Genomic DNA, 141,913 nt, shown 5'->3' on the forward strand with positions numbered 1-141,913 from the left:
CTGGAGTTGGGAAACTCTCTTTAGGCAGTAAACTGAGGCAATCATAGGACTTACCTTGTTTGCGTCCCCTCTCTCAGAAATCCCTGTCCTGTGCTGCCTGATGGCCAATGTCTGAAAAAATTCGTTTCATTTATTTTGTCTGGGTTTGTTGTGGTGGTGGTGTTGTAGAATTTGAGAGAGGTTCAATTATTTGTGTATAGAGAGGCCAGGACTCAGGAATGATTTTGAGAAGGAAAAATGGTTTATTGACGGCCGGCCAGACTCGGGAGAGCTTTCTGTTTGAATCCCAAGCCCCGAACAAGATTTTTGAATCCCTTCTATACAGAGAGGAAAGGCCAAATGGTCCCTTTGTTTCAGGTCTCAATAGGCTTCAATTAGCATATATATCTTCCACATCTTAGGTAAGCTTTTAGCATGGACTTCAGACATTCTAGGTAAGCTTTTAGCATATTTAGTTTGCATTTCCCCTAAATACTTAAAGTTTATAGACCTTGCATTGTTAAACTGTTTCCTGGGACTGGAGTCCTTGCCATTGTTACCAAGGGCAGGACTGCAGCCTCTTACCGTCACACCCACAAATCAGAGAGCTTAGGTTATCTCTGAAGAGACAAAGAGCCTCCCACCCATAGCCCACATCAGTGGTGGTGGTGATTGTGGTTGTTAGTTCAGAAAGCAGGGTAAATCTGGTCCCTGTTACTCCAACTTAGCTAGAAGCAAAGTCTAGCCCAAAGACACAATTTGCATGAGAGAATATGTTATTACTAAAGAATATATTTGGCCCCATGCCATTTTTAGTTTTTAAAAACAACACTCGTGTGGTACAATGTAACATTGCTCATATATTATTCAATGAGCGATAGCCAGCTAAAACTTTTTTAAAAACCACCTTCCAGGTATTAGGCACTGTTGTAAGTGCTCTGCTTACCTTATTTCCCTTTGTGGAAGAGACACACTGGGGCTCAGTGGTGCTTAGCAACTTGCCCAGAGTCCCAGAGCTAGAGCGTGGCAGAGATGGACCTGAAACCCAGGCAGCTCTGCAGTCCATTCCTCAACCATTAGGCTACACTACCTCTCATGCACATAAGTGATCAGAACACAGCCAAGAAGGACACACCAGGATAGAGGTGTGGGGAGCCCAGCCGCCTAAGTCCTCAGCACGGAGCCCCCTGCATGGCCTAGACAAAAGTCAAGCTTCAACAACCTTTCCCAGAGGGGAGGGAATGCATAGATGGTATCACAAACTGTGATCTTCCCAAAGCAGTAAACGTCCATGGTAATCATCCTTCCCATGAATGTATGACACATCACCACACCCCATGTGTGCGCTTCACGTGGCCCTAGCAGGAACTCTGTTCTCATACCCTGTGAAATTGTTAGCAGAAAGCTGCGTTCTGGGCTTCTAGGTTCTTGGCTTATGTCGCATAAAAGAATTTAAGGACACACCAAAGGGTAGGCAAGGGAGTCAAGAGTTTATTAAGAAACAAGAAAACAAGGAAAAGCACATGGTCCAAAGCATGGACCACCTGCAAGCTGCAGGGTGAGACGTGCCTGGGGGCCCCAGGTCAGGCCTTCTTAAAGTCTTCCCGTCTCTCCTGTCATATTGTTGGAGGAGGAGTCCCAGTGTTTACTGTTCTGATTGGTTGTCCCACCTGTCAGTTCCCAGGGGGCCAATGGTGAGGCCATGTGAGGGTATCCAGGGCTTTCATTGATCCTGAGCGGGATTCTCGTTCCCACTGGGATTCTCATGGCCCAAGTCTGTGGGATCCCTCAGGAGGGTTCAGGGCGGGGTCTCCCAGCCATGTGGTCTGCTGGCCGCCGTCATCTGTCAGCCATGCTGTCTGCCCGCCCTCAGCCTCCTTCCCACTTTCACTATACTAACCTGCCTCAGGATGTCCTTGTTCTAAAACCCCTTTTATGTCACCCCTCATTTTTTCATCTCTTTGTGAAGTGCTAACTTCATTTATTCTTTGATCAGCAGCCATCAAAGAAGTCTCTCCTGTTTGTAAATCCCACTAAAGCTTCTGTCTGATTCTCTGCCTGGTGCATTCTTTGGTCTTGCAGCTGCACCTGCTCGTGCCCTTCAGGTGCTGGGTTGGAACAATTGGCCAGCCGTGAGCCAGAAGACCAGTGGTCCACTGTTGGAGATTTGGGCCCAAAGGATATCAGGAATGAAAGAAAGAAGAGTGAAAGAAAGAGAAAGAAAGAAAGAAATAGAGAATGAGAGAGCTGGGATCAGAGGGTCAGTGAGTAGAGACTCATTAGACAAATTTATTGTTCACAAGGGGCTCTCTACATACCCCAGTCTACAGGAGAACAAGCAGCAACAGGCAGTCAACTATCAGCATTACTCATAGTCTAAGGAATTCAAAAAAATCTTATCTCAAGGTACAAAGTCTAAGTGTTCTATTTAGTACAAAAGGTATGTGCTCATCTTTTCTTTCAGCCTTTAACAGCTTCATCCTGTTTGCCGGGAACTCTTAATTACCGCATTCCTTAGGTTGCAAGCGTAGCCATGGAAACAGCACGTCTCCCTTGTGAGATCACTGTGCCTCAGTTTCCAACAGTCCACCGGCAGTAGCGGACATGATCTCAGGGGAAGGAGAATCCGCGGGGGAAATCCCAGGTTGGCTTGTAACATCTGTGTGGGGAGGAGCGGCTGCCCTCCTGGACGAGTGGGGACCGCCGAGAGAATACAGGGTTGTCCACTTGCTTGACTATTGTGGATCCAGGGACACCCCAAAAATGCTGATGGTGTTGTAGAATTTGAGAGAGGTTCAACTATTTGCGCATAGAGAGGCCAGGACTCAGGAATGATTTTGAGAAGGAAAAATGGTTTATTGACGGGGAGTTTTCTCTTTCAATCCCAAGCGCGGGAACAAGACTTCCGAGTTTCTTTTATACAGAGAGGAAAGGTTAAAAGGTCCTTTTGTTTCATTCTCAATAGGCTTGAATTAGCATATATATCTTCTACATCTTAGGTAAGCTTTTAGCTTGGACTTCAGGCATTATCTAGATAAGCTTTTAGCATATTTTGTTTGCATTTCCCCTGAATACTTAAAGTTTATAGACCTTGCATTGTTAAACTGTTTCCTGGGACTGGAGTCCTTGCCGTGGTCACCAAGGGCAGGACTGCAGCCTCTTATCATCCCACACCCACAAATCACAGATAGTTTAGATAATCTCTGAAGAGACAAAGAGCCTCTCACCCATAGCCCACAATGATGGGAGTAGCAGTTAACTAAGATAGGGAAAACATTCTAGCAGCAACTGTGAACCCCTTGCCACCTGCGGCGCCCTGTGGGCTAGCAGAGATAACAGTTACTTTAACTACTGGAGAAGCAGAAAAGCTTAAGTCACATTAAAGCTCTCTGTTCTGTTTCCATGTTAATTCTAATTAGATCTGGATGGCCACATTAACAAAATTGGTGCTGTTAAAGTTTACTAATTTTGAACTGGGCAAATCTTAAAAAAAGAAAGAAAAAATGCTTGCAGATTTTGTAAGCTTGCAATTAAAAACATATTTTACAAGGTTTCCACTACATATGCAAGAAAAAGAAGGTCCTTGCACGTTCTGTCTGTCCGGTGGTGGCAGCCAAGATAGAATGGGGGAATACAGGAAATTCTAGAAACATGGGGAAGAGGAACTAATCTTTGCAACTCAAAGGTAAACTTGTAAACAGCAAAAAGCCTTTTTACTCCACATACCCACAAACAAATATATTACAAAACTGAAAGCTCATGATACTTGTGTATACTGTGGAAGAGTTTAATGGGATGTTATTTTGACAATGTTTTAAGTTTTATTCACATTTTATCATTAGAATCTTTATCAAGTTTTATTCAGTTTTGAATCAATAGCTTACTCCTGAACTTGGAGTCTGTCTAAGTGTACTCCTGAGGAGTATAACAGAATATCTAAGTGTTAAATGTCTGTCTAAACTGCTAAGTTAGTGCTTAACTGCACTTACAGTGCTCACGTGTGGTTGCTGGTTACTAATAAAAGTGTTTCCAAGAATGCGCTTGCATGTTACAGGCAGCACTGATTCCAGAGGCGATCTTAAAAGCAGTAAAAATCAGACATGTAAAATGATGGCAAGCTTGGAGACAGTCATACCAAAGAGTGAGAACTGTGAGTCACGTTAGTGAGCTTTATGTTTCCACTGATGTGTCTTAACTCTTTTTTGTGTTTGTCAGTTTGTTCAGTACGTATTTTCATACCTCAGGATGGTAATATTAAATTAACAAGTGAAAATTCTTAAAAGAGCTCTTCAAATTGCTGAAAATTAAATGAGTGCTTATACAGGTAAGTGAGGACTCCTGAAGCCCAAACTGGAGAAGCAAAACAGGATTTAAAAAATCACATAAAATCTGAATAAAGAAGCTATTTGAAGGAAAGAAACTAAAAAGTTTATCCTGAATTCTCCCATAAATCTTTCCATAGGCTCCCATGCCCCCAGGATCTTCTCCTAACCTTGACTGCATTCCAGTAAAACTGGTTTAGGAAGCTGAGGGGATGGGCTGAGTGTGGAAAGATAGGGGAGATGGGAGTTTAGCCTGGAATTCTGTCTACTGGACCTGGAAATTAAAACAATTGGGACAGAAAGGATATTACAGAATAAAGCTTGTTTTGAATAGTCTGTCCTGTAATTCCCCAATTAAATTTTAACAGCTTTTGAGATGACAATAACCCAATGGCCAAATTTTAATAAGTAAAGAAAACGTCCTTGAAAGCTATGGAAAGATTTTTCTAAATTATGATTAAAACAGATTAAACAATTATATATTCCAGAACTTGGCAGTCAATATGCTTTTAAGGTTATTCACAACTTTGGAATTTTCTTAAAGATAAAAGAGGTTTTAGCCTTCTTTGGAGGAAGAAAAAAGAACATCTCTCACATAAACTATAATGGTTTCAATTTTATTTAGCTTGGGTGTAATCTCCCTAGGTTTATAGGATGCTAATAAAAATAAATTGGCATTATATGTGTTAAATCTTTAAGACGAAAATTGTAAGGTTTTGGCTAATGATGTTGTTACAAACTTCTTTTTAAGAAATTGGTTTTGCCTAAATTGAAATGAATAGTGTTTTTTTTCTTCACAGAACAGAATGAGGGATATGAAAATTAAATTGATATAGAGAGCAGTAAAAGCTTGGTGGAAATCAATTGATAGTCAATGCTGACTAAAATATGATAAGTTTGTTTAAGGGAATGTGCTTTGTCCTAAGATAAGATGGCTGGTTTTCATAAAATCAGGGTAGAACTATAAGGCTGGAATGCATATAAAAAATCATAGAAGGTACTCTAGAAGGTCGCATTAAGCAAGGGAATGTGTTTTATAAAGGCGAAATTTGTCTTGAGATGAAGTAAGTATAGTCTAGGGGTTATGGTTGGTTATAGGAAGTTTGTGAAAGTGTTATCTAAACTGAAGTGTTTAAATGGCTAATTCCAGGAAGTCATTATTAAATAGAAACTTAAATTGATATTAATAACAAAAAGTAACTTCATAACAGGGAAACCTGTCAGAGGCCCCCTCAATCTGCATATTAAAGTGGTGGTAGGAGGAAGATAATCTTGATTCCATTGGGAATCTTAGGTGGTTTTTTTTGTTGTTTTTAAAGGTTTATTTTATTTCTTTCTTTCTTGCCCCCCTTCGCAGCACTCACTGTCTGCTTTCTGTGTCCACTCGCTGCACATTCTTCTGTGACTGCTTGTCTCCCGTTGTTGCGTCATCTTGCTGCACCAGCTCTGTGGTGTGGGCCACCAGCTCTCTGCAGGGCAGGTCAGCTTGTCTTCCCCAGGAGGCCGTGGGAATCGAACCCAGGGCCTCACATATGGTAGACGGGAGCACAATCCCTTCAGCCACATCCGCTTCCCATTAGCTTTTCATAAAATAATGGAGAAAGTAGTTTTTCCTATACTGCTAAAGTAAAATACCTGTTAATTAATGTAATCATGGTAAAGATATACAAGTAAAAAGTAAAGTACTAAAATTTAAGTTCATTTAATATGTTATAGATTGCATTGGAAGTGCTTAGAAGTATATAAAAATGAAGAAATAGACTTCAGTATTGTCAAACTCCCTTATGCTTTCGAACTCGTACACGGTGCCTGTCCATTTATTGGCTTGGTTGGTCACTACTACCCCTACATAATAAAAGGATCGGCCACATCTCTGGGCGTGGCTCCAGAAGCAGATGGGAAATATGTTGCCATCTCAGACTCCTGCAGCAGCCGGTGGTGGCTCAATGTGGCCAGATTTACCATGGTCTTTGCCTCCAGGCTGGCTCTATTTTGGGTGCTAATGGGTGCTACACACCAGGCTGGTGAAACACTGGGGCTTCCCTCCAAGAGCCAACATTGCTGCAGCATGCTGGCTGTCTGAAGAACATACCAGAGCAATAATTACCAGAATAATGTGAGTAGAACCTAAACAGACACAGTTGGGATTATGGCCTGCTCCCACAGAGCGACAACATGTATGGCATTGCAAAGCCAGAGCTTAGCTCTGTTAACTGCAGCTCAGAGAGGAATTCGTGCACTGATTAGTATTAAGTACGGTGCCTGTACACCTGATGAATATAATATCTCTTCTAGTCTAGATCATATGCAGAATATTGAACACATTAAGTCTTTCTAAACTCATTTCATTTCCTAATTAATGAATGTGTCTACAAGATAAAAGAATGGTTCTCTTAAGTATTGTCTTTATTTTCCTTGCCACATGCTTATCTTGTTGTTGCCTATATTGTCTTTGTGAGTTTATGTCTAGGGCTGTGTCTCTCCTTAGACCTCCCCTAGCTGTCCTCGGCATAACCACTGCTGTGGGAACTGGGAGTGGTAGTTTCCTAGACTACATTTGAAACTTACCAGGTCAAGCCCATCAGCTTTGGGAGAATATAGGCTCTGGAGGCACCTGCCTTCCTCATTCCCGTTGTGCGGTATGTCATGCCTCGCCCCCTTTTTGGGGCTGCTTACCACCATTTTCTTTATCCTTTTAGTGGGTGTATTAGTCAGCCAAACAGGTGCTGATGCAAAATACCAGAAATCTGTTGGCTTTTATAAAGAGTATTTATTTGTGGTAGAAGCCCACAGTTATCAGGCCATAAAGCATAAATTACTTCCCTCACAAAGTCTGTTGCCACATGTTGGAGCAAGATGGCTGCTGACACCCGTAAGGGTTCAGGCTTCCTGGGTTCCTGTCTTTCCGGGGCCCATTTCTCTCCCAACTCAGTGCCTCTGCTCTCTCCACAAGACCATCTGTAGAGTATCAGGCAAATGGCTTATCTTTCTTCCCAGGGCCTCTGCTGTGTCCAGTTGAGCCTTCTCTCCTTCCTCATGTACCTGCTTCTCTATGTTTCCTTCTCAGGCTTGAGGATCAAAACTCCAACATCAAAACTCCAACTAACTCCTCTGCTCTACCATGTAATTTTCTATGTGAGTCTCCACCTTCCAAGGGGGCAGGGACTCAATGTCCTGACATGACCCAATCAAAGCCTTAATCATTATTTAATCAACTAAAGCAAAACCTCTGAATCCAATACAATCTAATGTGCAAACAGGCCAGTTTATAAAACATAAGCTAATATCTAGTCATAGACAATACCTAACTACTACAGTAGGACCACGTATCTTCAAAATTCTAACATAAGTTTACTTCTTCCAGAGTCAATACCTTCCAGAACAAGGTATTTCATCCAGGATTTCATCCAGTTCCAATCATGGTGCCAGACCCATCTTTCCTCAAACTCAATAGAAGAGCCAGAGAGTTTCACACCGCATCAGGCAGAGTCTTCTCCCCGTAACCAGCAGAAAGCAGCCAAAGAAGAATGACCATTGCCCTTTGGCTCCCCCTGAAGAATAAGGGTGTGGACTTCCTAAGGGGGAAGTTGAGGCAGGTTAGTATAGGAAACAGGAAAGACAGCTGGTCAGAATAAACCCTGCCAGAGACCCTGGTCACAGGTCCAGTTTGAAAGTCCCAGACTATTTTGTTATCTACTAATGGAAATGCTGCTTATATACTGTTAGACCAACGTGATCTGCCCTTTATGGTTTCCCATTAACACCTTTCTTTTCGACCATAGTGCCCTAGCCATTACCCTTCTCCAGGGGGTTTCGGCAGTTATCCCTGCCCACAATTGAGCCCAGCATTGGGTTTGCTCAGAGTTATCATCCCTGAGTGCTACTGGCCTTCCTTGGACCATAACTCCTGCAAATTGGATGTCACGGAATACCTTGCTGGCATGGCAGACCTCAACCCATTGACAAGTCTGGAGCAAGACCTTCTCATTAGGACTGAGATTCAGCTGCCATCTTTCAATGAGACTCGGAATTACATTTTTTCCCTCCTAAGGGAACAGGTGAATAAACCCAGGCCTTTATTAGGATATGCAATATATAATGGTTTAGGATGGTTAATGACTGTCACCCTAGATCTCATCGTTTCTGTCTGCATGGAATGACAAGAGGGAATCCATGAAGTGGGGTAGTTACCCCCTGAGTTGTGGAATTTTATGATCAAGGCTACATGGAGAGTAAAGAGTGCCCCTTGGTGATTCTACTCATTGACCATTTTTTGTGTCAGGTGGTGCTACAGTTGTCACTGAAAAACACATAACGGCTTTAGACAATCACACTCCTCAAGCCCTTAATGGCTTCAAAGTAGCAATTTCCTTAGTAAATAAAGAAGCAGCCCAACTACAAAAGGTAGTTTTACAAATTAGGATGACTTTAGATATTCTTACTGAGTCACAAGGCGGGACGTGTGCCCTCATTAGTGTTCAATGCTGTGTATATATTACTCCTATTATTCTGTCTTTTACACTGCTGCTGTGGAATGTGGATGCTCTGCTTGTACTCAAAGGAGGCTGCTGCATGGATCGTGGGGAACCAGGCCCCCTAAGTCCTCAGCACGTAGCCACCTGTGCGACCTAGACATGAGTTAAAGGTTAACAACCCTCCCCAGAGGGGAGAGAATGTATAGATGTTATTGTAAACTATAATCTTCCCAAAGCAGTAAATGTCTTTGGTAAACATCCCTCCCACAAAATCACTAACAACATCACCATTCCCCATGTGTACACGTCACGTGGCCCTGGCAGGAACGACCTTGTGCTAAAACCCCTCATAGCATGAGAGCTGTGCAGTGATGTGCTTCTCTTTGGCAGTGCTGGTCTGTGAGGGTGAGCGGGGTGGAGGCTTTGGGTCAGACTATCCGTGAAACTAGGGGGAGAGTTGGAGGAAGGAACAGGTGAACTCTGGGGATTTGCAGATCTGTGGTTTAAGCTACAATATGGGGGATTTTCTTTCGGCAAATAGGGCAGGGGAGGATTACTGGTACAGCATTGGGTGGGGGGATATACGGGGTAGGGCACGCCTGGGGCATGCTTCCGTGGACTATGAAAGTGTTCATCTTGTCTTAGTGGGCTACTCGGTGAGCTGAGACCAACACAGTAAACAAGAAGATATTAAACTCTCATCCTGGGGAGTCCTGCTATGTTCTCAATTAGAGGGACAGGAATCCCTCTAGAAAATAGTACCTAATAAAAGAAAACAGACAAGGGAGGCAGATGTGGTTCAGGTGATTGGGCTTCTGCCTACCACATGGGACGTCCCAGGTTTAGTTCCAGCATCTCCTGGAGGGGATGAACTGGCACAGCAGGATGATGGAACAAAAGAGACACAAAGAGGAGAGACAATGAGAGACACAGCAAACCAGGGAGCCGAGGTGGCTCAGCTGATCAAGCACTTCTCTTCCACATGGGAAGGTTCCCAGTGCCTCCTAAAGAGAAGACAAGCAGACTCAGAGGGCACAGAGAGCAGACAGTAATCACAAACAACAGGGTGGGGGGAGGGGGAGAGATAAGTAAAATAAATCTTAAAAAAAAAAAGAAAAGAAAATGGACCAGTATGTCAAGCCCTCAATATTAATGCAAGTAACTATGAATCTTATTCTTCAAAAATTGAAACTTAGTTGTTGTGGGAAACTGGCTTACCTATTTTTTTTTAAGATTTATTTTTTATTTATTTCTCTCCGCCGCCCCCCCCATGCCCCAGTTGTCTGCTCTCTGTGTCCATTTGCTGCGTGTTCTTTTTGTCCGCTTCTGTTGTTGTCAGCAGCACGGGAATCTGTGTTTCTTTTTGTTGCATCATCTTGTTGTGTCAGCTCTCTGTGTATGTGGTGCCATTCTTGGGCAGCCTGCACTTTCTTACGGGATGCACTCCTTGCACGTGGAGCTCCCCTACATGGGGGCACCCCTGCGTGGCATGGCACTCCTTGCATGCATCAGCACTGTGCATGGGCCAGCTCCACACAGGTCAAGGAGGCCCGGGTTTTGAACCTCGGCCCTCCCATGTGGTAGGGGATGCCCTATCCATTGAGCCAAGTCCGCTTCCCGCTTCCTACTATCATAAATGTTGCAGTTGCTTCCTGTTATTATAAATGTTGCAGTTCTGATAGCAAACAGCTGCTCATTAGTTTCCAAATAAATGCAATGTAGAAACTAGGGTTGAGGCTCTCAGTTCTAGAAGCTGTGAGTCCTCTGATCTCATCTTTATCTCCTCTCTTATCTCTCTTTCTCTCTCTGTCCTTTATTTCTTTAAGTTATATGCCGCTTTCCCTTCATGCAGACCTACTGTGAGCTGATCACAGCAACTGGTGCCCAATGTGGGGCATGAAGGGAAACTCAGCAACTGGCACCCAAACAGGAACCTGAAGAGAAGAAGGATCGCCTTGAGTGAAACTAAAGTTGGTGTCATGGTGCAGAGCCCCAAGTCATTTGAAAAGCCTTCAAAGTCCTCAAGGGTTTGCTGTAAGGTCCCTGCTACTCTATCACATTATTAAATGTTGTTTGGTTGGGTAAGACAAAACTATATTTTCTGCTATGAATTGATAAAGTACAATGTTTTCTCATGCTAATAGAATTTGTAATATTGTTGGAATACTAAAAATCTTTTATTCCTCACTAAGCTGTGTTAATTAGGAAAGGTCCTTCATGGGAGTAGGAGGACCTCCAGCAGGCTGCTTTAAATAATAGTAAGAGAGAGAAGGTGGATATTGACTTAGCCTGTGGATTGGATGTGGCCCCAGGTCCATTTCCCCCAGGAGATGGAGAATGTGCTGTGTGGGAGCCAGCTCGACGGATGGAGGCATGGCATGAACACCAAGAGACGACAAAGTTCCTGTGGAACCCAGAACCTCTGGTCATGCAAATGGAGAGACAGATGCTGGAAGCTGTATGGCTGCGTCTCATTCCAAAATCTAGAATGACCTTACATCAAAGTATCTAAACTACAGAACTTGTTTAAGCATGACATCATAAAGCAAGTATGATTTGGAGACAGAAAGAAATTAATAAGAAAATTGAGAGGAGGAAAACTGGAAAAGAAATGTTAGATTATAAAAGAAACCTAGAAGAAGAGTTAACAAAAAGAATGTTAGAGGAAAGAAACAGAAAAGGCAGAAGACAGGGAAGCTCAAGAGCATATAAAAAGTCAAATTAAAATCAGTGAAGAAATTCTAGGTTAGTAGATTTGGATTTTTGTGTTTGTCCATTCCACGTCAGTGTGTGTGTTGTTTCAGTATGTTTTAAAAAGAAAAAGAGAAGGGCAGGTACCCAAAGAAGGGCAAGTGCCCAGAGAAGGGTGGGTGCCCAAAGAAGGGCAAATGCCCAGAAAAGGGTGAGTGCCCAGAAAGAAAAAGAGAAAAAGGAAGGAAAAAAGAAAAAGGGAGAAAGAAAAAAAGGAAAAAAGAGAGAAAGGAAGGATAAAATGAAAGATATAAAAGTTAAGCAAATATTGAAAAAGGTAATAAGTTTGTGGGAATGCTAACTGAAATTTAATAAGGTATATTTTGTCTTAAAATAAAATGGTTTTATAAAGTCAGAAAATGGAGATATGCGAGAGACTAGTATGCATATAGCAAGTTGTAATAGTATTGTGGTAGCATGCAGTGAGTTGATGTGTTTTGTAAAAAGAAAACAAACATGAGTGAATACCAAATATAAAAACTGTGTGAAAAGGTCAGCAATGGACTTTTGCAGTTCTTCCTCAAGGCTTTCTGCCCTGGCCTGATGGCAATGAATCTGGCTGTATAGAAGAAACCTGTGGCAGTGACCCTACTAAGAAACATCAGAGACAGTGGTATTTTAAGGGCTTGGAATAGACAAACAATTGGGACAAGCTGTAAGGTCCCTGCTACTCTATTACATTATTAAATATTGTTTGGTTGGGTAAGAAAAAACTATATTTTCTGCTGTAATTGATAAAGTACAATGTTTTCTTATGCTAATAGAATTTGTAATATTGTTGGAATACTAAAAGTCTTTTATTCCTCACTAAGATGTGTTAATTAGGAAAGGTCCTTCATGGGAGTAGGAGGACCTCCAGCAGGCTGCTTTAAAAAATAGTAAGAGAGAGAAGGTGGATATTGACTTAGCCTGTGAATTGGATGTGGCCCTAGGTCCATGAAGATGCTAAAAGCACTATATAAACTGGGGAAAAGGAGGTCATTTTTTATTGAGTACTGGCCTATATAGCCTTGCTGGTAGGAAATCTTAAGCCCATGAGAAATAAATCATCTGCTAGTTGGAAGTCTGTATAATCTGCTGTAGTTATGGATTATGTATAAAATGCTGTTCTCTGATTTGACATTTTTGTTACTTAAATAAGCACACAACTAGCCCTTCAGGGTATGAGGCTGTAAGAAACCACCTAATCTGCCTTTTTTGCTTTATAAAAACAAAAAGGGGGATATGTTGTGGGAAAATGGCTCATCTATTTGTTGCTTCCCTTTATTGTAGATGAGTTACAATTGCTTCCTGTTATTGTAGATGTTACCATATTGTAGATGTTGCAAGTTGCTTCCTGTTATTGTAGATGATGTTACAATTGCTTCCTGTTATTGTAGATGTTACCTTATTGTAAATGTTGCAAGTTGCTTCCTGTTATTGTAATTGTTCCTGTTCTGATAGCAAACAGCTGCTCGCTGGTTTCCAAATAAATACAATGTGGAAATTAGGGTGGAGGCTCTCAGTTCCAGAAGCTGTGAGTCCCCTGGTCCCATCTTTATCTCCTCTCTTGTCTCTCTCTCTGTCCTTTATTTCTTTAAGTTATATGTTCCCTTCCCTTCGTGCAGACCTATTGTGAGCTGCTCACAGCACTTAGTGGTTACCATAGGTCCAAGGGGAGGGGGAGGGAAGAATAGAATAGATGGAACATAGGATATTAGAGTTATCTTGCTATATCTTGCATGATCTTGCTATAATAGATACAGACCATTTTAAATTTTGTCAAAACCTCTAAAAGTATACAGTGCACAATGTAAACCATAATGTAAAGTATAGTGGCAATGCTTCAATATTTGTACACCAATTGTAACAAATATACCATCCACATGTAAAATGTTAATAATAGAGTGAAAAAGGGGGAAGGCATGGATATTTGGGAATTCCCTACATTTTCTGTGACTTTCCTGTAACCAAAAACTTCTTTGAAGATAAAATGAAAAAAATAAGACACTGGGGGAATATATGGAAGAAATTGTTGCTGTACATATGAGGCAACAGATCTCACAGTGATGCAGGACACGGTGTCTAAAAAATTTTTATATTATTTCAATTTTTTATTTTTGTGTATTTTATTTGATATTTTTTTAACTATTGTTATTACTTTATTTTCTTATTAATATTATTTGGTTGTTTTGTTGGCTCCATTTTTGAAGAGGTTTTGGATCACAGAAGGGTCACAATTGGTAGGGAAGGATCCCTGGTGCAGCGTGTCAGCACTGGGGGATGTGTGGGGAAGGGTGCACCTGGGGCATGTCTCTAAGGCATATGAATGTGTTCAAGTGTTCATGGGGCACTGTCGTGGTGGGGGGAAACCCACACAATAGCAAAGAATATTGAATTCCATCCTGGGGAGTCCTACTACATTCTCTAATAGAATTGCAAGAATCCCCTGAGTAAAGGGTCATGCCTAGTGAAGGAAGGAAGACAGACCATTATGCCAGACCTTTGATATTGATGACTGTACTTATGACCCTTTACCTGTGAAATTAAAACTTACCCTAGCCTTATATATTGCCTAAGATTTACCTCCTGAAAGTCTCCATGTTGCTCAAATGTGGCCTCACTCTAAGCCAAACTCAGCATATAAATACTGCCTTCCCCCTCAGCATGGGACATGACTCCAGATAAGCCTCCCTGGCACCGAGGGATTATTACCAAGTACCAACTAGTGATCCATCCAGAAACAGACCTTGACCAAAAGGGGGAAATATTAAATACAAAAGAGTTTTTATGGCTAAGAGACTTCAAAGTGAGTCGGGAGATCATTCCAGAGGTTATGCTTATGCACATCTCCGCAGGATCTCATTGACTGCCACAGTAAACAGTGCCTCGAACAGCAGGGCTCCTGAGGGCTTTAGAGAAATCCAGACACTATAAGCAGGGCAGACATCTCAGGAATTCAATACCCTATCTGTGGCCTTACTTTGGAGTTTATGCTCCCCAGTGTTACAGAGTTAGACTCCTTTATAGTTTCCCTACACATGGCTCTTCTGCCCTTTTATTTGAACCTATAGTTAACACTATATTGTTAAATATATGTCCCAGAGATTTAAATCTTTGGTCCGTTCATTTGCCAGTTGAGCCCTGAATCTTAGCAGAGTTGCAATATCTACTTTCCAGTTCATTGGACTCACCCAGGACAACTAATAAGGAGATGATGATGGAGAATGCCCATCCCAAGGAACAGAGAGAGTCTGCAACGGCAAGCAAGATAGTCTCGTCCATCTGCCCCATGGGATCTAAGCCCCCTCTCAATTAGAAACAGAGTGATCATCAACATTCCAAAACCCTTAAAATTGGGGAATGAATAGTGGACTAAAGTAGACTTATTATTCTAGCAATGGAAGAGTTTTTAGCATTGATATAAAGGCAGTGACCACCAGAGATTCTGAAGGGAGGAAGAGGGGAGAATAGGTGTAACATGCATTTTCAGGACATTAGAATTGTCCTGCATATTGCAATGACAGATATAGGCCATTATACATTTTGTCATAGCCTATAAAATTGTGCAGGGATGGAGTGTAAATTATACATTATAGTCCATGGTTAGTAGCCATGCTTCAATATGTGTTCATCCCCCCCAGCGTGGGACATGACACCCAGGGATGAGCCTCCCTGGCACCGAGGGATCACTACCACATACCAGCTGAAGAAGCAACTAGAAAATGACCTTGAATTAAAGATTCAATGCGGAACAGCAGAATATACCTGTCTACATATAATGACATGACTTCGGGAAGCTGTTTGACCTAATGTAAGGGGGAAATGGAAAGGAGAAATGAGATTATAAGGCTGTGAGTCTCTAAAAAAGAGTCTGGAGGTTGTCAGAAGGAATACCCCTATGTACAACTGAACAGAGTCTAAGAGACAGATAAGGTAGATACAACCCCAGGTATTGGTTCTTTTGAGGGATAAAGAGACCCACGGGTTCTATGGTCATGGCAGAAGGGGTTCACTGCCATGACAGATAGCCCTTCTTTGGAGCTGGTGTTTCTGCGTGATGGAATTGGACTCAGAGGGGATCTCTTTTCAAAAGACTTGCATGCTACTTTATTGGAATTGTAGTCGGTGCTGGGTTTAAGATATATGTAGGGGATTTGAATCTCTGGACTGATAATATGACACCCAGGCCCAGAGCCTCAACAGACTTCAGCTCCTACACTTTGATTTATTGGACTTACTCCACTCAGCTAACATGGAGTTGAAGAAGGTCAACCACCACAACATGGAGCCTAGAGTGTCTACAACTGGAAGCGGGAGGAGTGCATCCAGTACCCATATGGAATCTAAGCCCTCACTTGACATAGATGTGCAATGGACACAACCAATCCAATGTCCACAGAGAAAATGTGGAATGGGTGTGGGAACGGTAGCCATGGTGGCTGCTGGGTGTGGGGAACGGGAGGAAGAGATGAGATGTGGAGGCGTTTTCGGGAGGTGGAGTTGTCCTGGATAGTGCTTCACGGACAATTACGGGACATTATAGATCCCCCCAGGGCCCACTGGATGGAACGTGAGAGAGTCTGGGCTATGATGTGGACCATTGACTATGGGGTGCAGTGATGCTCAGAGATGAACTTATCAGGTGCAATGGATGTGTCATGATGATGGGAGAGAGTGTTGCTGTGGGGGGAGTGGGGGGCGGGGGCGGTGGGGTTGAATGGGACCTCATATTTTTCATAATGTAATTTAAAAAAATAAATAAATAATTTAAAAAAAAAATGTGTTCATCAATTGTAACAAATGTACCACACTAATGAAAGATGTTGTTAATGTGGGAAAGTGGGGGAGGGGGAGGGGTGGAGCATATGGGAATCCCCTATGCTTTTTATGTCACATTTACGTAATCTTAAGCTTCTTTAAAAATTAAAAAATTAAATAAAATAAAAACCCTTATATATCACCCCTCATTTTCTCATCTCTTTGCAGAGTGCTAACTTCTTTCGTTTTTTGACCAGCCACCATCAAAGAAGTCTCTCCTGTCCGCACGTCCTAATAAAACTTATGTCTGATTTTCCGCCCAGGGTGTTCTTTGGCCCTGTGGCTACACCAACTCGTGCCCTTCAGGAGTTGGAACAAGAGGTTACTTCTGAGAAGGGAGAAAAGGAAGTGGACTATTGATTCTGAGGGTAGGGATGGGAATTAAACTGTGTGCATAATGTTTTCTTTCCTTTGGGGAAAAAAAAGTCATTACAGTGGAATAATGTTAGCATTTGCTCATTCTAGGTATCTGGATATTTCTGCTTGGAAATATTTTATAATGTTAAATATTTTTCCTGTGAAAAGAAAGGAAAGAAGAAATAGAGTCCCCAGAGGCTACAAAGGCACGGATGGGAGAGAGGAGCGGGGAGGTGTGGAGGAGAAGGGAGGGGCTGGTCTGGCTCTTCCACGCTAAGGACGGACTCGCTGTGGCATCAGCTCCCCCCAGCACTCCTAGGAACCGACGCCATTGGCCAGGAAACGCCCCTGCCAGCTGTTCCATTGCTGTGACCCAGTGCTGAGCTCCTGACTCCTTTCCCAAAGTTTCTTCCACCAGGAATGCCCTCCCCTCCTGCCTCACTGCAACCCAGCCCTGCAGGCAAGGACCAGCTCAAAGGCTTCCTCTTCCCCGAAGCCTTAGTGTTTAGGGAGCTCCAACCTGGTCCCAAAGGACAGAGGAGCAACACAGCCAGCTTGTAGAAGAGGCAGGCACCGGGCTTCCTGGCTCACTTCACAAAGCATGGAAGGGGCAGGGGCAGAGGTGACCTCGGGGACCACTTGAACCAGGCACTTGCGCTTCTTTGAGCCTCTTTTAGTGTGTCTTTCCCATTTTCTCAGACAAGCCCTTCCACATGGTGGGAGACAAGGCTGGGGGCGCCCCAGGTTCCTACCCTTACAGCTTGTGATAACAGACGAGAAAGGGCCTCTTCCCTCCATCTGAAGGTTTAAAACAGCCTCAGGAAAGCTCAGAGGGAGGGATTTTGATTAATATGGCTGAAGGTCCATGTCTATTCCTGAATCCTGGGCATTTGTGTCTGCTAGAAAAGAAGAGAGATATCCTGGGCAAACTAAACCTGTCACCACTACACCTATAACTCTCCCAAGCAGTTTTCATCTATCGCCTCTGAGTCCCAAGAAAAATTGTTTGTCCCACTCTTCATTCAATAATGTCTAGTCAAAGAATTCTTTGAATACCTACCATGTGCCCAAAAGGACAAAGATGAATTAGATCCACAGAAACTAGGTATATAAAAGGATTATTACAATGCAATGTAGGAAGTACATAATAGAAGCATGTTCTTGAGTGCGTGGAAAGCACAAGAGGATGACTTGCAGAGGGTACATTCACATTAGATCTTGAAGAATCAATAGGAGTTTCCTGGGTGCAGAGTTGGCTAAAGTGGTGGGGGGGGGGGGTGGCAAATGACAGAAAAGGAAATGTGTGCACCAGAGCGTGGAGGCATGAGGGGGGCACTGCTTGCTTGGGAAATGGTGAGGTCAGTGTGGCTAGAGCCCAGGGTCAAGATACGTGAGGAACTGAGGTTGTAGAGGAATTTGGGGCTGATTAAGAGAGGTCTTAGTATCCAAAGTAAGATATTTGTCCTTTATTGTGTAGACAGCAGTACTTGTTAAACTTGCCTTATATGGAGCATGATCTCATTTTTGCTGTGTTTTATCCTGATGGTTATGGGGGGATAGACCTGGCACCAGGAAGGGAAGCCTGGGGGACAAGAATCAATTGGGAAGCTATTGTAATAGCCCATTGAGGGATAAGAGCATCTAGTATGGCATGACTTTCTTTTTAATTTTTACTATATCATGACTATTTATGGACTTATGTTTACCACAAAATACACACACTTGCACACATACACACACAATAGCAGGAACAGAGTATTATTGCCTCAGTGTAGGAGACATTTACTATTTGTCTGTTCCAAACAGACCCCCTTTCTTTTGCAGAATGACTCCTGCTCCATTCCAACCTTGTGGTTCTGCCAGGAACAATCAGTCAACACCATGCCAGCCAATCAGAGCTCTTCCCTGGGAGTTTTTTCCCATGGAGCTGGTGTGGAAAGCTCTCTTTACTCTCTAGTCGGGAGACAGTGAGGCTATCAGAATGGGCTACCTCTGACTCTGCTTCCAGGCCTCTGGGACTGCAGCCTGAGACAATGGAGCTAAAAGAGAGAGGGATTTGACTCCCTGGGCCCAGTCTTCCAGAGGGCTAGCTTCCCTCTGGCTCTTAGTGTGCTTTCTTCCATGATCCATAAGTACTTTCTTGTCGCTCAAGGTAGTTTTAATTAGCTCCCATCTCTCACAGCCAAAAAGGCCCTGACCAATGTACACACCATCCCAGCATCCTCCCCTAGGCCTAGCACAAAGAAACTGCTCAAAACACAGCTGGAAAAGGCAGAGAGCAGAGAAGGGTTCTGAGGAAGAAAATGCCCATATAAAACCAACTTGGTCAGCTACCACCCGCTACCTCTGTGTACCGGGCAGTTTTACTTGGGTCAGATGTACCAGAGAGAAGTCCTAGCCTCAGGGGACATCCGTTCTTCAGACATCCTCGATGCCATCCTCAGCTCACCATGGGACAACACAATCTGATTCACAGACCCCACAGCAGCCAAAATCCTCTCCATCTCTTATGCCACCAAGTGGGTTCTCGTTGCTCTCATTCCACATTTCAGAAACACAAGAGAACCACAGTAGCATATTCTGAAGAGAACACTTTTCCATCCAGGCTCAGAGGAAGGCTTTCTATCCATTCCAGAGGCACTGACATTCTGACTCCCCCTGCCAGCCCATTTCTGGCTGAGTTAACCTCCAGCAGATAATCAACTCCAAGCCATCAACTAACCACTGAGATGCAGCAATGAGCAGTGAAAAGTATCCGGGACTTGAGTCAGGAGAACTGCAGATAAGGCCTAGGTCTGCTACTAATTACCTGTGAGAGCTTGGTGAATCTTTTCTTTCTCCCGAGCCCTTGTTTCCTCCACTGGAAAATAGAATAACACGCTCCCTTCATTGGAAGAACAAGCATGAGGATCAAATGAGATCTAACATATAACAGGGCTCTGCAAACTTCGAAGGGCTAAATAGGAATAGGGGCAAGGGAGTAAAATGGTTATATAACTACAACAGTTTCAGAGCTACAATGACCAATCTTTACAATTCTAACCAATAAATTGTCAGGTCTTGTCATTAGGACTTGGAAGGCAAGCAATGAGGCTAGGAAGTAGATAACTTGCTGTGTGCCCTTGGGGAAGTCATTTGTATTCTGGACCTCCATTTGCCAACTGTAAAATGAGCAGTTGGTCTAGACCAGAGTCCCCCATTCCCCAGCCTGTGGAAGGGATGGAAATCAGCCATGGTCCTCTTTGCTTTCAGAGTCTGAGAGTTGCTTTAGAATCCTTTTCACTACAGTGTCCAAAGTCATCAGTACTTATTGGGGATTGAATCATGTCCCCCCACAAAAGGCAGGTTCAGATCCCAACACCTGCCCTGTGGTGTGTACCCACTTGTAAATGGGACCTTTGAAGATGTTATCAGTTAAGGTGTGCCCAAATGGAAAGAGTGTGGGCCTTAACCCAATATCGCTGAAGTCCTTATAAGCAAAGAAAACTGGATCCAGTAAGAGAAAGTCACAGGGAGAACAATACACTGGAAGTCAAGAGAATGTGGAAGAGAAAGGAGAAGACGCCACCATGTGCATTGCCAGGTGATGGAAAAGCCAAAGAACCCCAAAGATTGCCAGCCAGCCAGAAGATACCGACCCTGGGAGGAGGCAAGCCTTCTAGCCTGTGAAACCATGAACCAATAAATTCCTATTGTTAAGCCAACCCATTGTACAGTAGTTGTTTCAGCAGCCAGAACTAAAACAGTACTCATCAATTATGGTGGTTGATATTTGTCTCTGTCAGGATCCAACCAACAAAAAAGAAACCATTCTAAATATTTAAAACAGGAGGAATTTAATACAAGGATTAATTACATAGATAATGCAAGAGCCAAGAACTCAAATGGGACAGTGAGACAAGCCAGAGATTACCATTCCTAGACTGTGTCTCAAAGGGAAGAGGGGCTGTTTTCAGGGTTAGGGCCCCTGGGCAGAAGCCAAAACCTTGACGGGCTTGCTGGTGGGGGTTGGAACCACAGAAGAGCTGCAGCTTTGAAGATCCTCCCCGCTCTCCGCCCCGCCCACGTGGCCCCCATCATCTCAGACTTCACCTCCTGCCGTTCTCCCCTTTGCTCCTTCACTCCAGCTGTCCCAGCCCGTACCTGTTCCCCAAATATGACAAGTAAACTCTCACCTCACACCCTTCACACTCACCCGCCCCTTTTTTCCTGCAATGTTCTAACCACAGATAACTGCCTGATTAATTTCCTTGTTTTACTAAGGTCTCTCTCAAATGTTATCTTATCAGAGAAGCTTCCCCCTGATCACTATTTTAAACAACCACCCCTTCCAACCTCTTCTCCTTCCTGGTACTCCCTTATCCTCCTATCAAGCATTATTTTTCTCCAGCTTTCATCAACACCTAACATAGGATCTGTCTTAGGGTGCCACAGGGCTGCCAATACCAAGTACCAGAAATGGGTTGGTTTTTATAATGGGAATTTATCTAGGGTAAAAGCTCACAGTTCTGAGGCTATGAAATGTCCAAATCAAGACACCATCAGAGATGCTTTCTCACCAAAGTCAGCTGGTGAGCCCAGGGTCCTGCCACGTGATCAAGCAAGATGGCGGCTGATCTCTGCCAAGGTCCCTGCCTTCCCCTCCAGGCTCGCCTTCCTCCAGAGCCAAGCTGAGAGGGCTGGTCCCTTCAGCCTCAAGCTGCTCTGAGGGTGCGGCCTCTTGGGGGCTTCGTGCTTAAGCTTTGACTGCTAGAGATCCTTGAGTACTCTGTTACAAGGTAGGATTGAAATGGCAGCTTCCTTTTCCTGTGTGTCTCTTCCTCTGGATCTCCGTTTATATAAGCCCCAGCAAGAAGGTGGAAACCAACCTGTGTCACGTCTCACTGACAGTCCAAACAAAAGGGCCCCACACCCACAGGAATGGATTAGTTCAAAAACATAATCTTTTTCTTTTTGAGATTCATAAAAGAACTTCAAACTGTCACAGTATCTACTTATTTATATTATTATATAAATATTATTTATAGTATAACATCTGCTCCCCACCCTAACTAGAAGGTAAGATCCAGGGGGTCAAGGACTCTGGTGATTTTCTTTTTTGTTCTTTAAAGATTTATTTATTTATTTCTCTCCCCTCCCTCAGTTGTCTGCTCTGGGTCCATTCACTGTGTGTTCTTCTGTGTCTGCTTATATTCTCATTAGGTGGCTCTGGGAATCCATCCTGGGACCTTCCAGAGTGGAGAGAGGTGATTATTCTCTTGTGCCACCTCGACTCCCTGGTCTGCTGCATCTCTTATCGTCTCTCCTCTGTCTCTCTTTTTTTTTTTAAGATTTATTTTTTTATTGATTTCTCCTCCCCGCCCCTCAGTTGTCTGCTCTCTGTGTCCATTCGCTGTATGTTCTTCTGTGACTGCTTCTATCCTTATCCACAGCACCAGGAATCTGTGTTTACTTTTGTTGTGTCATCTTCTGCCAGCTCTCCATGTGTGCGGTGCCATTCTTGGGCAGGCTGCACTTTCTTTTGCGCTGGGCAGCTCTGCTTACGGGGCACACTCCTTTTTTTTTTTTTTTTTAATCATTTTTTAAAAATATTACATTCAAAAAATATGAGGTCCCATTCAACCCCACCGAGGGGCGCACTCCTTGTGCGTGGGACTCCCCTATGTGGGGGACACCCCTGCATGGCAGAGCACTCCTTGCGTGTATCAGCACTGCATATGGGCCAGCTCCACATGGGTCAAGGAGGCCCGGGGCTTGAACCACGGACCTCCCATGTGGTAGGTGGATGCCCTATCCATTGGGTCAAGTCTGCTTCCCTCTGTGCCTCTTTTTGTTGCATCATCTTGCTGCATCAGCTCTCCACAAGGGCCAGCACTCCTGCACAGGGCAGTATTCCCACGTGGGGCAGCATTCCTGAGCAGGGCAGCATTCCATGCAGGCCAGCTCGCCACACAGGCCAGCTTGCCTTCACCAGGAGGTCCTGGGTATCAAATCCTGGACCTCCTATATGGTAGACATGAGACCAATTGCTTGAGCCACATCGGCTTCTCTGTTGATTTTCCTAAAACCAATTTTATTGACACATATTAATAAAGCATACAATCCATGCAAAGTGTACAATCAATGGTATTTGGTATAATCACATAATTGTGCATTCATCACTTCAGTCCTTATTAGAGCATTTTCATTATTTCAATAATAATAGTAAAACAAAAAACAGACAAAGAAAAAAGCTCTATCCCTTAATAATCACTGTTTAGTCTCTCTATACTTCCTCTGGTATACATTGCTGCTATTCTGTCTCTGTCTAATTTATTTGTATTTATAGTTTGTATAGATAGACTCAAACAATATATAGTATCTTTTGTCTATAGTAGTTTCTTTCACTTAGTATAGTTCCATTTTTTTACCCTTAATGGAAGATTATTAATATATTACTATTCACCACTGTCCATTTGCTTTGGTTGTATTTTTACCTGATACTAACATCTTAGAACATTAATGCATGTTTGTTCAGTTTCAAAGAAAAACAGTCTTATATATGCAATATAATCCATATTCATATTTCACATGAGGTTTGCTATGCTGTACAGTCCCATGTACATTTTTAGCTTTACTTCTAGTAATATACATAATTTTAGACTTTCCCTTTCAACCACTGTCGTACCTATATATTAGCACTGCTAGTTACAAACACTGTGATGTGCTTTCACTATTTCTATTCATTTCCAAATATTTACAAGCAACCTTTTTACCCATTCTGCACAGATTCAACCTCAGCTGTCTATTCTCTAAACTCATTCTATTTCTGGTGATCTATATTGTATTAATAGTTATTAACTTCATGGGTTTGCTCATTATATTTAGTTCATAACAGTAAAATCATACCATATTTGTCCTTTTGTATCTGGCTTGCTTCATTCAACATAACATCCTCTAGGTTCATCTCTGTTATCACAACTTCATGTCTTCTTACAGCTGAATAATAATTCTTTGTGTGTGTAGCAGTTTGGTATGGTTATGAATTCCAAAAATAGATATTGAATTATGTTTGCAATCCGGTCTGTACCTGGGCATGATTAAGTTATGATTAGGGCTTTGATTGGGCCAAGTTGTTAGGGCATTGAGTCCCCACAAAGGACAGAGTTGAAGAGTTTTTTGTTTGTTTGTTTGGTTTTTATATATATATATATATTTTTTTAAAGATTTATTTATTTTATTTAATTTCCCCCCCTCCCCTGGTTGTCTGTTCTTGGTGTCTATTTGCTGCGTCTTGTTTCTTTGTCCGCTTCTGTTGTCATCAGCGGCACGGGAAGTGTGGGCGGCACCATTCCTGGGCAGGCTGCTCTTTCTTTTCACGCTGGGCGGCTCTCCTTACGGGCGCACTCCTTGCACGTGGGGCTCCCCCACGCGGGGGACACCCTTGCGTGGCGCGGCACTCCTTGCGCGCATCAGCACTGCGCATGGCCAGCTCCACACGGGTCAAGGAGGCCCGGGGTTTGAACCGCGGACCTCCCATATGGTAGACGGACGCCCTAACCACTGGGCCAAAGTCCGTTTCCCTTTTTCTTCTTTATTTTCTTTTAAATGTTGCATTCAAAAAATATGAGGTCCCCATATACTCCCACCCCCCACCCCACTCCTCCCACATCAACAACCGAGTTGAGGATTTTTGGTGCTGGAGTTTTGATGTTGGAGTTTGATACTTAAGCTGGAACCCTGGGAAGTAAGCACACAAAGGAAAGAGAAGCAAGCCCTGGGAAAAGAAGAAACCTGAACCTGGAAAGAAGCAAGCCCTGGAAAGAGAGAAACCCAGGAAGCCTGAACCCTTGCAGACATCGGCAGCCATCTTGCCCCAAGACATGAAAATAGACTTTGGTGAGGGAAGTGACTTATGCTTTATGGCCTGGTTTCTGTAAGCTCCTACCCCAAATAAATACCCTTTATAAAAACCAACCAATTTCTGGTATTTTGCATCAGCACCCCTTTGACTGACTTATACAGTGTGTATATGCCACAGTTTGTTTATCCATTCATCAGTTGAAGGACATGTGGGTTGTTTCCATCTTTGGGTAATTGTGAATAACGCCACTGTGAACATGGGCATGCAGATGTGTTTGTGCTACTCCTCTCAGTTCTTCTAAGTATATACCTGGTAGTGGTGTTGCTGAATCATGTGACATCTGTATTTAACAAGAAAGTTAGGAATCGCCAGTCTTCCACAGTGGCTGTACCATTCTACATTCCCATCAACAGTGAATAAGTGTTCCTGTCTCTGTACATCTTCTCCAACACTTGTAAGTTTTCCGTCTTTGGGGGCGTAAGGACCGGGGACCAGGGAATGAACCCAGAACCTCCTGCACGGAAGCTGGCACTCAACCACTAAGCCACATCAGCTTCCCTGAGTTAGTTTTTTCATTTGGTGGCTTGTTGTTTGTGTTTTTTTTCCCAGGAGGCACTGGGAACCAAACCTGGGAACGTCCATGTGGGAGGCAAATGTTTAACTGCTTGAACCACTTCCATTCCCCCTTTCATCCTTTTCATAGAGGCCATTTTTAATAGGTATGACATGATATCTCATTGTAGTTTTGATTTGCATTTTCCTAATCCCCAGTGATGTTGAACATTTTTATCATGTGGTTTTTTTGGGGGTTTTTTGTTTTGTTTTGTTTTTTGTTTTTGTTTTTGTTTTTTAAAGATTTATTTTTTATTTATTTAATTCCCCTCCCCTTCCCCGGTTGTCTGTTTTCTGTGTCTTTTTGCTGTGTCTTGTTTCTTTGTCCGCTTCTGTTGTCGTCAGCGGCACGGGAAGTGTGGGCGGCGCCATTCCTTGGCAGGCTGCTCCCTCCTTCGCGCTGGGCGGCTCTCCTTATGGGTGCACTCCTTGCGCGGGGGGCTCCCCTACACGGGGGACACCCCTGTGTAGCACGGCACTCCTTGCGCGCATCAGCACTGCTCATGGGCCAGCTGCACACGGGTCAAGGAGGCCCGGGGTTTGAACCGCGGACCTCCCATGTGGTAGAGGGACACCCTAACCGCTGGGCCAAAGTCCGTTTCCCTTGTTTTGTTTTTTGTTTTTTGCCATTTGTATTTCTTCTTTGGACATGTGTCTATTGAAGTCTTTTGCCTTTTTTTAATCAGTTCTTTGTCTTTTTATTATTTTGTTGTAGCATCTCTTTACATAACATGAATACTAAAGGCTTATCAGATGAGTGATTTCCAAATATATATTTTCTCTTATTTAGTCAGCTGCCTTTTCACCCTTTTAGAAAAAACCTCTGAGATGCAAAAGTATTTAATTTTGAGGAGGTCCCATTTATCTATTTTTTCTCCTTTTGTTGCTTGTGCTTTGGGTATAAGGCCCAAGAAATCACCACCTACTACAAGATCTTGACGATAATTTTCTACCTTTTTTCTAGTAGTTTTATGGTCCTGGCTTTTATATTTAGGTCTTTGATCCATTTTGATTTGATTCTTGTATAGGAAGTGAGGTTAGGATCCTTTCATTCTTTTGGATATCCAGTTCTCCCAGCACCATTTGTTGAAAAGACGTTTCATCCCATTAACATGGACTTAGTAGGTTTATCAAAAACCAGCTGGCTGTAGAGGTGAGGACCTATTTCTGGACTCTCAATTCTATTCCACTGATCAATGTGTCTATCTTTATGCCAATACCATGCTGTTCTGACCACTGTAACTTTGTAATATGTTTAAAGTTCAGGAAGTGAGAGTCCTTCCGTATCACTCTTCTTTAGAATGTTTTCGGCTATTTGGGTGCCCTTTCCATTTCAAATAAATTTGGTAATTGATCTTCCTGTTTCTGTAAAGTAAGCTATTGTAATTTTGATTGGCATTACAATGAAAAACATGTAGTCTACCCTGGTGAAAGATCCATGAGCTCTTGAGAAAAATGTATAACCTGCTGATACAGGATGCAACATCCTGTATATGTCTGTTGTGTCTAGCTCATTTATCATATTGTTCAAGTTCTGTGTTTCCATGTTGATCTGCTGTCTAGTTCTATCTAATGATGTAAATGGTGTGTTGAAGTCTCCAACTGTTCTTGTAGAGATGTCTAATTTCTCCCTTCAGTTTTGCCAGAGTTTGCCTCATGTGTTTTGGGGCACCCTGCTTAAGTGCATAGATATTTATGACTATTACTCCTTCCTGGTGGATTGTCCCTTTTATTGACATATAATGACCTTCTGTATCTCTTATAACTTTTTTGCATTTAAAGTCTGTTTTGTCTGACACCAGTATAGCTACCCTTGCTCTCTTTTAGTTACTGGTCCCATGGAATATCTTTCTCCAATATTCCCATGGAATATCCTTTCACTTTCAGTCAATTTGTATCCCTGGATCTAAGATGAGTCTCCTGTAGACCGCATATGGATGGCTCTTTTTTTTAATCTATTCTGTCAACATGTATCTTTTGATTGGGAATCTTAATTCATTCACATTCTATGATATGATTGTATATGCATTATTTACTTCCACTATTTTATTCTTTGGCTTTCATATGTCATATCTTATTTTTACCTGTCTTTTTATTCTTTTGGTTATCCTTTCTGCTAGTCATCCCTTCTACACACTCCTACAAGCCTCTCTCTCCTATCTTTTTCTTTTGGGCTGTAAGGTTCCCATTAATGCTTCCACAGAGCCAGATTCTTTTATACAAAGTCTCTTAGTTTCTGTTTATTTGTGAATATTTTAAAACCAACTTCATATCTGAAGGACAATTTTTCTCTTTCAATATCCTAATTACATCATGCCATTGTCTTCTTGCCTCCATGGTTTCTAATGAGAAATCCACACTAAGTCTTACTAAGTGTCCCTTGTATGTAATGGTTTGCTTCTCCCTTGGTGCTCTCAGTATTTTCTCTTTAGGTTTGGCATTTGACTTTCTGAGTAGTATTGTCTTAGAGTAGGTCTATTCAGATTTATTCTAATTGGTGTGTGCTTGATTCTTGGACATGTAAATTCATTTCTTTCATGAGAGTTGGGACATTTTCAGCCATTATTTCTTCAAATGCTCTTTCTGCCCCTTTTTCTTCTCTTCTCCTTCTGGAACTCCCATGACATGTATATTCTTCATGCTGTCATTCAAGTCCCTGAGCCCCTGCTCAACTGTTTCCTTTCTCTTCTCTCACTGTTCTTCTCTCTTTAACTTCAGCTGCTCTGTCTTCTGCATCACTTATTCTTTCTTTATCATTTTGAGTCTGCTGTTATATGCCTCTGGTTTTGTTTGTTTGTTTGTTCATTTGTTTGTTTTTAGGAGGTACCAAGGAATGAACCCAGGACCTCACACATACAAAGCGGGCACTCAACTACTGAGCTACACCCACTCTTCTAGTGTTTTTTTAATCTCACCTGTTTTGTCTTTAATTCCCATAGCTCTGTTATTTTTCTATTCATGTTTTCAAATTCTTCTTTGTGTTCACCCAGTATCTTCTTGATGCCCTTTATCTCTTTAGCCATACTGTCTTTCAACTCATCGATTTGATTTAGGAGATTTGTATTACCCTCATTGATTAGTTGTCTCAAATCCTGTGTCTTATCTAGGGATTTGATATATTCCTTTGCTTGGGCCATATCTTCCATTTTCTTAGTATGACTTATAATTTTTTGCTGATGTCTAGGCATCTGATTTTGACGGCAAGTTTGCTCTGATGTTCAGTTTCTCTCTCTTCCATAAGGATTTAGTAGCAGGAAGCTGTGTTACTGTCATTCTTTGATTCATTCCAACCTGTTCTAGCTCTTTAGAATTGTCCCTGTTTAATTGCTCAAATCCAGGTCATGGACCCAGTAATGGATTGCAGACCCACTTCAAGGGGCTTTGCGGGGGGAGGCTATAAAGGCGGGAAAAGCCTCTCATTTATTTACTTTTAATTTCCTGGCATGCACTTTCTTCATCCACCAGCAGGTGGCACTCATTGACAGCCTTCTCTGTTCATACCCTGGTAGGAATGTGTTCACTGCAAGACCAACTGCAGCAATGTAACAGAGGATCCTGCCTGGAGGCTATTCAGTGCCTCACAATTCAAACTTTCTCAGAGGCTTTTCTCCAACCTTTCTAAGCAGCCCCCCCTTCCCCCCATTTTCCCAGGTAGGAAATAAGTCCACTCCCCTCTGGGTCATCAATAGCTAGACTGGGTTGTAGGGAGGGTATTTGTGAGAGCTGGACCTCTACGGTCCCCTGCCAGGTCCCAGGGCAGATGACAGAGTGGCCCTACCTGGCCTGGAAGGGCTCAGGGGACATGACAAGCCAAATTCGTTGACCAAAAGCAGAATCAGCCTTAGGCTGAATCCCTCTCTTTCCCCTTTCCTGGGGGAGGTAGACCCCTGATGCCCCCTCCACCTGTAGCCACTGGCCAGAGGCCAGAGATTTCAAAGCTGTCTGCACTGAGGGTGGGGGGACGGGTGCCGGGGCAGCTGCAGCCGCAGCTTCTCTCAGACTGTTTTCCCTTTGAGATTCTTTTTCTTTGACCCTCACTCTTCTGGGAGGTGTCCAGCCTTCCCCCTGGGGCCTAAACCCTAAAACATCTTCAGCCCATTTCTGCCTGTCCTCTAGCTATTTTTCTGGGAGAGAAGTGACTTCTGTGTCTCTCTCAATCTTCCATCTTCCCAGAAGTTGAGACGCTGTTGATTTTATTCACTGATCTGTCTCCAATACCCAGGACAGTTTCTGAAGCAGGTTGTACTTTCATGAATGAATGTTCCAAGCCTGGAAGGTAGTTAGTAGGAATCTGTGATTAAAGGGAGAGTAGGCTGAGATGCAGAGTGACTTCCGGTTTATGGGAGGCAAAAATGAGCAGTAACCTGATCTGCCCCCACCTCAGGTAAGATGAAAAATAATAATAAAAGGAGAAATGGGATTCACGAGGCATTTGAATCCAAGAGTGGCATGGTTGAGTGGACAGCTGTTGTTCAGATCTACCTAGCACCCTTTCACCCATCTGACCACAGCTCTGGATGTTCCTTGAGTTTGCCCGTACTCCACTTTAGGGGCCTCAGTTTCATTGGCTGCCCAAGGAAATACCATGCAACGGGTTAGCTTAAACAGTGGGAACTTATCAGCTCACAGTTTTGAGGTTAAGAGAAGTCCAAATCAAGGCATCATCAAGACAATGCTTTCTTCCCAGAGCCTGGCATTTTGGGGCTGGCTGTCAGCACACCTTAGTCCTTAGTCTGTCACATGGCAATGCACCTGGCAGCCTCTCCTCGCCTCTCCCTGCTCTTCAGGGTTCCATTGATTTTGGCTCCCTCTGTGGCTTTCTGTCTGTCCATCTAAATTCCATTCCACTTAGAAAGGACTCCACTAACAGAATTAAGACCCATCCTGAATGAGGAGGAGCACACCTTAACAGAACCCTCATCAAAAGGTCCTTCTTACAGTGGGTTCACACCCACCAGAATGGGTTAAGTTTAAGAACATGTCTTATTTTTTGTTTTTTTTTTAAGATTTATTTTATTTATTTCTATCCCCTTCCCCCCTCCCACCCCAGTTGTCTGTTCTCTGTGTCCATTTGCCGCGTGTTCTTCTTTTTGTCTGCTTTCTTCTGTTGTCAGCGGCATGGGACTCTGTGTCTCTTTTTAAGAACATGTTTTAAGGAAAGCAGACTTGGCCCAGTGGTTAGGGCGTCCGTCTACCATATGGGAGGTCCGCGGTTCAAACCCCGGGCCTCCTTGACCCGTGCGGAGCTGGCCCATGCACAGCGCTGATGCGCGCAAGGAGTGCCCTGCCACGCAGCAGTGTCCCCCGTGTAGAGGAGCCCCACGCGCAAGGAGTGCACCCGTAAGGAGAGCCGCCCAGCGCGAAAGAAAGTGCAGCCTGCCCAGGAATGGCGCCACACACACAGAGAGCTGACGCAGCACGATGATGTAACAAAAAAGAGACAAAGATTCCTGTGCCACTCTCAACAAGAGAAGCGGACAAAGAACACGCAGCAAATAGACACAGAGAACAGACAACCGGGGCAGGGAGAGAAATAAAATAAATCTTTAAAAAAAAAAAAAAAGAACATGTTTTAAGAACAACTCCAAACCACCACAGGGGGTGGAGCATGTAACCTAACCTTAACCAATCAGTATATCCCACACTTTTGCTCATGGTGATTGGTCCTGTTTAGACACATGATCCAACTCACACAATCAGAGTCAATTTCAGGATTTCAGCCAAAACAAATGGGAAAAAGAAACGGCCTTCACCAGGGACTCTGCTAGCAGTAAAGATGAGAGGAAGCCTGGAGATGCTGGAGCCACAACCTGGAGCCTGAGGATAAAGTCAACTCAGAGGAAAGTACCACTGAGAGAGGTCAAGAGGACAACTTGAGTTCCTCCCTCAAACCAGCTATGCCTGAAGGTACTGGACATTTCAATAATATAAGCCAATAAATTCCCCTTTCATGGTCAACTATTTTGACTTGGGTTTCTGTCACTTAACAACTGAAAACATCTGACCAATACATCCAAGGTATTTGCCCCAAGTATGTGTAAAAACAGCAGCTTCCCACCAAACTGAGGAGGATACATCAGACTAAAGAAAGACTTGAACACGTCCAGCTTGGTGAGTAATAAGCATTTATTTAGGGGGTTTACATGGGGTCTTCATCCTCAGTGGCAGGAGAGACAGCATTTTCCAAGCTTGATATCCACCCTTGCCACAAAACGAGAGGGTTTTTTTATAATGCATGTCCATGTGCAGAAGGAGGAGGCATGTGAGGGTTGGCAGGACTTCTAAAGAATGCAGTGTTCCAAGATTTACTGATCACAACCAGTTCACAACCAGTTCCCAGGGCTTGCCTTTTTAACTACTCAGGAATGCTGCTGCAATTTTGGGAGGGGGAAAGAGTAAGAAGGGTTAGGGGAGAAAATGCAAAGTCATATATGCCACAGTACTGAAAAACAAAAGGAAAATACATTTTTAAGGCTCTTAAACACCTAGAAGGGAGGCCTAATGTCAGGCAAGTTATCCCAGAAATACAAATCCCACACCTTTTGGTGAAACCCATGGTTTTTTTGTTTTGTTTTGTTTTGATGAGCAGGATGGATGCTGAAGGGAAGGAGACAATGATTCTGGCTTTATTTGTTATTTGCACTTAAATTTTAGAAAAAAAATTCAATACCTTTGCCTCTGGTGTTTTAACATCTCAGCATCTTACAGCTGTAGGAGCAGTGAACAAATAGAATCCAATCTTCTATCGGAATAGAGGGAAAGAGCATGCCATGGCAAAAAGAATACTGAATTTCTAGTGCTTATTTAATCGCTAATTAGCCTTGTGGTCTCAAGACAAATCCTTTGCTGCACTTGGTCTCAATTTCTAAGTCTATAAAGCAAGTAGTATGTCGACATTATCGCCAAGCATCCATCAAATCCTAGAATGGAAAAACAACTGAGGCAGGGGTTCTCGTCTTTAATGGGGCTTAAACTTCAGAAAATGCATGTGCACAGACACTCGATTTTGCATATAGTTTCATGGGGTTCGCCACTCTAGAAGCCAATCTCTGTCTCTAACCTCTTTGCTCTGCCATAATTTGGATACTAGTTTCTGCTTGGACTCCTTAGATGACATTACCTCACAAGGTAGCCCATTACACTATTGAATTGCTTTGGAGCAAAATCAGAAAAATCAGTTCTCCCCTGAACATAACATCTCTTCATTTCTCTGAAGACTGCGCGTCTAGCTTTTAAACGCAGATAATTTATGGAGAGAAATGCAGATGATTCCCATGCAACAATGTTATAGTGACTTGTTACAAAGATACGTTCTTCCATCTCACACCTGATAGGGCAACACCCAAATGTAGGTCAAATTGCAAAATAGCACCATTGCTATTAATCTGCATTACTATATAAAAATATCTGGAAGGAAGCAGCACAGTCTTTTGGAAAGAGCTCTGCATGAAGAATCCGAAGACTTGGGATAGCATCCTGCCTTCTACTCCAACCACCTGTGTGCCATTGGCCAGGCACTTATCCTCGCACCTCTCCGAGATTGTTTTGTGAGCCGACCTCACAAGAACGCGGGGGAGATTAATTAGTATAATGTTCATAAAACTTCTAGCCCAAGCCTCGCGCGGAGCACGAAGCAGATTCTCAAAAATACTAGTCGCCGAGCCTTTCTCCACCCCGGAGCTCAGCAAGCTCAGCAAGCTCAGCGCTTCATTCGATGCACTCGGCGCTCTTTTCCGAGCGGGTTCCCCCCACCCCCCCCCACCCCCGCGCTGGAGTCTGCGCTCTAGGATCGACTGAGGCTCCCTGTCCGCTCGCGCTTTTCTCTCCTTCTCAAGATGGCGGCGGTCGGCGGCGCAGAGGCGGGATCCAGGCGGGCCGAGTGAAGGTAGCGGCGAGCGGAGCCCCCACGGGACCGGGCTGGGCCCCCACCTGGCGGCGGTAGCGGCCCCGGCCCGCCGTCACCCGCTGTTCTGGGCCCGCGACACTGCCCCGGGGACGCCCCAGGACCCTCGCGGCCTAGGCCAAGGGCCAAGCCGGGGACTGGAGTAGCGGCCGCGGCCCGCCCCCGGGAAAGGGCAGGAGCGGGCCGAAGGAGGAAGGCGGGCGGGAGCTGTTCAAACCGGGAAGGCGGGAAAGCTGCGGGGCCGGGAGGGGGCGTGCGGCCGCGCCGGGGGCCTGCGGGCCTGGGCCGCCCCTCCCCCTGCCCGGGTCGTCTCCGCCCTCGGGGGCGCCGTGAGGCCGCCAGGGACGCGGGAACCCAGTCGGGGCCAAGCTGCAACTCGGAGCCCGGGATGGGGTGTCACCGGGGCTATTCAGGGAAAACGGCCCCTGATGCTGGGAGGCGGGAGGACTGGGTCCTCGACTGGCAGGAGAGATACAAGGAGCCTTCTTTTCCTTTGCACATAGCTTTGTTGAACTAGCTGTTGCTGCAAAACTACCCGGAGAATCCCATTGGTTTGCCGTGGGGATCACAAAAATGTTGATCCTGGGGGCTGTTCGTATAAATAACCTGGTATTATGTGCATTCTTTGCGTGCGTCCCAGATTGAACGTGCTTTGTAGTGGGATCTCCTACGTAGAGGCCCGTTCCCCATACACACGCGCGCACACACAGCTATTACTTGTAGATCCTTTTTATTTTATATTATGGGAAAAAAAGAGAAACACCTATCTCTTTAACTTCTGATGGCTAGGTTGGTGGCTGGTTATAGTCCCTCAGAGCAGAACAAATTTTGAAAAAAACAAAAAACTGGCCATGGCTTGTCAAAATTTGAATTTGCTGGCTTTATGGAAATGTGTGTTGTCTGCCAATCTGTGCGGTGGTCGTGGTTCTACTTAATTGCCCTGCAATGAGAGGATTCAATCCCCAACTCAGGCTGTCTGGATCTCTGCAGCTTCCAGAGCTGGCATGGGCTGTGAGTGCTGCATAGATAGGTAGGTCCTTGGAGAAAGGGAGTGGCAAGAATTCGGAGTTACTGTGTTCTGAGATTGGAGGAAGCCGACAAAAAATGAGAAGATATCAATTGCTCACATCCTAGAAGCAACCAAAAAACACCAGAATTTCAGAAACTGGCAACAGTTGGATGCACTTCTATCTGCATTGACCAGCAATTGAATTCTTGAACGGAGGACAGAAGAGAAGGCAGAACCTTGGACAAGGCTCTCATCCTGGACTAGACCTGGATTTCACTTACTGCCTGCTTTATGGGACTTAATTTGTTCCCTCTTTTTAAAAACTCATTTACATTCTGTGATGAAGAAGCCTGTTAGTGATATCTGGGGCTCAGATTACCTAAAAAAAAAAAAAAAAGGTACTTCCTGAAACTTTTTATTCATTATCTATAATTGGAAATTTCAAAATTTGTTGGTTTTAACTTTCCCTAATTACTTTGGTAATCTGGAAAACTTGTTCCTGAACATAACTTGCTTGCTTATCTGCAAGTGGAAAAAGCTGCTCTGCCTCCCTTTCTGATATACTGAAAAGACCCAAAAGAGCCACTTACAGTTTGTACTTTTCATCAGTATACATTTTTTATGTCATGTTACTTCCAAAAACAGCGCTAAATAATGGACTTTTACATATGTTGTCATTTCCTAGCACACCCAGGTGGACATAAGGGAAAAATTATCTCTGCCTCTGGAAATTGACAACATTGAATTCTGTAAAGTCTAAAATTACAGAATTCAGGAGAATGGGTTTAAACACCTGTTGTATTAATAATTTGCCAACATTTAATTTAATTATGGCCTCTGTTTTCTAACCTAGTATTTCTCATTTTCATTAATCCCAATAGTCTGCTCCCTACCCCTGAACTCTGAATTTATCATGGATAATACTCTAGACCTGGATAGAAAGCCAAGGTCATCTGATCTTACATGAATGTTACTGTAACTCTGCCTTTCTTCCACACTGTTGCTTGAAGCTTCTTTATCTAGTATAATCTTTACTCTGTAAATCAGCCATGAAAACTAGCTCTTGAGCTGCAGTAATATCCTAGTTTTATAGAACCTAAAAATTGAGGGCCTATCAGTCTACCCAAGTTGTGGTGTAGTTCATTGTGTTAGCTTTTCAAGCTCTTGGCTGCCCCAGTTCCTTTGGGAATTGGACTTGCCTAGAGTTCCCTCTTATTGTTTTTTCTCTACAGGTTATTTATTTGTTAATAATTTATAAAATGCTCTTCAGTATTTTAAAGAAAATTTTTAGCATGAGTAGGGCCAATTCTAGTACATTATGCTAATACCAGCACATTTTCTGGATTGGCCTGTGCCTCTGAGGAGCAGCTCCTAACTTTCTATTTTCCTTGGCAACTTTTTAAATCCATTGGTTCAAGGCAGTCAGTATGAAACCTGGAATGCCTTTCCAAATTCCAGTAAATCACAATCATTTTTTTTCCATACTGTCTTCAGAGATATTATTCCTGTTTTGAGTTTTAGATTGGTCAACTCTGTCTTATGTTAGTTTTCATGTTACCAAAGGGAAGGCCTGCTTAAAAGTCTCAGGACCTGCCTTTGCTTACATTTAGAAGTGCATTTTATTGTTGACAGGCTGATGACCATATTTATGGTATTGAATATTTAAGTTATTCTCCCATTATTTCTTTGTCAGAAATAATTTGCATGAAAAGCCAAAGATTTGAAGTCTCAAATTGTGGTACTTCTTGGCATTATCAGCCTATGAAAACTGTGATCTACATATTTTTCTAATAAACTCAATATTATGGTGCCTGTAGGAGGATATACTATTTTAAAATGAATGAATAGGATACTCTGTGACATTCCCCCTTCCCATCCCTACATCCCCTTTGGAGTCAGTACCACTTGGATGGAAAAGGGAGGATAGTAATTTCCATGTGAGAAAGTTTGCTACTTAGTGTTAGAACATGAAAAAACTTTGGCTACATTATATACCTTGCCTCGACATGTATTTATATGAGGCCTGACCTTACATTTCCTATGAAAAAGCCCTTTAATCAAGCCGTTTTCTGGTTTATCTTTAAAATAATCTCATTCATGTCATTTCTTTACTTCACTCTAACTTCTTTTACTTTGACTAAGTCCATTGATTTCTTAGGGAAGTGAAGAAATGCTTTTTTATGTTTCCTTTCTTAATATTACTTGTAAATCGTTTTTAGTAATTTTTTTCTTATGTTTTCGACTTAAACCTATTCATGCATCAAATTTTATCTGACTTATATAAGTCTTTGTTTCTGAATGTTTTCTAACGCTCTTAGGAAAGTTCCTTTGTTAACCAAATTCATTCTTTCACAGAAGTTACCTCTATCATTCACACCTACCTAAAGGGATTAGTAATACCCCTTTGAAGTCTCCTTCGGCATTTCCAAATCCCATTATAGTCATTAAGGTAAAATAAAATTTAAATAGACGACCAATCAGGTCAACTTTTACAGATTTCACTTGCTGGATGAGAACATTTTCAATATATTTAGTATAGATTTGAAATTTTCTGCAAAGACTTTTCCTGCAGGACTTTTTGCTGTATGTCCTTAAAGTATTTGAAGGACTTTACCTTAGAGTCAGTTTATAGCATCATCTTCAAAGTCAGACTGGACATAGAAACTTGACTGCCAAAAATAAATAAATAAATGAATTTTTTAACAATTCAGTACAATATATAGAACACTTATATTACAGGAATTCTAATTCGTCAAAATCTTAATACTCAGAATTTTTGGACAAATGATAATTATTCTTTTCCACCCAAACTAGCTTTAAGAAAGCCTATTTGATAATGTTGAGAGCCATCATGTGGCCAAGTAATGTAAGAAATACACCCACTTTTTTATTTTGAGCAAACTTTTAGCCCAATAAAATGGAAAAATATGCTCCCTAAAGATCTTTAATATCCCTATGATGTTATCACTGTTTGTATTTGAATTGCAGTGCAATAGATTTGCCATGTCACCAATCCAGTTCATAGGATTTTGTGGTCTTCCTGTGTATACTACAATCTGTTTTCCTCTGCAACCTTATTTTTGGTTTGGTTTAGTTTGGTTTTGTGTTTGCTTGTTGTCTTGCTCTCAGCAGCCTTCTTTATCTGTGCATTTAGTAACTGTGATTGAACTTCTCCCTCTGACCTAATGTCAGTCTTTACTTTCTCACTGTTATCAGGCCTGTTGGCATTTCAGAAAGTCTCATTAATTTTTTAAGTAATTTTTTATATAGGAGATATTTTATGTATCTCCCCAAATTACAACTTTAATTTGTGAATCAACTCTAATTAAGCCTTGTGTGCTTCCTGCAATTTCAACCCCAATAGATTTACAAGCAGAGTAAGGAGGTGACAAGCCAGTCCTTTATTTCTTGCTGCCCTTCCAGTCAGCCCTTGGATCACTACACATTTCATCTGGAAGGTTTCTTCTCCACAGTGATTTCGCATTACAGGAGGGTTTTCCTTCTTTGTTTCTCAGACTTGGTCCTGTAGACGAGAAGGAGCCTGGACACAGTGATACATTCTCAAAGGCCCTGCGGGACCGCCATGGCTTATGATGACTCCGTGAAGAAAGAAGGTATGACCCCTTAATCTGAGAAGCATTCCAAAGGGGGTATCCTCTTCAGTCCTTGCAGCCCATGGATGTAGAGACCAGGTCTGGGCATCACAACCTGGACTCCCAAGTGAGCACTATTATGATACTCAGTCTCCACGTCATCCCCAGGCTGGGCCCATGGAAACGAAAACCAGGACAGGGGTTCCAACATGAGAATCTGAAATACGAGTCTCTGTATTTTATTGGGGTGACCCCCAGCAGCACTCTTGGTCCTTGCCATCTCCAATGTGCAGGAGTATAGAGATAAGAATCACATATTGGACTCCCACAGAGCAGCACAGCACATGAATCCTTACTCTTTTCAGCCTTACCTCTGCAAAGTCCATGTCCACCTACCAAATCACAACTAAGAAACTGTCTGAGGATGCACGTTGGACCTTTGCAGAGTGTGGAAGCATTTTTTCTTCACATTTGATTCTTGCGTTTGCAGCCAGGTCATCAAAAAATATTCTTGTCCCTTGGATCTAGCCCTGTATTTCAGTGGACTTATTGAAACATTATTTTCATTTGAAAATGGAGGGACTGTTGAATTACATATGTGGTGATTTAGTCATTACGTACTTGACTTTCTCATTTCCTTTCCCAAATAAACCCATGCTTTTCAGATTGCTTTGATGGAGATCATAGTTTTGAGGACATAGGACTGGCAGCTGGCCGGAGCCAACGAGAAAAGAAACGTTCTTACAAAGATTTTTTAAGGGAGGAGGAAGAAATTGCTGCTCAGGTCAGGAATTCTTCCAAGAAGAAGTTAAAGGTGAGTTTCTAGAAATTTGAATTAGGAAAGTTTTTAACTTTTTAAATCAGATTTCCTAATATTTGGATTCTTTTCAATAACTTGTAAAAGAAAAACAAAACATTATCCATGTCTGTTTTTATTATTTCTTGTGTTTTACTTGGTTTTCTAAAATTAGAAATCATCAAAGACCAAGAGTGGTTCCAAACTGCTTTGCTTTATCATCTTACTCATTGGTCAATTAGTGTTTCTCTTTAATTCCAGGATAGTGAACTCTATTTCTTGGGGACGGACACACACAAGAAGAAGAGGAAACACTCCTCTGATGATTACTATTATGGAGGTAAGGATGGGAAAGGGCATCAGGTGGGATAAACACATCACTGGTTCTTGGAGTCGGGGTAGGGGAAAGGGATCCAGATGTTGCTGACACAGTGGCCTATTTAACAGGACAGTGGTTCTTGTTCTGAGTGCCGATAAACCAGTGTGAAGGAGGAGAGAGGTGGAGGGCTGGTATTTTGGAGGATTCAGCATAGAAGAACAGTCTTCATTTGTGATACACCAGGTACCAGGTTCCTTCTCCCCCCAATCATCTACTTATCTTGTGCCCATTGTTACCTAGCTTTCCTTTTGCCATGTATAGTCCCTGGCCCCTCTGGCCTGCACCTGTGGGTTAATTCTTCATCCAGTGCATATCCACTCACAAGACCAGTTTTTCTTAGCTTTGGTATGCACGTAGCTGAAGAGACTAACCCTTTTCCAAAATGTGTTTGTCCCTATTACAGAAGCAAATGATACTCTGTCTACTGTCCAATCCAAAGTATAACTGCCCTTAATCCTACAGCTATAATCCATAATTCTGTGTGTGCTCTCTTTGGTTATTTCTGAAGATTCAGTGAAGAGAAACAACTTTAGTGGCAAGAACTGTCTCCAGGGTCAGAGGCAGAATCTACTAAGCCAAGAAGCACATGGGCATCATAAGAATCAGTTGAAGGGTCTCCCCTCAAATCATTCCTGTTAGCCTTTGCCTCCTGTTAGTTGGGTGTGTTTGGTTAGAGAGGTAATGTGTTGCAAGTTGCTTCCTGTTGTATTAATGTTACTTTTCTTGACTGTTTCCAGACATTTCGTCTTTGGAATCATCACAGAAGAAAAAGAAAAAGTCTAGCCCGCAGTCTACCGATACAGCTATGGACCTATTGAAGGCTATCACTTCCCCACTGGCAACAGGCTCCAAGTCCTCCAAAAGGACAGGGGAGAAATCCTCTAGTTCTTCAAGCCATTCAGAGAGTAAAAAGGAACACCACAGAAAGAAAGTAAGTGGAAGCAGTGGGGAACTATCCCTGGAGGATGGTGGCTCCCACAAATCCAAAAAAATGAAACCGCTCTATGTGAACACAGAGACCCTCACTCTTCGTGAGCCTGATGGTTTAAAGATGAAACTCATTCTCTCGCCCAAGGAGAAGGGAAGTAGCTCGGTTGATGAGGAGTCTTTTCCATACCCTTCTCAACAAGCAACTGTGAAAAAATCCTCCAAGAAATCAGCTCGGGACGAGCAAGGTGCTGTACTCCTAGGACACGAGTTACAGAGCTTTCTGAAAACGGCCCGGAGGAAGCACAAAGCGTCCTCAGACCCACGCTCATCTTCATCTCCTGGCCCCGAGGGCTGTGGGTCTGATGCCTCCCAATTCGCAGAATCCCACACTGCTAGCCTTGATCTTTCAGGGCTCGAGCCTATTCTAGTAGAATCAGACTCTTCCTCTGGTGGGGAGCTGGAGGCTGGGGAGTTAGTGATAGATGATTCTTACCGGGAAGTCAAGAAGAAAAAGAAGTCAAAGAAGAGCAAAAAGAAGAAGGACAAGGAGAAGCATAAAGAGAGGCGACACTCCAAGTCCAAGAGAAGCTCAGGACTTCCCGCGGCAGCAGTGGGAGAGGTCTCAATGGCACCTGGCCCCCCACCCAGCATCCCTTATAATGCTGGAGCAGCTGCCCCTCCCCCGCCACTTCCTGGCCTCCATACAGATGGGCACAGTGAGAAAAAAAAGAAAAAAGAAGAGAAGGACAGAGAGAGAGAGAGAGGAGAAAAGGTAAAAAAAAATTAAGTGTGATGGGGGGTGGGCAGGTAACGGAAAGTGAGGTCTTCCTTCATAGTAAGAGGATTTGGGATTAAGGAGCTGAGAGGAACCACTAGGAATTCACAAGTAGGGAGGGATCTGTTGGAGTGGTATAAAGGATGAAATATCACCAATGGCCAAGTCCGTCTGGGACAGAATAGGAACAATCTTAATTAGTCCTGGGTTTTCTTAATAGAGATATTCTCCCACCGTGCCAAGCATAGGTTTGGAATACCTTGGCTTATTTTGACTGATAACTTAGAATTCATGGAAGGGGCAAAGCCTAGTTTCTTTCACTCAGCAGCACTATCTGCCTAGGACAGTTGAGAGATGTAAGAGGGTATTTTTTGAGGTAATTCTGAAAAGCAGATTTTCAAAATTAGTAGAATAATGGCCAGTCAAGTTAATGGAATAAGCTAATGGCTTTCCACTAATTGGTATAGGGTACTTTTCTTTTCAGGGCCAAGGCTGTGATAGATACCAGGAGGTGCAAAGATGAGTACGATGTCGTTTGACCGCAGGGATCTCACTATCTGTAGAAGAGGTAGCAATGAGTAATCATTCACCTCAGATTGATTTCTTTCCTCACATGAGAAAATTTCCAGCAGTTGTGCTTCAGGGTATCATGACTATGTCATTAAAGGTTTCCTTTTAAAAAGTAAACTTTTTTTCCCTCATACCAAAGTAATTAATATAGGGGAGTGAATGTAGCTCAGTAGTTGAGCACCTCCTTCCCATGTACAAGGTCCTGGGTTCAATATCTGGTACCTCCTAAAAACATCAAACAAGCAAACAAAAAATATACCACCTGTTATCATTTTTCTCAACATTTCATTATGAAAGTTTCAGACAAAAAGGATTGAAAACATTGTACAGTAAACACTGTGTCTTCCACTGAGATTCTACAACTAATGTTTTGTTAATTTACTTTATCATAAATTTGTCCATCTATCTATCATCAAGCCATCTTACCTTTTAAATGCAATTCAAAGTAAGTTGCATGTATTATACACTTCACCCCTAAACACTTCAGCTTGCATATCATTTACTTGAGTTCAGTATTTGTTTTCGGGTATTTTTTTAATATATATATTTTTTTGTTAGAGAAGTTAGTGAGCTTACAAACAGTCATGCATAATGTGCAGAATTCCCACGTAACACTCCTCCATCAACACCTTACATTGTTCTGAAACATTTGTTACAGGATAAAAGAACATCACAAGACCAATAGCACTAACTGTGGTCTGTAGGGTACATTTGGTGTTTTTTCCGTACCCCCCGCCCATTATTAACACCATATGTTAGTATTGTACATCTGTTATAGTTCATGAGAGAATACGCTCATATTTGTACTGTTAAGCACAGTCCATTTTCCACCACATGGCTCACTGTGTTATACAGTCCCATGCCTTGTACATTCTATCCCAGGTGTACACTCAGTGCTTTCACTTTCATCTCAGAGCTGTGCTGTAAAATCCCATAACACCCTACCCCCCATTGGGCTTTTTTGGTTTTGGGGGGTTTTTTGGTGAACTTTATGTATCAAGAAATGCACAAATCTGTACAATTTGATGAATTTTGATAAATGGCATACACCTGTGTAACCCAAACCACTATAAGATACCCGCTGTAAGATACAGACATTACCGTCATCCCAGAGATCACTTTTTTACTCCTTCCCAGTCACTCCCTATCCTCAGAGCCAACAACTGTTTGGTTTTTTCCCCAACCTTATGGTTTACTTTTACATTTCCCTCTTCCCTGGTCCCATCCAAATATTTTCACTCAAGTGTTAAGCTTGATATTCTTCCTCAGTAACTTTCAAGACTTTATCTCCTCCATTACCACAGCCGCTTTCTTGGGCCTCATCATCCCTCCCTTAATGTAATAAATGGTCTTCTTTCTGTTTCTTCTCTCTTGCAATTAATTTCGCATGTCGATGCCAGACTGGTCGTCTTCATGTACCACTTTGATGACGATTGTTCTCTCTTCACCATCTCCAGTGGATCCTTATAGCCTTTATGTTAGACTATAAAGTCCAAGAGGACACTATATCCCTAGTGCTTAAACCACGGTAATCAGTAAATACTTGGTGAATGAATAAATATCAATGCCCAGACCCTTGGCCAAGCATTTCTAATTGTCCATGATTTAGCCCTTTTAGCCTTCCTTTTTCAGCTTTACCTCTTATTCACCTGCTTTACATATACTATGCAATAACCAAACTTGTTTCCCATACGTTCTTACCTCCATTCCTTTGCTCATTTTTTTTTTGCAGTGACCTCCTTCTCACACTGAAGCTCTGACTTCCCTTCAAGACATAATCAAATGCCATCTCTTCTAGGACATCCTGACCACCCCCTCCCAAGTCAGAAGTAACTTCTGAATTCCCATAACACCTTGCTGTCTCTTTTTACACTTACTGTATTCCTTATAGTGCAATTATCTTTGTACATATCCCATTTCCCATATTAAAAGACTGTGTTCCTTACTTGTGATTGTTTTAGTCACCATAGTATTACCTTCAACTCCTCAATGTCCTTGGTAATCATTTTGTAATTATTTGTCAAATGAATGAATATGGGTGAAAACAGTATTGAAAAGGCAGACTGGAAGCAAATTTTAGAGACCCTTAAATGCTAAGATAAGGGGTTTGGCAGTGGGCACTTTGGAGTTTGTAAGCAGGGATTAGATATGATCTACCTGGTAGTCTGAGAATGAAATCATAGAGCTGTACAAAGTAGATTGGACTAAGGAGAGAATTGTGAGAGATCACCCAGGAAGCTGTTTAAGAGTCCAGAAGATCAGTGTTAAAACTCCAATAGAAAAAGTTGAAGAGACAGTTTCAGGAGAGACTGACCAAAATGGAAAAGATCTGGCAACTGCACTTGGGTCCAGAAGGCAGAAACAGGACTGAGTGAAGGATGACCTTTTAAGTTTTGAACCTGGGTACCTGGGAAAATAAAAGTATAGTCTCCTCAAGGGTAGGGACTTACTCATCTATAATTCTCCCATGTCGGTAGCTAGGAATTGGTAGTGCAAAATTAATTTTAGTTTGCAGCAAAAACCTTACCTATGAATCAATATTGGATTGTAGTTATCAAAAAAAATTGAAGTAGTCATACTTTGAATTTAATCATTTATTTATCCAGCACTTAACTGTGCTTTTAAACTTTCCTTATACATAAAAACTTCCTTTGGAGCTTTGAAAAAATATATCCTTGCCTAAGCTCCATCCTCTGAGGTTCTGGTTCATTAGGTCTGAGGTGGGGCCCTTGAGTCTGTTCTTGTTTTTTGTTATTTAAAAAACTCTGCAGGTGAATCTGATGCACATCCAGGACTAAAAAGCATGATAGCAAAACAAAATAAGTAATGTAAGTATTCTAATCCTGCAGGGGAGAAACAGCCAAAAAACTGAGTGCCACACTGTGACATCCAGAGGCTAAAGTGATGGAATTTTAAAAACTTGTCACCAGAAACATAGCACAAAATACCACTTTAGAGATACATTTCACTTTCTATCAGTTGCTTTCTTAATAAATTAATTTAAAGGTCTATAAATTTCCCTCTCAGTACCCTTTTGGCAAATCTGATGATTTTGATATATAGTTCTAAATAGTTCCACTGTGATTTCCTCTCTATCCATGAATTATTTGTTCATTTGTTGTTTATTTCAAAAGGTAAAGGTTTAAAATTAAAACTGTTTAAATGCTGATTTCTAAAGTAATTACATTGTGTTCAGAGAATGGTAGCTGAAATATCTCTGCTCATTGTCAGTTGAGATTTCCTTTATAGCATACTATATACTCCGTAGTTTTTTCATTTCTATTATATTAGGATTCAGTTTTATTGTTCAAGTCTTCTATGGGTTGTCCTCATTTTTGTTTATTCTTTTTAAGAGTTATATTAAAATCTCCCACTAAGTTAGTGAATTTGACAATTCTTCCTAATCTGGCAGCATTTGCTTTATATGATTTGAATCTATGTTGTTAGGTGTGTTAATGATATATTTTAGTAAATTTTATTAGGATATTTTCTTTATGAATGCAATTTGCATTAAATTATATTTTGTTTGGTTTTATTCTTGCCATTTCAGCTTTCTTTTGATTTAAATTTACCTGGTATATCTTTTTCTAGCCCATCACCTTCAACCTTTCTGTGTCATTTTGTTTTAAATATGTCTCTGCCAAGTAGCAAATAGATGGGTTGTGTGTGCCTGCCTGTGCATTATACCCAGTTAGAGAGTTTGTCTTTCATTAGGTCAATTTATTCTGGATACGTTTGTTATTTACTAACTAGTTACTATGTGTTATCTATGCTCTTCTCCTTTTCTTCCTCTTGTTGGAATACAGTTTTCTTTTTATCTTTTATTTTTTTTCCTCACAGTGTAACCTTCTTTGGATTCAAGTTCTTTTTTGTTGTAATAAGCTCTCATTATATTCTGAGAATATCCTTATTTCCCCCATGCAGGAATTTGCAGAAAGGGAAGATAAGTTTTAAGTTGACAGTTATTTCTTTGGGCATTTTGAAGATATTATCCCAGTGACTGATGTATATTATTGCTAACAAGTTCACTATCAGTTTGTCTTCTCATGTATGTATGCATATATATTGATTGGTAATAGTTAAGATTCTATTTTCTTTAGTTTCACTTAATTTGTCCATATGTGGAATGTTTTGGGGGTTTTTTTTAGGGGTTACCAGATATTGAGCCCAGAACCTTGTACATGCGAAGCAGGCATTCAGTCACTGAGCCACATCCGCTCCCCTGAAATGTATTTTTGTCTTGTGTGAGTTCTGTGACTTCCTACAGTCTGGGTACTCAGGTCTTCATTTCTGATTGATTGTCATTGTTTTTCTTTTGTTTTGTTTTGTTGTTTTTTCTCAAATAAGGCCCCTCTCACATTCTCTCTGTTCTCTTATTGAGCCTTCTCATTCAGAAGTTCATATCTTCTAATTTGCCAGTTCTCTTCACTTTCATCTAAACTATTCTTCAATTTATCCATTGAATTTTTTATTTTAATGACCATATGTTAAGTTCTAGAATTTATTTTTCATTATTTTTCAAATGTTTTTTAATGCTGTCCAGTTATTTTCCAGTAGTTCTATTACTTCCTTGTCTGTTTGAACTTTTTTTAAAAAAGATTTATTTATTTATTTCTCTCCCCTATCCCCCCCCAACCCCCGTTGTCTCTGCTCTGTGTCTATTCGCTGCGTCGTCTTCTTTGTACGCTTCTGTTGTTGTCAGCGGCATGGGAATCTGTGTTTCTTTTTGTTGCATCATCTTGTGTCAGCTCTCCGTGTGGGCGGCACCACTCCTGGGCAGGCTGCACTTTCTTTCGCACTGGGCGGCTCTCCTTACGGGCACGGGTGGGGCTCCCCTACGTGGGGACACCCCTGCCTGGCATGGCACTCCTTGCACGCATCAGCACTGCGCATGGGCCAGCTCCACACGGGTCAAGGAGGCCCGGGGTTTGAACCGCAGACCTCCCATGTGGTAGACGGACGCCCTAACCACTGGGCCAAGTCCACCGCCTGTTTGAACATTTCAAGCATATTTTAAAGTTGTCTTTGTTTTTATTTAATATTTCTAGTTCTTTTTTTTTTTTTAAGATTTATTTATTTATTTAATTTCCCCCCCTCCCCTGGTTTTCTGTTCTCTGTGTCTATTTGCTGCGTCTTGTTTCTTTGTCCGCTTCTGTTGTCATCAGCGGCACGGGAAGTGTGGGCGGCGCCATTCCTGGGCAGGCTGCACTTTCTTTTCACGCTGGGCGGCTTTCCTCACGGGAGCACTCCTTGCGCGTGGGGCTCCCCCATGCGGGGGACACCCTTGCGTGGCAGGGCACTCCTTGCGCGCATCAGCACTGCGCATGGGCCAGCTCCACACGGGTCAAGGAGGCCCGAGGTTTGAACCGCGGACCTCCCATGTGGTAGACGGACGCCCTAACCACTGGGCCAAAGTCCATTTCCCTATATTTCTAGTTCTTGAAGTATAAATTCTGTTTGTTACTTCTGAAGACTCTCGTAATATTTTATAGCTCGTTGTGATTTGTAATTGTTAACTGTAAGCTCAGCTTTAGTAAAAGTTGTTTACTCTGGGTGCCCTCTTTGTGGCCAGTGTTACGGGAGTTCTCTGCAGAATGGCTTTAGCTTTGCCTCTACTAAGAAACTGGATTTTTTCTTACCATTTTTTATGCTATTTTCTTGGTTTAAGGTTACCACACCACCCTGCTAAAGTAAATTAGACCTCATAGACATACACCATACCAACTTGATTTCCAATTTCTCAGTGTTAACTTTTCATCCTCATGGCCTGATGCAAGAGATAGCCTTCCTTAGGCTGGAATGGGATGGATTATGTGATTTCTATTTGAGATAACATGTCCCATTAACTCAGCTTTATACAGGTATCTTAGTTTCAGCTCTGTTCACTAAGAGCTCATGACCCCAAATTAAAGCCCTGGGTCCCTGTGGTAGAGCCAGTGCCAGTCCCAGTACCTCACTAATTTCCTTATCTTCAGCTCTCACTCAGTACACTTTGAGTTTCCTCTGGTTTCTGGTACCTGAGAATTTCCTCTACTTATAGATTAAAATTTTTTTCTACTTTATCTGGCATTCCTGTGTTTGGGGTGGGAATGAAAGTTTCTGACATTACTCGGTCTACTATGGTGGCTAGAAGTCAATAGTTTTCGCAATAAAAAAAACAAGTCCACTGACCTTGTGCTGATGAAAGAGATTTATTTCTCCAACATTTGAGATTTAAATAAATTTATTTTCTAATTAGATTCAAGTTTGATGTTAAAAGCTTTATAAAAGAACATGGTAAAAGTGCCATCCATCAGTATTTTAGTCTGCCACCAAAACAGAAAATACTTTATTAGAAAAACAAAAGCAGCAGAAAGGTACTGGATATAGTGAATAAAAAATGTTTTCCCTGTAAGACCATTTTAAATCATCTTTTCAGTAAATGTATGACAAATAGTATTTAGTTTGTTTTCTTAAAAAAAAAAAAAGCCCTCAGAAAATAAGATGAGTTTTATAAATCTAAACATTTAAAATGCTGATTAATATGGTAATTGAAGGAACCTCAGTTTCTTGATTGCTCTTTTCTATTATTCAGTGGGTTGCCATGAAAAGGAAAAGTAAGTGCAAAAGAATAAAGCTATACAAGAGTATGTAAACTACATGTTTACAGAGTTTTATTTTAGTTTTAAAATAAACTACTTAAAAGTCAAGGACAAAGTCAACCCAGAGATAGAAAGGAATGCGTCAGGAGCAGTATTGCCTTACCCTACGTTGAGCCAAGACTGGAGAGCCAACTGATGAAAATGCTGAAGACCTCCATGGGCCCTTTCTGACTAAATTCTGTGATCAGGACTGTGATGAAAATAGAGAAGGTGAGAATAGCAGGGTTTAGGAGAAGAAGATAAGTTAGATTTAGATTTTGACCTATCAGGAGATTCAGCCTAACTGAGTGGCTGAGAGCAGGGGCTCTGGAACAAGATCACTTGGATTCAAATCCTGGCTACACTTACAGGGTACGTGCTATAGGACGAGTTACATGACTTCTCCATCTATAAATTGGGAATAATGATAGACCTGCCACATCGGGTTGTTGAGGATTAAATGAGGTCGTACACACCAAGTCCTAAGGGCCTCAGAGTGGCAAGGCCCTCTCGAGTGTAATAAACTCACAGGGGCACTAGATATTTTTAATTTTTGAGGGAAACAGCAATACTTGGCATCTGTCAGATACCTCATGAACTGCTAGCTTGAAGTAGTTCCATTTCAACATTGTAGCAGTTACATTCCTTTAAATAATTTCATGTCTTTGCAGAGCTGAGTTTTCTGTGGCTGCTGTGATATAAAGCACATGAAAAGCCACATAGATTCCTTGAACCAAGAAAGTTTGGGAACCTCTGCTTGGCATTAGTGAGCATTCAATGAATTTTAGTCATTTTAATCATCTAGATAGGAATTTCCAGATAGCACTGAAAATGCAAGCCCTAGAATTCGCTAGAACAGTTGGAACTAGAATTAGAAATTGGGCAGTCATTGCAATAAATAAGATACGTGAATGGAAAGAGGGAGTTGAGCCCAGACAGAATCTCAAAGGACACTCACATTTAAGGCACTGGAGAAGAGGGGGCAGATGTGTTCGAGTAAAAATCTGAGAGAGGGCAACGTCAGAGAAGCAAGGAGAACAGACACCTTCAAGTATAGACTGGTCTCATGCTAGAGAGTTCTAAGTGTTCAGGTGTCAGTGGATGGACTTGGAAGGAAATTTTCTCAGAGTTTTGTGACCCCCCCCCCAAAATTAAACATGCCTGCTATTTAAAGGGCATTGAGAGTTGCTCTTTGGAAGGTCTTGCTATTGTCACATGCCTAGGAGGTTGTTCTAGGTTGTAAAATTACAACATTGTGAGTCACATTCAATAAGTGGGCTTGTTGCAAGGGATTTGCTAGTAACAATAAAGTATCCAAGTTTTCAAAATATTAACATTTTATTACATTAAAATGGAGTCATTTTTATTCCAGATGTAACCACTATGATTCACTTGCCATGCTGTATGTTTTCTTGCATAAGAAAGCCTAGAGTGTAATTACTGGCCTGGTATTTGGAATTCATGAAAATGTTTTATATAGAGAGAGATTATCCACTCTTTGTGTATTGGCTGAATACTACTAATTTAGAAAAATGCCTGTGCCCTAGAAAATTTTTAACCCCTAAGTTTGAAATCAGAATTTTAGGTCCACAATCTGGAATTGCATCTTACATGGTGGTTAAATTACATAAGGTGAAAATTGTAAATATTCAGCGTACCCTGAAAAATCCCTTAGGAAATCTCCATGTTGAAGGCTGACAGATTCTCAGTCCATCAAATTCTCTGTCCAGTACAGCTAGATTTTCTCTCTTCAGCACCAGATGAAGTAACTGGTGTATGTTCAGAAAGCCATCTTTTTTTTTTTTTTTTTTTTTAAGGAGGTACCAGGGAATGAACCTAGGACCTTGTATATGGGAAGCAGGTGCTCAACTACTGAACTACATCCGCTCCCCAGTGAGAATTGGCTTGTTCGTTCTGTTTTTAGGAGATACTGAGGATTGAACCCGGGACCTTATACATTGAAACCACTTGAGCTACACCCACTCCCCCAGAAGCCATCATTTTATTGAAAAAATTATGTATGCTTTAAACATCAAAATCCCACTTGGTGCAGTGAATCACACACATTGAGATCGATGTAAAGGATCTCTCTCTGCCTTTCAAATGGCCAGATATAAAACTTACATGAACTTGCATGGTGTGTGTGTATAAATGCCATTCCATTGTATTTGTGTCTAATAAAGGAGGATTCAAAGAGGGAAGCCTTAATTAGAATACTAGGTATTTGGAGATGTGAAACTGCCACTAAATTACAAAGGAGGAGCAGCACCCAGACTCATTTTTGTAACATCTCTAAGCAGGAATGGTTTCACCAAAGAGTACTAAAAATGAACCTTTCTGATTGAAATGAATAATTTTTAAAATAAAGGCCTTGCTGCTTTTTTTTTTTTTTTTTTTTTTTTGGCTAATGTAGATCAAATGATTTCACCTTCTTCACCACAGTTCCTACTATTAAAAAAAACTCGACTTTTTTGGGAGCCATGACTTCTATTTTGAAAAATACAGAGGGAATAGAAAAGAATTCATAGTAGTTGTATATTGCAGTAAGCAAATTATCACTATCCATTTATTATCTCACAATTCTGTAGATCGGAATTACAGGTAGGTCTCACAAGACTGAAATCCAGGTGTCTCCTAGAGTCAGGTTCTCACCTGAGGCTCCAGGTCCATTTCCAAGCTCATGCAGGTTGTTGACAGCATTCAGGTCTTTGCAGTTGTAGGATTCATGGCCGCTTGTTTCTTCAAGGCCAGCAGCAAAGTGTCTTCTGTGGCTGCTTCTCTCAAGGGCTCACCTGATAGGTGAGGCTACTCCTCTCGCTTTTGATTGACTCAACTCGGTAGGGACCTCAGTTCCAGCTGCAAGATCCCTTTTTGCCTTATAAGGTAACATAATCATGGGAGTGTTATCCCATCAAATTCACCAGTCCTGCCTGCATTCCAGGGGAGGGTGGTCTATAGGCCTTGACACCAGGGGTTGGGAATCTTGGAGGCGGTCTTGGAATTTTGCATACCACAGAAACAGTATTTTCCAGTACCTACCGAAGTACCAGACACTATTTGATGAAGTCCCACCTTTGAGTTAAGTGGTACTCCAAATTTTACTTACAGAGAACCAAAAGCTTGGGGAAATGAAGCCATCTGTACAACTAGTAAATAGTGTGGTCAAGATTTTAACCCATATCTGTTGGTCTCCAAAGCCCAGGCTCTTTCCATCTTGCTTCCATCCAGGCTCTCTTTGATATATCCGATCCCCTCGTCCCTTCTCCTCCCTGATCTTTTGCTTCCATCCAGCCCCTTTGTCCTAGCTGTCCATCATCCCTCCCCTGTGCTCCTGTCACAGCCTCCTGCCTAGGCTTCCTGCCTTGCGCCTTCCCTTCTCCAGTCCATTCTCCAGTCTCTGAGTCTGTAGCTTCCTACTTAGAATACTCAAATTGCTTCTTTTGGACAGAGCCCGTGCTCTTTAATAAGGGTTCTGAGGCCTCGATTTATGGGCTGTCTGCTTCTCTTACATCATGTCTTATCTCTCTCTTGCTTCAAGTGTTACCATGTTTGTTTTCTCTACCTAGAACACTTTTAATCCCTTTTCACCAGGCTAACCCTACCCAACTTCCAGAAGTAGAGTAAAAGTCACTTCTTCCAGAAGACTTTCTTTGACTCCCTGGATTAGGTGAGGTGCTCTTATTACATGTTCCCATAGCGCCCAATACTTTCCATACAATAGCATCATTTTATTATGACAGATTTATCTCTTACCTGCTAGTTTGTGTTTCTCATATTCTCAAGGTCTGACATGGTAGATACTCTATAAATATTTATTTAATAAATGAATGGAAGGGTACTTTTTAACAGGTTGCTTTTCTTCTGTTACCTTTAAAATCTTTCCTTCTTTTTAGTCTCTGATTTTAATGCTTCGCTATTGGAATAATTTTAACATCACATAATAGAAGAGCTTTCCATTTCTCAGGTGCTTTATTTAGGTTCAGATACATAGTATATGATGAACCTGGAATAAGACCTTTAAACTTTAATTTCTTGGACTTCCCACTATTGCATGCCTTAGAATAAGGTCTAGGTTTTAAAAGTGTATCCTCTTTTAACTACTCACTATACTACCACCCAATACAGGGGCTTAATCGTTTATTTTCTACTTGATTGAATGAAGTCCTTTTTAAGAGTTAGGAGGGGGAGCTCCTTTCTTCAGTACATGAATTTGGATCTAGTTGTGGTTTCAGTAATTTAAAAGTTTTTAAAAGTTGGATTGGTTTGCTTTAACTTTTGTAACTATTAAAACTTTATCTTTTTTTAAATTTTGTAAAGCTGGTTTTAATTTTGTTACACTTTAAAACCAGACTTGTGAAATATAGGGAATATTCTTTACAGTGTTATATAGTGTTTGAGAAAACATTATTAAAATTGCTTGCAAGTGTTAAATATGGCCAAATGGGATGTAAATCTCTCAAGCACGTGTTCTTTCAAATGTTCTCAATATTTAGTGGTGAGGTTGATTTTACAGTTGAGAAAGATTTTTGCTGTTATAGATTTCCGTAATAAATGGCAGGTGTATGGTTAAGCTATATTGAAAAGAGTAGTTATAAAATTTTGAAGCTGAATATTGAACAAACATAACACAGTTTTTATGTCCAAATTAATGCTACCTCATTCAAAGCAGTTACCTTGGAAGGTCTTCTAGGAATGTTTCTATTCCTGAAAATAGTTTCAGGAATCCTTTTGGAATTTCAGTCCAAGCCATCATAAAAGTCTTTTGTTGTCATCAGTCTCAGGAAGTCATTGTCCTTTGAGAGTAATTATTTTATGGAGACAACTAAAAGATTTTAAGAACTAGTCAGTTGAATAAAGTGTGTGATCATGCTTTTTTGTTAAACAAGATGCAACTCTGAAGCAATGAGACCAGACTTTTTTTGTGTGTGTTGTGTGTGGGTTTTTTTAGGCGGTACTGGGGATGAACCCAGGACCTCGTACATGGGAAGCAGGCACTCAACCACTGAGTTTCATCCGCTCCCCCTGGCTGGTATTTTGTTTGTTTGTTTGGTTGGTTGGTCATAAAATCTGACTCTTAAGGCAAACAGAAGTTCCCCGTAACTTTTAAAGCACCATTTGTGTCATTATAATTAACCGCAAGATCAAAAAGAACATGTTTTGACACTTAAAGATAATCTTTTTTTCTGTTTTTTGGTTTTTGTTTTTTTTTACAGATGATCTTTTAATAAAGGAAAGCCATCCTGAAAACATCTTAGTTTTTCAGATATAGATTAGAAAATGATAATCCTTTCCATTTAAGTAATTTTTCTGTAAGGAAGCAACATTCTTTCTTTCTTTGGCCCTATGTAAGCATAGCATAGGGTATAGCCCTGGAAGTCGGGCTAGGTGGGTTGCTGTCTTTTCTGGTGTTAAAACTAGCTTAGTTTGGGGACCTTAGGCAAGTCACTGGTTTTCTGAGTTCCCTTTTTCTCACCTGCAAAATGAGAGATTTGGACAGAATGCCCTTTTCCAGGTAGAACACTTGACTTTTTCCCTCAGTCTATGGATAGTTATAAAATGGAATATATAGTAATATAGTTTTCTGTTTTATATAGTCCTTGTTGAACTGGTATAAAAAAGTGTATTTCATTTTTTTTCTCAAAAACCATACTTTGCTTTTGGAGTTGCCCTAATTCAGTGGAGAACAAACCAGTTCATATAGCACAAAGGAAATTATTGAAATGGAAGAGGTTCATCTTACATCAGCTATCCAAGAATTGTCTTATCCCACCTTGATACAAGAATGTGAATAATAAAATAATGGTGAACTTGAGTGTGACAATAAAAGCAGAGTCAGAGAAATTATAAGATTAAAAGTCAAAACGGAGAGAACAAAAAGAACTTAGATTTAGCCCTTGGCTTTCTGGTAGTAAAGTTTAAAGGAAAATACCAGTAATGTGGTTCTTATCTTCAAAGATGAGAAAAAGCAACTCCGAAAGAGGCAAAGATTTCCTTAGCATTTAGGTCTAAAAGAAATGTGTAGCGTGGGGTTGTATGTAGGAAAAATAAAGGGTTTACAAACATGTAAATCATCACTTGATAATTATGTGGCTGCAACAAACTGAAAAAAATCTAAAAATTATTTAGGGGTTTCTAACTTCTAACCTCAGAATGATTCGTCTCAGACTGATTAATAACATGGATTAAAGCCATTTAGTGGTTTGAAATTCTTCCCCTTGATTAAAAATTATAGGGATCCTCTTTATGTTTTTATAGATTCAGGGTTGCTAAACTTGTTCTAAATAAGTGTTACCCTCTTCTCATTTCTGTGTGGCACTAGCCAAAAAAGAAGAACATGTCAGCGTACCAGGTGTTCTGTAAAGAGTATCGCGTAACCATTGTGGCCGACCATCCAGGCATAGGTAAGAGTATTTCTGATCTTTAGCTTTTTTTACTTCCATTTTTTATCTGAGGGCAGTGCTGTAAAATTAGTCGGGAACAGACTTTTTCCCATAGTATTAGAAGAACACAAATCTTTTTTCTTTCCTCAATTCTGCAAATCACTTTACATTTTTGCCTTAGTTTGCTTTAGTTACTCCATCCATAAAAGAGATAAACTTTAAATAAAAAGAAAATAAATTTTAAAAATTTTTAAGAAGAGATAAGCTTTCTATTTGTATTTCTTAAATTGAGGTGATGGGAAAGATCGTCAAATTTTACAAAGCACAATACATATGTGCATATAAATATGCTGTTGTGTATAAATACCTACATATGAGAATATTTGTGGGTGTTCATTTCCAAGAGGCTGCAGTTGATCTTTTTCTTAAACTACCCTTGGTTGTGGGGTTACATGACTTTTATTATAATGTTCGAATTTGTCTTTATATTAGAAGCTAATGAGGTGAAAAAAACACTACACCACAGATCTTGGACAAGTCACTTAACCTCTATAAATCTCATTTGCCTAATGAGTAAAACAGCTGCCTGACGTACTACTCCACAAGGTTGATGTGAGGCATACATGAAATGCCATAAAAGGTATTACTTTGCTTGTAAAGCATAAAATCATTCCACAAATGGAAGAGAGGTAATATTCTTATACATCTAGAAGATTGCTTCTGAGCTGGCATAAGGAAATTCTTCTTTGGTTCTAACCTCTCAGAAATTTGGTAAAGCCTAACATCTTTACTTTCATTAAATTCTCCAAAACATTTTCTTTAACCTAAGCTGATAAGTTCTATACTATAGGATCACATCAGAAAGAGCCCTAGGAAGTAGAAATGTGAGAATTTGAGCGTGTCTCATGAGTGCTAAAACAGCCTTTTAATATAGAAAGGAATCAGAAGTAAAGTAATGAGGTTTGGTGTGGTTTTTCTGACAGAATCTTTTGCAGTATTTAAATCTTATCTTCAAAAACCTTTTTCTAGTGTTTGTTCTCATTGATTTTATGTTTTGTTAATAGTTAACCCTTTACTGTTTTTTACTCTTTTATGCCAGATTTTGGGGAACTTAGTAAGAAATTGGCTGAGGTGTGGAAGCAATTGCCAGAAAAGGACAAACTGGTAAGTACAAACTTTCTTATGGACATTTTTTCGTTGCTTTATGCCTTCCAAAATGTGCAATTCTCCTAAAGACCATCCAGCCAGATAACACTGAAAATAAGGAAAAAAGTAGCACATAATGGAAAGTAGTTGAGCAGAGGGCACTAACTGTGTTGGCGCCAAAGGTGAGGATTTAGGAGCAGGAAGGCTGTCTTTTCTAACCTTGTCAATTTTTTTTCCAACCTGACATTTGAACCAAAGATAACCTAACTTGGGCAGTGATTAAAATGTTAAAAGAATCTAAAGTCAGAGTTCTCTACTGCAGATACCTACTCGTCAGCTATGATCTAAAAACTGAGGGAAGTCATCCTATTAATAGTCACTACAAGCAGTAGAAACATGGGAATGAGTTTACTAGGTAACCAGGTTCTAGGTCATCATCCTGTATTTCACCCAGAGAGCTTATCTTTAGTTTCTGTTTTCCATGTCATCAGGTTCGTGTCCAGCAGGTTAGAGGAAATATTTAAACCACATGGACATTATACTGAGCCAGATGTTTATTCCATGGTATTACATTTCATTCCCAAGGTGATCCAAAAATCAGTACTGAGATGAGACCATCAGCATTGAGGAATGTTCGTGGGCCTTAGCTAGGATGTGCCTGAATGACTGTCTGAAGCCCAGTCAGCAACCCTTAGCTTATTAGCGTTAGCCTTCTCTCTGCCTGCCCTCTACTGTTCCCTTTCATTTCTTCTTTCTGTTCTTCCATGACTGACTTCTTTCCCTTTTACTTGTTTGTACTTTTTAATTTATTTTGCCCTGTTCCGACTATAGATTTGGAAGCAGAAAGCTCAGTATCTGCAACACAAGCAGAACAAAGCAGAAGCTACAACTGTGAAAAGAAAAGCATCCAGCTCAGAAGGCTCCGTGAAAGTAAAAGGTAGTAGCCACGTCCTCTTCCTGGTCTTTTCTCTAGAGCACTGTGAATTTTGATTCCTTAATAGGAAATTGGGAGAGCAATTTTTATTAAAAGCAGATCTTGATACCCAGGTATTACTAAGTACTGCAGGTGAAGGGAAAAAAAATGTTCAAATTTAGAAAATGTACATCAGAAGTCAGCAAACTTTTTCTGAAAAAGAACAGATAGTAAATATTTTAGGCTCTGCATACCATAAGCAGTTTCTGTCACATATTCTTTTTCTTTTTTTTTTTAATTATTTATTTTTAAAAATTACATTCAAAAAATATGAGGTCCCATTCAACCCCACCGCCCCCACCCCCCACTCCCCCCCACAGCAACACTCTCTCCCATCATCGTGACACATCCATTGCACCTGGTAAGTACATCTCTGAGCATCACTGCACCCCTAGTCAATGGTCCACATCATAGCCCACACTCTCCCACGTTCCATCCAGTGGGCCCTGGGGGGATCTACACTGTCCCGTAATTGTCCGTGAAGCACCACCCAGGACATCTCCTCGTCCCGAAAACGCCTCCACATCTCATCTCTTCCTCCCATTCCCCAAACCCAGCAGCCACCATGGCTACCCTTCCCACACCCATTCCACATTTTCTCTGTGGACATTGGATTGGTTGTGTCCATTGCACATCTATGTCAAGTGGGGGCTTAGATTCCACATGGATACTGGATGCACTCCTCCTGCTTTCAGTTGTAGACACTCTAGGCTTCATGGTGTGGTGGTTGACCTTCTTCAACTCGATGTTAGCTGAGTGGGGTAAGTCCAATAAATCAAAGTGTAGGAGCTGAAGTCTATTGAGGCTCTGGGCCTGGGTGTCATATTATCAGTCCAGAGATTCAAATCCCCTAAATATATCTAAAACCCCAGCACCAACTACAATTCCATTAAAGTAGCATGCAAGTCTTGTGAAAAGAGATCCCCTCTGAGTCCAATTCCATCACGCAGAAACACCAGCTCCAAAGAAGGGCCATCTGCCATGGCAGTGAATGTCACATATTCTTCTTTGTTTTTTTTTAAATAACCCTTTAAAATTATAAAACCATTCTTAGTAAACAGGCCATACAAAAACAGGTTATGGGCCAGATTTGGCCTGCTGGCCATAGTTTTGGTAATGCCTACTGTAGTCCATCAAAGGAAAATCGGGAAGAACGTTTCTGTGGTGTTGAAGGTCCCCACAGGTTTGATCCCTCTGTTTCATCCTTGTGTTCTCAGCTTCTTCCACAGGAGTCCTGTCACCTCAAAAGAAGTCGCCACCCACTACCATGCTGTTACCAACCTCGCCAGCCAAAGCCCCTGAGACGGAGCCCATTGATGTTGCTGCTCATCTTCAGCTGCTGGGAGAGTCCCTGAGCCTCATTGGACACCGCCTGCAGGAGACAGAGGTGAGCACAGCTGTCAGCAGCAGGACTCTCGTTTCTTACATGATTCGGATTTGGTCGCTCATTCCCCATGCATTCACTGAGCTACCACTTGATACTAGATTATGCCAGGTGCTCAGGATACAATGATAAAAGGAACATAATGGTGATAGAAACATCTGGAGATTTAGGATCTACCTATTGGCTGTCAAAGTTTATACTGTTAACCATTTTGTTGAAACAGCAACACCAAAAGAAGTCAGAGTACCTTATAACTTGTTTTCATTTTTTTTAAATGCAGTGGAAAAGATGAGTAGAAATCCCATGGCGGTTTTGGTCCCTTGAACTTCTAAGAAAATTTGAATTTTTTGTGCCTTTCCAGCAAGATTTTGAATAGGCATATTAGATTGAATAGTAGGTTAAGAGTTCCTCTATTTCTTTAAAAATAGATAGCAAATAGGGAAGTTGAAGTTCTCAAGCTCTTCATCACTGTGCACTTGAATTATGCTGTGCGATGTGCCCTAGGGAAATCATTGCCTTGTAGCCTTAGTTTCAAAACCATTTACCTGCAAAGCAGTCATGTCCATTTTTATTGCCATATTCATTTTCTAACCATATTGTCCCCTTGGCCACCTCAGTAGTAGAGTATTTCAGCTTTCCAATGGGTTTTAATAGGACATTTCAGTAAAGAAATCAGTTCAAGCTACTGAAGGCATTCCCTCTCCCTTTTTATTTTCTTATTTCTTTACTGAAGTTGTTTTTAAGGTAAGAAATCAATGTAGGAATATACTATTCACTTGCTTCTACATGGAAGTCGAATTATTATTCAACAAATAAAATACCAGAGGCCACAATGCAGGTCTATCTAAGTTATTTTGCTAGTTTCTAAAAATTCAACAAGTATTATAGAGCATTTTCATGTTTCATGTTTCATGTAGGCTCAAATATCTGAATGGTTTTTTTTTTTTTTTTTGAGGCACCAGGACCTTATACATGGGAAGCAGGCACTCAACTAACTGAGCTACACCCACTCATTCTTAAAATTCTTAAGAAGTTAGAAGTAAAAATAATTTATTTAAAGATTTTCTTTGATGTTTCCATTTAATTTGGCAAGTATTTGTTGAGTTCCAGGAACTTAGGGAAGTAGAAAATCTGAATAGCAAAGTATATATAAAAACTAAAACAAGCTAGCTTCTGTGAGTAGTTGTTATGAGAGATATACATGTAGAAAGAACTTCATAGGTTCTTCGGTCTGCTTTTTTTTTTTTTCTTTTCTTTTTTTTTTAAAGATTTATTTATTTATTTAATTTCCCCCCCTCCCCTGGTTGTCTGTTCTTGGTGTCTATTTGCTGCGTCTTGTTTTTTTGTCCGCTTCTGTTGTCGTCAGCGGCACGGGAAGTGTGGGCGGCGCCATTCCTGGGCAGGCTGCACTTTCTTTTCACGCTGGGCGGCTTTCCTCACGGGCGCACTCCTTGCGCGTGGGGCTCCCCCATGCGGGGGACACCCTTGCGTGGCACGGCACTCCTTGCGCGCATCAGCACTGCGCATGGCCAGCTCCACATGGGTCAAGGAGGCCCGGGGTTTGAACCGCGGACCTCCCATGTGGTAGATGGACGCCCTAACCACTGGACCAAAGTCCGTTTCCCAGGTCTGCTTTTTTAATAACATCCTTATTGAACTATAATTCATATACTATAAAGTTCACCCTTTTAATATATAGACTTTAATGTATTTTAGTATATTTAGAATTATAGCTCATCACCACCGCCTAATCCAGAACATTTTCACCACCCCAAAAAGAACTCTCTACCCATTCACAGTCATTCTCCATTCCCCTCTCCACATTTTCCCAGACTTTAATCATCTGCATATACCCTCCCAGTTTTGCAATTTCCATGTACCATTTATACTGTTTTACATTTTTATTTAAATAGATCTGTCCATGCTTTCACAGTGACATCCTTGGCAATAAAAGAGTGATATTCTAGGGAAACTTTTTTTCTTATATATATAAAATGGGCATATAATGGATATATAATCAAGATAATTAATGTTCACCTAGGTACCCCTCAGTTTATACAGATCACTCATTTAAAGATTGAATACCTCAAGCCCAGTAAAATTAAGTAACTATTCCAAGTTTACACAGCTAGCAGTGACAGAGTTGGAAATTGAGTCCCGCTGCCTCACAACTAGCCCTGGTCTCATCCTCTTGTACTGTGCTCTCTTAGGTGGTTAAAGTACTGTCAGAGAACAAAAAGAGGTAGGAGGAATCAGGAAGGGTTTTGTGAAGAGCAGGGATGGAATTCAAACTGGACCTTGAAGAGAAAGTAGGATTTTGGTCCATGGAGATGGTGGAAAGAGACATTCCAGGCTAAGGAAATAGTTCATCTATGTTTCTCAACCTCAGTGTCTTCTGCAGTGGGATGAAAGGAGGCCCAGTGGGACTCTGGACCCCACCCTGACTTTAACCAGATCTTCTAGCTGTTTTATAACTTGGGGTTCCAAATAGGATTTTATTTGAAAAAGGATTTTACTGAACTGAAACATAAAATGCATAAGGTGGAGGAGAGTTGAAAATTAAGGTGAGAACCCAAATTATAGAGGCTCTTCATGGACATTCTATGAAGCATTTCTGAATTGCTGTTTACAAACTGCAGGAATTTTCTGAGTAGGGAGGGTGTGATCCACACTCTCATTTGGTTTTCTCTTATCCCTTGCTATCCTGCCTTTGGAGAAAGATTGGACAGTGAAGATGAGGGAAAGGAAGAGGCAACAATGGCTAATGCCTTGAGACTAGGTAATTGTGTGAATAGTGGTGACTTTAGCAGAGAAATGGATGCTAGGAGGAGGGGTCGAGAGTGAGAAATATCCAAGAGAGGAGACCCAACAGGCAGCCAGAAATGTAGTTTTGGAGATGAAGATTTTGGTGATAATGGTAATAATGGCTGATAACTTTTTGAGCACTTACCATGTACCAGGAGCCATCTCAAGAACTTTCTATCAGTTATCTCACTTAATCCCCTCTGTAATACAGATACCATTAGTACTCACAGGCATAGCATAGTAAGCAGCTGGCCCAGGTACAAAAGCAAGAATTGGTGGAGCCAGGATCTAGACTCTGGCAGTTTTGAGACCAGAGTACATTCACTGGAAGGCACTGCCATGCTCCCACCCAAGATGACATATCTCACCGCGGTACTTGTTGAAGCAAATTGTACAAGACCTAGACAGTGCTCTTTGCCGGAAGCACTTTTGTTATTGCTTTGAATCACAGAGACACAGACAATATGGAACTGTGCAAGATATTAAAATTTGAAATGAATCAAATCTACTTCTTTTTGAGAGTGATAAAGCCAACCCAGAAAAGTAGTATCCTCAACAATCAAAAGCCACACAGGTAGAGAAGTATACATATATTTGTTGTATGTATTTAGGGCTGTAGAATTCTCATAGTAAAAATATTTGAGGTATATTTGTGGAGTTTACAAGAAAAATACTTTTGCATATATGATCTCCATGTATCTTCCCAACAGCTCTTAGGGTAAGACATTTTTTACTATTCCTTCTAAGGAGAGGGGTTAAGTGACTTCCCCAGTGTCACATGGGGCGTAAGATGGGTGAAGCTACTTGGAGTTATCAAAACCGATGCCTTCCATTTCCACTGCAAGTGTTATGTCATGTGATTCAAACTGCCTGGGATTTAAAGAACCGTGTAGGGAGAGCATCTAGAACATGGGAGGGCACAGCAGGAGTGTGCTTCAAGTTCCTGCCTCCCCTCCTTCAGTGCTTCTCTTTTTAGGGAATGGTGGCTGTATCTGGCAGTTTGTCAGTACTTCTGGATTCCATTATCTGTGCTCTTGGCCCCTTGGCATGTCTGACCACACAACTACCTGAATTGAATGGCTGTCCCAAACAGGTCTTGGTGAGTTTGCCTTGTTTTCCTTGGATTTATGGGCCAGGCCCCTTGGGTGCCAGAAAAGTCCTGGCTTAATGAGCACTGTCAGCCAGCAGCTCATTAAGCTTATAGTATTCCCTTCATATGTTAGCCCCTGGAACATACTATATTGTTAAAAATATGTGCTGTGCTTTTAGTGAAACTGGAAAACATGCCATTTCCTAAAATAGTACTTTGAAGAGAAGCAGAAGCATGCTAGCCTTTGAATTACAGCAACTCCTGTTTCCTATTTGCTCTATTTGCCTTTCTACACCCAAAGGAAATGCTGGAGTTTCCTTCCTTTTTTGTGAAGATTAATGGGAGAAGTCAACAGATTAGTTCCTAGTATAATAGACAAAGCGATGCCTGTGATCTTTATTCTCACAGTTTCCTCTGACTCTAGTTCTTCTTCATCATTTCTCTCCTCTGAAAAAAGAAATATTTCCCAGGGAACCAAGGTGTAAAGCACTCTTCAATTGAACCTTTTTTCCTTGTTTTGCAGTCAAACACGCTAGACAACATTGCTTACATCATGCCTGGACTCTGACAGCACAAAATCCTGGGACAAACCTTATCCTATCTATTGCTGGTCTGTGTATATGTGACTGTTCCAAATCCCTTCGCTGGCCTCTGGGTGTAGGTTTTACATTTTTATATATATATATATACTCACACATATATACATAATGTACAAAATATACATAGGATTGTAATTACTTTGCTTTTAATAATTTTATGAAATGGCAAAGGTTTAGCCAAGAGAAAATCTTGGCTTGAATATGGGTTTGGGGTTCTTTTTTCTCTTGTGGTGGATAAATCTGCCTTAAAAATCAATGTAATTTGTGGGCTGGGGGCTTGTTCTGGGTGCCAAGTGCATCTCTTTAGGACAGCTAAAATGTGATTTTTTTCCAAGCTTAGTTGTACCTCCAGACCCATCACTGACCATTTGCCTTACCTGTCTTACAGTCCAAAATGTAATAGTAAAAAAAGGGGAAGATACCAGTTGACTGAAAGTACAAAGCCTTTCCATTTAAAGTGACCTAGGCAGGGGCTGATAAAACCAAACCGTTCCCATCTTGTGGTTACTGAGATGGCTTAGGGGACCTACCTGAGTAAAGGGTTCATTCCAATTCCTGTTATACAGGTGTCCATGTCTCAAAATTTATTGTAATCATTGGTACCATTGGCAGACTCAGTAGAAGCCAAGGAGTTATGAGTCCTGGCAGCTTAAAATACCTTGGAGAAAGTAAAACTGTCATTGTCACCAGTTGAGCTGCATATATTCTGAGCTGACCCAGAATATGTTAGTCTGTAAAACTAAAAGCTGGTATTTTTCATTAGCAGCACTCAGTTAACCACCTCGTCCTCACAGGTTCTGCTGCTTAGTTGCTTGGTGATTGTGGAAGATAAACTTTTCCTAGCATGATTCTTGGGTTCATCTTACTGGTTCCACTGGTAGGAGATGCACAGTGTGCATTCCACACATAAGTGAATTGCAAAACAAGTACTCGATTCTCATGCAGGTTAATTTATGTGCGCGTGTGGATGTGTGTTTTAATTATGTGTATTTAACTCTTTAAAATCTTTTAGATTTTTAATTTATCCTGTAAATTTCTGTATATATAATTTAATAACAAAAGCCTCCACCAGCAACAGCATGTGGAAGATACAGACTTATCATTTGCTCCTTCCTTCCTTTGGTCTGCTGTGAAAACTCCAGATTTCCACATTTGAAAGCATTCTGCCTCAAAAAGGAATCATTATGTTGGGATTCTAATTCTTTATAAAGAACTTCATGGCCTTCAATAATGTCAAGAAAGTAAAATAGAAAGGACTGTTATTCCCAGCCTCCTTTATTTCCAAAGAACCAGACTTTTGCTCCCCATTTGGAGAGAAGACAGTTGAGCGCTTCAGGGTTGTTTTTAAATTTGGTATGCAATTACCTGCCCACACCCAGCTGAGGAAACTGTACTTTCTCCCCCTGACCTAGACAGAGCACTACAGCTTTGAGTCAATCCTTGGGGGCAGTATAGCCAGCCTGCAACCTATTTAATTTTTTCCCTTTATCCCAACTACTGGTGTTACAGGGCTGTGTTTTTTAAAGGTATTCTGGCTGCTGAATGGACTTCTTGGCTCAGAGCAATTTTGAGATTTAATCAGAAAGTTTGGAAACCAAAAACCAAGAAAAGCAGAAATAAGAGGTAGGCCCTCATACCACCCTTCACCTGTACCTATGGAAGTTTCCCGTTTGACACAGGGTATCATGGCGGGGCCTTGAAGATGTGGATTGGTACAGGAAGAAGTCAATCTTAGCATTGTCATTTATAACATTAATGAAATCCTGATGAGGACCTGCTTTTTGTTCATTTGTTTTCTTTTGAAAGGCAACCCTATTGTATTTGTATTTAAAATTTGTACACATTTGTATAATAATCTGTACCTTGTGGTATTTGGTACTATTAGAGGAAAACTTTGGATTCAGACCTCCTTGCAGTTTTTATATCATTGTTTTATTTTGTTTTTTAAATAAATTCTAGTGGTTTGATCCAAATCCCATTACAATTGTATAAAGGAATAAAATTTTGTACTTATATTATTAAAAATCACATTTTTAATATTTATAGTCCAGTCTCAGCTATCTTTTCCCTGTAGTAACCAAAGTTACTACTAAATTATAAAAACCTATCTGATTTTCAAACTATATCTTATTATAATTTGCTTTAGAAAAAAAAAACCCACCTGGAATGGAGGCCAAGTTCCTAATCTTAGCCGTTATTCTAACATGCACCTTGCTCTGTTTCTATTTATTTTTATATTGTGGAGGTTCACATTTTCTCTCTATTGCAAACTGAAAATTCAGTGAATCTGACCTCTGCGGCACTATTTATTGGCAAATGACACTATATGTATATTATATTGTTAACCTAAATCAAGAAAATGTATATTGCATCTGATTGATGTGCTGAATATGATGTATTTCATGTGTTTCAGCACTGTCCTGACTTAGTCTGTGATATTGAAAAAGTCATTTAATCTTTTATAAGTTTCCAAATTCCCATCTGTAATATAGTGTTAATGTCACCTCTGTTTCCAAGCCTGAAGCTAGCCAACCTACATGAACGTTGAGTAATAGTATGAACATTGAATATATGGACATTTGATCTTTGAAGGTAAAAATTTCAATGTAGACATAAGGTGTTAATAGTTATAAATAGTAAAATAATAGAGTTGATCAAAAGGTTAATGTCTTGTGGAAAAGCAGCAAGAAAGAGACTACCAGGGCAGAGTGGATATAGCTCAGTGGTTGAGCACCTGCTTTGCATGTATAAGGTCCAGATTCAATCCCTGGTACCTCCTAAAAAATAAGAGAAACTGGGGAACAGGTATAGCTCAGTGGTTGAATGCTTGCTTCCCATATACAAGGTCCTGGGTTCAATCCCAGGTGCCTCCTAAAAAAGAGAGAGAAAGACCACCAGATAGTTAAATGATTATTATAGAGAGAATACTTTACATACTTTATCTCATTTAATTGTCCCAAAAGCCTTGTGAGATGTTTCAGCCCCCTTTGCAGACACAGAAAAGTACATTTCCTAAGTTTACACAGCTAGTAAATGGCAAAGCCAGCATAAAAACACTGATATATAGAGCTGACTCCAAAGCCTAGGCTCTTTCTATCCTAAGCCACTTTCAAATTTAAATCATATATATAATTCATTGGACTCCTTCACTTCCTGCAGTCCTAAGCAGATGTGATTATAGGAAAACTATCAGACCTTCTCACTCTTCAAATGTCCTTTTTGCCCAGCTGGCTTTCACTATACCAAACTAAACTTTTATCATACTATTTTCTTTAAATTTGGGGAGCAAAATATCTTTTTTTTTTTTCCCCGAAAAGTGCTTAAAGAATATAATAGATTACACTTATGCTATATGCCAATCTTAAAGGACTTAACATTTTTACCCTAAGAAAGGCATTTCATATATACATTGCTAATATACTTAAAAGGAAAAATTAAATTGAAATAAAGTTTTTGCTAAATGAGTTTGTTCCTCGTTAGCACACACTTTTAAAACACGGTTTTAATCAAGTTTTGTACCACACAGTGTGTGCTGTTCACATTCCTACCTATTGTGTTGACAAAATCCATACACTTCCAATTCTATTTTAATAGCCATATAATATATTCTCTTTGTGTGGCATTAATATGATTCCACTTCTCACTTTGGAGCATCTCCGGTTGTTTCTGTTTTTCTGCCACAAAGAATAACACTTATGACTATTTTATTCTTGGCAGTAAAATCTACATCCTTCAGCACCATAATCACTTTAAACCAGAGCGATGCAAGAAGACAAGAACTGATAAATCACTACCCAACATCATGCTAAATATACTCCATAAAAAACAAACAATACAGCTTAAATAAAAATATGTACCTGTCACAAAGATCATCTTAAATATAAATCTCTGCTTATAATCCAAATACTATCATTGAAGGTAGATTGGCTTATTTGAATTTTCATACGATGGTCATTGAGCTAGACAACAGTGATAAGTAAAATAGACGTTGTATCCCAGGTCTCATGTGCATTAGTAAAACACTTCAAGGCACAGGTGTACAATCCATAAAGTTTTCGTATGGTAAAGTTTTTGTATGGTAAAGATGTCAGCCCCTACAGCTGCTCAAACAAATCAACATACGCAAATGATGAAGTTCTAATTTAGGTGTTCCATCCTAAGTTGTGCAGTCAATTTATTAGCATTTCAGACTTAAAAATCACAGCTATTATAGTCAGTAAATAACAAAGCAACTTTCAGTAACCCAAACTAACAAAGCAGTAGTTATTGCAGCTTTTGGAGTACATTAGAAGAAAACTACAAACCATAACCAAATAATAGATCAGGGATCTAATGTGTAGGTGACTTAGCTGAAACAAGGTACACAGCCAAGAAGGTTAAGATACTAGAATCACAAAACTGGGAGAGACCTTTAAGAGTCTTAACTTCGGTTCCAGTATTGTACTTCAGGAATCCCTTAACTCCCTGAGGTTATAAGCAAAATTGTATCTCTGCCTTTTCTCTTCAAAAGGCTAATGACTTTCTTCGATTCTCAAAGGAGCTTGTGACCCCCCCTCCAAAAAAAAAAAGGTTGAGGGCTTGATCTAATTCCAACATCCAGAGGAGAAAATGGAAGCTGTTTGGACTACACGAAATTAATGGCCCCAACCCTGACTAGATGAGAGTGTTTTCTGTTCCCTGTATTCTAGCCTGTCCTAGCTGCAATTCGTTTAGTTGGATTTCACTCCATTATTGAAGGTAGACTACAGATTCCTGGCCCTTGCCTCCTATTTGGGCAGCAAGCACAATGCTTCTCGAAGCAGTGAGACTTCGACATCAAATAGGAAGAGTCACACCAAGCCAGAGAGACAACAGGTCCAGAGAGGCTGTCAACCCCAGCGTTGAGTGTGTAGCCCAGTCATAGGGCTGAGCGCTAAGACACTAAGACCTGTAGTCTGAGCTTGCTGTAGAGCCTCGACCTGGTCAATTCCCAGGTCTGGGCCCCGGCTTTCCAAAAGTGAGATGAATAGACCATGAGACCTCACGTAAAACCTTCCAAAATGCTTGAGAGCTTGGCTTAGAAAGGCTCACGCTCTCGGGCCCCCAGCGCTCCGTCTGTGCGTGACGTCGAGCGTGACGTTCCGCTGACGCCGAGTCAGCTGCAGTGAGGTCATCGCCCTCTGCCTCTAGCGCCCCACCCTCGCAGGCCGGGGGCGGGGCCTGTGGCTCGCTCTGGATTCCCTGCGCCCCGCCCCCCGGCGCCTCGCGTCCGCCGTGTCACGTGACGGGGTCGGCGGCGCTGGCGGTTGCTGTCAGCTGATTCCCCCGGTTGATGGCAGCAGCAGCCGCGGCAATGGACTTTCTCCTAGGGAACCCGTTCAGCTCTCCGGTGGGACAGCGCATCGGTGAGTCCCGAGAGCCCCGCACAGTCCCGCCCCAGGGCTGTCCCCGGGGGCACCCGCAGGTCCCCAGTCAGGAGGCCGGGAGGCGAAGGAGGCTGGCGTGTCTCTCACCCATCTCCGCCCCCCCCCCCGGTCTCCCGCCCACCCTTGATTGACAAAGACCATGCTCCATTAAGAAGCCTCAACTTGTGATGGATGCTCACAGCAGCCAATAAATAAAGAGGGGGGCGGGCTTGCGGGACCGCGGCTCAGCCAATGTGCACCCGCTGGGGTCCCGGGTCTAGGTAGGAAGTTTTTGCGGTTAAAGGGGCTACGAGGTTTTGCAGTCCTTGGGTCCCTCGACTGTTTCCCTCATGGCTTCCCCAGCCTGGGCCCTGCCGCCCGGGCTCCTGCCATCTTCCTGGCTTTCCGGACTCTCCCGACACGGATACCTGAGAAGGACTAGGAGTCTCATCTCCCAGGAGGGAGAGGCTAGGGCTCGGGGTCCGGGCGGGCGACTTGCGGGGAGCGGGCGAACTGGCAGCCCCCCATCCTCCCGGGTCCCGAGCGCCGGCAGACGCAGAGACTGACACCCTTCTGGGCGCCGAGACCCCCGCTCGACAGGGAGGCCCGGCCTGAAAGACCAAGGTTTCGGGACGCGTTTGCCTTGGCTCCTTTCACGAACCAGCGTCAGATCCCTCCTCAGAGAGTCGCAGAACCTCTGAGCCAGAGTGCTTCCCTCCTTGAAGTAGATGGGACAGCCGGGCACGCTGACGGAGATGCACCAGTCGCTGAGTCCTGGCTGCTTGTCCGTGGTTCTTTGCACTGTTGACAGGAGGCTTGCTGGTTCTGTGACCGAACCTCTCTGGGCCCAGGTTTCCTCATCTTAATATGAGGATATACTTCCGTGGGCTTGTTGCGAAGATTAAATTCGTTAGTAAACGAAGTACAAGTGCTCTGTGAGAAATTTATTATCGTTGGTGTTCTTACTGACGTACAACCAAGCCAAGGTCGGGAATCCCTGGAAATTGCTGGGCAGTGGGTCTCCTAGGTACTCATTCCTGGGCACAGACTGGGGACCACCCACAGGCCATGGCCCAATCAGCTAAGGCTTCTTCAGGGACGGTCTGGGCGTGCCCCCTTCTTTCATGAGGAAAAGGCCTTCAGTACTGTGACGTTAAGGTCTCATCTTTTTCATTACTGTTAGCCTTAAATCCAGACTGGGAAAATTGGATCTTTTAGACAAGGCACTCTTTCATTCTTACTGTCTTGAAACCAAACCTCACTCAATTCTGTGGACCCAGCCCTGTGTTGTAATTGCCACTGTGGCTGTTTGTGGCTCTTCTGAGGTTTTGTAATCATCTCTCCAAGAGGGAGGTGGCTGTTGATTTACATACCAGGAAGCTCCTGGACCAGGGAGGAGAAACTGTCCTCTCAGAGGACCACCCCTCCCCCCAACACACCCTCCACAGTGAGTCACTGTTTTGGAGCTTAAAAGAGCACTTCTCTCATCTTTATTTCTCCAAAAGTATGCCACTACTTTCATCACTTGCCAACTTGGAGACTCCCTACTTAAAAAAAGAAAAGAAAAGAAAGAAATCTGACCTTCAAAGTCAGGCACTTATTCCTGAGCTTTTCGGAAAAGCTCACCTGGGCTCTGGTCTTTAGCTGGCCAAAGAAAATTTAGTGTCTCTGCTTACCCTGAAGATTTGCCTGTCCTGGGCAAGAAATACGTCTACAGAAAGAGAGTGCTACTAAATCATAATGCCCTGAGATACGAACCAAATTTTACTACTGGAAGGGTCCTTACCTCCAGGATCTTCTAACCCCAGGGCTTCCCATCAGAATCCCCCGGAGGGTGTGTAAAAGTATAGACTGCTGAGCCCACCCCCAGAGTTTCTGTCTCTGTGGGTTTGGGGTGGAGCCCTGTTATTGCGTTTCTAACCAGGCGGTAGCAATGCTGCTGCTTTGGGGACCACTTACTGAAAACCTCTGTTCTAGTCCAACCCCTGCATTTCACACAAAAAGCCTAGGACCCAAAAAGGGGTGAAGGTGGAGACTGTAACTCAACCAAGACCCCAGTAAATTAATAGTAGAGCTGAGGGAAGCGGGCATGACTCAACTGTTAGAACATCCATCTACATATGGAGGGTCCAGGGTTCGATCCCCAGGGCCTCCTGACCCGTATGGTAAGCAGGCCCACTGTGCATTGCTGCCCTGCCATGCAGGGGTGCCCCACTCACAAGGAGTGCACCCTGTAAGGAGAGCCTCCCCGTGTGAAAACGCAGCCTGCCCATGAGTGGCACCGCACACATGGAAAGCTGACACAGCAAGATGACACGGCAAAAAAGAGACTCAGTTTCCCAGTGCCACTGGATAATGCAAGTGGGCAGAGAAGAACACACAGCAAATAGACACAGCAGACAACGGGGGGAAGGGGATAGAAGTAAATAAAAATAAATCTTAAAAAAAAAATAGTAGAGCTGAGACTTAACTCCCAGAGCCATTGAAGTTTGAAACAAAGATGAAGAGGTCTACGAATAGAATTAAATGAAGAATATCTGCAATTTGAAATAGTGGTCTCAGGATTCCATATTCTTTTAAAGTGGTACTTCTGTACCACCAACTGGCTCTGATTATGGTTGTTGGACCTGGTATCAGCTGTTTGCATTCTGTAAACCAGGCCCCTCCTCACTGCCAGAATAAAATAATCTCTTTTCAAGCCTGCCAACTCCCACCCTCTTGTTGGCTGAGAGTAGAGCGCTGTAGAGTTGGCATCCCTGAGCACGATTAACCAATTCCGTGATGGTGCTCCCATCATCCTAGCTCCTTGGGCTCCCTCACTGTGTGACCTTTGGCTCTGAGCCTCAGTTTCCTCCCCTATAGAGCATGAGAACAGCATCCACCTCACAGGGTGGTTATGAGAATGCACTGAGATAATCCGTTGAGTGTCCCTGGCACATTGCGGGTAGGCAGGATGCATTAGCTCTTGCCATCATTGTCATCATCAATTTTATTATTTCCGGCATCCCCATACAAATGTAGCACTACCACTTGTTCTCAGTGGTTGTGCATATCTGTCTCCTTAGCTTGACTAGACTTCTCGAGAGCAGTGACTGTACCTTATTTATCTGAACCCCCAGTACCTAGTGTGGTGCCTGGCACCTAGTAAAAGTAGGTTTGTGAGTAATTTTGATATGCCAGGTATTATGCTAGTGCTGGGTACTATCTTTTTTAACCTTCACTGTGACTCGATGGGGGGTTTTTTTCCCTCCAATTCACCAAAAGTTAAGTCTGGTGGAACATATCACTACCCAAGGTTTCACAACCAGTCAGGGCCTGAGCTGAAATCCAGACCCAGGTGTCTCTGGTTGCAGAGTCAGGTCCTCTGCAGTCCCCACACTGCCTCTGGCTGATCAGTGAGTACTGAGTGGTAGGGAGCTTCCTGGGGGCAGCAGCCTGCATCCCCTCATAGTCGAACTCCAGGTACCATGTTCCGGGTGGTATGAACATGTTACACCAATGGTGTTACAATCCTCTTCTTTCAAGGATTTCAAAACCTTTTGTAGGTATTATCTGAGGACAGATCTCACTGGCTATTTTTTATAGACAGTTGTCAGAAGGCAACCCAAGTATCTCATTTTCCACTTCTGGCTGTCAGCTGCCCCCTGGCACTTTGAGTCAGAAATCCATCTGACCTAGGAAAGCAAGCTGCAGACCAGAGAAGCTGCAAATATGTATGGGCAGGCACTCGGGACCAGCCTCCTTTGGGGGGTGGGGGCAGGGTTGGCCTGATGAGAGGGAAGAAGAGCTCAGAGCCTGTCTGAGCCCTGCACTGGAAGGGAAAGGGGAAAAGGCAAGGGAGAGCTGTCCCTGGCCAGCTGTAAAGAGGATTCCCACATTGGCTGGCAGGGTGAACTAGACGAGCAGGCTGCAAACATTTTTGTTTTGTTTGTTTTCAGAAAACGTTTTTTGTAAAGGAACAGATAGTAAACATTTTTTACTTTGCAGGCCATACACAGTCACAACTACTCTTCTCTACTGTTACAGCATGAAAGCAGCCGTAGGCAATAGATAAACAACCCATAAACAAATTATTGACTCTATTCCAATAAAACTTTATTTATGGACATCATGAAATATATTCTTAATTCTTTTTCCCAACCACTTACAAATGTAAAGACCATTGTTAGCTCATGAGCCATGTGAAAACAGGTGGTGGACTGAATTTGGCACATGGGTAACAGCTTGCTGACCTCTGGATCAGACCATTTGGCCAGAGGCAGAATGATGGAGGGCAGCGTTCACCACAGTGGGGTCCCAGGGCATGCTGATGACCACTTCTCAGCACTGTGCCCTGGGGAGCCCTCACATCCTGAAGCCTCAGTCCTGATCTATAAATGCTGGAGCCAGGTCAGAGCCCACATCTCTTTCTTGAGGATGACAGGATGAGGTCTAGAAAGGGCTTTGCCTGTCCGAGTAAGGCTCAGACCGATGTCTGAATCTGGTTCAGCCTTCACCTGCTTTGTTACGTGGAGCAAATTACTTAACCTTGCTCTCCTTCCATTTCATCTATCAGACGGGGCTGCTGTGCTGTGAGGTGGGCGTGTTGCTGTGTGGTGACTCCCTCTACCCCGTGTGTGCAGTATAGGAAGTGTCCATCATCGTTAGCTGCTGTGATTAGTCACTCATGTGATTGCCATTTCCTGGGGTAGAGAGCAAGGTAGTGTGGGAGCCAGGGTGCGCCCCCACCCCGGGCTTTGACTCCAGCACCGCCTTTGTGCTGGTCTCTGTGTCCCTGGGAATGAGCAGTCCCTGGCTGGGTGGCAGCCATGTTCTCAGGTCAGGTTTCAGGCCGTGGGGTGGTACCGATCCTCACTTGGGGATTAGGCCTTGGCCTGCCCCTGTGGCTGGAACTGGCAAATAGGTTTTCTTCTCTCAGTGAGCTCAAAGAAATAAGAGTAAAGTCCCAGATTTCCGCTCTCCTGGTTTTAGAGAAAGGACAGAACCCTCAGTGTCTTCTAATTAGCATTGGGCCTTCGCCCTGGGAGAAGTAGGGGGACTCAGGGCACATTGATTCTACCTGCTCACCAAGAGCGCCTCGCTGCAGGCCCATGTCCCCCAACTTCTGTCCTTCCTGCACCACTTTTATGATTTTTATCTGCCCACATGGCTTTTTTTTTTTATTATTGTCACATGTTCTCTTTTAATTGGCTTATTTTTTTCATCTGACCTCATCCTATGTAATTAACTGATGAGATGGTTTTCTTCATTAAAATGAATATGTAACTATAAAAATGTTTTTAAATTTGCCCCTGAGCCCACCAGCAAGATCCCAGGTACCACATTTTGGTCCCTTGGGCTTAAGCAACCTGAAACAGGGTCAGAGCATGGATGAACCCTACATCAGAAGAGAACTGGGACTTTGGGTAGATCATGTGGTATGTGAATATATCTCAGTAAGACTGCTGAATAAATATTTGTGTAAGAATAGCCAGAAATAGCAGCTATGTACATCAAGGGAAGCATAGAAAGATCAAGGGGTGAAGAAGTTTGCCAGTTTGTTGTTTAGTAGTAGTAGTAATATGGAAATAATGAAATGCTTTAATGATGATGGAGATGATAGGTGCAAAAGTATGTGATTATACCAAATACCATTGATTGTACACTTTGGATGAGCTGCGTGCTTTATTAATATGTATCAATAAAATTGATTTATTGAAAAATAAAATAAAAACTCAGAAAAGAGCTGGGACTAAGTGCCAGCTCAGCCCCTTCGAGGCTGTGCTTCTCAGGTAAGTGACAAAATCTCCAAGGGATTCCATGCCTCACTGGATGGGAAATTTGACAATAGATAGAGGAACGCCACCATGTAAGGCCGGAGAAGAGGGACTGGGCTTTGTTCCTGGGAGGGAAGGCAGAGAAGAGAAGGAAAGAGCCAGGGGAGGGGGTGGGGAGAGCAGCCAGCCAGCCCCTGTGAGGCTGAGACCAGGAGAACTTAAGGAAGGACAGAACTGCCCACCGTTCAGTTTGAACTTGTTCGTGTTGGTGCCGCGTCAGCCCTTCTCTGCTTCCACCACCCAGGCTGTCGAGAACGTCTTTTAGACTCACAAGCTGGGGGAAGAGAACCTCAGCCAGCCACTTCAGGCCTCTGCTTTCCCAACCCTTCCATCTCTTGCCTGTATAGTTTTTAAAAACCTTTCTCCATCTAACCAAAATGTTCTTCAGTTGGTAACTATAGTTAGATCAACTTTAAGATTATGTGTTCGAGAAGTAATGCCCACTGTAAGATATTTTAGGGTTCCTCTTGTGGCCTGTGGTTGAAGAATGGCAGGGTGACTTAGCCAGGGTTTTAAGGAAGGGTGGCTCAGTAACTTAGGAAACTGATGGAACTTTCCATACCAGGTCTGGAAAGAATTGTTCCTTTGGAAAGTAGGCTTCAAGACAGCTTGCTGACTGAGGAAAAAAAAAAATGCCTTCTACACGTATGTGATTGAAAATCTATTATATGGGAGTGTTTGAAATTCTCCAACAATTGACTGTCCTTTTTTTTTTAAAAGGCTTATTGTTTTATCTATTTCCCCACCCCCTCGTTGTTTGCACTTCTTGGTCTATTGTCTTTCTTGTTTCTTTTTAGGAAACGCTGAGAACCAAACCTGGGACCTCCAATGTGGGAGGGTGGCACCTAATTGCTTGAGCCACCTCCATTCCCTATTTTTTTGTGTCTCTCACTGTGTTTTTCTTCTTGTGTCTTTTGTTGTATCATCTTGGCAAATCTGCCCATTGCATCAGCTCACTGTTTTCTTCAGGAGGCACCGGGAGCCAAACCAAGGACCTCCCATGTGGAAAGTGGGAGCTTAATCACTTGAGCCACATCTGCTTCCCTGAGTGCCCATTTTTTGGTTCATATTTTTGTAGTGGATACATTTGTTTTGGTGCTTACCATGTGCTAGATAGGCTACAGTGTGCTTGAAATGCATTCTCTCATTTCCTCCTCACACAACCATGGAAAGTGTGTTTTCCCATTATCCCTTTCTGCAGAGGAAGAACAGAGAGGTTAAGGAACTCACCCAGTCACACAGCTGAGGAGTACTCAAGTCAGGACTTTAACTGGGACTTGTCCATATCTGGATCATACTCTCCTAACTTCCACCTCACCGCTTCCCCTAGGAATTGAAAGAGGCTTGCTGGATTTTGCTTTAAGTGAAAACACCAGTGTCCATTTTGAATGAATTTGTTCAATAATGGCTCTTCCTGAATTTCTGTGCCCTCACCCTTAGTATATTGGTTTCACCCTGATGCATGTGACCTTGTGGCAGGAAACACAGGTGAAGGCACTTGCTGCCTCTACCTCTGTTATCAAGAGAGCAAAACCTTTCCCTGGAGCTGCTCAGAATACTCTTACTTGTGTCACAAGGCTACCTCTAGCTGCAAGGGAGGCTAGAAAAGCTAAATACTGTGACCCAATGAAGAGTGTCTCTCAGAGAGACAGGCTCAGAGTTGGCTGTGTGGTATGAAGTTAATAAAAACCTGATGCAGTTGTAGTCTGCAGTCATAGAAATAGAGTGTCCAGTATGGGCAGTGAGTGTGGCAGGTGAGCGCCCACTCTGTGCTTCCAGGTGGACATCTCAGCTGGCCTGTGTCCAGAGGGCATCAGTCAGATGGCAAAGGCACTGGAGATCTTGTCCAGAGCAGAGTGGTCACCAGGATTAAGGATATTAGCTCAGAGGAAAGATTTAGGAGGGATATGGTTTTCGGACTTGGCCCAGTGGTTAGGGCGTCTGCCTACTACATGGGAGGTCCGCGGTTCAAACCCTGGGCCTCCATGACCCATGTGGAGCTGGCCCATGCGCAGTGCTGATGCGCACAAGGAGTGCCCTGCCACGCAGGGGTGTCCCCCGCGTAGGGGAGCCCCACGTGCAAGGAGTGCACCCCGTAAGGAGAGCCACCCAGTGCGAAAGGGCAGCCTGCCCAGGAATGGTGCCGCCCACATGGAGAGCTGACACAACAAGATGACGCAACAAAAAGAAACACAGATTCCCAGTGCCACTGATAAGGATAGAAGCGGTCACAGAAGAACACACAGTGAGTGGGCACAGAGAGCAGACAACTGGGGAGGGGGATAGGGGAGAGAAATAAATAAATAAATCTTTTAAAAAAAAGTAAAACTCGAAAAAGAATTGACCACTAAAAGAAAGATTAGAACTTCTATACAACAGCTGCCAGTGGATCAGTGGGAGCCAGGAGGTGGAAGTATTTCATTTAAATTAAAGGCTTACTATCCTGGTGAGTCTGGTCATATCCTTCATCCATTCAGCAAACATATCCTCAGATTTATCATGAGCCAGATTCTGTCTGGTATAGAGAATTCGGGAATTCTCACTCTAATCTCTACCCTTGAGGAGCTCCTAGCTTAATGGGAGAGACAGATGTAGGAACAAAGAAATCACTGCTGTGGAGTTATTTTAACAAGTCCACTCAACAGAGCTTTCAGCTGTGGCCTCTGCCAAAGGCTGTTGGCCTGGTGAGTGGAAAGAGCAGACGTCTGGCAGGGTTAGGCGGGCCCCTCCAGCAAACCTGACCATTGAGCTGGGCTCAGGAGCATAAGTCAAGGTGGAAGAGGCAGGAAGGAGCACATTCCTGGAAGAAGGACGGCATGTTCAAAAGCACGGAAGTATGATGGGGTGTGCCAGGGTGTGGGGGAGCGCAGCGAGCCCTGAGCTGCCAGTAAGAGGGAGGTAGAAAGACGGGCCGAGCCAGACCTTGGTGCCTGCATCCTAGGGACCAGCGACCCTCTGGTGCCAGGCTGTGGTTGTCCGTAGCGCAGCAGTCCCATGGGAAAGCCAGTGCAGCTGGAACTCTGTACACAAATCAGGGATGTTCTCAGCTGCAAGGAAGAGGAAGCCCAACCAGCAGAGGCTTAAACCCCACAGTAGGGTATTTTATTTACCCGCCAAGAAGTCTGAAGGTCAGCAAGTTCAGGCCTGGTTTGACAGCTCAGCAATGTCTTTAAACACCCCGACTCTCTCCCTCTCTGTCCTTGATGTTGGCTCTTTGTCTTCGAGTTGTCACCTCATATCTCAAACTCCAGGCACCATGTTCTCAAACTTGCCTCCCAAAGGGAGGAAGGAAGGGGGGCAGGGAGCAATTAAAAAGACTTCTTCAGGTGTAGCTCACTGATTGAGTACCTGCTTCCCATGTACAAGGTCCTGGATTCAATGGCGGTACCCCTAAAAAGCAAGCAAAAACAAAACACTTTCTTCTCCCTAGGCTGTGCCTCCATATCTCAGAAGGAAAGCCTTCTCCCCCCACCACAATCCCAGGAGACATTCCATACTTCTCATTGATCAGAACTACGTCATTTGTCCACCTCTGGACCAGGCGCTGGCAAAAGGGCATGGGGAGCAGTGGCTGTTGGGTAGGCTACAGTTGCCACCGCACTTTTGTGGTTGATACCGTCTGGCTGGCATTGAGCTTTTGGTCTGTCCTGAGTGGTTGACGTCATTCCTGTCTGCCTCACCATGGTCTGCTCTCTCTTCTGGTTGCCTCTCTCCCTCTGGGCCCTTCAGCTTCCCTCAGGCTCCTGGACCCTGCCCTGGTCTTGCAGTACTGCCTTTTCTTCTTCCATGTGGGTCACTGATCCCCAGTCCCTAAGCCTGACCATCAAGACCCTCTTTCCTCCTCTTCATCTTTCATGAGGCTGAGCCTTCACACATCATCGATTTATTCATTCAGCAAATGCTGTTCTTCTCCTGGGACCCCCCTCCACCCTCATCGACCTAGCAGCTCTTGCTTCTTTGCTCAGCTCAGATGTCCCCTTCTTACTGGAACCTTCCCAATTCCCTCAGCCATTTTCACCCCCTCTTTTTGGCGCCCACAGCACCCTGGACTGACCTCAGTTATGGCACTTGTCATTTTGCTCTGAAAATATTTGTGAGGGTGTTTTCTGTTACTGCTTGAGAAGCTTCTTCAGAGGAGGGATTATATCTTCATCTTTGCCTGGCACAGGGCTGGACACACAGTAGCTGCTCAGAGAATGCTGGTGAGAGGGAAAAGAAATGGGTGGGAAATTGTGCTGAAGGCACTTAGAAGGTAGGTAGGTAGATGGATGGGTGGGGATGGGGTGGGGTGAATGGTGGGAAGAATGAGGGGATACCAGAGTGAATGGATGGGGACAGGGGAGGTGAACGCAAATTCCAAAGCTTAGGTGGTTTCATTGATAAATATTTCGGTGTGTCTCTACAAGATGCAAAACAAAGACTCCTATTTAAAAATAAACAATGGGGAGCGGATGTGACTCCAGTGATTGAGTTCCTGCTTCCCCCATGGGAGGTATCAGATTCAGTTCCCAGTGCTTCCTAAACACAAACAACAAGCAAATAAACGAAAAAAACAACTCAAGGGACTGACGTGGCTCGGTAGTTGAGCGCCACCGGCTTCCCACTTACGAGGTCGCTGGGCTCATTCCCCTGCCCCGGTACCACAAAAAAAATGAAAATAAAAATAACACAATACCATTATGTGCTGTTTTAGTTTCCCGGCTGCTAAAACAAATACCCTACAGTGAGTTGTCTTAACGACAGGAATTTTTTGGCTCACAGTTTCAGAGGTTAAACTGCTTGCTTCCTCCTGGGGTTGATAGCTTCTGACTAACCGGCAATCTTCGGGTTCCAAATAAGTTTGGACTAAAAAGAAATTGCCGCGCATGAGGCCTTGCTGGGCCCCGAAGAAGGAGGAGCTCGGGGGAGCTTCCTGAAGGAGGGCCTAAGGGGCCACTCAGAACTTGGCACATCTGCCCTGGCTTGTCCTGCGAGGGTCGGTGTTTACCACTGTCAACTAACTCCTGTATCTCTGTCCCCTAGGAGGGGGAAGCCCTGCCCTTGATTTGGCCACAGTATGGGATGGGAATAGGTCTGCTTGGGGTTGACAATGACCTTTAAAACAATTTCTTACTATTTACAAACCATATTTCATTGGATCTAAGACACCATGGAGTGTTAAAAAAAAAAAAAAACACTAGCAACTAGTCTGATGTGGTGTCATTTGTAAGGAACATCCCATTATTAGAAGTGGTCAAGAGTAAAAGAGGGAGGGAATTTAGAGTCAGTGAAGTACAGTAAATATTGTCCATCTTTACCAGCAGGGCACCAGTTACTCGGCATTGAATTGGAGCAGCTAGGCAGGCTGAAGGCTCAGTGGGTCAGTCATTGCACAAATGCTGAATGAACCTCTGGTCTCTTCTCCCCAGAGGGTAGATCCTAATGAGATAGAGATGACTAGAAAATTAGTGAGCTGAGTCCATCCCAGGCAGGTAAAACTGTCCTTAGAAGGAGCAGAGGAGAGAGGAGAGCATGAGAGTTCTAGAGCTTTGCATCCCGACTCCACTTCAGGCGCTGGGCAAGTTGCTTACCAGCATCGGGAGCCCACACACTCTGGATTGGGAATGAGGGGCTCGTGGGAACATGCTCTACTACACAAGCTGACACTTAATCGACATGCAGTGAGTGGTGGTCATTTTGGCATTGTTGTCACAGCACAGTACAGGAGTGACACAGTCTGCCAGGGGAGGCAACACTGAGGAGCTAACACTGGGGTGGGGCCTTAAAAGACCAGCAGGGCTTTGCCAATTCATCTCCTCTCCTCCATGGATATCCTCTTCTCCAGACCCCCTTCCCTGGCTTCCTGGATGGGAGGAAGACCTTGGTCATGCCAGAGTGGCCTCCCACTGGGCTGTAAGCGTCCTGAGGCCAGGCCATGTCAGGTTTGTTCCCTGATGTCTCCAGGTATGTCGAGAGACCCTCAGCATACGTGGTGGCTAAGAGTACAGACTGGGCACCCAGACCTCTTTTGGTGCCAATCTCTGTGACATGTGTGAGCAAGGGCAAGTCACCGACCTCTGTGTGCCTTGTCGTCCATCTGAGCATCATGGGAGAAGGGGGCCGGGCTGGCGAGCAGTGCTTAGACGCGTGCCTTGGGCGTACTAAGTGCCACTGTCATCGTCAGTATCTGTGGATTGGATGCCTGATGGAGCGAGGGCCTTGCAGGCAGAAGCCAAGAGGTGGGGCAGAACAAGGGCATATGTGCACCCTGAGCAGAGTGGAGAACAGAGCAGATGGTGGCTTAGGTCACTCAGCAGGTCCCTCTCTGTCCCTGAAAAGGTCAGGTGTTTGGCTCTCAGGCAGTAGGGGGTCCCAGGCAGTTTTAGACAGAGAAGAGTCGTGGTAAGATCAATGTTTGAGGAGAAGCAGCCAAGAGTGGAGGTGATGGTCCAGGCCCGGGGAATGATGGGCCAAGCCAGTGCTGTCGCAGTGCTGATAGCGTCGGGGAACTTTGAGCTCAGCTTCCACTCTGGGATCCACGGGATTTGGTGGCTGTCTTGAGGGTGTGGGGTGGTAGGGATGAAGGCTCCAGGCTGCTTCCTGAGCGCTGACTTGGGAAGGAATGGCCACGGTTCCACTGAGCACCTGTAGAAATAGCCTCTTCCAGAGTAGCGGGAAAGTGAGATGGAGGGAGGGGACTGGCCAGGGAGCAGGGCTTCCCTGCTCGCCATGAGGTCAGCTCCTGCTGGGGATTGTGGGCCCACCTGGGGATGAGCGGGCCGGGGTCAGGAGCTCCGCCGCCTGGAACGTGGCATTGCGTGGTCTGCTGTGTCTTGGTGGCCGCTCCTTCCTTCTCTTGGCCCAAGTCACAGTCGTAGAACTTGAGATATTCATTACCTGCCCTTCACCCGGTGCTGTCTCATCAAGTCACACTGCCCTGTGAGGCAGGTCGTCTAATCCCTATTTTCCAGATGAGAAAACCGAGACTCAGAGGAGTTGGATCCTTCTTAAAGTCCTTGAGTTAGGAGGTAAGGCCAGGCCTGGCAGGCTCCCAAGCCTGGGCTGCTGTCCAACCCTGATTCTCTGTGAGGGCAGGTGGACCTTGCCTTCATGCCAGGCAGACTACTTGGAGCCCTCTAGCACAGGCCCAACACAGAGAGGACAAACTGCTAAACAGACAGACAGGTGCCCGACGGTCCAGCCCATGGAACTGCCAACCCCAGACACCAGTGCTGCAGCCCCGTGGCAGGCAGAGGCGCACGGCCTGGTCCTGCAGGAGCTGGGGACAGGTGCACAACTGCAGGAGCCTTTGGAGGCCACCAGTAGCACCAGGGGTTAGGAAGGCCATTGTCACTCTCTGGCCACAGGTCACTAGTCAGTGTTTTTATTCCCTCTGCTTTAAAAAGCAAGCTGCTTTTTTTGTGGTTAAAAACAAACACTGAGATAGCACTAGATTCCTGTGGGTTTAAACCTTTCCCTCTAACAGAGCACGCCTTCCCCACGGAGGTCTCTCTTTCGGAGGTCTCGTACCACTGCCCCACCCACAGTCTACGCCAGACCTGAAGGGAGTGGGCGTGTGACGGCCGCGGCGCAGGGCCAGGCCCCCCACACCCCACACCTTCCTTCTACTTGCGTGGCTCGCCTGGGACCTGCCTCTCTTCTGCCTCTTCTCTTCTTCCCCTCTCCCTGGCTGTGTAGGCTGCCTCCCCCCTTACCCCCCCAAAAAAATACCCCATCCTCTGAGCGGCTCTGCCCACTGCTGGCCCCCAGGGCTGAAGCACTTGCCAGCTCTGCACAGGTGGGCATCACACTCAGGCTCCAGGGGCCCCGTGGCCCACCCTGACTCACTTAAGAAGATCCCAGCTGCCCTTTAACAACCTCTTTGCTCTCCCCAAACCACCACAAGCCCTTCTGAAACCTTGACACTGTCCCCCCAGGAAAAGAGAGAGGCCCAGGGGCCACTGGGGATCATAAAGGGACCCCTTTGGGGAACCGTCAAGAGGCTCACTGGTCGAACTTGGGGTCCCGGGTCCAGGAGGAGAGGCAGATGGCTGAGTGGTCCTGAAGGAGACTCGTTAGAAAGCAGAGCCCCCTGACCACCAAAGGGAATTGGGAGGCAGCACCAGCGCTGGTCGGAGTCTGGGCTGTGGAGCAGCCGCCCTCTTTCCCTTAGGCTGGTGGCCTTTTCAAGTTGCCGACCTCCCTAAGCCTCAGCTTCCTCGTTAGCTAGAGGAGGGTAAAATGTGCACCTTGCAGGGCCGGGGGGTTAAAGTGCATCCTGTACATCAGCAGGTGGGTGAGGTGGCACGTTGTGGGCATTTGGGAGGCTAGGGGATTATGATTGTGAGAGGGCCAGTAGCCAGGCTGGGGTTTGATCACCCCACTCAGGAGCCTGTGAAAGATTTGGGGCACAGGAGAGACGTGATCGTTTTCAAGTTTCAGAAAGTTCACTCTGGGGCAGCACAGAGAATGAAGGGGAAGGAGCCAGGTGGGAGGCTGACGGCAGCTGAGGCAGTAAGCTAGGAAAGAGAAGAGGGCAGCAGAAAGGGGGTGGGTGGCAGGGCGGGAGATCCAGGAGCTGGGGTCGGCAGGACTGCACAACCACCGTGACAGGGGCCAGGGGTCAGGGGTGACTGGGGGTCCCTGAGATGGGGCCAGTGAAGGAGGAGCAGATTCAGCATGTTCTGTTAGTCACCGCCCCCCGGGTCCTCCAAAGTCAGGCACGGCCCCCTCTGCTCAGAGGGCACCCTCTCTGGTTCTTCCATGGGGTTCCATAACACGTCCTCAAGGGAGGGGAGTGTGGCCCTAAGAAGCAGCTTGGTAGTGTGGGATGGACGAGTCCCTCTTTTACCCCTTTTCGAGTGGGCCCTTCATCATCTTTTTCCTACTGCTCTCCTCCCCCAGCTGTGATCCAGGGAGTAAAGCCACGCATTTCTTGTCTCAGCTGCCCAGCAGGTTTCCTGAGCCATGCCAACACCCATCTCTCTGTAGAACCCAAGGCGGGTCTCAGGGTGGAACTAAAGTCAGGCCAGTTTCAAAACAAAGGTCAGCAGCCGCAGGTTAAGGAGCTGACTGTGCCAGTCCAGCCCAGGCATTGCCCAGCAGGCCGGATCTGCCTGCCTGGCAGGAAGAGGGCCCTGCCCGGTCCAGCGGAGATGGCCCTCCTCTGTCCTCTGCCCTGGGTTTGGAGCGTGCTGCAGCCTCCTTTGTACGCCATTGGGCAAGCACCTTATATGTCTGTCTTGTCCACCATTGTAACCCTAGTGCCCAGGACAGGCCTGGCATGTAAACTGCTGGGCAGCAGGTGAGGAGCCACCTGCCTTCTCTGAGCCTCCATCATCATGCCCCCAGCGGTGATGTGAACCTCCTTCACAGGAAGGCTGTGACAATTAAGTGGCATAACAAGTGCTCTGTGCTGGGTCCCTTAAGGGTTCCTGGTGACTGGTGGGCAGCTGGCTGGTAGCACTGTGCCTGCCTGTCAGAGAGTCCAGTCAGCAGGCACGGCTGAGGCCGGGAGGATGGCCGCAGAGGTGTGGGAGTGCCCAGTACCCTAGCCAGGGTCTGGAAGCCACAGCAGTCCAGAGCACTGGCAGCAGCAAAGGAGGGGGGCACGGTTAGTGCCCTGAACTGGGAAGAGACTGCCAAGGGGCTTACTCCCTGAGCCTGAAGTGCGGATCCTTAGACAAGGCCTGTCTTACCACACAGTTGTAGAGGGTGGAATTTACGCAGGTGCTCGTGCACCAGGCAGGGGGAAATGTGGGTGACAGCCTGTTGCCTGAAAGAAGCAGGAGCCAGCATGATCCACGCATGCTGTGGCTGAGCTTATGCGTGAGGTCAGACTCTAGAAGGACACCAAGGAAAACAAAAGTAGGCAATGTGTTTAAGTGGAAGGATAGGCTTCATTTTCTTAAAAAGACCTTTTGTGGATGGCCTCGCCTTGTCTCTTCCTGCATTCGTTGTTTCCAGCATCGGTGGGTGCCTCTCAAGGTCTAGTGCACAAGAGGCCACCAGCCCGGTTACTGGCAGTTGCTAACCCTAGCCTTGACAGGCCCTGAGGATCTTGGAGCTAACTCCTGGCCTGGAAATCTCACCCTAGGAATCACCATGCCATGAAATGTTCTGGAACTAGATAGAGGCAGTGATTGCACCACAGTTTAAATGGTCTAAATGTCACTTTTAAATGGTTAGTTTTATATAATGTGGAATTCACCTCAATTCGCAAAAAATGAATCCCCACCATATTGCAATTTTATGTCAAGTCCCATGTCCACGCCTTGTTTGAATGACTGCTGCTCCTTGGGGCAGGTCTTCAAGGGAGACCAGGATTGGCCCAGTTTATTGACAGAGCCAGTGGCTGGAAAAGGGGGAAGAGAAAGGCGGGGTCACTTGTTGATAATGGGGGTCTGGATTTAAACTACCCCGTATCCTTTGCTTCATAGGTAAAAAATGTGTCTGCTTCATGGGTGCCTCTAGGAAATAGGAGATGGGGGGCAGGGAGGGAGATAGGAGATAGATTTATGTTCTACAGCAGACCCCTTTGGGACTTTTTATGTTTTGACCCATATGAATGGTTACCAATTCAAAAGATAATATAAAATCAAGAGGAAACATTTTATTTGCAAAAATACGACAGAATACTGTCTCTGTATGGTCATGTCAAAAACAGGCCCCCTGAGACCAGGCCTGCCTGGAGTCCTGTCCCTGCTCCACGCAGCTACTCCAAGGATGCAGAGGCCATTCGGAAAAGAGCACCCATTGGCTTGCTTCCTCTCCCCCCCCCTCTCCGTCCTGACCCCCACACCACCAGCCCTGCTGTTTGAGTTTGTCCACTGGGCACCTTTGTGACTTAGGGGTTTTTTTCCTCAGAGAAAGCTACAGATGGCTCCCTGCAGAGCGAGGACTGGGCCCTCAACATGGAGATCTGCGACATCGTCAACGAGACGGAGGAAGGGTAAGGGCCGCTCGCAGAGAGGTGGAGGGCGCAGGGGGGATGGCCTGCAGTGCATGCCTGCAGAGGCAGCCCGCTGCCCATGTCAGAGCCCTCAGACCCCTGGCGGCTGTCATGCTGCGAGGGGCCGTGGAGCCAGTCTCAGCCTGACATGCAGCCCAGTCTCCTGGCAACTTTGTAAATACAGGCGCCTGGCCCACCCCACGCTGCCGAGTCCAAATCTCTCCAGACAGGGCTAGGAATGCATCATTTAGGAACATTTTGCAGCCACAAGCTCATCATCCATCCGATGAGAGACCCAGAGATACAAAGTTCAAAGTCACACCAGGTGTGCAGCCCCTGGCTCCTGCCACCCATTCAGCCGACTGGATCTGAAAACCCAGCCTGTGTGCAGCAGCGTCTCAGGACAAGGCCAGCTGGTGACTCTTGCAATTGGGTGTGGGCCCCAAGTGCCATTCTGCACTGACTGTGGCCTAGAATTTGCATGAGGACCCCCAACTCTCCTCAGAGAGCAAGAACAGACGTTCATTTCCTTAAGGTGTGAAGCCAGCAGGGAGGGCAGGTGTCCCCGGGAGAGCAGTGAGAGTGAAGCAGAGCTGAGTTAGCACTGGCTGGCAGCTCCCACTCACAGGGCACGTGAGCAAAAGCCAGGATCAGCAGTAAGAGAGGATCTCACTTCCGTCTCCCTTGTTTCACTGGGATAATCCTATTGGCCTGAAAGCGTTGCTGTCAGCCAGGTGGTGCTTTGTGTGTGGAGAGGGGCAGGCTGGAGGCAGGGGACACCCGCTCAGCCTGGAGGGAGGCTGGGGGCGGGCAGCTTCCAGTCTCCTCCTCAGCACTGCTCCACGGGCTTGCCGAGGAGCTAGGAGGGACACTCATGTGTCTGGGGTCCTAGGAGTCGGGGAGGGGGCGGGAGTGGTGGGCAGGTGGTGGGGCCTCCAGGAAAGGGGCTTCATGAACATCGGTGCTGAAAACCACTGTGGTATCCTTGGAGACAGCAAGTCCCCTCTCCCTTGTAAACATGGACGAGCAGGGGCCGAGTTGTCCAGATAGTTGCTGTTTATTTGAGCACCGACTGTGGTCCAGACACTGCACCAGACCCTGGGGACCAGCCGTGAGCAAAGACAGACATGACGCTTGACCTCACTGAGCTTACAGTCAAAGCTTGAAAGTCACTTTACTTGCTTCTCCCCCACTGCCACAGTAGTCCCACAGAAATAGCACACAAAGAATTTCTGGTTCCCAGTGCGGTGCCCCTGTCTCTGGGCCACCATAGAAGAAGTGGAAACAAGCTCTTTAGAGAACTGACATGGCCCATGGGTCAGTGGCCAACCCTGGGGCAGAAACCAGCTCACTCCAGAAGGAGCCAGGGAGAGGCAAGGAGCTGGCCGTGCGCCTGGTTGAAAGTCGCTCTCCCCGCTATGACCTCTCCATCGCTGCCTTGTCAGGCCTCTGCCACTGTGCTGACTTAGTCCTTGATGGGGGTCAGCACTGTCAGGAAGGCACACGTCCAGTCAGACAGCAGGACGGGCCCAACAGGCCACTCGTGGGTCTAGGGAATGTTTCCTGTGCTCCTACAGGGCCTTGGGCTCAAAGAAGGGAAGAGAGCCCGAGAGGACACTGTCCCTGCCTTCTCGAGGCTTCTCTACCCAGGGCGGGCCACCGAGTCTGCATCACCGGCAGACACACTGGGAGACTGCGGTGCCTGGGAAAGTGTCTCCGAGGTGGATTTTTGCTAGGCCTGCACCAGAGAAATGGGGAAGTTGGGGGGCACAGGGTGTGGGGGGTTGCCTGAGCAAAGTCTTTCAGGTGGGGGCGTACAGGCTTACAGGGAGGGGAGCAGGGGAGAGGATGGGGGGCAGCATGTGGCGATATAGCGAGGCCAGGCCCACCACCCAGGCTTCAGTGGGTCCCTGTGGCATTTAAGGGTCCCCACCCTCCCTGCCATGACCACTAGGCCTCTTTGCTCCCCACCCCGTACTTACTGCAGCCTCCTTGTGCTTCCTCCAAGGCCCCGGCCCCTCCCCACCCTCAGGCCTTTGCCCAGGCCGTGGCCTCTACCCAAGCCACGCTGGCCCCCTCCACTCCTCACTGCCCCGTCTCATCCTCAGAGCCACCTTCCCTGACCACGGCTTCCCCCCACCCAGCTTCTCTCACCCCACACCCAGCTGATGTCCTTCAGGGATGTAAGTCGTCCCCCCCCCAGGGGTGTAGGATCCTTGAAAGCAGGGGCCATGTGGGTCTTGTAGGCTGCTGGCCTAGGTGGGTGCTCAGTAAGCGCTGCCTGGAAAGGAGCATGGAGGGACCAGGAGCTGGCCAGAAAGGAGACCCTGAAGGCACCCTGTGGGTTGTTGGCTCTCAAGTCTCAGTGTGCCTACATAAGGAGCCCCTGGGGGCATGGCAAGCTTGCAGACTGGGGCTGCTCACAGAGTATGGGTCTAAGGGTCTAGGGCGGGGCCCAGGGAATCTGCATTTTTTACAAACCTACCTCCCCACAAAGGGATTCAGCTGCAGGTGGTCCAGGACCGCAGGTTGAGAATTCTTGCCAAGCAGTGAAGATCTACCTAAGGGGTTTGGGTGGCGCCTGAAGATTCTGGTGCGATTAGAACACTGATACAAAAAACAGAAGTGAGGTAGAGGGAAGATGGGTAAATGGAAGCCATCCCAATTTCCAGTGCCGACTGATTTTCCACAAGCATCCTCCTGCGTTGGAAAAGGAGATTCCATTCCTAAGCCCTTCTTTCCTTTTGTCCTTCTTCCCAGTCCCAAAGATGCCTTCCGAGCATTGAAGAAGAGGATCATGGGGAATAAGAACTTCCACGAGGTGATGCTGGCTCTCACAGTGAGTGCTCCATCCGTCAGTCCCACGGCAGACCACAGCCCACTGAGAGCGGCCTCCCTGGGGCCCAGCAGTACGTCAGGCTAGGAAGGAAAGGTCCCTGGGCAAAATGCTGTCCTATCTGCACTGCTCGGGCACCTGGAATGGCCAGCGAGGCCATTTGGAAAGTTTCTCCTCAGCTTACAGCCCTGGGGAATAGACACACTGAGGTCCAAACATCTCAGGAACCACTGGTACAAGAGCCTGGACCAAAGAACCTGCTGGGGAGTGTAGAAACTGGGTGAACCTGGGCCGTCGGGTGCAGAAAGCCTGGCAGGCCAAGTTGGGTACTGCTGGGCACTCTTTGACACCAGAAAAATGCACATAAAGGCCAGCGGCTGAGATGAGGAGACTCACTGCCCTCACACAAAACCAGTCCAGATCACTGGACAGGGGCCAGGCATGACTTTAGAGTGCCTTCAGGACAGAATCCTCTGGGCACTGCTGCCAGTCAGCAAGTGGGCTCTAGCCAGCACGCTGCGCCGCTGTCCACCCCGGCCATCCTCCAGTAAACGAGCCCTGAATCCGGGCAGAGTCCCCAGTTCTCCGGTTCCTGGGCTCACTTCAGGAAGGCCCATCTCCTTTGCTTGGCCTCCCCTCAGACGTGGGGTGGGGCTGCAGGGGGCGGTCCTCACATCACGCCTCATGGCCCCCCAGGTCCTGGAAACCTGCGTCAAGAACTGCGGGCACCGCTTTCACGTGCTGGTGGCCAGCCAGGACTTTGTGGAGGGGGTGCTGGTGAGGACCATCCTGCCCAAGAACAACCCCCCCACCATCGTGCACGACAAGGTGCTCAACCTCATCCAGGTGAGGGCCGAGGCAGGACGGAGCCCCCGCCCCTCGTTGGCGTCAGTCGCTAGTCCTCGATTTAGCGGTCTGATTACCTGCTGGCTGGATGTTCCGCGCACGTGGGGAGGCTGTGCAGGGGCTGGCCAGGCTGGCTGGGTGAATGTGGAAAAGAAGCAGCTGGTCAGGGAGAGGCTTTCTGTTCTCTGCCAGGGTGCCAGGGCAGAGGGGTTGGGGGGAGGCCATGAGCAGTGGTTACTGCCATGTCCCCTTGTCCTCCTCTCAGTCCTGGGCTGACGCGTTCCGCAGCTCCCCCGATCTAACAGGTGTTGTCGCCGTCTACGAGGACCTGCGGAGGAAGGGCCTGGAGTTCCCGATGACCGACCTGGACATGCTGTCGCCCATCCACACGCCCCAGAGGGTGAGGAAAAGTTGCCCCCTCCTCACAACTTCAGGAACAGTGGGAAGGGAAGGCCAGAGTTACCACCAGAGCCAGTTTCTGCAGTTGCTTCCTGTTTTTTGCCCTCTAGACCGTGTTCAGCTCAGAAACACCATCAGGACAGAATTCTCTGGGCCCTGACACCAGTCAGCGAGTGGACTGTAGCCAGCACGCCGCCCCTCTGCCGACCCCGGCTGCTCCCCCCAGCGACACCCCCATAGCACCAACCTCTGAGCAGGTAAACAACAGGCTGGGCCCTTTGTCCACACGGGTCAGGGTGGGGCCACCTGCCAGTATGGAAATTATTACATGTCGAGCCTCCACTTAATCCTCACAACAGCCTCACAGGGTGCATATTATTCTTCCTATTTCAGAGATGAGGAAACTGAGGCTGAGAGAGATAAATTTCCCAGAGTCTCTCCACTCATCAAGAGACAGAGCTGAGATTCAAGCTCAGGTCTGTCTGACTCCAAGGAGGCTCTGTCCTAATCCTGACGGTTTTCATCTGTTCTGCACAGAACCCTCCGGGCAGCACCCCAAGGGGAGGAGCCAGCAGGCAGCCCCTGCAGCAGTGCAGCTCCACTTGGGTGTGGTTTGCTTACCTGTTGACATAAGATTTCGTCTGAACAGAGGTTCTGGCTGAAAACAGTTTAAAACATCTTCACAAAGCACAAAAAGAAAAAAGAAAAAGAAGGTTCGAGGCTTAGTATGAGATTCTAGGAGTCAGGGCCTGGCTGGTTTTTCCAGGGCCCTGTGATACTTTGAAGGACTCCACCCCTGAGTCTAGCAGGACACTGACTTCCTCAGCCTGTTGGCCGGTTTCTCCCTCCTGCAGTGGGAGGCGAGGAAACTCGCAGGAGCGGTCTGTGGAGCCCAGAAGCTGCTCCGCCTACTGGGTTTCCCACTTGGCCACTGGGCTGTAGGTTGAAGCCTGCACATCATGCTGTTTAACAAACCTCAAACCCGTCACAGCGGCCTAATGTAAAAGCTGAGCTCCTCAAAGTGTTGCTAAGAAGGACGTGAGTTTATGATGGAAATGAAAGTGAAACTTGACTTCCCAAAGATGTGTCCCCACTGACCATTTGGACTTAGAAACAGACCTTTCATACCCTAATTTATCTAAAGAGAAACTTCTGTACTTTGATATCTCACGGTAGATTATGAGCTCACCCCCCAGGGTCACAGACATTACTGGGAAAGTTGTGCTACCTGGACAAAATCATTCAAAGTGCATAAAAGAATTGTCAGATCTACCCCGTGATCCAAAATTCACCAACCAGGTTATGATTTTAATCCAATTTGCCTGACATCTAGCATTTGTGTGGATTAAAGCTCAGATTTACTGCCAGTGTAAGAAAATTCTTGCTGAACAAAACTGAGTAGTCTTTGTTTAATTTCAGTGTCCCCTTCTGTCTCCAGAAAACAAAAGTGCATATTAAGACAGTTAGGCATGCACTGATGTAACTCCCAGACTCCTTTGTAATTAAGTCCCTTCGGACTTGGCTATTTGGGTTTATGATGAGTTGTTTTTACATTCACTCCTACCAAGAGTGTTCACTAAATAGACCAAATATACCAAATGTTTTTAAGGTTTGGGAAAGTGTCCATGAACTGTAGTGGACACGCTACCTGTCTCTGCACTCCCATTTCCTCATCTGTAAAAGCTGGGATAATAATACCCACCTCGTAAGACAGTGAAGGTTACACTAGAGAGGGAAGTTAAGTACTTGGCACTTACAAGGTGCTAACACAATCATGTGTTTATGTACAGTGGTCTTGTTCTGAAATCAGCTGTAACCTGGGCACACCATTTATAATGTACTAGCATTTCCCAAAATGATTTATGTTTAATTATAGACCCATGAGATAGTTCATGATAAAAGGATTCTTCAGTCAAATTTTGGACACTTTCCTATTGATCTCTTCCTGGGCATTAAACACCTGACAAAAGTCCCACAGCATAAGACACCTCTGCCAACGCCTTTTACAGCCTGACCTGTTTGAAGAGGCTCCACGATTTTATTTACAATGTTTCCCCAGGCACCAGGCCTTGGAATCTTTTGATCCTTGAAACATTAATATCCTTTGGAACAAGTGTTCCATGGGGTAGACTACCCTAAATCAGAGTTCTATACTCGAAGTGGGGGATGGAACTCAGGGCTATTCCAGGGAAGAGCCTGGGACACCAAAGCACACCAGGGAGCAAGACAAAATACAGGTATCCCAGGAGAAGAGGGGGCAAAATCCCAGCCCTCCCAGGAGAAGAGAAACACCCTGCAGCTCACTAGCAAACCAGGGCTCAGGTTCCATCCCTGAATGATGGCAGCAACATCCCAGCAACAGAAATTGTAATGTAGGGTAGGCGGTGTCTGCCGTGGGAAGAGGAGGCCTACGCAGGGTAGACAAACAGGTGCATCAGTTTAGTATAAGGCTGCCCAAAGGCTTGGTAGTCAACGCAAGTGCAACCCATGAGCACATTTCCTTTTAACAGCTCTATTGAGGTATAATTGGCATAGAACAAGCTGTGCATATTTAAAATGTACAGTTTGATAAGTTTGATGCAAGCATACATCCATGAGCCGTCAACACAATGTAATCAGCATCCATCACCCCTAAAAGTTTCCTCGACAACCACTAAATTTCAGCTGCAAAATGTCTGACTGAATGAAGAGCGCCTGCTTCCACCTCCCTTGCTGCCTCAAGCCCTCTTTCTCTCCCCACCCCACCCACCTTTCTTCTTCATGCAGTGGGGTGTTCATCCTGGGCAGGAAAACTCCTGTTTTCCAGAGGCTCTCCCAGTCTTTCAGTCTCAGAGCAGCAGCCTCGACCAGTCAGCGCTTTTCTTCAGACCTCCCATAGGAAGCAGGGCCCAGAAGGAGCTAAGCAGACAGCTCCCAGCAGCCCTGGTGCAGACCCGGGGCTGCCCTCTGGGCCTCGTTAGCTGCCACTGTGGGCCCGGGAGATGCTGGAGTCCTTCCATCCATGCTCGGTGGTTTGTTTGCCCTCAGCTTGTTCCCTTTTGGCCTCTCCCTGCAGCCAGGCTCTCAGTTTGGAGATGATAACGGTTAGTAGCACCTCAGAGGGTGGGTGGGGTTGCTCTAAGGGAGTGGTGGCAAGCCCACCACAGGCCTTTTAGTGCAGGGCTGTGGCCCAGGACCAGCAGTAAGGCTGTCCAGAGAGGATGCTGGCAGGTCCGCTTCTCTGGGTGCCACTCCTGGGCCGTAGGGCCAGGCTTTGTCCCTGGGAGGAGCAGTGGCTCCCAACCCCTGGCTTCTGTCACCAAGGCCAATGGTGTGTTTCAGATTGGGAAGCTGCGCAGCGAGCTGGAGATGGTGAGTGGGAACGTGAGAGTGATGTCGGAGATGCTGACGGAGCTGGTGCCCACCCAGGCAGAGCCTGCTGATCTGGAGCTGCTCCAGGTGAGCAAAGCCCCCCTCCAGGTGACTTCCTGCTCATTTGACCACACTACACATTTCCATGGCTTACTCTTGAATGCCTCGGTCACCATGGAGATGGAGATGTTAAAAGCAGATTGGAATTCAGATCTTGACTCTGCCACTTTCTGATTTGAACAAAATAACCTGCTTGCCTCAGTTTCCTAATCTGTAAGATTGCTCTAAAAATAGCCTTTATGGATAAGCTTGACGTGAGAATTGAATAAGGTGTTGCATGTAAAACACCTTGCCTGGTACAGAGTAAGCCCTCAATAACAGTTGAGGAAAAGCCGAAGGCAAGGTCTCCACCTTCAGAGAATACTCAGCTTGGAAGGAAGGACGTGGGAGAGCAGTGCCAGCTTTGAGAGGAGAGAGTAACTGCTGGTCTTGGGGAGCTGAGCAGGTGGGGAGCTGTTGGTTTGTGCTCCCACGGTCCCACCCCCAGCTGGAAGGTCCCCTGGAGCAGGGGGCCTGTGTTCGGGGAAAGCACCTACCCTGTAGAGGTCAGTTCATAGAGGCAGCACTGAGGAGCAGGAAAGCAGGGAGCCTGTACAACCCAGGAATTGCCAGAACCGAGAGGGGACCGAGCGCTTAGCGTGACTGATTCCATGGCAGTCTCGCACAAGGCTGCCAACTCCTTGAAGGCAGGGCTTCATCTAAATCGTCTCTGTATCCCTGAACCTAGCCAAGCTGACACAGAGTACTTGCTTAGGTATCCTTACCTTACCAAGGTGAGGGGTGGAGCTGGAAGTAGCAGTCCTGGAGTTGAGTGACGAATGAACGAACAAATGAATATGATGTCTAAGTGAGGGCTTCTAAGAAAAGCTGAGTGAGTTGGGAGCAGCAGGATTGCTATAGTGCAGTTAATTCCGTACGTCCCAAGCTGAGGCCATGCACGGGTGTGTGATTCCGGGGCTGAGAAGGCTAGCACTGGCCGCCGAGATGACACAGTACCAGCTCACAGGCGTTGAGCCCATCCCATGTGCCAGGCTCTGATGTCGATGCCTGACATCCATTCACTCTTCACTCCTCACCGCCCCCTTGAGCTGGCACTTGATAGATCCCCATTTTCCAGATCAGGAAACCAAGGCAAAAGGAGGTGAGGTAATGTTCCCAAGTTCACAGGGCTCCAAAGCTCCAAGGGCTGCTCCTCTGCTCTTGGGAGGGGCCAGCAAGGAAGTGGAAAGAAAGCCACAGGTGTCTTGGTCCTCACGATGTTGAAAGCCCCTCAGCTCTGTCCTGCCCCCAGCCAAGGGCAGATGGAGGAACTCCTGGGAGAAGGCCTGGCCTAGGGGGGTGAGTTGGCTCTCGGGGCAGCTGAGTGATAGGGCCTGAAAGAGCCAAAATAGCTCCTGAGGCATCCCAGGCTCAAAGCTCCTTCCAGGAGAAAAGTGTGCTGCTGCCTGAGGACCAAGACCCAGCACTTAAGAAAGGAGCTGCCCGTCTTACCAGTCAAAACCGCTAGCGCTGTGGTTGTCCCGTTTATTTAAAAATAGCAGAACTTGTTTTCCCAAATATGTTACATATGTAACCCTTACTGATTAAAAAGTCAATCAGATTTTTAATGCAGTAACTTGGATTGGATCTTGAAACAGAAAAAGGACAAAAAATGGGAAAACTGGTGAAATCTGGATAAAGTCTATAGCTTAGTTAATAGTACTGTGCCACTATTAATTTTGCTAGTTTTGACAAATACCAAAGTAAAAGGAAGTTGGGTGAAGGTTATACAGAAAGACTCTGGACTATCTTTGTAACTTTTCTGTAAATCAAAATTGCTCCTAAATAAATAAATTTATAGAAATATATTTATTTATAAATTATATGTGTGTGTTTTTGTTCTTGTTGTTGAAGTCAGTCAGTGAGAATATGAGGCAAAAATTCAAAATCAGGGGCTGTGGATGAGAGTTGGAATCATCCAGTTCATTTTTTGATTGTAAGAAATCCCAGTACACCCAGAGAGGGTGTATTTAGTTTGGCCAGCCAACTTTGCCATCTCAGTTTCTTCAACTAAACAAAGACGGCAGCAGGAAATTTATTCTGAAGTCTGTACAAAACCACGTTAAACCAGTAGCACAAGTTAACATGTTGTTGATCGCTTGAGTACTAAATTTAGAAGTGAAATTCAAACATACACTTATAGCAGAGCAGGTGTAGCTCAGTGGTTGAGTGCCTGCCTTACACATACAAGGTCCCAGGTTCAATCCCAAGTACCTCCTTTTTAAAAAATGTACGTTTTATAGAACGCCAAAGGCTCTTCCACAAAACCCTGAAGTCCAGTTTGGAAACCTCTCCGTCCGACATAACATGCCCAGGATCTGAGCCTCCGTGCTGGAGGTGGTCCACTCTGAGCGACTGTGATTTTCCCCTTTCTTCCTGAGCAGGAGCTCAACCGCACGTGCCGGGCCATGCAGCAGCGGGTCCTGGAGCTCATCCCCCGCATCGCCAACGAGCAGCTGACAGAGGAACTGCTCATCATCAACGACAATCTCAACAACGTGTTCCTGCGCCACGAACGGTAACCTCCCCGCCGCTCCTGGCCTCTGGCCAGCTGCCCCCTTCTCCCTTCCCTTCCCCCTGTTTTCCTGGTCTCCTCTCACCATTTGAGCCTTGTCTCTGAAACAAGAGGCAGGCCATCGAGTGGATGTTCCCTCAGCTGTCTGCTTCCAGCTGGGCATGAACTCCCCCTCCTTCCTCCCACCCTCGTCTTTCCAACATCAGCCCTCCCACCTATGTCCCCAAGACCGTCCCCAGGAGACAGCAATGGGCAGCAGCCGAGAGCATGGGCCCTGGCACCGAGGGGCCTGGTCTGGGTTTGCTTGTTCCACCACTTACTAGCTGTGGGACCACAGACATGTGACTTAGTTAGGGCACTTTGATCGCACACTCCACAAACGGTTTGTGGCTAACTTAAGAACAAAAGGAATTTATTAGAAGAATAGTCTTTATTAAATGGGTCATTTTTAGAATTCAGAATAGAGTGAAACAATGCAGCCTCCCACAGGGCCAAAAGGACAGATCCCAGGGGCGCTCAGGGGTCTTGGGGGCAAAAACCCCTGGACTGTGTCCCCAGGGTACCAGAATCAGTAAATGGATCAGCTCCAAATGTTTATCTATCCTTGACTCATTCTGCTGGAGTCAGATCCCCAAGAGAAACTCTGATTGCCTTTGCTTCCTGGTGCCTCCATTTGGGGTCGTGGGAAGACCCCTTGATGACAGCCCCCCCCCCCAGGATCATGTGAAATAAGGGGAGAGCAGTTCTTCAAAGGAACACTTACGAAAGAAGAGAGACGCGATGCTGGACCTGCAGAAGCAGCTTGCCCACCACGAGGCTCGTAACAGTACCTGCCTCATAGGGGACCTGTGAGAGTGCGTGGAGTAATGCCCCCAGAGCACTCAGCAACCGGGGCATCTAGTAAATGACCCCGGTGATTCCAGCCTTCTCCAGTCCCTTGTTCATCTCTTGTAAATTTATCCATCAACAGACACTCACTGAGCGATTCCACATCAGTTGAGAGTGGGGTTGGGCCGCTGCAGACCATGTCTGCCTGGCCTCTTCTGCTCATCAGTCCAGTGTGTCTGCCCCTCCCTGCCATTGCGGGGGTGACAGGTACCCCCTGACATTCACAGTCCTCATCAGCCTGGCATTCACCTGGTGCTTTCAGTTTACCCCATGTCTCCACTTGATCCTCAAAATCACCTGGGAGGCAGGTCTACAGTTAAGCTCTTTTTATAGGCTAGGAGACTAAAGCTCAGAGGTGATGTCACCTGCCCCAAATCCCGTAACTACTAAGTGACAGGGCCACGATCCCAGACCAGGCTCTTCTTGCTCCATCTCACCAGCCCCTTGGCCTGTCTGAGGGTGTTTTAAGTGGCCCCTTCAAGCAGTGTAAGAAATATGTATCTTTCTTAAACCACTGTAGTGATGCCAGCACACGCACGTACACACACAAATATATTGGTATATAAGTGAAACAAGTTTCATAAAACAGAGTTCCCTTTTCTGTGTGTTATGTGTTCCCATTTTCTTCTCTGTGTTCTGTTTTTGTTTGCTTCTTTATTTAGTATTGGTCATGACTAAGGTAACCATATAAATAATTCAGACTGGGATGCCTTTGCAAGTAAAAGAGGGGGGCACTGTTAATAATTACCCAGGCATAAACTGGTCTGTCTGGCGCAAACCAGGATATATTGTCACCCACTGCCTTGTTTTGAAGACCTACAGTTTGGAAAGCACTGCCTGCATTTTTTTTAGGAGGCACCAGGAATTGAACCTGCGACCTTGTACCTGGGAAGCAGGCATTCAACCACTGAGCTACATCTGCTCCCCCTCAGCCTACTTCTTGACTCAGGCCTTTTCTATCTTGTAGGTTTGAACGGTTCCGAACAGGCCAGACTGCCAAGGTGAGAGACCTCTCTTTCTATGACTGGGTCATGCCCATGGTGATGGGAAAGTAGAGGAAGGCTGTTCTCACCTCCCTCCCTGGAAATCCTGGGCAGGACAGTGCCTTCCTATCCAGGCTCAGAGACAAGTCCCTTCTTCCTCTTTTTGTGTCACTGTCCCTTTAAGGTAAATAAGGCTCTGCCACCAGCAGATGTCCAGGGGTCTTTCCAACCTCCCAGAAGATCAGATGAGCTATGTACAAAGGGGAGGAAGAAAACTCCCCAACTCCCCACCATAGCTGCTGGGCCTTGGTGACATCCTTGGGCAAAGAGAGCAGGCCCCAGTGCTTTGGGCAGAAGGGACCAAGGCTGCAGGTGGGAAGGATGACTGTGGCATCTCGGTTCCTCCCAGGCTCCAAGCGAGGCCCAGCCGGCCACTGACCTGATCGACATGGGCCCTGACCCAGCAGCCGCTGGCAACCTCTCGTCCCAGCTGGCGGGAATGAGTAAGTGGCAGGTGGTGGGACTGTGCCCGGCGGCACATTACGGTGCTGTGGACACCGGCAGTGCTGGGGGTCCCCTCTCCTAGTAGCTGTGACACAGTGGCTGGAGCGCCTGACAGCAGAGCCCCACACCACTCTTAGCTGGTTCCCGAATGAGTAACTCACAGCTGCCAGGTTGGGCACTCGGAGCAAACCACGTGTGTCCCCTCCCCGCCACAGCTCCAGAGCCCCCATGGAACTCCGAGATCCCATTGGGACTCCCCCCTACCCTGACCTTCATCACCTGGGTGATGGTGAGAAGTCACTTGAACTTTCTGTGCCTCTTTTTCCTCCTCGGTAACGGGGGAGCCACAGGACCCTCCTCCCAGGTGATGAGGCCCCTACTGCTCTGAATAACCATCATCACCGTCCTGAGATGGTTTTCAGGTTCACTGCTGCCTGCTTCACACCACACTCTAGGAAAGACTCAAGATCCCATTTTGAATCACTAATACTATACTTTTTGAAAAACCAGAGAAACTCTAATGACTATCCTATGCTCAGCTGCTAATTCTGCCAGCCAGCCCCAGTGGGCAGCATTTCACCTTCACCTAATCTTCACACCAGCCCTGGAAGGGGATACGTAAACTACAGCCAGAGGGAGGGGGTGGCCTGCCCCCAGCCCCACAGCCCCTTCTCCCACCCGGCTGCCTCTCCAGCACCAAACCCTGAGCCTGGCAGGGGCAGCTCAGCCCCACTCGGCCAGCCAGGACAGCCGGGCAGATCCTTCACACGGGCCTCTCTGCCCCCAGGCCTGGGCTCCGGCAGTGTGAGGGCCGGCCTGCAGTCTCTGGGTGCCTCTGGCCGACTGGAAGACGAGTTCGACATGTTTGCGCTGACGCGGGGCAGCTCGCTGGCCGACCAACGGAAAGAGTGAGTGGCCGGGCCCCTAGCCGGGCCCCGCAGTTCAGGTTCTCTGTGTCAGGGAAGAGCTTCTCTTGGGGTCCCCAAACCTGGCTTGTTGGTGGACACCCCGTAAGAACCCAGAGCCCCCTGTCCACACCCTCTCAGGGTGAGCAGAGTTTCTCCCCTGAGTCAGCCTGGCATGACCTGGAGAGCCACCTCGAGCTCTGTGCCCCGTGCCCCAGTGACAGACTGCATGCTGCAGCAGCCACAGGCAGGGTTGGGAAGGAGGGTCTGTGGCCAGCTGTGGGCCCTACCGCTCACTCGATGTCACTCACTGATCAGTGAGGAAACTGAGGCACTGAGGCTGGTTTGGGAGCCCAGGGCTTTCTGGTTCCAAAACAGTGTCTCCAGCCCCTCCTCACTTCTCCACTGCACCCTACCCTGCAAACCAACGCCTCCAGGGACTGGTAGGGTCCCGGTAAATCCCCAGGGACCATTGCTCTTGCTCCAAACCACCTATAATTTCCAGAGAAGTCCCTGTTGCCCCACTCGGGTCCGCAGAGCTGGGGCTCTGTCCATTTTCAGAGTGGTGCTCTTGACAGCCACAGGCATATGGCCAAGGACGTGTGTCAGAGCCCTGCCCTTGCCTCGACGTCTCAGGGACTGGCTCCATCCAGGCTTGTCAGGAGAAGCAGTTTGCTGGGTGTTCTTTGTCCCCCAGCCCTTTGCTTCTGACCGCCAGGGCTGAGCTGTGGGCAGCTTGGATTCTTACAGCCAGGAAAGCTCTGGATTAAGAGGGCTTATCCCAGCAGACCCCACCCTGCTTCCTAGTCACCTTTCTGGTGTCTGGAAACTCCAGTAAACGCTTTGGTTTGTCATTTGGCCCCCAGAATTCCCAGAGAACCCTCCCAACTTCCCACCCACGTTGGGAAATTCAGGTCAAATCTGAGAGGCTGCAGCCAGCCTGGGTGGATGAGGATTCTCCCGGCCCATCCTGCCCTGCCCACCAGCCCGAGCCAGCCCAGGACTCCGAGTTATGTTTTGAGTCCAGGGCAGGGTCTATACTCCCAAGCCCGGGTGCCCCTGGGACCAGCAGCTCACGGTTGCCATGGAGTGAGGAACACTGTGGCTGCTGTGCAGGTGGCAGCTAATCAGTCTGGTGGGACTCGCAACGGGGAGGGTGGTCCGTCTGCATAGACCCCAGCAAGTGGCACCTCTGGCCACCCCGGCCTGCCTCGCCTTCCTGGCTGGAGGTTTGCTGTCCTACTCTCACTCGTTTGGTGAGCATTCATTCTGGGCCCTAGTGGAAAAGAGAAAAGCAAACCTGAAACTTACTCCCCGGGGCCTGCAGTCTCTCGGGGAGCGTGGGTGTGCAGGGACTGTTTCTGCGTGGTGCTAAGTGCCGTGGACACCTGGAGGAGGGGGCCACACAGCCGCCGTGGCACAATCTACCTTCTCAGGTCTTGGGTTCTCTCTCTCAGGCCTGCCTTGGGGACGAGTTTCCACCCCTGCAGTAAACTTCCAGCAGGGACAGGATTTTGCCTCATCATCAAGGTCCTCTTTCTTTTGTTCTCCTTCCTGCCTTCTGCTTCGGTGGATCTTTTAGCTCTGTGACTTGCCTGGTCTTTTGTCCCCTGGGTTTTCCCACCCCTCCCTCAGCCTGCCTAGATCCCTACTTCACTCCCACCTGCAGCTTATTCTGCCTTCGCTCATCTGGAAGCCGGCTCCTCATCAGCTGTTTCTCTCCGCTCTGTCTGTAGCAGCACAGTCACAGCCCCTCGGGCTGAGCAGGTCCTTCCACCAGGGACACTGGGGAAGAGTGGCTGGGACATCCTCTGGGCCAGACAAGCCAGGGCGCCTTAGCCAGGCTTCTCCACACAGTCACCCTGAAGGACATGCCCTCAGCCTCCCAGGACCACTGCACAGCAGCCTCCTCTCCAATAAACACTTGGACGAGTGTGATCCCAAGTGGCCCGGGTCCAGCCCCCCAGGACCACCTGCGGAGCAGCTCTCCTGCAGTGGCAGCCTGCAGCGCTGTGCGGGCCGGGGCGTGGGGGGCTTTCCATCCAGGTATAGGGGTATGAGAGAGAGAGAAGCAGAGATGAGAGTAATTAGGAAAGAATATGTCATTCTTTTGATTGAAAGGAAAGCACTGGTTTTTGTGTGTTCCTGGGACTGGGCATTGTCCTGCCTTTCTCCATAGGCTTCTGGCATGTCTTAGACCAAGTCAGCCCCGTGGTCACGTCCCTCACCTGAATTAGCAGGTCTGCTCTGGGGCGGAAGGCATGGCTCAGTCTTTGGCATCACTCCTCCTCGCCAGCTCTCCTCACCTGGATTTAGCCGGGATAATAAGCTGTTCTCCTGGAGGCTGCAGCACCCCCACGGCCCTGCAGCCCGGCTGTAAGGCTGGCTTCAGCACAGCCCTGCAAATAGGCACCAGCCCGCTTGCCTTGGCCAGGAGCTGTGCACACCAGGGAGTGAACCTGCAGGTGACTGCACTTCTCTCGCTAACTCTGCCTCCTGACGAGGAAGCAGACGGCTGTGCTCTTAACCGTGGTCGGCTGGGCATCTGGGGTCTTATTCAAGCAGCACCTTCTTGAGCCTGCCCATTCCTAGGAAGGTAAATCGGCGGCGCCAGGACGAAGCCTGATCTGGCCCCAGTTCCTGAAGCTCGTAATCCCTCTCCCTAACTGGGTGGGGTCTTCCCTCTGGGACCTGAATTCTGGCCTCAGGCTCACTCCCTTGCCTGAGGTCTTTCCTCCTCTGTGTGGCGCTGGAATGGAGAATAACTGGGCTTATTCCAAGAACCAGGGCGGTGGCCCAGTGCTTCCACCTCTAGACTCCCCCAGGGGATCAGCCAGGAACCCCCTTGCCCACTCCTCGTTTATGCTCTTGCCTCCCCCAAGACCTAGCCTCAAACCCCCCAGGATCCCCTTCCCCTTCCTCATCTGCCCAGGAGCTGCAGTGCCAGCCCCCCAGCCCACCCACCCATTCCCTGCCAGCTCCTCCCCTTCCCACCCTGGTTGGATCCCCTAGAGGGCGTCTGGAGGAACTGCACCCCGCCATCCTCCCCCGTGCTGCTCAGACCAGAGGGGTTTGGGGGTGTCTTCCTCCTGGAGAGCCAGTGCAAACCAGCGCCTCCCCTAGCAGTGGGCAAGTTTGTCTTCGGCAGCAGAGTGGGAGGCCCCACTTAAATGCAGCCTTATACAGAACCACAATTTATAAAATTACAAAATGGGAACTGCCCCTAAAAGGCCTGTAGATGCCGAGTCTGCATAAAGCATGGGGTCATTGGCGCTGTTTCTCAGTCACTGGGGTTTGGCCAAATCTGCCTGTAGCCGTCGGTGATCTTGGTCTCTGGCCAGTAGCGCCCTCCCTACCTTCTCCAGCCTCCGCTGGCACCTGTCATGCTGAGCACAGATCTGGTCCCATTGCCCAGAGGCAGAAATGAGAGGCTTCCCGCCATTCCCAGGCAGGCCTGGAGAGTGGGTGTCCTCACCCATGCCACCTGCTGTCCAGGCATGACCTGAGCCTGCGTCGGGGTGAGCCCAGCTCATTCCTGCCTGCACTCCATCGCGTCAGCTGGCGGGCCTGCTCTGGCCAGGGCAGCACTTCTAATGGCCATGGCCACCTCTCTGTTTCAGGGTAAAATATGAAGCCCCCCAAGCAACAGACGGCCTGGCTGGAGCCCTGGACGCCCGGCAACAGAACACCGGAGCGGTGAGCAGAGGGCCCTGCTGGCCCTGGGGCGTGTCCAGAGGCAGGCAAGGGGCTCCTCACCGGCTGGGTCCCCCGCGGGCTGGGTGCTGGCACAGCCCTTTCCTCATTTGGTTCTCAAATTGGCCCTCTGAAACTGATGTGATTATTCCCAGGTTACAGCTGAGGAAACTGTTAGGTTAAGTCATTTGCCCAGGGCCACACAGCGAATCGGGTGCTATGAGGATTGTGATCTGAGTCAGAGGAAGGGAGCTGGAGTCCAGCAGCACTGGGTTCACGTCCCAGCTGTACTGGGAACCAGCTGTGTGTCCTCAGGCACATGACTCCCCTCTCTGACCCTCAGCTGCTTCGTCTATAAATTGGGATTTATAAAAGCATCCATGTGTAATAGTTTATAATAGTGCACATGAGGGATGCACCAGAAGTGCTGGGCGCAGAGTTAGAGCTCAGTGGATGTTACGATGTTTTGCCTCACTGCCTCTCCAGAGGACCCTTCATTTTGCAGGCCTGCAGACAGAGGGGAGAGAATGGGGGAGAGGGGGTCAGAGGGCACTGTTTTTGTTCCATGTCGTTCCTTAACATATTGCACCACAGTCTTGGGACCGGGCCCCCTCCCACTTGGCAGGAACGCCACGTGCAGTTCTCAGACCTTCGGACTTGTTCCTGGATACCTTTTGGGCAGTGTAAGAGTTTCTGTTCCAGAAGTGAACTGACAGAATAGCTCTTGTGGGAGACAGAAACAGCAAGACCTGGGAGCTGGGGAGAAGCGAGGGCAATGAAGTGGGTGGCAGAGAAGGAGGTTTGTGACACCCTGGAACCTTCTGAGGCCAGAGTGGGGCTGAGTTGGGAAATGAGGCCTGAGGAACAGGTCATCAGGGGCTGCCAGTTGCTCTATAGATTTTAGACTCAAGAGCAGAGGTGGGACATCTACCTGACTTCCATTTCAAAGGGATCGAGGACGGAGGCATGGAGACCAGCTAAGAGGATGGGGAAGCCGTCCCGTCCAGCATGGGGAAAGTCATGCCCCAAGGGGCTCCCTGTCTCTGCTTCTGGTCCAGCTTCTCAGGAGTCATTCCCAAATCAGTCCAGAGTGGGCCGGAAAACACTGTAGAGGTGGCACCAGTGAGGGAATCAACCATCCCGTGTGTGTTGGGTCGCCAGCCACCAAGCTGGACACATTTGCACACTGTGTCTCCAAGGTCATTTCTCCCTTTGTAAGCTGTCATTTCTTGAACTCTGCGCCAAGTACTTTCCATCCTGCCTTGCTGAGTCGTCACACAAACCCTTAAGGCATATTATTATCCCCTTTAATAGATGAGAAAATTGAGTCTCAGAGAGAGGTCAAGTGAGGCCATACATGTAGCATCCTTTGCATAGTGCCTGGCCCGTGGTAAGGTGTGACTGCACTTAGTCCTCAGCGTTCTGCCCAGTGGTTGTCCCTATTTACAGTTGAGAAAACTCACAATTGTGAGGTAACTCTGGCTCCAAAGCCAGTGCTGACAACAAATCCACCAGATGGCCCAGAAAGCTCTTAGAGCAAGCACCAGCGAGCGGAGGCGACCGCTCCCCTCCTTTGCCTTCCCTTTCCAAGGGCCATCCTTCAGCTCCAGGAATCCCGATGAATCAGCCCCCCAGGAGCCGACTGAAACTGCTTCCCTCTTGGGCCCCCCGGGCATGTTGTGGGCGCAGGCTGAGTCCATGGCCCAGAGAGGGGTGTCACCCAGGGGCACCCAACAACTCAGGGCATGACTGGAGCTAGAACCAAGGCCCTGGCTCCTGGCTGATGCGCTCACCACTGCATCACCTTGCAGTTCCCTCCAAGGAGGAAAAACACACGCACACACGGCTCTCCTTGCAGAAAATCAGAAACGGATGCTTTCACTCTCATTCCTCTCCAATAACTTGAGAGAGAAAAGCAACTTCTTCCAGCTCACCACATCCATACCACACACCACCCACCAGTACACACACACACCACACACCACCCCCACCCATCAAAACACACTCACCACACACGCACCACACACAGCACCCACTGAAACACATACTACGTACACAACACACACAGCACACACCATACACCAATACACGCATACCACATACACACCACCCCCACCCATCAAAACACACTCACCACACGCACCACACACAGCACCCACTGAAACACATACTACGTACACAATACTCACACCACACACCATACACCAATACACGCATACCACATACACACCACACACCAATACGCACACCACACACACCACACTCACCAAAACGTGCTCACCACATCCATACCACACACCACCCACCAATACACACACACACCACCCCCACCCATCAAAACACACCACACACAGCACCCACTGAAACACATACTACGTACACAACACACACAGCACACACTATACACCAATACACGCATACCACATACACACCACTCCCACCCATCAAAACACACTCACCATACACACCACACACAGCACCCACTGAAACACATACTACGTACACAACACACACACCATATACCAATACACACCACATGCACACCACACACACCACCCCCACCCACCAAAACACGCTCACCACACACACCACATACATACCACTCACCGCACACCAATACACATCACTCCCACCACCCACACACCATTGCACACACCACCTACCAACACACACACCACCCACCAAAACATGCTCACCACATACATACCATGCACACCAGTACACGCACACCACATACACACCACACACCAAAGCACAGCACACACACCAAAACATGCTGCATACATACCACACACCAATACACAATACACACCAGTACACACACACCACACACATACCACACACACTACCCACCACCCACAGCGCACACACCACCCACCAGTACACGCCACACACACACCACACACACATACCTCCACACACACATACCACATACCAATACACACATACCACATACACACTACACAAATACACATCCACACACCATACACCGCTACACTCACCACACACACACACCTCCACACGCACCGCACAGGGCCTCCGCAGGTGGTAGCGGCCTCCTGAGCCAAGGAGCGTCCCTGTTGGAGCAGGCGCTGCCCTCCGGGGCGGCCCTCCCTTGCCGCCCCCCTCCAGCGTGCCTCTTTCCCACCCAGATGGCAGGCAGCAGCGAGAAGAGCCTCAGTGACTGGATGGTGAGACAAGGCATGGTGAGGAGGGGCCAGGCCCCGTCCACACAGAGAGCCGGGGGCAATGGTGCTGCTGAGGGAGTGGGACCTGTCAGGAGGCCCGAGCCAAGAGCGGGGCGCGCGTGCCCGGGGCTGCCGAGGGCCCGCGCCCTGGCTCCTCAGCTGGCCCAGTCGAACCAGCCCAGCACTCAGCGGTCCCGCTCCCTCCACTCTCGCTTCTGCAGCCCCTCGGTGCCTAGTTACTGCTCCTGACTCTGCAGCAAGGCCCAGGTGGCCCTTCTGGCAGCCGAGGGGTGGCCTGGGCTTGCCACCTCTGGGCAGTGTGTTCCCTGAGCATGGTGGGAGCTGGTGTGGGAGCCCGAGGCCCTCATGCTGCTGCTGCTGCTTGGGAAATCAGCCCCTGCCGTTTCTCTGGGCTCTGCTGCTGCCCGGAGGTGTCTCCAGCTGCTGGGACACGGAGCTTGGGGACTGCACTGGCCTGGTTGGAGAAGGACTCTCCTCCCCCTTTCCCAAAGTAGCTCAGTAGTCACTGGCTTTTCTTGAGCCTCTCCGCTGCCGGCACTGTGCTGAGCACTCTGTGTCCTTCATCTCACTGGGCCCTCCCAGCAGCCTGCACGGTAGGTACTGCTGCTCTCCTTACGCTAAAGGTGAGGGAAACACGGTTCAGAGGCAGCTGCCCAGAGGCACAGTCAGGGCCGAGCCAGATTCAGATCTTCTGTGCCCAGAAGCTCCACCTGAATTCCCAGCCCTGTGCAGCAGCCTTTGTGGCAGAGCCCTGTCGGTGTCTGCGTGGCCCGGAGTGGAGCAGCCCCTTCCCCGGAGCAGCCTGGCCCTGTCTGGCCAACTCTGCCCTCCCTCCTCTCCAGCCCTGCCTACACCCCTTTCCACCAGGAACTCTTGAGTCTGCCCCGGTGCTGGGAGGCAGGACCTGGTGGTCCCCTGGCTGCAGAGAATGTCTCTGAGCGCCCTCCCCGCACTGCGCAGACTCACCTGTCAGAGGGGCCCTCACTGGTGGGCAGGCCCTGGCCCGGCCCTGCCCTGGGCCTTTGCGTGAAGTCCCGCTCCTCCAGCGGGAACCGCACCCCCACCCCTGGGACGTTGGAGCGGGGCGCCCATTCTCTGCTGCTTGTGGGGAGGCTCCCGCGGGACCCCTGGCCCGGCTCCAGGTGGAGAAGCCCCCCAGCCCCCAGCCCCGTGCAGGCAGCTGTCCTGCACCTGCCTCCCACCGCCTGGCACAGTGGGCAGACTCGTGGCAACCACACAGCTGGACGGGAGCATCTTCCGGTTCTCAGGCAACCCAGGAGCCGTCTTGAAGGAGGGGATGTCAGGGCTCTGGAAGGGGACGGGCAGCCTGGCTGGCCCCACTTCATAAGTGAGGAGACAGTGCTGGGCCGCGGGGCCTTCCGCCCGGTGCCCCGGTGCACCGCCCCTCCCTGCCTCACCCTCTGCCCTTCTTCCAGATCCCCGTCACCCAGGCGTGCCTCATGGAGGACATCGAACAGTGGCTGTCCACTGACGTGGTAAGTCGGGGTCCACCCAGCCCCAAAGCAAAGGGTCAGCCCGTCCCTTGTCCACCCGGCATCTGCTTGTCTCATGAGCAAGTAGATGGCCACAGAGCCAGGATGGGGTGGTCCAGCACCCTGAGGGGCAGGGTGAGCTGGAGGGGCGCGCTCCCGCAGAGGAAGGGTCCCTCTCCTGCCGTCTGCCTGCCTCCTCCTGGGCACCACGCTCTGGCAGGGACTCGAGCTTCCCCCTTCCCAGGGTATATTCCCAAATAGGGGCTCCCGGTGGATACTAGCTCATGGTCGGAAGAGAGTGACCCGTTACCAGTGATGGCGCTGAGCGCTGGATCAGAGTCGTCGTCCCCCACCCACACCCCCGTGGCCCTCAGAGGGCGATTCCCTTATCAGCCTCTTTCACCGCTTCTCTGTCTCAGGGAAGTGCCAGGAGGAGGCAGCAGGCTGCTGGCGGGAGAGGGGCCCTGAGCCCAGCAGTCTGTCTCCAGACCCCATGCTCTGGTGCCACACACCTCCACTTCCTCCCCATGAGACTCAGCTCCTCCCCAAGCATCCACCAGCCCCTCCTTGGGCCCTGCGTGGGAAGGAGAGAGGAGCCAAGGGCCTGGGCGCCTGAGCCCAGAGGTGCTCCCTGCAAGCCCTAAGACCGTTTCTGCCAACGTCAGGCCCCAGCTTGAGCGTGAATTGCCCTCAGTCTCTGGGCACCAGCCTTGCCACCGTGGGAGCAAGACTGTGCCTCCTTGACACTGGAGGGAGGAACGGAATGAGCACGTATTGAGAGTGCACGGGGCGCACGTCCTGAGCTTGGCACTCTGCAATATCACCACTTTTTGTGTCCCCACCTCCCTGCAAGTTAGCAGGACCAGTCTCATTTTACTGACGAGATAACTGAGGCTCAGAGGGGTTAGGCAATACCCAGTCTGCGCAGCTAAGGACTGTGGAGCCACTCGGGGTCAGCGGTGCTTCAGCTGTCAAGCCGCCCTCCCCGCTGCCCGGCAGTGCCAGCTGGAGGCCTTGCGCCCTGGGCGCCTGCTAACCTCTGCCTCCTTTCCTTCTGCCTCCTCAGGGGAATGATGCCGAAGAGCACAAGGGCGTCACCAGTGAAGGTAGAGTCCCCTGGCCTCTGCCCCCGCCCCCTCCCAGGCCCACCCTGGAGCCTGCCCCTACCCTGTCTCTCCTTCCCCTAGAATTTGACAAGTTCCTGGAAGAACGGGCCAAGGCTGCCGACCGGTTGCCCAACCTCCCCAGCCCCTCAGCCAGGGAGCCCCCCGCTGGCACCACCCCTCGGAAGAAGACCCAGGAGAAGGAGGATGACTCGCTGTTTGCCTTGTGAGGCCAGGCCTGGCACCCTGCAGCCAGGTCCCTGCTGCTCCCGCACCCCGGGGCCTCTCTTCCCTCCTGCGGTGTTTAGGCTGCTTTGGGGTGGCTTGCTCCCCCTTCTCCTCGCGGATGGATCTGACCCTGCCATGGCTGGGCCGCGCTGCCTGGGGCGTGGGGAGGCGGCCAGATGAATTGCGGCCCTGCCTCCTTCCCCACCCTGACTGGCCACGTCGACTTTGCTGAGAGCTGGGGGTCCCGCGACAGACTGGCAGCGTGGCTGACCTGGTGTGACTCTCCGCTGGCCCTGCAGGTCCCCCTCCAGGAGCCCACCCCCAGGGGTGACCCCTTCTCCCACCCACACTGCCAGCCCAGGGCTTGCTGGAGGCCATTTCCCACCCATTCCCTGGCCCCGGCCCCGGGGAGCCCAAGGTGTTGGGTCGCTGTTGAGGGCAGGCAGGGGTGGCCTCTGCCCGGCACCCTGGCCAGGTACGAAGCTGCACGAGGTGGGGGTGACTGCAGGGAAATGCCTAGAGCACCGCTTCCACTGCCTCTTTATCCATCTTTTCTCTGCTCCTCCCAGACAGAGCTGCCCTGGTCACTGGGCCTCACTGCTGGTTGATCCCTTTGTACTGGGAGAGGTGTCTTTCATATCCCCAATTAAAGGAAGAAAAGCAGCCTGGAGCAGTGTTGTTCAGTCTCCAGGTGGGAAGGGACTCCTCGGCCAGGGACAGGGTCTACCTGGGGCCAGGCTGGTGCCTGCCCAGGAAGTGGACGTCTGCGGGTGGCGCAGACAGAGCAGCTGCACCGGGCACCCAGCAACACCCGAGCAGGTGCTGCCTGCTCTTCCTTGCCGCCCAGGCTCCAGCCACGCCTCACCCTGCCGAGAGGCTCCGCTCTGCTCCTCCCAAGGGACGTTGTTCCCTCTTTCCTGGGGGGGCCCCTTGGCCGCTGAGCCCCTCCAGCCAGCTCCTGCCCCATGGCAGTTGCACATGAAGCACAAGGAGGGAGCGTGTGGAGACGGATCTGCAGGGAAGGTGCCCACTGCCCTGAGGGCCCAGGTGCCAGGCTAGATGCCATCTCTCCCGGGAGAGGGTCAGTTCCCCGCCCCCTTCACAGGCCTGAGGCGTGAGCTGCCCAGCGCAGAGGACCGGGAGCGGTGCCATTTATGTGTGTGCCGTTCTCTGGCCTGAGTGTGTCGTTCCCGTTTTGCCGATGGCAGCAGTGAGGCTTGGTTTAGATGGCTAGCCCACACAGCCGAGGGGTTGAGAGACCCGTCGGGCGCAGCACCCTCCGCAGGGAATCAGTTCTTATCCCACACTGTGGCAGCTCAAGACTCTTAGAGTACCGTCCTCTTGGGCCAGAATCTCCACACCAGGCTCCCCCAGAGTCATGGCATGAAGCATGTGGGAGCCTCCTGGCCCAGCCCTTGTTGGTGGGAGGGAAGGGGGCTGGAGTGGAGCCGCTGGCCTGTGCCGAAGTCTGAGTGCCTGGGTCCCCAGGGGCCTGGGTCCCGCGCCTTTGGCAGGACTTGGCTCCCAGCAGCCATCTGGCTCCCTCCAGGCCGTGGACGGGGGGCCCTGCCTTCTGAGGTGTGGGCTGGGGCTGGCAGCACAGAGACCAGGGCAGCCCAGAGCGGGCCTCGTGTGGGGTGGGGGCTGTTGTCCTCAGATGGCTCATGGTGTCGGCCAAGCTTCAGAGCTTGCAGATGAGCCAGGCCTGAGGGGAGACAGCAGCCGAGCCTTAAGTCTGACCGGTGTCCCCAGCCCAGAAGCCTCTCTCTTGCCCGCCCCTCGGCTCCTGGCCCTAGGGTGGTGGGGAGCCGCTTTCCCACTTCCCCTGGCAGCGAGCATCTCCCTGGTCTGACAGCCTTCTGGGAGACGGGCGCTCTTGGCCGCCACACCCCAGCCACTGAACCCAGCACAGCTGGTCCCAACTGAAGGCCTCTCCTGGGTCCTGCATAGATAGCTGTGGATTATCCCAGATAACCAAGACTCGTGCTCACAGGGTGTTAACTTCTCCTGGAGGCGACCCCCCTCTGATGACGGGAGCCTTGCTGCAGCCCCCACACGTCTCCTGAAAATTGGGAAGAAGTCAAAGTTGGTGTGCGATAGTGTCACTCTGCCACTCTGCTCCCTGCCTCCAGGTGGGCACTTAGCACCCCTCCACCTTACCCTGCTTAGTTTGCCAGGGCTGCTGTGACAGGTGCCACATCCTAGTTCGCATCAACAGCTGGAACTTACCGTTTCATGGTTTGGGGCCTAGAAGTCCAATGTTGAGGTCTCCGCAGGCCGTACTTCTCCGAGTCTGTAGCATTCCGGTGCTGGCTTGCCACCATCCTTGGGGTTCCTCGGCTTGCACTGCTGCCTCTGTCACATATGATCTGTCTCCTTGGTCTCCCCCTGTGACTTTCTCTGGCTGAATGCATTTGAATTTCCTCTGCCTTAAAAGGACTTGAGCCACCTGGATTAAGGCCCACCCTGATTCAGTTTGGCCTGATCTAAATAGGACCTTCAAAGTTTCTCTTCGCAAATAAGTCCACACCTTAACTAAACACGTTTTCAAAGGCCCTATTTATAAATGGGTTCCTACCCACAGGGACATGGATTATGATTTGAACAGCCTTTTTTTTTTTTGAAGATACACCCCCCCCCCCCGCCCCCGTGTCTGCTCTCGGTGTCCATTTGCTGTGCGTTCTTCTGTATCTGCTTGTCTTCTCTTTAGGTGGCACTGGGAACCTATTCTGGGACCTTCTGGAGTGGAAGAGAAGCGTGCAATCTCTTGCGCCCCTCAGCTCCTGCTCTGCTGCGTCTCTTACTGCCTCTCCTCTGTGTCTCTTTTTGTTGTGTCATCTTGCCGTGCCAGCACTCTGCGTGGGCCAGCTCGCTGCATGGGCCAGTTTCCTTCACCAGGAGGCCCCGGGAATTGAACCCTGGACCTCCCGTATGGTAGATAGGAGCCCAATCACTTGAGCCACATCCACTTCCCTTGCACGTGTCTTTATGGGGGGGCTTGACTCCTTCCCCAACACTGGCTTTAGATGGCTCCGAGGTGGCCTGGTGCTGAGGACCTTTGTCCCTACACTGGGGGCCCAGACTGCTTGGTCTTGCTGCCCCCGCCGCTGCCTCCTCAGAAGGCGCTCGTGACAGCAGGCCTGCATCTAGAGGCCCCCTCCTTGGCCATTTCTGGCCAGGTGCCAGCAACAGCACCCCAGACCACAGTGTCTGAAACAGCAAGCCAGATTTTCTACCGGTCCAAGTGTCACATGTGGGCCCTTGAGCACGGGGGTGTTGTGGCCATCTTTTTCACAACAGGCGCCTTTCCTAGCTGGTTTCTGCATGGCAGAGGTCCCCAGAGGCTGGTGGCCAGATCAGTGGATTGTGACAATAGTAGATGAGTTTAGTCCCCCACTACACACACACACACACACACACACACACGGGTGCACGTGCCTCAGGCTGCCCGGCACACTCTGAGAAGCTCTGCTTACAAAGGCACTATGGACACCTGGCCCAGAGCCTGACTGGCAATCTGTGGCCCCTGTCGCCACTTAAGGGTCAGTAGCTGGGCTCCCCTTCCCCGCCACCCCCAGCCACGTTCAGCACACATTGGTGAGCTTCTGCTGGGTGCCATACCCCAGCCTGGGCTTCCACATCTCATAACAGGCACTGCTTAGGTGGGAAACGGAGGCTCAGGGAAGCAGGAACTTGTCATGTGCCAACCAATGGAGGAGCGTCCTCTCGCTCTTTTTTTTTTTTTTAGATTTTTTTTCTCACCCCTTCCCCCCACCCCCATTGTCTGCTCTCTCTGTCCACTTTGTTGTGTGTTCTTCTGTGTCTGCTTGCATTCTTGTCAGCGGCACCAGAAATCTGTCTCTTTTTGTTGCACCGTCTTGCTGCATCAGCTCTCCACGTGTGCAGTGCCACTCCTGGGCAGGCTGTACTTTTTTCACACGGGGCGGCTCTCCTTGCAGGGCATACTCCTTGCACGTGGGGCTCCCCTACGAAGGGGACACCCCCACATGGCACGGCACTCCTTACGCGCATCAGCACTGCATGTGGGCCAGCTCACCACACGGGTCAGGAGGCCCATGGGTTTGAACCCTGGACCTCCTATGTGGTAGGTGGACGCTCTATCAGTTGAGCCAAATCCGCTTCCCTCTACTCGCTCTTGCCTCGCCACTTGGGGCTGTCATTCTCTCCAGGAGATGAGTGATAGCACCAAAGTACTGTGGTCCCGTTCAAAGACCAGCCTTCTCCACTCCCTCTCACTGGACCAGGAGCTGATGGCTCCAGAGGGCTCATGGCCCTACTGATGGCTAGAGTGAGAATTTCCAGGTCGTCATGCGCTCCTGTGACACTTTCCCCGAGCACCACCTGTGCACCAAGGCGTGGTTCTAGGGGCTAGAATACGGAGGTGAGGGTGGCAGGGCCAATCTTGGAGCCCCCATGCTGAGGAAAGTGGAACAGAAATTTGAAAAGTGTTACCTGCTTGGAAGTAAATAAAAGGGTAACTGAATACAGTGCTTGGAGCTGGGGGGAGGCACGCAAAGGTCTGGGGGGGCATCCCTGGGCAGGAGCTTCTCAGGGAAGGGCCCAGAGGGAAGGAGGCTGGGGCGAGAGCAGCGCCTGGCAGGAAGCCTTGGGTGCTGACTGGGGAGACCGGGGTGGCCATGGAGGCCACTCGTCTTCCTGGCAGCCGGCTAGTCTGAGGCGGAGCCCTGGGCAGGATCACTTGCCAGGGGCAGGGAGTCACAGGCCCCTCCAAACGAGTTCCAGCTGTCTGGCGCCCTGGGGCAGCAGATTAAGCAGGTGCCACCGGCTTCTGCCCTTTCCAGCTGCCTGGGAAGGTTTGGGATGGGATGGGTGGGGTGGGGTCCAGGCCCGGGGGCAGGAGAGGGGAGCCTCAAAGACAGCCCCGGAGCCTTCAAAGAGCCTCCACCCTCTCCATCCCTCTTGCTTTCTCCTGGCCTCCAGAACCACACCCAGACACCAGGACCCACCCCCAGTGTCTGCCTCCAGCTCAGTGACTCCTCCAATTGTAAAACAGCTAATCCTGGCTCAGCTACTTCTGAGCTGTGTGACCTTAGGCAAATTTCTTAACCTCTTGTGCCTTGGTCTCACTTGTAAAATGGGGGTAAAATAGTCCTTCCCTCATAGGTTGTTGTGAGGATTGAAAGAGATGGCCAGCAGCACAGCACCTGTCACACAGAAAATGCTCCTTATGGGTTGTTATTGTCTTGGATGGCCCCCCCGCCCCCTCGCATTCCAGTAAGGCCTCTGCTCCAGACACCCAGCTCTGACCACTGCCCGTCCAGCTCCTGCATAATTTCAGGGACCCCCAGGATTGTCTCCCTAACTCTCAAGCTTGGTCTCTGCCACAAGGACAACCTCTGTCCCTCTCTGCCCAGCTGGCAGAGAACCAGGAGACAGTTTGTGCCACCCCCTGGGCCCAGGCTGCCTATAAATAGGGTTAGCAGGGTACCTTCATCCTGGCAATGGATCCCGAATTGGGCCCTGCCACCTCACAGTGGGACCTTCAGGAAGGCTCTGCCCTCCAGTCGCGGTTGGAAGCCGGTGGCTCTGGCTCTCCCCATCCCGCTCAGGCTTTCGCCCGACTCAGGGTCAGTGTCCTCTGGCGGCCACGAGATGGCAGCAGCGTTGCACGGACGGGACCTGCAGGGCCGGGTGGGGTCCCACCCTCCAAGTGGGTGACCTTGCTGGGCTTCAACGCCGGAGGCAGGGTGGCTGCCCACAACCCCACCCCTCTCTGCCCTCCGTGCCTCTGCAAAGGGGTCTTTGTTCCCAAACCCAAGCAGCACCCCTTCTCAGACTGGTGGAGCTGAGTGACAGTAAAGAGGCTGGGTGCTGGCACCGTGGAACTGGCTTCCAGCCCGCCTTTGCTGTGTGTGGCAAGTGACAGCCTCTGGGAGCCTCAGCGCCTTGTTACACCTCCCTCCTCAGAGAACTCAACAAGACAAGCCAGCAGGGCCCAGCAAATGCTAACGTCGGGTGAGCAAAACCCAGCCCAGCCCTGAGCGTCTCCGTCACAGCCACAGCTCACGTTGTAGGTCACGTTTATTTACACACCTGCCTCTGACACACACACCCAAGCACAAACAAAACGCCCTGAGGACGGGTCCTGGACCGCCCCTGCACACGGCAGGGCTCAGCAGAGGTTTAGCTGATAGGATAACGGGCTTGACTCACCAACCACGAGATGGCAAGCGCCTTAGCAGCCATGAGGTCGCAAGAAAGACCTTTCTCCACCCAAATCATCCCCAGAACCTCAGCACATAAGAAGACAGAGCTGCTCTGGTTGAAATGGGGCGGGGGCCTTGGGGGCTTCTTCCTGACAGCCTCTGAAGACCTTCCACACAACTCCAAGGGCTCCCGGAACAACTCCAAGATCTGCTAGTTCTAATCCCACCCCTTTGACTTACACTGGGGAGACTGAGGCCCAGAGAGAGGAATCAACTGCCCCAAGAACGCACAGCACAGAGGGACAGAGCCAGCCTGCACTCAGGCTCCTGCCATGAGACTCCCAGGATGAATGGGTGCTGACAAAGGGTCTGTATCACAGGATTTGCAGTTTGGAGTGACTGTAACCCCAAAGAATGGCTCCAGTGATGGAATTCCTGCTATGAACGGGATCTGGATTTTCCAGACCATCCAGATTCCAAATGTTCAGCCCAACACACTTCTACCAAGCACCAACCCCGGGCCCAGTTGTGTTCTGGGAATCTGAGCCGAATTCAAGAGGCAGGGCGGCAGAGTGGGTAAGGGGACCCCGTGCTGGCTGCATGGCCTTGGGCAAGTCGCTCAGTGTGTCTGTGAAATGAGAGTTAATAGTACAGATCCCATGGGGTTGCTGGGAGGGCTAAATGACTGGAACGACACCTGCCGCCCAGCAAGGGCTTGATAAGGATTAGCTGTTATCAGGCCCAGCACGCAGTCCAAGGGGTCCAACGTGGGAACAGCCATCCAAATCCCTGTGTGATCAGAGGTAAGAAGAGAGGAAAGCTGCAGGCTCTAGGAATGCAGAGAGTGCGCTCGGACAATGGAGGTCCTGGAGGAATTGCATTCATTTACTCATTCAGTCATTCAACAAATGGTGGTTGAGCATCTTTATTCCAGGCATCGTTCCAGATGCAGAGTCAATAATGAAGGCATTTCCCATTCTCGTGGGGGTAGGCAGGAAGACGAGGAAACCGTAAGACAGAAGGGGGTATGCGCTGTGGGCAAGGCAGTGAGGAGTGAGGGCAGTGGAGGGCCTGCCATTATTCTTTTCTAATCTCAAATTTATAAGAAAGCAGCAAGGGCAACTCAAAGAACTTTCCATTTTGTAAAGAACTTTTCATTTTGTAACATGCTATGGAGAGCTGGGAAAACTCTAATATTTTAAAAAGGAACATTTGCTTGCCATGTTATCAGTTATCTTGAGGGTTTTGTTTTTTTAACGTACATGTACACCACATTCGAGATAATGAATATTTCCATCACCCTCAAAAGTTTCTTTGTGCTCCTTTGTTAAGAAACTTTAATGCCTGAACTGTTTGCAAGTCAGTTGCCAGCACGATGCCCCATCAACCTTCAAGCAAGGACACAACACAACCATCAAAATCGGGGAATTAAAAGCAGTGCATTTCTACCTTTGAAATCTCAGATCCCATTCGGATTAATTTAATTGTTCCAATAATGTCCTTTAGAGTTCAGAATCACGTGCCACTTAGCTGTCGTGTCTTTTCAGTCTCCTTCAGAAAGGAGCAGGTCTTTGGTCTTTCCTGCACGCCCGGGGCCTTGAAGCTTTGGAAGAGCCCCGGCACCTGTTATTTTGTAGACGGTCCCTCAGTTTGGCATTGTCTGCCGTTTACTCGGGATCAGGTCCAGTACATGCCAGGAATATCCCATCCGGCTGGTGGCACGCAATTAACATTTTTCCAATTGGTGATCACGTTCCCTTTGATCACATAATTTGGTGTCTGCCCATCTTCACAGTAAAATTCCACCATATCCCTATGTAGCTAATAAGTAATTTGTAGGGAGAAACGTTGAGATGATGCTAATATCCAGTTTCTCGTCAAACTTTATATCTGTGTGGGCTCATGGATTCCTATTTTATTCAATTCCTTTATTATCCAATAGTCTGTTTCTATTATTTGTTTTGATGCTCAAAATTGGCCCAGATTTGACCAGTAAGAGTCTCTTCAAGCTGTCTTCTGTGTCCTTTATGGCATGGCCCCAACATTCTCTGAGCACTTTTTAAATATTTTTTTGATCCCAAGATATTCCTGGCTCATCTCTGCTTTCCCTGTCCCAGCCCTGGAATCAGCCATTTCGCCAGAGTCCTGGCCCTTTTAGTGGAGAATGGTATTTAGAAGCCAAGGTCTGGAGGCTGGGGGCACTCATTCCTATGGCGGCAGCCCCGCTTCCACGCCTGCTTAATCCACACGCATTTCTACTTTCCCTAGGTAGAAGATCACACGTTCACCCCAATAACTCCAATTACAATCCAACACCACAGGATTCGGTCTAGTTCTCTCCCTTTCCAGTCTGGTAACTCCCTTCTCAAACAGTGAGAAACCTGGCGTTCAGGATCCTTATCTTATTTGCTTCTCTGTGAAGTACGTGAGCGCCCGTTGCTGCCCCTGCCCTCACCTTGCAGATGGCCTCCTGACCCTGCCTGGGCGCCAGCCTCCCTCAGTGGACCACTCCAGCCCCACCCCCTGCTAAGACCCCTCCTCACCCCACTCAGGGGCCCACACCCCACTCTGGGCCACTGCAGCTCCCACCCCCACTCAGCACAGGTGGCTGGCTAGTCTGGCTTCACCTGATGGCTTTCGGATTGAGTTATTTGGGAACAGGAGAGAAGGAAGAAAATTGCAAAGAGGAGTTTGCAGTTTCAAGCAGGATGGTCAGGGTAAGCCGACTGACATGATGCTGAGTCCCATTGCGCGTCCCCCCAAGCCACCCACTTTTGTGCATTTCTGGTATTTACACCTCCAAAACTAACCCCTGCCCACTGCTTGCATCAGGAAGCACTTGGTTAGACACCAGTCCCTTTAGACGCTGTGGCCCTTCTCCCAGGGTGTGCCACCCCTGAACCACAGGCTCCGCCCCGGCCCCCCAGCCCCAGGGAGGGCTTGGGGGATCCATCCGTGAGCCAGAAAGCTCCTCTGGCCCCTCTACTACCCGTTTGGTTTTTCTGGCAGATCTGAGGCCATGAGCTGGCAGGTTTCACTTCCTGTCCACCCGGGGCTGGACCAGACTGGGAGAAGCAGCTCAGCCGGCCCCGTCTCCCCTGGCTCAGGTCTCCTGTGGGCTCTCCCTGCCCCAGCCCTGGGCCTGCTGGCACCCGTCTTCACCCCACGGCCCACAGGGACTGACAGGTGGGAAGCCCAGTGGGCCAGCGCGCAGACCCTGGGGCCCCTGTGATACAGGCAGGGAAATCCAGGCCCAGGGGAGATGGGGACCTGCCTCGCGGCCACGCGGCGGGCCAGCAGCAGGGGCAGGTGTGCTGCCGCCCAGGCCAGGGCAGTCCTGAGACCAGGGAGGGCAAGGCCGCGCCGGGGGTGGGCGCCCCAGGAGCCCCGTTTGTCAGGCCAGTGACTGGGAGCCAGGGGCCCCAGCTTCTGGTCATATGGCCACTAACTTACTTTCTGATGGGGGGCAAGACCTCTCCTCTCTGGACTTTGGCTTCCCCATCTGTTAATGCGGGTATGTGTGTGTGTGTGTGTGTGAATGATGTGATACTAAGGTCAAGTCGACCCCCAAATTACACAGTGCTCCCTCCAGCAAAGAAAGAAATCCAAGTAGCAGATATGGAGAAACAGGGCGTCCGCATTCTCCACCCCCTGCCCCCCGGGGTGGGGGAAACACTGCACAACTCGCAGTGCACGTGTGGCCACAGCGGGGCCCGTGCTCCGCAGCTGCCAGCTCCCTCCACGACGGTCCGGCCGGCCTTGTCGCCGTGGGGTGAGCAGGCAGCCTCAGCACGGCCAGGCGTGGGTCCCCACTGGCACTGGTGCGTGTGCACGCACACCTACGCACATGTGCACACCCGCGCACACCCGCACAGACTCTACTAGCCCCACAACAGCCCTAGGCAGAGCTCCAGCCCCAGAAGAAAACGCAATAAAATTCATGCCGGCCTCTGCAGCAAAGAGGACTCAGTGAGGCGCTCACCAGCTGTGTGACCTTGGACTGGTCAGTTGACCCTCCGGAGCCTCACTTTCCTGCTCTGTGGAATGGAGGCCTGTTTTCTGTCCATCGCAGGAGCTTTCCCATTGCTCAGTGGGGGCAGGGTCTCACCACCACGAGGGGTAGCCAGGCAGCCCTCTCACCCTTGGCCTCGGCTCCACCCACCTGCTTCCCCTTTCCAGGGGTCTAGCTCGGGGGCGGGGGCGGGGGAGGAGGGCACGGCTGTTCCCTGCCAGGGTTTCACTTCCCTCCCGCCCTGCCAAGCTCCTGGTGCTGCCTGGCACCCACAAGGTGGAGCCTGCCCAGGGCACCTGCGTCTCCCACGCCTGCTCCACCCAACCGGCCGGGGGCGGGGGCGGGGAGTGAGTGAAGGGCAGCCGGGAGTCCATCTGCGGAAATACCACAGCGCCCTCCGCCCCGCTAGGGTGTCGGGTGTCGCGGCCACTTTGGGAAGAGTACACCTTCTCCCACCTAGGAGCTCCTTGATCGTGGTTTCCCCTAGGACCCGGGATTTGGAAGGCTTCTGTTTGTGTTGCTTTTTGCCTACAAAGCACTTTGCATTGCATGGGGTGGTTATTATTTTTCCCTTTTCTGCGTGGCAATCAGGCTTTGTCTCCAGCGTTAGTTACTGAGTCTCTCACTCCGGCTTCTAGTTGCTGGGGCATCCTCAAGCCAGGGGACTAACTGCCCCACCTCCATTTGTCCAGCCCCACTGGGGCCGCCACCTGTTTGGAGCAGACCCCTGACCCGGAAGGGTGGGGGCTGGGGATGGTGCGCTCACCCCCATGGCGGGCTCCACTGTCATCCTGTCCGCCTGGCCTTTCGCTCGCTGGGCACCACTGTCCTTGGCACAGGCCCTGGTCCTGTCGTCCTGACCGCCTGGCCTTACGCTCACTGGGCACCACCGTCCTTGGCACAGGCCCTGGTCCCAGCATGGCCGCGGCCGTGCTTGCCTACGCCATACCCCACCTCTACTCATCCGGCCTCAAGACAGGCTCCTTGGCTCTCTGTTTGGCTCCTGTTTCTCCCCTTTGCTCTGTTTCCCCACCCCCCCACACCCGTGCACTTGGTGATCTTGGCCCTTACACCCCCATGTCTGGTGCTAAGCACCTACCCCCTCTCTCCTCATCCCTCCCCAGTTACCCGCCCACTAGGAGCTGAGCCCTTTTCTCACCAGCTGAGGATGGAGGTTTCTCCGGTGTTGTAACACTGGGGTGGAGGACCCCAGGGGAGGCTGAGAAGACCCGTGACTTCCAGCCTTCTTGTCCATCTGTCTGTCCATCTACCGCTCTCCTCCCATCCCATCACCACTGCTCCCTGCACCATCCTACCAGTTGTCCACTCGACACCTACGCTGTACATCTGTCCCTTCTTCCAGCACCTATCCATCCAGAGCCTGCACAGGGGACTGCCACGCAGACCCCTCCAGGGCTGCCCAGATAGGGGGGCGGGGGGGTCACCCAGCGAGGACGCAGCGGCCCCAGCCAAGCGAGGGAAGACGCCTTCCTGCCCCCACCACAGCCCACCAGAGAAGAAAGGGCCCTGGGAGGCAGGAAGGGGAGTGGAGGAGCAGGCCACACCAGGACCACCCCCCATCCCCCCACCCCACCCCGCATACGTCCCTCCCAGCAAAGCCCTGAAGAGCTCAAGGGGAGGGCAGGAGGCAGGTGTTAAGGTGGAGGTGAGGATTAATTCTGAGACTGGACTTCTTCAGGCTTGAAAACAACCAGAAAGTTGGCAAACACTGCCAGAGACACCAAAAAGGGCTGCTCATTGGACCCGGCAGATCACGTGGCCGTGAGACCCTACCCGGAAACCTCCTTGGCTGGGCAGCCCAGGCAGTGATGGGAAAAAAATAAAACTTCTGTTTGGGTTAGTTCACAGTGATTTGGATCTGTAAGACTGGGGAGGGAGCTGGGGAGGGGGGCAAAAAGATTTGGAAGAGACTCATCCAAGATAGCACTGTAAATTATTTTCTGGGTGGTCCCTGGTATGACCCTCTGCTCACAGAATTTGTCAGGAGGAGGGGTGTTGTGGAAATGGAGAAGGGACAGTTTCACGCCTGAGTCAGCAGAGAACAGAGTAGAAATCACTCAGGAAGAGGCCGGAGGGCAGGGGAAGTGGTGGAAACGAAGCATGCAAGCCCTCTAACTCTTCCAGACAGCTGGGGGCTTTTCTCTGGACCTGAGGTTAGGGGTCTGAGGTATTTACCCTGCCCTCCCTCAATATCTTCTTCGCACAGGACCAGAATAAATCCAGAAGGCAAATCTGACCTTGTCTCACAGCACCCCCTCCTCCTGCCAGCACACACACCTAAAACCCTTCCGTTTGCCCTAGGGTTAGAGACCCCCTCCTGGCCTGGCCTCCAAGGCCCCTGGGGTCCGCCCCCCCCCACTCTTCCGGGTCTCTGCACCCTACAGCTGAGGCTTCTCCGGCCTCGAAAGCCCCACGCCCTGCCCCCGGGCCTTTGCGTTGGCAGAAGGCGCTGGGTTCTGGGCATCTAGGTTCTTGGCTTATGTCACATGAAAGAATGTAAGGACGCGCCGTAGGGTAGGGAGAGAGTAAAGACTTTATTAAGAAAGAAGAAAAGGTACACAGTTGCAGACAGGCCTGCAGGTACACTGCAGGGGCAGCCGCGCACGTGGGGCCCCAGGTCGGGCCTTTTTAAAGTGTCCTCCACCCCCTTCCCAGTGCGGGGGCGGGGCCGGCTGTTGTGGAGCCGGCTAGTGAGATGGGGAGCCAACAGATGGACTGGAACCCGGCAGGAAGCCCACGTGGACGGCAGTACCCTCAAGACGGCTGCTGGAAGACCCTCCCCAAGACTCTGCCACTCAGAAGAAGACTTCCCCGGGAAGCCAGGAGAAGCCCGGGTATTCCCCAAGGACTTGCTCATTGGGCCATCACGGGGATCGTAGGGTGGGGTCATCAATCAAAACAGCACACAGCTGGAACGCCTCCCCTGCCATTAGCAAAGGGGTGGGATAAGTAATGTTCAAACAGGAGGCTCGAGGCCTGAACCCGCGCTCTCTCGACCTGTTCCTCTCCTCTGTGCGCTGCTCTCGCCATTTTCCCCCTGCCACGATGGCCACACAAGTAAAACCTGGGCATTTATCATCTATCATGGGGAGTTGCCGTCTGTAAACCAGCCGCTTTATCACTTTTCAGCCCCTTCCTCTTCACCTGGGACCCATGATCTGTTATTTTCTCCCATTTCTCTTCCCTCCCTACTGGAATAAATTACTGGCCTAACTCACCGGACGTGCTCTTGAAATTCATTTCTGCAGCACAGTCAAGAGCCTAAATGAAATCTGGTAAGAGTTCACTGTTCTGATCGGATGCCCCACCTGTTAGCTCTCAGGGGGCCAGTGGTGAGACTTTTTCTCTGAAGGTATCCAGGGCTTCCCCTTGACCCCAGAAAGAGTTCCAAAGGGGACCCCGTGGCCAGGGTCTCGCAGGATCTTTCCAGCCTTCCCCTCGGGAGGTTTCTGGGCAGGGTCTCCTGGCCCCGTGGTCTGCCGGGCGTCAGCTGTGACCAAGCCTCCCCTTTTCCTCTTCCTCCCTGCCCCATTTGCACATGCTGTTCTGTCCACCTGGAATGTCCTTCCCCACTCCACCAGCTCGAGGTCCTTCAAGGCTCAGCTCGGGTGTCCCAGCCTCTGTCAAGCCAGCGCTGACCTCCTGACCAGGTCGGTCCTCCTTACAGGACTGGTGTCTGCAGTGGCAGGGCCACGAGAACGCCCAGTCTAAGCCTTAGACCAATCGCAGGCGCACCCTGGCCGGGGCTCACGGCCCAGAGCAGGTTCCCATCTGAACCCCCCAAAACTGTAGGTCTCTTACCACGGGGAGGGGCCTGGCTATTGAGTGGACAGCCCTCCAGGCCCCCCACATTACCATACACTGCACGCTCTCTGTAGAGACGAAGGGGACTGGAAGACACTTCTGGAAGGCGATGGCCTGGGTGGGAGGGAGAGATGACCTACCACGTCTGGGGACTGTCACCAGACTGGCCTGAAGAGACTGGGGGCTGTGCGAAGTGTAACGGAGCCTTGTTATTGGACAGCTTGCTTTTAAGAAAACTAAACATTGTCATGTTATGACAATCAGGACACAAAAAACCTAGATGGCAAAACATCCCACTTGGGTCAGCAACAGGTAAGGATTTTTGTCTCATCGTCCAACAGAAACCTGGTAAAGACCAGCACAGGGGCATAGACCAGCGGTGCCAGCCAGCCAACCTCATATCTCACACCTGGCCTTTGCTTGCACACGTCCAGTGACGGCACTCTCACTACCTCCCAAGGGAGCAGCCCAATCTGTAAGAAATAAAGATAAGTTTTCACATAAAGGAAGAAAATAATGATTAATGTAACCTGGCAGCCTACTGCCTCATTCTCCCACTCCTGGGCTAAACAGCAACAAAGGAAACAGTTTAAGCCAGTCCTATAGGCAGTAAAAAGATGCTAAGTCAATACCAATTCAGCACTAAATGCCATTCCTTACTTGGCAAAGGGGAGCAGGTAAAAACTAAAATTGTTGGAATGTGATGGGGGAAGCGGTTAATCATAAACTTTTGCGCGGAAAAGTTAGATCTTCTCGGATAGGCTGTGACTTCTGAAGTATCCAATCTATGGAGAAACAGAGGAAGGGCTTCCGCGCTAGGCTTAGGGGTATAAATTGTGTGATTTTTCTTTGTTCCGGGCGCCAGCCACGTTTTCTGGTTGTGTGCCCCTTCTTTCAAGATTGAGAATAAATTATTTTCTTCTCCACAATCAGGTGAGCCTTATTTTCTTCCAGAAGAAGATTTCTTTCTAACAAATTCACCTGGCCAGCCCCCAGATTTTAGTTTCATAAAATCCAATTGACATTTAAGGCAAATCCTTAGACCTTCTACCCTGATTTGTTTTAATTCATTCTCATCTCCCAGCTCAGAAATCTGGGCTTAGTACCTCCAGGTCCAAATCCCGCCTCTGTCCCTGGAGGGGGTCACCGTGAGCCTCTCCTGCTATGAGCCCCGCTGTGGCTAGGCTCTGAGGACGCAGCAGGGAACAAGCACCGGAAACCTACAGGACTCCCGTCCAGGAAACCTGGCACGGCGGTTCGAGTCCAGGCGGACAGGTCCATGGATGGCCCGCCCTCCCAAGCCTCACTCTGGTGGAAGGATGACAACTGCACCGGATGGCACCGTCCCTTGGTACAAACAGAATGCTTGGGGGGTGGAGCCTGTGGTCTCCTCGGAATGCTGGATGACGCAGGGCAGCATGGGAGTGTGCCCAAGGAGAGGAGGCAGGAATTATCCTCTCTGAAATCCCACCCTGATCAATCCCACCCGGATCAATCCCACCCAACCTCCAAAGATCACAGACCCGCCAAACTCTCAGAGAGCTGGCTACAGGGGAGGGAATGGGGACACCAGCCAACCCAGAGGTCTCACGCTGGCAGCTCGAGGGCCACGTCAGTCTTGGAGGGTGGTGGGAATGTGGAGAAGCATGGGAAAAATACAACTGGACTGTGGCTAGCAGTAATAATAGAATATTCTTGCATCTATGCCAAAGAGGTACTGTGTTGTAATAGGCAGTATGGAAAATATGCACCAAATGTACACTATGGACGTGGTGACAATCAGATATTATCTCATCTGTAACAAGTGTTCCACCAGTGTGGTGTGTTGATGGAGGGGTGCTGTTTGGGAATTCTGCACATGTGCATGATTATTTTATAAGTTTACAACTTCTGTCATAAAAAATATATTTAAAAGTAATATGGTGGGTTGGGGGGAAAACACACCAAATATAAGGACTATAATTAGTAGTAAGATTTTGACAATATTCTTTCATAATTTGTAACAAACGTCTCACAACAATGCAAGGTGTTGGTGGAGGGCTGATGTACAAGACCCCTGTATGATGTTATGCATGTTTGCTTTGTAAGTTCACAACTTTCACTATACACTTATTGTTTAAGTATGTTATGTTTTCATATATAAATGATATAAAGAGAATAATAATAATAGGGTGGGTTGGGGAAAAATACTTTGGTTAGTAATAATATTTTGACAATGCTCTTTAATCATTAGTTAAAAATGTTTAACAACAATGCAAGGTATTGTGGTAGGGTGAGTTATGAGAGTCCTGTATGATGTTACACATTTGTTTTGTAAGTTCACAACTATTACTATACACTTATTGTTTATGTATGTTTATGTATGAGTGATACACTTCAAAAAATTTTAAAAAATGAGTTTATTGCCAAAGTTTTTTTAAAAAATGAGATTTTCTAACTTCACATTCATTCATTCATTCATTTTGAAAAGAGGATTTCCCACATGGCAAAGTTTGGCTGGCGCTAAGTTCCAACTGCCCCCTTTAGATGGGACATGTGGCTTGTGCTGCCTGTCTGGCCCCTGGAAGCCTCTGGGTTTGGGATTCCTGATCTAATCCAATGTCCTTGGGTCAGAGGAGGCCAGTGAGGCCCAGTGAGGGCAAGTGACTTTCCCAAGGTCACACAGCCAGCAAGTAACTCGGCTGGGACAAGAAAGGTCTAGAATCTGAGGGGGCCACCCAGCGCACCCTCAAACCCTCCGAACAACCTCCAGAGTGACTCTGCTGATGGGAGGCGCCGTGGGCCCAGCTGTGCGGGGCAGGGAGAGCCGGCTCCCTGGGGAAACTGGGAAGGGTGTCAGCTGCTCCGTCCAGCACCGTCATCTGGCGGGTGCCAGGGGCGCAGTCCGCAGCCTCCGCGAGGCCGTGGCGGCCCAGGGCTTCGCCCTGCCTCCACCTCTCGCCACCAGCTCTGGGAGCCCTGGTTCTCCACCTGTAAAACGGGGTACCTGTAGCGGCAGGAGGACTTGCGGTCTCCCTGGGGGTATGTTTAGGAAACAGTAGCTGTGCCGCTTCACGGAACTCTGTGTGCAAGTCGAAAGGCTTTGGGGGAGGAGTGTGGGGAGGACCTGGGCGGGTGGGACTGAGGAAGAGGACAGAGAGAGAGAGGCAGCCGCCAGAGGAGAGGAACCTGGGCAGAAGAGCAGAGTTTTAGTCCACCAGGCTACTGGAAGCAAGCTTACAAGCTGACAGCTTCAATGCTAAGAAAAAGGTCCGCACCAAGGCATTATCAGGCAACGCCTTCTCCCCCCAAGACCAGCTGCCGGCGACCCTGCAACCCCTGACACATGGCGAGGCTCTCACCGTCTGCTGAGCTCCCCCTTCTCCTCCAGGTTTTGTCGCTTTCAGCTTCTGGCTTCCCTGGCTTTTTTCTCTTCTCTCTCCACATTTGTAAAGGAATATCCCATTTATAAAGGAGGCCAGTAAGAGGAGTAAGACCCACCCTGGGCCACGCCCCACTGAAGCACCTGATCCAATGGCCCCACTTACCCCAGGTGCACACCCACAGGAGCCGACCACTTACCCCAGGTGCACACCCACAGGAGCCGACCGCTTACCCCAGGTGCACACCCACAGGAGCCGACCGCTTACCCCAGGTGCACACCCACAGGAGCCGACCGCTTACCCCAGGTGCACACCCACAGGAGCCGACCGCTTACCCCAGGTGCACACCCACAGGAGCCGACCGCTTACCCCAGGTGCACACCCGCAGGAGCCGACCGCTTACCCCAGGTGCACACCCGCAGGAGCCGACCGCTTACCCCAGGTGCACACCCGCAGGAGCCGACTGGCTTCAAGAACAGAATCCTCTGGGGTCCACCCAGCCTCAAACCGCCACAAGAGGTGACAGTGAAAGGGGGGGTCAGTTAGGGGGTGCTGAGGTAATAAACGCCCCTCTGCACAGGGATTGCAAACAGCCAAGGCTTGCTTCTCGCTCGTGCCCAAGCCCATTGGCAGGGGAGGCACTTAGGGACCGGGTGTTGAAGCAGCCGCCATCTGGAACACTGCTGGTCCCCAGCCCAAGGGAAAGGAGCTCCGGAGCATCTCCCTGGCCACCGAACGCTCAGGTCAGAAGTGTGACACAAATCCTCCCACCCTCGAGTCACTGCTGCGACGGATCACACGGCCTCCCCTTCACCCAAGGAGGCCAGGAAGAGCAATCCCATGGTTTGCCAGGGAGGCAGCTCCAACATCCCAGAGAAGGGCTCTGGAGGAAGTTGGCTGCACAACGTGCAGTGCAACCACCTCCTCAGATGCCCAGAAAATCTTCACTCAAAGCCACATTACTTGTCAACGCTTGAGTTGGATGTGTCCCATCTCTGCCCCTCCTCCTGAACACAGCAACACCCTGAATAGCGAAGGTGGGCCAAGGCCAAAAGAGCAAGGGCTCTGCTCTCTGTGTCCATTTGTTGTGTGTTCTTCTGTGCCTGCTGGTATTCTCGGCAGCACTGGTAAACTGCATCTCTTTTTTGTTGCGTCATCTTGCTGCATCAGCTCTCTGTGTGTGCAGCACCACTCCTGGGCGGGCTGCACTTTTTTTCATGTGGGGTGGCCCTCCTTGAGTGTGAGGCTCCCCTACAAGGGGCACCCTTGTGTGGCATGATGCTCCCTGCACACGGCAGCTCTGCACGTGGGCCAGCTCACCACACAGGTCAGGAGGCCCTGGGTATTGAACCCTGAACCATCCATATGGTCGATGGATGCTCTATTGGTTGAGCCATGACCACTTCCCTCTATTTCTCTTTTTGTCTTCTCTTCTCATCTTTCTCCTCCAGGATTCACCAGGATTTGATCCTGGGGACCTCTGATGTGGAGAGAGTTTCCCTGTCAATTGCACCACCTCAGTTCCTGGTCTCTGCTGCTCTTCACCTTGATTCTCCCCTTTGTCTCTCTTTTGTTGCATCATCATCTTGCTGTGTGATTCACTTGCACAGGCACTGGTTCACCACGTGGGCACACAGCTCACCACACGGGCACTAGCATGGGCACTCGGCTCACTGTACGGGTACTCAGCTCACTGCGTGGGCACTCAGCTCACTATGCAGGCACGCTTTCTCTTCTTCTTTTACACCAGGAGGGCTCAGGAATTGAACCCCAGTCCTCTGATATGGTAGGCAGAGGCCTTATCACTTGAGCCACATTGGCTTCCCATTTGCTTTTTTGTTAAGTACTGTTTTTATTCCCTTCTTTCCTTTTCTCCATATTTTTAGGTCATTTTTTAGTGGCTACCTTTGAAATCACAATGAACATCTTTAACAATCTGGTTCAACTAGTACAAACTAATGCCAGTAGTATACGAAATCTCTACCATATATATCTCTGTCCCTTCTTTTATTATTATCTCAGATTATATCTTTACACATAATATAAATATTAACATAGATTTTAAAGGTTATTTTACCCATCTGCCTGTTAAGTTGTATGGAGGGGGGAATACAAACCAAAAGTACAATACACGATTTTAGATTTACCTATATAGTTATCTTTACCAATGTTATGTTTCTCTTATGACTTTGAGTTATTGTCTGGTGTCCTTTTACTTCATCCTGAAAGACACCCTGTAGCATTTCTCATAAGGCGGGTCTTCTGGTAATGAACTCTTTCAGCTTTTCTTTATCTGTACATGTCTTAATTTCACCTTTCTTTTCCTTTTTTTTTTTTAGAAAGTATTGGGGAATGAACTCAGGGCCTCATATGCACTCAACCACTGAGCTATACCCACTCCCCTTCATCCTTATTTTTGAAAGGTAATTTTTAATTTTGCCAGATACAGAATTTTTGGTTGACAGTTTTTTTTTCTCTAAGGACTTGAAATATCCATCTGACCGTCTTCTGGCCTCCATGGTTTCTGATGAGTAATCCACTGTTAAACTTACTGGGGATCTCTTGCATGTGACAAGTTACTTCTCTCTTGCTGCTTTCAAAATCCTCCTTGTCTTTGAATTCTGAGTTTTGGTGTAGACCTCTTAAAAGTCTATCCTGCTTAGAATATGTTGAAATTCCTGGATGTGTACATTCATGCCTTTCACCATTATTTCTTCAAATACTTTTTTTTCTGTCCTTTTCTCTTTCTTTGTCCTTTTGGGACTCCAGTGATATGTGTGTTGGTATGCTTGATGGTGTCTCACAGTTGCCTCAGGCTTTGTTCAATTTTCTTCATTATTTTTTATGTCTGCTGCTTACACTAGATAACTTCAATTTTCTTGTCTTCAATCCTTTCTTTGGCCTTTCAAATCTGCTGATGAAGCCATCTGATGTTTTTTTTTTCCACTTCAGTTACTGACTTTGAAGATCCAACATTTGTTTGATTCTTTTTTGTAATTTCTAGCTTTTTATTTTGTTCAAACAATATTTTCCTAATTTCCTTTAGTTCTTTGTATATGGACTCCTTTGCTCTTTTGACATATTTAAGACAGATGATCTACAGTCTTTCACTAACAGTTCCAATGTATAGGTTTCATCAAGGGTGGTTTCTGGAAAATTCTTTTTTTCCTGTGAATGGTACATACTTTCCTGTTCTTTTTTGTGTTTTGTAATTTTTGGTTGAGAACTGGACATTTTGAGTATTATGTTGTTATAACTCTGGAAATCTAGTTCTCCCATTTCTCTGGGACTGCTAATTTTTGTTGTTGTTGTTGAGGGATAGAGCCATTAATGTGTGACTTTTCCAAACTATTTCTGCTCCTAACAGGGAAAGGAAAAGAGAAAACAGAGAGGAAAAAACTAGGTCCTCCCTCTTTAAGGCTCTTCTGCCCCTTTTGATGGAGTGAGGGTGGAGCCGACACCCTCAGAGCCACACTCTCAGGGATCTGAAGTAACTGATTAAAAGCAGTGATCAGCTATCTGACCACACGCCCCTGGATTTTGGAGAGCTTGGTCCTTATAGCCCACCCTGTCACCAGCAAGGTGCTCCAGGAACCCAGGCTACTGTCCCCACTGCTCACTGCTGCCTGCCACACCGTTGGGGGTTGGGGAGATGAGAGCTGCCACTGGAGGATGAGATTCACCGATATTTACCATAATTTACCAGCCTCTTCCTCCTGCTGTGCCTGGGATGCTGCATAGTGTACCACTAGACGCCAGAGATTCAAAGTGATTGATTCAGACATTTCCTGCAAGTTCAATAACTTGTTATGGTGGAGGGACTGGTTCCTGGAGCTTCCGCTCCACCATCTTCCAACAATTCTCTCATACTTTTGTTCTGTTTTGTTTTGTTCATTCTAAAAAATACACTAAGATGCCAATGGTTGTTTATAGGTGTTGGAATTATGAATTTAAATGTACAGTAGCTACGCATGAGTTTCATAACTGGTGAATAAGAATGCATTATATTTTTTAAACTTTATTTTTAAAGAAGTTTTAGATTACAGAAAACTTACATAGAAAATATACAGGGGAAGCGGATTTGGCTTAACTGATAGAGCGTCTGCCTACCACATAGGAGGTCCAGGGTTCAAACCCAGGGCCTCCTGACCTGTGTGGTGAGCTGGTCCATGAGCAGTGCTGCTGCGTGCACGGAGTGCTGTGCCACGCAGGGGCGCCCCCTGCATAGGGGAATCCCACACGCAAGGAGTGCGCCCAGAAAAAGCGCAGCCCACCTAGGAGTGGCGCCGCACACACGGATTGCTGACACAGCAAGATGATGCAAGGAAAAGAGACAGATTTCTGGTATAGCTGACAATGCAAGCAGACACAGAAGAACACACAACAAACGGACACAGAAGAACACACAGCGAATGGACACAGAGAGCAGACAACAGTGGGGGGAAGGGGAAAGAAATAAATACAAATAAATCTTAAAAAAATATATATTGGATTCCCATTTATCCACCCCCTCCCCAGAAGGCATTCTTTTTAAAAATTATTTTTAAATTGTAAGAATGATAATACACCCATAGAATGTCAAAAATGGAAGGGAAATTATCTTGGTCCCTCATATTTAAGAGGGGAAACTGAGGCCTTAGAGAGACAACCAATTGATTGTTGATGTGCTGAAGGAAATTGCCCAGGCACCCAGTCATCCCAACAACCCTGCCAGACAGCGTAGCATTCCCACCTGACTGATGAGGTTATGAGTGGCAGAGTCAGTTGCTTGAAGCCATTTATCACAGCCTGAGTATTTACCAGGCACATTCTCACGTCTGTGCTCATGCAAGTCCCGAATGGCTGGGGCTTTGTCAGCTGCCTGTGCGAGCTTAGGGAAGTGAAGAGGCAGGGTCAAGGCGAAAAGAACAGCAAGCCATTCCCATCTGACCGAGAGCCCCACGCACAATCACCGCCAAGGCTCCCCGGGCACTCGGTCACCTGACCCGCCGCCCTCCGCCCTTGCCCTTGCTGAGTCATCCTTTCCGAAGCCGCGCCGGGGCGCCTTTCCTGCTGAATCACGGTCCGGCAGCTTTTCGCTGAGTCACGGTCCCGAGGTTTATTTTCGCTGAGTCAAAGTTCCAGCCCTTCCTGGCTCCCTCCCTTTGGGCTGCAGGGGCGGAGTTGGAACCAGCCCTGACGCCCGCACGCGGGGGCTGAGGGCTGCTTCCCCGCAAAGCCACAGCCCTCCGCCCGTTCCTCCCGTCCGCGGCCCCTCCCTGCATCCCTTGACGGGGAACAAATATTTCTCCACAGGCCAGGCCTAAGCAGGAGTCTTCACCCTTTAAATCTCAGAGCCTAGTGGGGTGGGCTCGAAGGCAAAAGACTTGGCCTGGAGCTTTGGAAAACGTCAAGGTGGTGTAACACAAAGGCTGAGGAGCCATTCCTAACTAAAGGAGACCAAAGAAGCTAGACAGCTAAATGCAAAGCAGATCCCTGGCCTGGGGCACAATGACATTATTGGGCCACTGGTGAAATGCAAAAATAAGCTTTAGGTAATTAACTTGTACTGAAGTCACATTTCCCGAGTTCTCTTATGGTCCTGCAGTTTCAAGAGACTGTTCTTGGGAAGAGAGCATGCTAAATTTGGGGTGAAGAGTCATGATATCTGCAACTTACTATCAAATAAGCCTGAAAAACATTTTATACACACACAAATAATAAAGCTATTTAAAATCTATGTATAAATAGATACATTTCTCGATAGAGCTAGAGTGAGAAAGAAAGAATGTCAAAGCAAATGTAAAAAATGCTAACTGGTAAATGTGGATGAAAGTATAGTAAATGTGGATTTTTTTAGAATGTCAAAAAACAGCTACAACTTAGCGTGTGTGCGTGTGTGCAATTACAGAATAGTATTTAAGTGACAATTATTTCGTACAAGCTGCATCAGAGACAACTGAAGATGAAAAATCTACCATCCCCACATATTAATGTAAGTCCTTTGCTGTGCACCAACAAGAACCTATTTTAAATTCCCGTGCCAATATGCAATCCCCGTACTCTACCAGGCAAGGTCGGTGGAACTATCTAAAGACACATCCGGGAGTGTGTTAACTATACGAAAAACACCGTTCAGTTTAAAAACAAATCTTACACAGCCCTACATTTCCATTTTTTTCTTTAAAAGGAATGAGTTGTTTATAAGGGAGTTAAATAGAAATAGTATAAGGCAGGGAAAAAATTGTCCTAGAACTATCTTATTCATCATCTTCGTCTTGTTCCTCTTCCTTCTCTTCCTTCTTTTTCTTGATTTTTTTCAGCCCGGATGACTCTCTCTTTTTTTGCTACATCAGGCTTCCCTTTAGCCCAGTGTGCAGCAGTAAACTTCGTAGTTTTCATTCTGCCTGGCAGCCTTCTTTTCAGCAGGCGGATTGCCACCTGCAGTGGTTTTATTCATATTTCCCACTTTCCTTTTCTTTTCTTCTCCTTTCCCAACATCATCAATGGTTAGGCCGGGATATTCGCCTTTGATATTGGGGCAATACTCAGAACAAAACAAGATCGGCAGCCTTGAACTTCTTTTCTGTTTCCCCTCTAGGAGGAACTTGGGGTTTCATTTCACCGTCCCGAGGCGCCTTGCCCGCCGCTCCCGTGTCTTCAGTGTCCTTTCTCTTTAGCAGGTGTGCTCTTCCTCCTCTTTGCTCACTTCATAGAAAACTCTGAAAAGTTGACTGAAGCCTGCAGGGGCTTCTCGTACTCCTCCCGGTTAGTTTGGATGAAGAATGCGTATGATGACACTTTGTCTCTGGCTTCTTAGGGTCTCCTTTGCTCAGGTCGAGCTATTGCTCCTCCGAGGGGCGCTGAGCCTTGCAGCACCCACCCAGCTCTCCGTGCCGGGCACCGCCTCCGCGGAGCTCCAGCCACCGCGCTGGCTGTGAGCGTGGGAGCAGGCGCGGCCTCCTCCCGTCCCTCCGTTCTTACAACCTACGTGCGTCCTATGTGCTACCCTGGCATCTTTTCTCTGAGCTTGCGGTTGTTTCAAATAAGAAGCTTACTTTCTGAGAACAAAATTATAAAGACGAGGAACCTTAGGTTCAAAGCCACTGGTTGGGAACAAAGAGGTTGATGACCCCACCCTTAGGCAGAACTAACCAGAAGTTTCTATACAGAAAAAAAATGCTCCTGCTGAACCGTGAAAGGAGAACTGGATGCTCTCGCTGACGGAACAGAACCGAACAGCCAACGCCTGTGGTGTGATTCCTCTGGCCAGGCCCCCACCTGAGCGTCTTACATCTGTTACACGATTTAACCCGCACCGCCGCCCCTTGAGTTGATGCTGTGATTATCCGCATCCTGTCAGATAGGAAATAAAAGCTTCCAGGAGCGAAGGGGCACACGGGTGTAAGTCGGGGCTCCTGGATTTGATTCCAGGCCTTTTGTTCAGATTCCGCTATTTCAGCTAGTCTACACTGTGGGAGGAGAACCGCCACTGGGTTGAAGCAGATAAAACCAGGTCTCGAGGCATCTAAGCAAGACTGTCCTAGCGGTGTGAGCTCTCCCGGGACTGGACCCGCAGCCTCGTGCGGCTGTTTTGTTAGCGGAACGCTCTGGATTTCTAGGTTCTTGGCTTTGTGGCATAAAGGAATTTAAGGACACGCCATAGGGTAGGCAAGGGAGTAAAGAGTTTATTAAGAAATGAGAAAAAGGAAAAGCACACACCCGAGACATGGGTGCAGGTGGGCTACAGGGAGAGACGCGCACGTGGGGCCCCGGGTAGGCCCTCGGAGGGTCTTTCCTCCTCCCCTTTCCCCATATGAAGGAGGGACCCCAGCTGTTTGCTGTCCTGGTTGGTTGTTGTCCTTTGTCCTATCTACCTTTAGCTGTGGCTTTCAGGGAGGCCTTTCTGTTTGGAGTTATCGGGGCTTCTGTTGAGCCCGGGAGTTTCAGATGGGACCAGGTCTTGGCGGGCTTTTTAGCTGTAAGGGCTACAGCTGTGTTCTCAAGCAGCGCCTTCCCTCAGGGGGTTTCCGGGCGGGGTCTCGGGGCTGTGTCCTCGCCAGGGGGTCCAGCTGCTCCGGCTTTATTCTGACCAGCCGTCCTCCCTAGTTCCCTGTCCTAACCTGCCTTAGGTTGGTGGCTGGACCTGTGCCAGTGGAGGCTGAACGGCGTGGCCTCTCTCACCCCCCTCACTCCTGAGGTCCAGGCTGACCTGGAAGCTGGGTGTGCCTTAGAGCCAGGCACGTCGGCCTCAGATCCCAGCCCTGATGCTTCCCAGCTCTGTGACTGAGCCTCGCTGGGCCTCATGCCAGGTTCTGGGTGGAGGGGTGGAAATCCAGCAGGGTCTTTGCGGCTTCTAGAAGCTCACAGTCTCCTGGGGCTACTCAGGCACAGGAGGCTCAATGAAGAGACCCCAAAAGGGGAAAAGAAGCCCTCTTGGAAATCCAGGGCTGAGTATGTTTGCTTTACAGCTTGTGGGGGGTATAATTGACACACAGTAAACTGTAAGCACTTAAAGTGCACAGATTGATGAGCTTTGACATTGGGGAACCTATGAAACCACCGTCATGACCAAGACAGTGAACAGGGAAACGGACTTTGGCCCAGTGGTTAGGGCGTCCGTCTACCACATGGGAGGTCCGCGGTTCAAGCCCCGGGCCTCCTTGACCTGTGTGGAGCTGGCCATGCGCAGCGCTGATGCGCGCAAGGAGTGCTGTGCCACACAGGGGTGTCCCCCGCGTAGGGGAGCCCCACGCGCAAGGAGTGCACCCATAAGGAGAGCCGCCCAGCGCAAAGGAGGGAGCAGCCTGCCGAGGAATGGCGCCGCCCACACTTCCCGTGCCGCTGATGACAACAGAAGCGGACAAAGAAACAAGACGCAGCAAAAAGACACAGAAAACAGACAACCGGGGGAGGGGAGGGGAATTAAATAAATAAAAATAAATCTTAAAAAAAAAAAAAAAAGACAGTGAACATACCCAGCACTCCCCAGGGTTTCCTCGTGGTCCTTTGTGAGACTTCCCCCTCCCTTAACTAGGCAACTGCTGATCCATTTAGGTGAGCTTGCATTTTCTAGAATTTTATGTAACTCTCTATACATTTTATATATAATTGATTTATAATTTCTATAAATAGAATTATATGCTTTTTTAGGGTCTGGCTTCTTTTTCTCAGGGTTGCAACCCAGCTCCTGAAGGGCATGGGTCAGGACAAACAGCAGGACCAAAGGATGTACCTGGTCCAGTGCCAGACATAGGCTTTATTTATTGGGACTTACGGACAGGAGAGAGTCTCTTTGGTGGCGGTGGTCCAGAGAATGAAGATAGCGCTCCACAGAGAGGCGGGAAAATGAGGGGCAATATATTGGATCTTGGAATAAAGGCATTGCATAACAGTTTCTGCTAGGGTGACAAAAGCACATAAACGGGTCTGGTGATGTTATTGTAGGAAGGAGCTATACAGCCTGGAGAAGACTAACTATGCCTCACCCTCAGCCTAATTGTTTTGAAATTCATTCAGGTTGGGTGGATTAGCCATTCATTCCTTTGTATTGCTGTGTGTCCATTGTATGTTTATACTGTAATTTGTTTTATCCATTCACCTGTTGGACATTAGTTTGAGGTTATTACAAATAAACCCATTGTGAACATTCTGAATAAGTATGTGGACACATGCTTTCATTTCTCTTGGGTAAATGCCTAGGAATGGAATGGCTGGGTTTTTTGTTTGTGTGTCGCCCTCCCCCCATAGTCCGTAGTTTGCACTTGCTGCCTGCTCTCTCTATTTCTGTTTGTTATGTGCTCATCTTCTTTTTTTTAGGAGGCACTGAGAACCGAACCCAAGATCTCCCATGTGGGAGGGAGGCGTCCACTGGCTTGAGCTATCTCTACTCCTTGCTGGTTGTGTTGTTGTGGCAAAGCCAGGAGTTCTGAAGCGCAGAAAAACCCAAAACTGGCACTCCAGAGAGATGCATGAACAGTTTTACTACGCACCGGCCCAGAGGAGAGTCAATCTCCAAATTCTGAGCCCCATCTTTCAGTTTTCATAGGTTTATATAGGATTTCAGGTGGGATCAGCATAACTTTTGCTCACTGGCTAACACATTGCTAGGCGAAATTTTGCAAGCAGCGTTACAGAAACAGAATGCAGCTGCAAGGTAGTGGGCTAATTTACAGAAGCGGGGGGGGGGGGGGGGGGGGGGGGGGGAGGATCACTCATTTGCTATCTTCTGACTAGGCCATGTTTTCACAGGCTGATTCACAGAAACAGGGAGCAGGAGTTATTTATTTGATATTCTCATGCAAGGCCATGCCCTCATAGGCTGATCCACAGAGGCGAGGGCAGGAGTGACTTGTTAGATATTTTTGCAAGGTTATGCTTTTTATTTCTTAACAGTGTCTCTCACTGTGTTTCCTTGTTGTGTATCTTCATTGCATCATCTCGTTGCATTATCTTGCTTGTCTTCTTAGGAGGTGCCAGGAACAGAACCTGGGATCTCCTGTGTGGTAGGTGGGGGCCCAACTAACTGTTTGAACCATATTTGCTTTCCATGACTGGGTTTTACGGCAGACATTTGTTTGACTTTTCACGAAATCATCAAACTGGTTTTCAAAGTGGTGATACCAGGTTACAGTCCCACCAGTACTGAATGAGAGTTCCTGTGGCTCCACATCCGGAACCAAAGGAATGGTCAAACTTTTTAATTTTAGCCTTTCTAAATTCAGCCTTGCATAGTGGTGTGTACTTATGGGTTTTTTTGGTTTGTTTTTTTAAAAGATTTATTTTATTTTATTTCTCTCCCTTTCCCCGCCCCTCCCCCCTGTTGTCTGCTCTGTGTGTCTATTCGCTGGACCTCCCATGTGGTAGGTGGACACTATCTGTTGAGCCAAATCCACTTCCCTGTACTTGTGGTTTTAACCTGCATTTCCCTAAGGACTTGTGAGGCCGTACATCTTTTCAGGTGCTTGTTACCCATTCCTATTCTTTGGTGAATTGTCTATTAAAATTACTTACCCATTTTTTCATTCTCTTCTTCTTACTGAATTACACAGGGTTTTTTTTAAGGTACCAGGGCCAGGGATTGAACCCTGGACCTCAAATGTGGGAAGCTGGTGCTCAACCCTTGAACCACATGGGCTCCCCTGAGGTTTTTGTTTGTTTGTTTGTTTGTTTTGTTTTTTGGAGGCATAGGGGACCAAACCCAGGACCCCCCATGTGTGAAGCAGGCGCTTAACCACTTGAGTCACATGCGCTCCCTTCTCAAGTTCTTGATATATTTTAAATACAAATCCTTTGTTGGACATATGTTTTGTGAATATTTTCCTCCCACTCTTGCCTCTTATTTTTTTTAACAGTGTCTTTTTTTTTGGGGGGGGGTACGGGGGATTGAACCCAGGACCTTAAACATGTAAAGCAGGTATTAACCACCAAGCTATACCCCCTTGTCTTTTGACTAGCAAAAGTTTTAAATTTTACAAAGCCCAAATTATTGAGTTTTTTCTTTTGTACTTCGTTAAGAAATCTTTGCCAAACCTGAAGTCACTAAGATTTTCGCTATGATTTAGTCTGTCCGTTTTACAGGTTTAGCTCTTTCATTTAGGACAATGATCTCTGCCGGGCTGAGTTTGAGAAGATGAATGGCTGGCAGGGGCAGAGAGATGGCCTTCCAGGCAGGAGCAGGCACCCACACAAGAGCTCAGCAGAGGGAGCACCTCGCCGGGGCTGGCACACGTGGTGGGGCTCAGCAGAGGGAGCACCTCGCCGGGGCTGGCACACGTGGTGGGGCTCAGCAGAGGGAGCACCTCGCCGGGGCTGGCACACGTGGTGGGGCTCAGCAGAGGGAGCACCTCGCCGGGGCTGGCACACGTGGTGGGGCTCAGCAGAGGGAGCACCTCGCCGGGGCTGGCACACGTGGTGGGGCTCAGCAGAGGGAGCACCTCGCCGGGGCTGGCACACGTGGTGGGGCTCAGCAGAGGGAGCACCTCGCCGGGGCTGGCACACGTGGTGGGGCTCAGCAGAGGGAGCACCTCGCCGGGGCTGGCACACGTGGCACAGTGGTGCCCACTGGAGAGGTGGACAAGGCCAGGTCACCATGGGCCAGGTGTGCCAGGCTCAGGAGCTTGCACCAGCCAGAGGGATGGTGCAATCACCACCACTGCCTTATCTGCAAAATGTGGGCGACTTTGGAGGAGTCATCAAAATAGGGAATGGAAAATAGTTTGGTCAGGGCTGGCCTCCTTCTGTCCTTTTGGGTGAGGCTTCAGCTCCCCCAGCTCTCCCACGGGGAGACCATTTCATGATAAGTAACGTGTGTTAAGGGTTGGCATTACCTACCAGATGGGTTGTCTTGTCTTATTGCTTTGGGGAGCTCTTTCATTAGGAATGTTTGCCTTGTGTCTGTTCTATGTGTGACAAATATTTTCTCCCAATCTGTCAGTAGGTTTTTTTTTTTTAAAGAAGACATATATATACATATTTATTGCATAATTCTATTTGTCTATGTAAGAAACCAAGATTAGTTTAGTTTTCACATAAAGGAAGAAAATATTGATTAATGTAACCTGGCAGCCTACTGCCTCAGTCTCCCACTCCCGGGCTAAGCAGGAACAAAGGAAACAGTTTAAGCCAGTCCTACAGGCAGTAAAAAAGATGCCCAAGAAAGAGCTAAGTCAATACCAATTCAGCACTAAATTCCACTCCTTACTTGGCAAAGGGGGAGCAGGTAAAAATTAAAATGGTTGGAATGTGACGGGGGAAGCGGTTAATTCACAAACTTTTGCGCAGGAAAGTTAGGTCTTCTCAGATAGGCTGTAACTTCTGAAGTATCCAATCTATGGAGAAACAGAGGAAGGGGCTTGTGTGCTAGGCTTAGCGGTATAAATTGTGTGATTTTTCTTTGTTCCGGGGCGCCAGCCACGTTTTCTGGTTGTGCGCCCCTTCTTGCAAGATTGAGAATAAATTCTTTTCTTCTCCACAATCGGGTGAGCCTTATTTTCTTCCAGAAGAGGATTTCTTTCTAACAGTCTATAATTCTGGAAAAATCTATAATTATATAGATCAGAGTTTGTCTGGGGATAGAGGGGAAGAAACAGTGTGGTGAAAGGGTTATTAGGGGTTTGTGAAAACTTTGGTAATGATGGATATGTTCATTAATCTTTTTTTTTTTTCAAATGTTACATTAAAAAAATACGATGTCCCCATATACCCCCCATCCCCCTCACCCCCCTCCTCCCACATCAACAACTCTCATCATTGTGGCACATTCAATTGCATTTGGTGAATACATTCTGGAGCACTGCTGCACCACATGGATAGTGGTTTACATTGTAGTTTAACTCTCCCCCAGTCCACCCAGTGGGCCATGGCAGGACATACAATGTCCAGCATCTGTTCCTGCAGCATCAGTGGGTTTTAACCTTGTTTCTGAGGTCTCTGGCCAGCCAGAAGAGTTCAGTGTTTCACAGTACTGCCTGTGAATTAGAAAAAACAAAAATTATTTGGGCTTGTCTGCCTTGATGAGGAAGGCGGTGCTCTACTCAGACGACAGAGCCCCTCTCCACGCCTCTGCCCCCCACCCGGGCCAAGGGAATGCCCTTACAGGGTCAGTGCAGGGCATGGGTGGGTCAGGACGCCCTCTGTGATCTCCTTTGTCGGGAATGCCCCCTGCTGAGGACAGACAGGAGGCTCCCCGCGTGGCACCCGGTCTCCGCGGTGGCCTCCCCTTTGTTTTTCTAGTAGAAACTTTGGAGTCACAGCCTTGGCCCCGCCCTGTCGCCCAAACCACTTCGGTTTCCAGGAGGTGCCTGTGGAGTGCTGAGCTGAGATTTCCACATTCCCCTCACGCTGCCGCGTTTCTGCTGTGTCATGGTTGGGAGGGGGGCTTCCGGAGACAAAGGGAAGGCAGATTTTGCTGAGTCACCCGCTGCTGCCTCAGCCTCTCTCTGAGTAGTGGGTGAAAGGGCAGCGTTAACAGCAGGCAGGAGGAAATGAAACTTCTAGAAAAGGGCAGAAAACTCATGCTCCTAAGTCTTCACACGTTGCCATGTGCACAGCCCTGATCCTCTAGAAGGCTCAGCAGCCTCCAGTAGCTGGACCGATGTGGTGACTGAAGCTCAGAGAAATGGCCCTGGAAGAGGAGGGGTTATGGGGCAGAACTCTGACTTCTTCCGATTGGATGGGCCGCTGCCCACCTGGCCAGCCCCGTTCTCCCAGGCAAGCATCGGAGACTGCTAGACGCACGTGGCTGGCAGGGGCCACTGGCATTCGCCGTGCCAGCCTTCCACCTGGAGAGCGCGGGCTTGGCCCACCTGAACCTGCTTTCCTTCAGAGGGGGCCCCCCGCTACCTGCCTTCTAAACAGCCCCTCATCCTGAGCTAAAGCCGCTTTTGGTCTTTCTCTTTTTTTATGATTTAGAATCCAAAACTGTGGCATTGGGAAGGGTCTTTAGGAACCAGCTGATCCATTTGTCACCCGGTCCACTCAGTGGCCCTGCTTTCTCTCAGTCCTCATCCATGCAGTAGTAATTCAGTAGGAGTGCCAGCCCCCGCCAGGGCACTGGGGGTAAGAGATGAGTCAGATGGGGCAGTGCCTGGCCGGGGTGCCCTAGGCATGCCAGCAGGGAGGTAGCACGTCCGCCAGCATCCCCGGGGACCTGGGCACCTAGGGCTCAGACAGCCAGAGCCCGGCAGAGACTTGCACTCGCCCCTGGTTTAGTCCCCGGCTTCCTGCTGTCCCCTGCAACTCTTGGCAGCCACTTCTTGCCCCTGGGCCTCCATTTCCTCATCTGTGAAATGGGAGCCATCAGCCTCATTACTGTTGTGGGAGTGAACCATGGGAAACTGTACAGACCCTAGGATTCAGTGCTCAAACCACAAGCCCTGTGCGTACACTCAAAGGGCAGGTGAGGAGGGAGGCGGTTCACAATTCTGCGAGATGACAATTTAGGGAGCAGGTTCCCAGAGCAGCCGGGGAAGCTACAGGGCCAGTCCCTGCTAAGTTCCTGATGGCCCCCACGAGTCTCGTGCTCTAAAAAGCGCTACCCACCCAGCTCTCTGGAACCGTCGAGATTCCTGAGGGTGCCTGAAGCCCCGTCACTGGTTGAGGTGGGGGTGGGGGCTCTGGAAAGGGCAAAATCGCAGCTGGAGCCCCGCAGCTGCTCAGCTTTCCCAATGAGTGTTTTTTTTTTTTAACACATCCTGTGGCTCAGCTCTGTTTTCCAGGGATCATGTGACGCCTCCTGCTTCCCTCTCACCCCCCGCGGGCCGGTTGGCGGGAGGGGCGGGGTCCCGCTCGCGTGTCGCAACTTGGGTCCAGAAAACGGGGATCAGCTGTTTGGGCGGCGGGCCCACGTGACCCTCCGGGAGCATAAATCGGCGGGCGCGCGCCGGCGGGGCAGTCAGCGCAGCCTCCGCGGGACGCGCCGGAGCCACCCCCTGCGAGCCGAGCGCCGGCGGCGAGGGAGCGCCCGCAGCCCCACAGGCAAGCGCGGGGGCGGGACGGCGCCGCGCCCCTCCCCTCACCCCGGCACTTCTCCTCGCCAGCCCCGTAGGAGCCCGGCGGTGCCGAGGGGAGCTGCGGGGAGCGTGGGCTTTGCAGTCAGGAGGAGTTGGGTTCAAATCCTGCCCGCCTCACTTCCCACCGTGCCGGCGCAGTTGCTGGAGGGATAAGAGATGGCACGGCCGGCGGGGTAGCTGGAGCGGTAAGAGGTGGCACTGATGTCCCCACTCAAAGGCAGGGAGGCTCCCTGTGGAGAGTGGGTGTCCAGCTAACCTGGGAGGTCTCCTAGAGAAATCGAGGATCCCTGGGGCTACCCAAGCCGGGAGAGAAGCCGTGGCTCTCACCCCGATGGAGCTTGCACCCCTCTAAAATGTTCCCTGGGCTGCTGGGCACAGAGAAGCAAAGGGGCCCCTCGCCTGCCCCAGCCAGCAGGTGGCGGACCTGGGGTTGAACTCTGGCCTCCGCGCCTCCAAGTCTCCACTCTTTCCTCCCTGCAAGCTGTGAAGAGTTTAACCTGCACGTTTAGGACAGAGGATGAGGCTGTGGGCGGCAGGCAGGGACCTGGCAGCGGTACTCCTGGAAAGGGACTTTTCCCTGAGTAAAGCAGCGTTCTCAGTCTTTTTAAGCCAGACACTTGTATGATGATGAGTGTACACTGATGACCTCATTGGAGGTTGTGAGGTCTGTATCTGAAACTTGGATTAAATATGGGGTCAAAAGCCAGCCAGAGCCGTTCACTGCTGAATATGAGCTCACACCTCCCGCTGCTGCTCGTGGGTCGTGCAGTACCTTCCTCTCCTTTCCCGGGGCATGACTGGTGACAGGAGGCCCCCGCGGTGGGGGCTCTGGGCTGCATGTGAAGGCCACCGGGACGGGGCCCGGGTGGTAGTGGGGGGCTGGACTTGGGTCTGCAGATGAGTCCGACGAGGCCAGAGGCTCTTGAGGCAGCTGGCTCAGGAGCCTGGCAGGTGCGAAGCAGCCAGCCCTGCCGTCCCCTCCTTGACCCTCCCTCCCTTCCCACTGCAGCATGGACTTGTCAGAGGCCCTGAAGGAGGCCACCAAGGAGGTGCACACGCAGGCGGAGAATGCCGAGTTCATGAAGAACTTTCAGAAGGGCCAGGTGTCCCCAAAGGGCTTTAAGGTATGTGCCTGGGGTGCTAGGGCAGGGGCGTGGGGTCCGATCAGGGGTTTAAGTAGGGGTTGGGCCAGGGAGGACCAGGTGGGCATGTCCAAGAGAGTCATCTTACAGATAGCTGAACTGAGTCTCAGAGAGGGGAGGCGACTCACCCAAGGTCACACAGCAAGTCCACAGTCTGCTAGGCAGTGTTGCGGAGGGCCTGGCACAGTAGTGCCATCAGCTGAGCACCTGTTCTATACCAGGCATGTAACACACATGATTTATAATCGTGCCTTGACCCTGATGAGGATGAGGAGGCTCAGAGAGGCTAAGTAACTAATGGAAGGTCACACAGTCAGGAAGGAAGAAGGGACAAAGTAAAACTCAGGCCGACTTCATTGCAGACCTTATGCACTTGGGCTAATTCTGATCTACCTCTGGAGGCAGGGGGTGTGGGTTCGAGCCGCGGCATGATCGTTTCCGCACAGTGAGGATGACCTCACACGTCAGCTCACCTCGCTGGGCCTTCCCTCGCCAGCAGGGTTTTCCTTCAGCACCCTCACGTGCTAGGCACTGACTTTTGCAGTCTCCCAGGACCATTGTGAAAATTCATGCAAAGTGAGAGAAAGTGCTTGGCGGAGGAGCCAGGCAGGTAGAACCAG

General features: G+C 47.8%; 3 protein-coding genes and 2 long non-coding RNA genes across 10 annotated transcripts in view; 4 read left to right on the forward strand and 1 right to left on the reverse strand.

Moving 5' to 3' along the window:
- The first annotated feature begins 2,565 nt into the window (after window positions 1–2,565).
- Window positions 2,566–10,893, forward strand: LOC131280765 (uncharacterized). The gene is made up of 4 exons (XR_009188459.1): window positions 2,566–2,623; window positions 4,034–4,129; window positions 7,666–8,359; window positions 10,629–10,893. It is a non-coding gene; the product is annotated as an uncharacterized lncRNA (long non-coding RNA).
- Window positions 10,894–31,233: 20,340 nt separating this feature from the next.
- On the forward strand, window positions 31,234–64,130 carry HMGXB4 (HMG-box containing 4). 4 transcript variants are annotated; one of them, XM_071219045.1, is made up of 12 exons: window positions 32,940–33,024; window positions 37,567–37,665; window positions 38,310–38,458; window positions 38,702–38,780; window positions 38,888–39,002; window positions 39,557–40,521; window positions 54,034–54,115; window positions 55,194–55,258; window positions 56,072–56,177; window positions 57,431–57,600; window positions 61,379–61,501; window positions 62,016–64,130. In XM_071219045.1, the coding sequence occupies exons 6-12, from the start codon at window positions 39,625–39,627 to the stop codon at window positions 62,058–62,060; spliced, it is 1,488 nt and encodes a 495-aa protein (XP_071075146.1). In that variant the 5' UTR covers window positions 32,940–33,024; window positions 37,567–37,665; window positions 38,310–38,458; window positions 38,702–38,780; window positions 38,888–39,002; window positions 39,557–39,624; the 3' UTR covers window positions 62,061–64,130. The 4 variants fall into 4 exon arrangements, with proteins under 4 accessions (XP_023440217.1, XP_071075146.1, XP_004477823.1 ...); XM_023584449.3 differs by lacking the exons at window positions 32,940–33,024; window positions 38,888–39,002 and adding an exon at window positions 31,234–31,250; XM_004477766.4 differs by lacking the exon at window positions 38,888–39,002 and having other exon boundaries at window positions 32,949–33,024.
- A 3,204-nt stretch (window positions 64,131–67,334) lies between these two features.
- On the forward strand, window positions 67,335–107,936 carry TOM1 (target of myb1 membrane trafficking protein). Of its 3 annotated transcripts, none has more exons than XM_058308688.2 (16): window positions 67,335–67,475; window positions 84,137–84,221; window positions 86,982–87,060; window positions 87,754–87,903; window positions 88,169–88,303; window positions 88,413–88,559; window positions 91,624–91,740; window positions 94,137–94,270; window positions 96,123–96,156; window positions 96,548–96,641; window positions 97,430–97,550; window positions 101,168–101,243; window positions 104,393–104,446; window positions 105,886–105,945; window positions 107,009–107,048; window positions 107,130–107,936. In XM_058308688.2, the coding sequence occupies exons 1-16, from the start codon at window positions 67,403–67,405 to the stop codon at window positions 107,273–107,275; spliced, it is 1,545 nt and encodes a 514-aa protein (XP_058164671.1). In that variant the 5' UTR covers window positions 67,335–67,402; the 3' UTR covers window positions 107,276–107,936. The 3 variants fall into 3 exon arrangements, with proteins under 3 accessions (XP_058164671.1, XP_058164673.1, XP_058164674.1); XM_058308690.2 differs by having other exon boundaries at window positions 104,393–104,431; XM_058308691.1 differs by lacking the exon at window positions 104,393–104,446.
- Window positions 101,620–109,614, reverse strand: LOC139440177 (uncharacterized). The gene is made up of 2 exons (XR_011650306.1): window positions 109,503–109,614; window positions 101,620–101,747 (listed from the first exon to the last, which is right to left on the reverse strand). It is a non-coding gene; the product is annotated as an uncharacterized lncRNA (long non-coding RNA).
- Window positions 109,615–140,013: 30,399 nt separating this feature from the next.
- HMOX1 (heme oxygenase 1) overlaps window positions 140,014–141,913 on the forward strand; it is a 7,560-nt gene continuing 5,660 nt past the window's right edge. The window contains exons 1-2 of the mRNA XM_004456416.3: window positions 140,014–140,116; window positions 141,161–141,275. Of these exons, the coding sequence (XP_004456473.1) occupies window positions 141,162–141,275 (114 nt within the window). The 5' untranslated portion in view covers window positions 140,014–140,116; window position 141,161. The remainder of the gene's footprint in view (window positions 140,117–141,160; window positions 141,276–141,913) is intronic.

The sequence above is a fragment of the Dasypus novemcinctus genome, chromosome 12 (genome assembly GCF_030445035.2).
Source record: "Dasypus novemcinctus isolate mDasNov1 chromosome 12, mDasNov1.1.hap2, whole genome shotgun sequence".
Lineage (NCBI taxonomy): Eukaryota > Metazoa > Chordata > Mammalia > Cingulata > Dasypodidae > Dasypus > Dasypus novemcinctus.

Bases quoted from the DNA above. Each gene is read 5' to 3' on its own strand.
- HMGXB4 (XM_023584449.3), top strand. From the start codon at position 37,635: ATGGCTTATGATGACTCCGTGAAGAAAGAAG. The intron at 38,459-38,701 runs GTGAGTTTCTAG...CTTTAATTCCAG, and splicing joins CTTCCAAGAAGAAGTTAAAG to GATAGTGAACTCTATTTCTT. The intron at 56,178-57,430 runs GTAGTAGCCACG...TTGTGTTCTCAG, and splicing joins AGGCTCCGTGAAAGTAAAAG to CTTCTTCCACAGGAGTCCTG.
- TOM1 (XM_058308688.2), top strand. From the start codon at position 67,403: ATGGCAGCAGCAGCCGCGGCAATGGACTTTCTCCTAGGGAACCCGTTC. The intron at 104,447-105,885 runs GTGAGGAGGGGC...CCCTTCTTCCAG, and splicing joins GGATGGTGAGACAAGGCATG to ATCCCCGTCACCCAGGCGTG. The intron at 107,049-107,129 runs GTAGAGTCCCCT...TCCTTCCCCTAG, and splicing joins CAAGGGCGTCACCAGTGAAG to AATTTGACAAGTTCCTGGAA.